The 144179-nt window shown below is 35.3% G+C and overlaps 1 long non-coding RNA gene and 2 pseudogenes across 1 annotated transcript; all 3 read right to left on the reverse strand.

Moving 5' to 3' along the window:
• Window positions 1–23513: 23513 nt before the first annotated feature.
• On the reverse strand, window positions 23514–25479 carry LOC100687421 (annotated as a pseudogene).
• An 11678-nt stretch (window positions 25480–37157) lies between these two features.
• On the reverse strand, window positions 37158–61155 carry LOC111093624. The gene is made up of 3 exons (XR_005382607.1): window positions 60609–61155; window positions 58877–58983; window positions 37158–37269 (listed from the first exon to the last, which is right to left on the reverse strand). It is a non-coding gene; the product is annotated as an uncharacterized LOC111093624 (long non-coding RNA).
• Window positions 61156–115735: 54580 nt separating this feature from the next.
• Window positions 115736–115954, reverse strand: LOC100684298 (annotated as a pseudogene).
• Between the last annotated feature and the right edge of the window lie 28225 nt (window positions 115955–144179).

Below are 144179 nucleotides of genomic sequence, written 5' to 3' on the forward strand. Positions count from 1 at the left end.
ACATTATAATTTCTAATCCAAAATATTTGAACTTCTAAAACATATGTTAGTGAGGTATATTCTTCTGAGCTCTCTAAACTCTGTGAGAAAGGATCATATTATTCTCCTGCTTTCCTAAAATAGTGTTAAAAATAACCTGGATTTTTTTGTTGTTGTTTTTTATGGTTTATTCTTTCAAATTTTTTCAACTGAATTTCTTACTTGTAAACTTCTTTTACATTGATGTTTAGGGGAGAATAAGTTAATTTTCAAAATGAAGAGGCAGAAATATGTGCTTGTTATTTTTTAATTTATGCTGCTACTACAACATCAAGAGGCAGAAATATATGCCTGTTATTTTTAATGTATACTGCTAATACAAGATCATCACTATACTAAAATCATAATATGGAAGAATGCAAAAATTGCCTCAAAACCATCCTTTCATTGTGGCCATATTCTTTATTAGTAAATCATTTGGTTATATGGTTTTCTTTGACCAATGAGACATTAGCAAATGTGAAATGCTGGGGCTGGTTTGCTGGTTCCTTTAGGAAATGTAGTAGAGTTAAAGAAGTATCTCCCAGATCCTCCTTGGAGAAAGAATTTACTGTCCAACTTCAGAAAGTACAGTTAGTAAATAATCTATAGTTATCAGTTCCTTCAGAGTCAGCCTCAATGATTCATGTTCCTGGAGGTGAAGCCTTTCTAGTATTCACTATTCACTCTAGAACTCCATGATGAACTGGAAGAGGGACTCAGTGGACCAGTTTCACAGTTTGACTTCTCTCTTTCCAACTATGGTGTTGTTGTTGTTGCTGTTGTGTTGTTGCTGTTGTTGTTTGGCTTCTTTTTATAGGTATTGGTCACAAATAAATAACTTGCACTTCACAGTTCAACTCCAGATATGATTCCAGAAAACTCAACTTGAGACTCCATTAAAATGTGAACAAGCTTGGTTTAGTTTACTGGAAGAGAAGATAGTATCTGGAGAATATATGAGCTATATCAGCTGAAGCTCTACTGGAACAACCAGCCCTAGCTAACTGGTTTTCTGATTGAAAACATATGAGTGAGCCCAGCTGAGATGAACAGAAGAATCATCCAACTTAGCCCAACCCAAACTGCTGACCTATGGTTTGTGCTTTGATTAATAGTTGTTTAAAAACAAAAACAAACAAACAAAACAAAACCCTATTTTGTTTTGTGGTAGTTTATTACAGAGGAGAGTTAACATAAAAAAGATTAATAATTAAAATTAAAGAGCTGCTGAACAAAATTTTAAACCATGCAACACCGATTTACTGACTTAAATATAAGTTGAAGTAGCAAAAGGGCCAAGGGCTTGAATCAAAAGGGTATGAGTTAAACAAGGAAGAGACCACTGGGCTCCCAACTGTCTACAAGCAGAAAGCACACTGGCACAGCTATTTAGTAGCAAATATGGACTATTTGTTAGGAAATATAAAGGAAGTCTTGGAGAAAAGAGTTTATAAACCTGAGAGCAGAGCCAAGAGATTTGAAGAATGTTTAATGGGGGAGGATTCCTAGAGAAAATTGGAGGGAAAAAAATGACACAGGAGTCATTTCCAGGGAGCCAAATCTATGCCTAATAAAGACAGATCATTTGTTACCAGAGAAGGTAGCCTTTATAATATGTGCCAGCTGGATTTCAGAATGCCAAGGAGCAGCAACTGTTAGAGGAATAGAAATGTCCATAGCAGATAACGCCCTGTCTCAACATTATATGTTGGGTGAGTCAGATGCAGAAGACATCTTTTTAGTTCATCAGTTTCTGTATTCAAGAAACATCCTTAATATATAATTAAAGTACATGAAATCCTGGACTTCAAGGCTGATACAACGGTTTTACTCAATTTATGGAGGTTTCTAGAATGGCAATAAGGAAACTTTTTATGTGGAACGACTGTGAATAATTTATGGCCAATGGTAAGACTGTTTAGTAGTTTGTAAAAATGGCTACAAAGGTTTTCTCTCCCTTGGTCCATGTCCTTCAGGAATAAGTTTTCATCATGACTTTAAGATTGGCCATGTTGCTGGATTTACCAATAGGATAATAAGCAAATGTAACACAAGCATATGCTTAAAATTGCTTGTGTTTTAGGGCAAGTTCACTTGTTGAATTTGGGAAACATGGCACCATATGAACAGCCTAACTTGTCGGCCAGTGAGAGATGTCATGGAACAAAGATGAATCCTGAACTGAGGCTGCCCTAGAACAACAGGCGCTTTCTTCCACAGCTGACTGGCAGCTGACAGCATAAATATGGGTGATTCAGCTGAGATGTGTAGAACTACCCAGCTGTACCAACCCAAATAACCACCCCACAAAATCTGTAGCCAAATACAGTATTTAAAACCAGTAGGAAAAAAATAAATAAAAAAATAAAACCAGTAGGTTTTGGGGTAGGTACACAGAAAGTTAACTAAATCAAATATAAAATATATCCTAAATTAATAGTTTCATGAACATTAAGCCCATAATATAGTGCAAAGGAAAATTTAAATTCAATAATGTAACACAACTGTTAAGCTGCTGTATTCATTAGTATTTCAGATTTAATTCCATTTCATCAAAGTTTAATTTTACTTGAGAATACAAACATATTATTATGACAATATATCACACTGATAGCTTAATTCATGAAAACATTCAAGTAACATGTATTTCAATTAATTATTATCATGATTGCTTATCAGCTCATGGGCATATGAGTCAATGATTTTTGATAATTCGATACTTTTAAAATATGAATTAGAATGTTTTATATAACTGTACTTCTCATTTTGAAGTAGTATATTCAATATTTAAGAATTTTCTGCTTCTTTAGAAAAAGCAAAAAAAATCATCAAACTATCATGTCTGTTGAGAATAAAGAACTTGGGGGTGAGGGTTAAAACTATTGCTCAGTTATACAATTCCTTTATGTGCCAGCAACAGCTGGGCAATCCACTTTCCGTCAAAACTATCTACAGTAAGAAGCTTGCCCACGGCCAAGTCAATAATTATAGAATCAAATGGTTCATCAACTTTCTTCCAAGGTTTAATTTGGCACACAGTACTTTGAAAAATAAAACCATTATAAAATATTATTATGACTCCTGAATTTAATATCCAGCTAGTGTTTCTGACTTAGGTGGAATAAATTGAAATCCTTTCATTAATATGTTAATGGAATCATTGTAAAATTGAATTTTGATAGTAATCCCCTTGGAATTGCTTATGTTATATTGCTGAGTTTCCTATGATTTTAAACAGATGATGCTTGTCTTGCGACCTTAAAACATCAATGCAAGGTTCTGTGTCAATTTCCTGACAACAAAATAAGTTTTAATCTGATTATTCTTGATTTGAAGATTTGCTAATATTCTTGTTTAATTTGTGAAGAGTAGGTTTTAGTAGAATGTTTCATAGATATCCTATTATAGGAAATAAATGTGATCTTATAAGTATTCCTGAGGTGGCATCATACCTAAGTATGTGGTTTGTAGATATTGGTGAGTTAAAACAAAAATTCAGATGTCCAAAGAATCATGTTGGTAACATTGTATGCTCAGTAAAAGCTAGGCGGACCAGGATTTCTGAACAACCATTCAGAAGGAATTCATGATGCAATCATGTAAATGAATATATTGGATACTATAAAACAAACAGTGGTCCTTTTCCATATAAAAGCTGAATAAAGCATTTTGAAATAACATCTTGTCTATGGACCTCTAGAAAGATAATTTTTAGTCCTCAAAGAAGTAGGAATTATGTTACCAAAAACATAAAAATAGTCTCAAAAGTACTTGTTCAAAATGTAAATTTCTATTCCACTCCTCCTTTTCCATATGAATCAAAAGTAGGGGTAAAAATATGGATTTCCAGCAAGTGCTGTAACTAAGTGGTTCTCAAAGTATTTCTGTAATATAGAGCATTTACTATGAAAATATTTTTATATTGATATACTAATGCTTATTAAATCTCATTGACAGTCATGCAAGTACCTTTCAATATCATTTATTTTATTGCTCAAAATAATCATATGAAATAGATATACCTATGTTATAGCTGTAGAAACTGCAGTTGAAAAATTAAACAATTAACCCAAATCACACAGATATCAAAGAATAAAGCCAAGGAAGTAATTCTGATATATCTGACTTCAATGGTAATGATAATGATTTTTTAATTAAATGCCCTAATATTTTACTTTGATTCTTCAGGTCTTTAGGGCTAAAATAACCAAACTCAGATAATGAAGGCTACTATAAATGTTGCCATTATGTATAGATACTTAGAAATGGATTGTATGATGAATAGACATAGAAAATAGAAGGAATCACTATGAGAAATTTAGTGATATCTGACTTTAAGCAACTGCATTTCTTTAAAGCCAGTTTTAAATTATTATCATTTTTCCATATTCCAAAGTTCAAGAAAACCATGGAAAATATCATAAAATACCATATATATATATGTGTGTGTGTGTGTATATATATATATATATTTATGTGTGTGTGCATGTATCTGATATTAAATATATATAGCATAGTGTATAAATAATATTAAATACATATATACATGTATATATAGTATTAAAAGTCAATAAGGTAGGTGAAATAATTAATAAGTGCTGATAGGCCAGAATATGTTAAGATTCTTAGATAAACAAAACATTTATGATATATTCATCATAGGCACCTGGACGGCTCAGTTGGTTAAGCATTTGCCTTTGGGTCAGGTATGATCCTGTCTGGGATCCAGCCCCACACTGGGCTCTCTGCCCACTGGGGAGCCTGCTTCTCCCTGTCCTTCTGCTGCTCCCCCTGCTTATGCTCTCTTACACTCTCTCTGTCAAATAAATAAAATCTTTTTAAAAATGTTTAAATAAATCTAAAAAAAGAAAAATTCATCACATTATTGATGGATGTACTTTCCACATTTTTTCCCTTGGGATATCTTGGTTTTGTTTTGTTACCAGTTTGGTTTCATAGATTTAGTTGAAAAGTGTTTCCTCTTTTACTTTTTAGAAGGTTTGTGAAAAGTGCATGTTAATTCTTCATTAAACATTTATAAAATTTACAGTGAAGGCATCAGATTGTAGGCTATTCCGGTTTTGGAGATTTCCTTTTTTATTACTAATCAATCTCTTTTGTTGTTATAGGTCTATTCATATTCTCAGTTTGTTTTTAGTAAGATTTGGTAGTCTGAATTGACATTTTTTCATTTCATTAAAGTTATGTAATCCCATATTAAAGTATTCATGGTATTCCCTGTAATCATATTTCTGTAAGATCTGTAATAATGTTCTTTCAACCTTGATTTTAGTAATCTGATTCTTCTCTAATTTTTCTCAGGACACCTGGGTGGCTCAGCGGTTGAGCATCTGCCTTCAGCTCAGGGCATGATCCTAGGATCCAGGATAGAGTCCCACATTAGGCTTCCAGCAGGAAGACTGTTTCTCCCTTTGCCTGTGTCTCTGCATCTGTGTGCCTCTGTCTCATGAATAAATAAATTAAATGGTCAGCTAAATGTCAGTTGTGATGAGCTTTTTGGTTTCATCGGGTTTCTCTATTGTTTTTCTACCCCCTATTTCATTTACTTCTGTTCTAATCTTTATTATTTCCTTCTTTCTGCTTGCTTTTAGTTTGTTTTTATTCTCCTAGTTTCTCAGAGTATAAACTTAGGTTAGTTGATATTTTTCCCTTTTAAAATAGAGACTTTTATAAGTAATAATGAGTGTTTAAAGAAGTTGTACTCCACAAATTATGGTATGCTGTATTTCATTTTAATTTGCCTCTAATTATTATTGAAATTCTCTTGGACTTGTTGGATTCATTGCTTATTTAGGAGATTTTACTTCTCCCTTTTTAAAAAATTTTCCCTCTAGTTTTAATTTCCCAAATTTCTGCTACTGTTTATAGATTTCATTGCATTATGTTGGAGAACATACTTTGTATGATTTAAACAGTTTTGAAATAATGAGATTTGTTTTATAGTCTAACATATGGAATACCTAGAAATACCACATGCACTTGAGAAGAATGCACATTTTGTTGTCATGAGTGGAGTGTTCTATAGTTGTATGCCCATAAATACTACAATTTCATAGTATTGTTCAAATCCTCTATGTTTTCCTTATTGATCTTTTGACTAGTTGTCCTAGTCATTAAGGAAAATGGAGCACTGAATTCTTCAATTCTTATTATTGTGTTGCCTATTTTTCCTATTAATTCTTGTTTCAGTACTTATTGGTAGGTGCATATATATTTATAATTTTCTATCTTCCTGATATATTAACACTTTCATAATTTTATAAAATGTCCTTTTTGTTTCCAATTATATTTTTTTACTAAAGTTTGCTTTGTCTGATATTAGTATATCCAATCCAGCTCTTTTGATTACTGCTTGCATGTATATCTTTCTGTTCCATTACAATAGAATCAATCCATTTTCATTCTATTTGTTTTTCATTTACTTCAACCAATTTGGGTCTTTGAATCTAAAGTGTACTTCTCAGCACATAGTTGAATCACAATTTTTTAGACATGTATATCAATCTCTCCCTTTTGAATGAAATTTCTAATCCATTTTCATTGAGCATAATTATTGATATGCTAGGAGTTATGTCTTTCATTTTGCAAGTTGTTTTCTATTTGTGTTACTTTCTTGGGTCCTCTGCTTTTATATTACTGTTTTCTTTGTGTTAAATATATATTCTTAGCATACCTTTTAATTTTTTGTTTTTGTTGAATAAATGTGTACCAGATTGCTGCATGCCTTCAGTTAATTTACAGAGTTCTAAAAAAAAAAAAAAAAAAAAAACTTATTTTGACTTTTTAAGAATTTTTGGCTAGCTTTCTCATTCCTTTTATGGAACTTAGAATTTTTAGAGGTCTTTGCTATTCTTTCTGATGTCATCCCTGTGAACCATTTTTGATTGACATATTAGAGCTATCTTAATGACTATAAATTAAAAAAAAACAACATAAAAGTGAGTCCACACAAGTGATTAATTTATCTGTTATAATTTTTTAAGGGCACAGTTTCTGTCACATTAACTATCAAATTCATATTTGAAGTCTTCTGTAATAATAAAATTGGTTTATAAAAGTCCCAAGGCAAAATCATCTAGCTCTAAGTAATTGCTCTAATTATAAACATTAGTACTTCTCCGTTAAATATCTGATTTTTTATATCAATTTCAAATTAGATTATCTTCTGTTCACTAAATCAAATATCAAATTACTCAGGCAGAATATTATAATTTCTGTGTCCCAAAATGTATCAAAGAAACTTGGAGAAATATTTTTAATGTTTTTAAAATACCTAAAACTATATAAAAATGAATCTTAAGTGAAAAAATGTGGCATGTATATTTCTTCAGTTCATTATCTTATTGTAGTTTTATGAATAAGTTTGTAAAGTCATCTAATCCAAATTTCTATTATCTCATTAACAGATGGCAACTCAAATTTTATTTGGATACTTATTAATAAAACACAATTCATGAAGTGGTTTGGGAAGCTCTAATTATTATCATTTTTTCTCAGCTAAATGAAAGTCTAATTATTTGAAATTTATATTTTAGCTCCTGCCTGAATTCTGGAATAAAACAAAACAAATATGTTACTCTTTCTCCAAAGAAGAACCTCACATAATGAATATAATGAAAATATTGTACTTACACTTCCTTCAAGTGAATGAATTATAAAAATAATCCCAAAAATTGTAAAGTCTTTTGTGTTCTTCTGTTGAAGTGTTAGAAAATTAGTTTGGCAGAGCAGTACTGAAAATCTTTTCTGAAAAATCACTGGACTGTGAGTGGTCAAGATGTCTGCGTACTCCTTACTATTCCTTCTATCAAGAAGTGAATTAATTTCCATTCAATTTTGGCTATCCTTAGTGATTTTCTTTACCTTTTACCAAACAGAAGTGATATTCTGGAACTTCTGATAATAGATCCCAAGAAATGCTATAGTTTCTACTCAAGCCCCTCAGGATGCTCTTTCTCATTATGTTCCTTTTAGAATATTACCTCTCAAAACTTAGCTACCATGCTGTAGACACCCAAGCCACATGAAAAGACCATGTGTAGGTGTGTGTGTGTGTGTGTGTGTGTGTGTGTGTCTAAACTCCAGCTGAACTCCTAGTCAATATCCAGTATCACCTGTCGGTCATATTCGTGGCAGTGGGACTCCCTGGAAATCTACATTGGTTGAGTCATTAATGACTAAAGCCTCAACACCATGGGACACAATCAGATGAAGAATGTGAGGCAAGAATCCTCAGCTAAATCTGTCCATCTCAAGGATCATGAAAAGTAAAGATTAACTGTTTTAAGCCATTAGGTTTGGAGATTGTGGGTTTTTTATTTTGCTTTGTTTTGTTTTTTGCTTGTTTTCCTGAACATGAAATAATAGAAACAGAAAAATAGTCCATTGTTCTGGATAGAATTTACATATTAATGCAGGCTCCTTATATTGACTTATGCATTGTACTCCTGGCTAATTTTAAACATGCACTCAAATTCCTAAATGAAATTTTTAACCAAACCACTAAACACTAAACTAAGTCTTACAGATTTTTTTTATTTTGGGGAAGAAAAAAAGCAAAACACTACTACATTGTAAAGTTAGGTCTTATTTATCAAATTACTATTTATTAAATTAATATTGCATAAAGTATTTATTTTGAATGAAAAATAATTTCATATTTGTCAGGAATTATTAAACACTATTTAATGTTTGGCTTTAAAACCCTCTATTTAAAGCCTCAAATACTGAATATGAAAAATTAAGGATTATTTTACACCTCATATTGGAGAAAATAATGAGTATTAGGGACAGAACAAATAATTGAGTAACATGAAACTGTCTTATGAGTGTATAAAGTGAACATTCAAAGAATAGGAAATATTTATAATAAATTATCTCTACAACTATTAAATCTATGACTATTCTCGCTCAAATTCTAGATAATAATTTGCTTTCATCTTTTTTTCTATTTCTCCTGACAATATTGACTTTGATATCAAAGTTCTCTTTTGGTCACTAGAATATATTATCCATCATTTTTAACATGAGGATAACAAAGAAAACTAATATGGTGAGAAGAACCAAAAGAAACAATTAAAATTCCACGAAGCTATTTGTAGATTTAATATATTATAGCCAGCTTTATAAAGTTCATTACATGACTTCTTTTAACATTTCAATGCCTCTTTATAAGGAGTTCAAAAAAAGGTGTATCTTAAAAAAATAGCAATTTGTAAAATATACTATCATTATAGAATTCTTTCTCTATTTAAAATTTGCCTATGGGATGCCTGGGTGGCTCAGCGGTTGAGCATCTGCCTTCAGCTCAGGGCGTGATCCTGGAGTTCCAGGATCAAGTCCCGCATTGGGTTCCCTGCATGGATCCTGCTTCTCCCTCTGCCTATATCTCTGTCTCTCTGTCTCTCTCTCTCTCTCTGTGTCTCTCATGAATAAATAAATAAAATCTTTAAAAATAAATAAATAGATAGATAGATGATAGATAAAATTTGCTTGTGTTTAGCCTACTTATATATTTTATGTGAAATTTGATTTTAGTTTAGAAAGTAATTCTCTAATATAATTTCCTAAACTTAACTACAAGCAAATATCAAATTATTTCAGATTCCAAAATACCATTATTACTAACATATTGAGGGTCTTTTTATTTTTCTTTTCTAATGACCATAAAATGACTACGTTTGGGCAAAGCTTACATTAGGAAAGGGACATTAGTATAGACTAGTGGTGAACTCCTTTTGGGCAAACTGATATGCTGTTGTTGGTTCTATATAGAATGTATAGTTGGAATATATTCATTATCTATTTCTGTCCCATAAATCCTGGGGATGGAGTAATCTATAGATTGGAAAGAGGTAGAGAAGTACTAGTACTTTTGAGTCTGCACAATTTTAAGATTCCTTTGAGTTAAATGTCTCTGTGATTGATGCCTTGATATTTGGAGCCTCTGGGAAAAGGAGTCCCTTAGGATGTTGTACTCATCACCTCTCTGACACAGCTATCAGGAAAAACCCATCAGAAGAGCATATTACTACTGGACTCTTACTGAAATTTAATATCTCATTCATGGAAACGATGTAATTCACTTATCTGATGTTTCCATTTTGGGAGAGACAACTCAAACTCAGTAACTATAACAATATTATAAGTTTCCCTGCCCAAAGCCTCACTTTTATCAAACGGAAATAGTATATTTAAGAGCTGACATATACACTATAGCACTTAGGTTTTAGATAAAAACACTGAATATACATTTCTGAAAGAAGATATTCAAGACTAGTCAAAACTCAAGTCAAGGATCTCTTGGCTTCTCTTTCCTTCCAGTTTCCATTTATTGGGGAGGCTTTTTTGGTTAAAAGTTTGAATACTAGGGAATTTATTTCAAGACTACTACACTAAAGGTAGAGTACTATGAAATAAGATGTCATTAAGGATCCTACAGCTTCCAAATCTTCACTCTAAAGTCACCACAGGAGGGAGGGGGCAAGATGTCGGAAGAGAAGGGTCCCCAAGTCACCTGTCCCCACCAAATTACCTAGATAACTTTCAAATCATCCTAAAAACCTACGAATTCGACCTAAGATTTAAAGAGAGAACAGATGGAATACTACAGTGAGAAGAGTTCACTCTTCTATCAAGTACAACTTGTTTTTGACCACTCTGCACTGAGCAAAATGACTAGAAGGAAAAACTCACCTCCAAAGAATCAGAAACAGTCCTTTCTCCCAGATAGTTACAAAATTGGGATTACAATTCAATGTCAGAAAGACAATTCAGGGGCAGCCCTGGTGGCGCAGCGGTTTAGCGCCGCCTGCAGCCCGGGGTGTGGTCCTGGAGACCCCGGATCAAGTCCCACATCAGGCTTGTTGCATGGAGTCTGCTTCTCCCTCTGCCTGTGTCTCTGCATCTCTCTCTCTCTCTCTCTCTGTGCCTCTATGAATAAATAAATAAAATCTTTAAAAAAAAAAAAAAGAAAGAAAGACAATTCAGAAGCAGTATTATAAAACTACTGGTGGCTCTAGAAAGAAGCATAAAGGATTCAAGAGACTTCATGACTGCAGAATTTAGATCTAATAAGGCCGAAATTAAAAATCAATTAAATGAGATGTAATCCAAACTAGAGACCCTAAAGACGAGGGTTAATGAGGTAGAAGAATGACTCAGTGACATAGGAGACAAGGCAAGGAAGAAAACTGAGGAAAAAGAGAAAATCAATGAAAAGATCATGAGAATAGGTAAAGGGAAATAAATGACAGCCTCAGAAAGAAAAATCTATGTTTAATTGGGGTTCCTGAGGATGCCGAAAAGGACAGAGGTCCAGAATATGTATTTGAACAAATCATAGCTGAGAACTTCCCTAATTTGGGGAGGGAAACAGGCATTCAGATCCAGGAGATAGAGAGATCCCCCCTAAAATCAATATAAACCGCTAAACACCTTGACATTTAATAGTGAAACTTGCAAATTCCAAAGATAAAAAGAAGATCCTTAAAGCAGCAAGAGACAAGAAATCTCTAACTTTCATGGGGAGAAATATTAGATTAACAGCAGACCTCTCCACAGAGACCTAGCAGGCCAGAAAGGGCTGGCAGGATATATTCAGGGTCCTAAATAAGAAGAACATGCAGCCAAGAATACTTTATCCAGCAAGCCTCTCGTTTAGATTAGGAGAGATAAAGAGCTTCCAAGATAGGCAGAAACTGAAAGAATATGTGACCATGAAGCCAGCTCTGCAAGAAATACTAACGGGATTCTCTGCAAGAAATACTAAGGAGGAAGTCCAAGGGAAAAATCTACAAAAACAGGGACTGAATAGGTTATCATGATGACACTAAACTCATATCTTTCAATAGTAACTCTGAACGTGAATGGGCTCAAGGACCCCATCAAAAGGGGCAGGGTTTCAGACAGGATAAAAAAGCAAGACCCATCTATTTGCTGTCTACAAGAGACTCATATTAGACAGGATACCTACAACCTGAAAATAAAAGGTTGGAGAACCATGTACCATTCAAATGGTCCTCAAAAGAAAGCAGGGGTAGCCATCCTTATATCAGATAAAGTTTATCCCGAAGACTGTGGTGAGAGATGAAGAGGGACACTATCTCATACTTAAAGGATCTATCCAACAAGAGGACCTAACAATCATGAATATCTATGCCCCGAATGTGGGAGCTGCCAAGTATATCAATCAATCAATAACCAAAGTTAAGACATACTTAGATAATAATACACTTATACTTGGTGACTTGAATGTAGCACTTTCTACAATCGACAGGTTTTCTAAGCACAACATTTCCAAAGGAACAAGAGCTTTAAATAATACACTGGACCAGATGGATTTCACAGCTATTTACAGAACTTTACATACAAACGCAACTGAATACACATTCTTCTCAAGTGCACATGGAACTTTCTCCAGAATAGACTACATACTGGGTCACAAATCAGGTCTTAACCAATACCAAAAGATTGGGATTGTCCCCTGCATATTTTCAGACCATAATGCTTTGAAACTTGAACTCAGTAACAAGAAGAAACTTGGAAGAATTTCAAACACATGGAGGTTAAAGAGCATCCTGCTAAAAGATGAAAGAGTAAACAGGAAATAAGAGGAGAATTAAAAAGATTCATGGAAACTAATGAGAGAGAAGATACAACCCGTCAAAATCTTTGGGATACAGCAAAAGCAGTCCTGAGGGAGAAATACATCACAATACAAGCATCCATCCAAAAGCTGGAAAGACTCGAATACAAAAGCTAACGTGCACCTAAAGGAGCTGGAGAAAAAACAGCAAATAGATCCTACACCCAGCAGAAGAAGAGAATTAGTAAAGATTCAAGCAGAACTCAATGAAATAGAGACCAGAAGAACTGTGGAAAATATTAACAAAACCAGGAGTTGGTTCTTTGAAAGAATTAATAAAATAGATAAACCATTAGCCAGCCTTATTAAAAAGAAGAGAGAAAAGACTCAATTTAATAAAATCATTAATGAGATAGGAGAGATCACCACCAACACCAAGAATATACAAAGGATTTTAGAAACATACTATGAGCAGCTATATGCCAATAAATTAGGCAATCTAGAAGAAATGGATGCATTTCTGGAAAACCACAAACTACCACAACTTGAACAGGAAGAAATAGAAAACCTGAATAGGCCAATAACCAGGGAGGAAATTGAAGCAGTCATAAAAAACCATCCAAGACACAAAAGTCCAGGGCCAGATGGTTTCCCAGGGGCATTCTATCAAACATTTAAAGAAGAAACCATACCTATTCTACTAAAGCTGTTCTGAAAGATAGAAAGAGATGGAGTACTTCCAAACTCGTTCTAGGAGGCCAGCATCACCTTAATTCCAAAACCAAAGACCCCACCAAAAAGGAGAATTATAGACCAATATCCTTGATGAACATGGATGCAAAAATTCTCAACATGATAGTAGCCAATAGGATCCAACAATACATTAAGAATATTATTCACCATGACCAAGTGGGATTTATCCCCGGGACACAAGGCTGGTTCAACACTTGTAAAGCAATCAACGTGATTGATCAGATCAGCAAGAGAAAAAACAAGGACCATATGATCCTCTCAATAGATATGGAGAAAGAATTTGACAAAATACAGCATCCATTCCTGACCAAAACTCTTCAGAGTGTAGGGATAGAGGGAACATTCCTCAACATCTTAAAAGCCATCTACGAAAAACCCACAGCAAATATAATTCTCAATGGGGAAGCACTGGGAGCCTTTCCCCTAAGATCAGGAACAAGACAGGGATGTCCACTCTCACCACTGCTATTCAACATAGTACTGGAAGTCCTAGCCTCAGCAAACAAAAAGACATTAAAGGCATTCAAATTGGGAAAGAAGAAGTCAAACTCTCCCTCTTCACCGATGACATGATACTCTACATAGAAAACCCAAAAGACTCCACTCCAAGATTGCTAGAACTCATACAGCAATTTGGCAGTGTGGCAGGATACAAAATCAATGCCCAGAAGTCAGTGGCATTTCTATACACTAACAATGAGACTGAAGAAAGAGAAATTAAGGACTCAATCCCATTTGCAATTGCACCCAAAAGCATATGATACCTAGAATAAACCTAACCAAAGAGGTAAAGGATCTATACCCTCAAAACTATAGAACACATCTGAAAGAAATTGAGGAAGACACAAAGAGATGGAAAAATATTCAATGATCATGGATTGGCAGAATTAATATTGTGATAATGTCAATGTTACCCAGGGCAATATACACGTTTAATGCAATCCCTATCAAAATACCATGGACTTTCTTCAGAGAGTTGGAACAAATTATCTTAAGATTTGTGTGGAAGCAGAAAAGACCCCGAATAACCAGGGGAATTTTAAAAAAGAAAACCATATCTGGGGGCATCACAATGCCAGATTTCAGGTTGTACTACAAAGCTGTGGTCATCAAGACAGTGTGGTACTGGCACAAAAACAGACACATAGATCAGTGGAACAGAATAGAGAATCCAGAAGTGGACCCTGAACTTTATGGACAACTAATATTCGATAAAGGAGGAAAGACTATCCATTGGAAGAAAGACAGTCTCTTCAATAAATGGTGCTGGGAAAATTGGACATCCACATGCAGAAGAATGAAACTAGACCACTCTCTTTCACCATACACAAACTTAAACTCAAAATGGATGAAAGATCTAAATGTGAGACAAGATTCCATCAAAATTCTAGAGGAGAACATAGGCAACACCTTTTTTGAACTTGGCCAGAGTACCTTCTTGCAAGATACATCCCCATGAAGGCAAGGGAAACAAAAGAAAAATGAATTATTGGGACTTCATCAAGATAAGAAGCTTTTGCACAGCAAAGGATACCGTCAACAAAACTCAAAGACAACCTACAGAATGGGAGAAGACATTTGCAAATGACGTATCAGATAAAGTGCTAGTTTCCAAGATCTATAAAGAACTTATTAAACTCAACACCAAAGAAACAAACAATCCAATCATGAAATGGGCAAAAGATATGAAGAGAAATCTCAGAGGAAGACATAGACATGGCCAACAAGCACATGAGAAAATGCTCCGCATCACTGGCCATCAGGGAAATACAAATCAAAACCACAAGATACCACCTCACACCAGTGAGAATGGGGAAAATTAACAAGACAGGAAACAAGAAATGTTGGAGAGGATGTGGAGAAAGGGGAATCCTCTTGCACTGTTGTTGGGAATGTGAACTGGTGCAGCCACTCTGGAAACTGTGTGGAGATTCCTCAAAAAGTTCAAAATAGAGCTACCATATGACCAAGCAATTGCACTGCTGGGTATTTACCCCAAAGATACAGATGTAGTGAAATACATCTCATCAAGAGTTAAAAATAGATCTGCCCTATGACCCAGCAATTGCACTGCCGGGGATTTATCCCAAAGATATAGATGCAGTGAAACGGCAGGACACCTGCACCCTGATGTTTATAGCAGCAATGTCCACAGCAGCCAAACTGTGGAAAGAGCCTCAGTGTCCATTGACAGATGAATGGAATAAGAATATGTGGCTTTTGTACAATGGAATATTACTCAGCCATTAGAAATGACAAATACCCACCTTTTGCTTCGACATGAAGGGACCTGGAGAGTATTATGCTGAGTGAAATAAGTCAATTGGAAAAGGACAAACATTATATGGGGAATTCATTTGGGGAATATAAAAAATAGTGAAAGGAAATAAAGGGGAAAGGAGGAAAAAAATGATTGGGAAATATCAGCAAGGGTGACAGAACAGGAGAGACTCATAACTCTGGGAAACGAAAAAGGGGTGGTGGAAAGGGAGGTGGGTGGGGGGTGGGGGTGACTGGGTGACAGGCACTGAGGGGGGCACTTGATGGGATAGGCACTGGGTGTTATGCTATATGTTGGTAAATTGAACTCCAATTAAAAAAAAAAGTCACCACAGAAACCTGTAAACAGAGTTCAATATTAAATGATGAACTAACCCCAGATGAGATGCATGGGCAGCGAAACAGTTTTCACGTTGACATAGATCCCTAGTCTTCCTTTTACTTAATTTTCCTACTTATTTCATAGATGTCTTTTAAGGCCAATTTCCTTTGTGGTTCCTATGCTTTTTTCAGTTTGTATGGTTTGTAAAATTCCTAGCAGCTATGGAAATAAAGAAGTCTCTGGCACCTGTTTGCTGAGAAGCAGGAAGTGATGTATAAGTCATTTTCATACTGTTTGTTAGCTAGAAGCAATTGAAGAACAGATTTTAGAACCACAGAGGAACACAATTTGGAAGTAAGGTCTAAATACAGTTGAAATGGGCAGTCCGGGTGGCTCAGTGGTTTAGCGCTGCCTTCAGCCCAGGGCATGATCCTGGAGACCTGGGATGGAGTCACACATCGGGCTCCCTGCATGGAGCCTGCTTCTCCCTCTGCCTGTGTCTCTGCCTCTCTCTCTCTTTCTCTCTCATAAATAAATAAATAAATAAATAAATAAATAAATAAATAAATAAATAAATAAATAATAAATAAATACAGTCGAAATGGAAACTCTTCAGTAGGAGTAGATATGAAGTTCTCCTTTCCCTCTTTTTCCCAAATCTAGAGTTAAAGTCTACAAATCAAGCAGATACATTGTTGAACCCAGAGAAAGGCAGATGGAGACTCGAGTGCAGACTTGGTCTGCTGTACTTTAGACCTAGAGGGAGAAAGAAAACAAAATAGATGTCCACCTCAGTTCACCAAGACAGAGGATAGGATATTTATTGTGGGGAGAAACATTCTAAGTAAAAAAAAAAAAAAAAAAAAAAAGAAAAAAAAAGTTCCTAGATTATCCCTTGATATTTAATAAAAATAATAATGCCAGCAGTTACTACTAACACCATTTGATTTTTTTAAGCACTGCTGGAAAATTTCAATAACTTGTCAGACATAATCCTGAAAACAACTCTACCATTTGGGTCGAGGAAGAATTAATTCCGCATCTACTGCCATTTAGCATATTAAAGATAGCAACAGATTCTTGCTTCAGATTTATCTACAAAATTTATACTCTTCCCTTCATACAACTTTCTTTCTTTCTTAATATCTTAAGTGATATCTTAATAATCAATCAATATCTTAGTATCTGGACATCACCTCAAGGCATAGGAGGCTGTAATGGACACAACAAGTATCTCTCTATAGCAACTGCCCTCACCTGACAGTTTACCAGTCTGGCAGAGTGGTAGTAAAATCTAAAACACTGTATTGGCAGCATAGATCTCATGTTGTTCTGTTGTTAGTGAAACATTTCAGAGTAGCTTGTATGTCTCTGTTTGTACAGTTGAGTATACAGTAAATAATTTAAGTAAGGAATCATTACAAGGAGAAATGAAGTAACAACCGAACAAATAGGAATTATAACCTTGAATGAATGAGCAGATCTGTAACATTTTTAAGCAAATCATCCAAAGCAATAAAATTCAGATTTCTTTTGGATTGCTTTTAGGATTGCTGAGAATAGTAAACGGATTATTCTGAGACAAAACATTATAAAGAAAACCTCTATTAAAGTTATCAATGAGCAGATGGCCTATAAAAGAAATCCAGAAAAAAAAAATCAAGTTATGCATGAAATTTTCCCAGCAACCTTTCCAAGTGTTTAAAAACAGAATAATTGTGGCCACTCTGACTGTTTATACACAAAGATTATTCAATAACTAAATATAAACAAAAATAAGCAATATTTTCATCAGGCTTATGGGTGCTTGAGTGTATGAGATTCCTTTTACTTTTTATTAAGAAGAGAACCTGTGTTTGATGATGAAAAGATCATGAAGAAGCTCCTGGTGACATATCACTCAAAATATGCCCATAAATTGACTAATGTAGAAAATAATTTTCAAGATGTTAGAGACCATAGGGGCATCTGGGTGGCTCAGTCGTTAAGTGTCAGACTCTTGATTTTTAGCTCAGGTCATCATCTCAGGGTTGTGAGATGGAGCCTGGCTTCAGGCTCTATGCTCAGTGTGAAGTCTGCTGGAGAGTCTCTCTCCCTCTGTCCCTCCCCACTACACACACACACACAAGCAATCTCTCTCTTTCTCAAAAAAAAAAAAAAAAAAAAAAGTTGAAGAGCTGTTACTAAGTGGCTTATATATGAAATGCTGTGTTACAGACAAGTATTACTGTTTATACTGGTGTCCTCATGATCCCTTCTTCACCTGCAATAGTGCTGATAAAATTCCAATGTAGGATTTTTCATTTGTATAAAAAGCGTGGTCAAAGTGAACAATAAATCATTGTTAGAAATTCTTGATTTCTGATTCCTAAACAATTTCTATTTGAATATTCAAATATTCTAAGATCCCGACTCTTCATTGTTCATTAAATCCATATTAAAATCACTCAGGGAGCCTATAAAAATTCTGAGCTATGAAAATATGAAATGCAATGATTCTCATCCTTGTCTGTACATTAAGACCAGTTATTTGGGTGCCACTCATATATATTCTCAGGAATTCTCAGGAATTCTCAGGAATTCTCATATACAGCAAGAGTTGAAAAATTACTGCTCTATAGAAAAAACAAAATCCAGTGTAGGAATTATTTTGAAAATAGTTTAAAACCCAAAAATATCAGCTGTGAAAAATTAAAAGGAAGTAAAATAAAATACAAATTGGGACACAGAAGGGGAGAATTTCAAGAAATTTTTTTTTTTAAGAAAGCTTTGAATAAAAAGAAAACTAACATTCACTACAAAAGGAAAATATTTTATCTTCTATTTTAAACAAAGATTAATAGGAAAAGAATGATTACACAAAGGGAAGAAACAAGAATGAAAAAATAAATGGACAACTACATAATAGATTGTAAATCTTGTTAAGAATAAACTGGAGACTCAAATAGTTATATTACCCGTATTTCTGACTCCACACAAACCTAAGCTTAAAAAATATATATATGGTATTTTTAAAGTTGTTGCTTCACTCTCTCTCACAAGATCTAAAGTTCCACTTCAATGTCTCCCACATACCTCTTTTTCCTCCCCTCACTGCCAACCATCATTAGGTATGACCAACTATATAATCTGCTCAGTTTTCAAACCATGGCTGTCATTTGTTCCCTCCTCTATAATACGATGCTGAGGCCCCTTATGTTAATAAGTATGCTGTCAAATTCTGCCATCCTCTGTGGCTGTCGCAATCATAGCTGTCTTACCTACAAATCAAGCCATAGGGAGCAACTGTGTTTATTCTTTCTGTAAAATCAACTATACATTCAAGCTGAATACTGTGCTAAATTCTTATAACTGACATATTCTCCTCAAGTAAGACCACTCTACTCTGTCACTCATCTGCACCTGGCACACAATACAGCTTCTGCATGCTGGCATCTCAACTAAGTCACAAAGGTCTTATGGCCATACTCTGGCTTCTGCCTGCTGCTGTGAGGAATCATCACTGTGAGCAAAATGGAAAGGACAGAATCATTCAGTGGCCAATGGCCTTAGTTGAGCACTGTGAACCAGCAATGCTCACCCGTCTTCAGGTGATGACCAATATTAAATCCACCAAGCTCTACATCCCTGTTTCACTTCAGCATCATTTTCCCTTGCCCAGAATTTTCCTTCTTGCATTATTCACAGTTGTTTCCTCTTCCTACCTTAATATCACACTTCTCTTTTCCAACACAAACCCATTAACTATGCCCTTTGAAACTCCTGTTCCATAACTTAAAACACTTTTTTCTTGTCCAGCATTTTGTCTTTCCTAAGCCAGATTTGTAGGACAATGGATTCTTCTATCATTTTTATGTCCAAGTTTCTCTTTCTCTTCACTCCTTTACCTATTTAGATAGGATGTATCATTCTTGTTTCCAGAACACTCTTATTTTTGTCTGGTACTTCGAAGATGCAGTTATAAATTTACCACATAAATGATACTTAAATACACGGGACTAGATGAGCTCTTCTAAAGAAAAGGCAAAATGCAAAAAGAAGAGGGAATGAGTGCATCTTGGGTTACAATTTGCAGCCTATATATTATATATATAATCTTAAATTATAATATATAAATATATAGATTGAGAGATAGAGGAGAAAGGGAGCCTATTTTTGTACTGTGCAAGGATTTTACACTTATAATGTCATTTATTAGTCAACAACTCTGTACAATAGGTTCAATACTACATTAAACAAATATGAAAACTCTCAGATATGTTAAATAAATAGTTCTAAATCATACAGCTATAACATGAAAGATTGTTTCTCTGTGGCTTCAAAGATTCACATTTTTCCACTATACTCTGTGTATGAGAGTGTGTAACTGGTTTCTGTATGTCTTCCCTCCCATTCAAGGTACAATAAGCACAAAATAAGTCTACCTGTTGAAAGACAAAAGTAGTATCAACCACCCATTTCTTTCTTTCCCCTTTCTGATTACAGGAAATTGCTTTCACAAAGCAGCCATTCTTTCTCAGGAAAATGATGATTTCAAGCTGCTGGACTATGACTTTACTGCAATTGATTCCCACTAATCAAAATTAGGAGAGGTTTCTGATATTACCAAAACACTGAAATAGGAAAAAATGTGCCAACCCATAACACCTATAATCTATGGCAAGGGCTATTAATTGTGGGCTATTAATTGTGGTCCCATCTGTCAGCTCATGTAGAAAGAGATTAGTAAACCCTTAGTGGTTCTAATGCCCAATTCTTTTCTATGAGGTACAAAAGCTTCTTTCATATTGTTAACTCTACTACTAAGACCTATTTAGAAAAATTTTAAACCTAATAAAATTGACCTAAATGGAGACGAAGCATACTAACACACAGACATATGTATTAGTCTGATTGGTGAGGCGAAGCATACTAATACATGGACAAGGAATGACCAAGGCTCATTAATGATAAAAAGCAACCTCTGATCTATTATCTACTATGTTATTCCAAAATATACTCACTTTAAAAAATTAAATATTATTCCAGTTACTTAACACTTTATAAGAAATTATTATAAAACTTAATTACAGGGGTGTCTGGGTGGCTCAACTGGTTAAGCATCTGCCTTTGGCTCAGGTCATGAACCTGGAGTCCTGGGATCAAGCCCCACATTGGGCTCCCTGTTCAGCAAGGAGTTTCCTTCTTCCTCTCCTTCTGCCTGTTGTCTTGCCTACTTGTGCGCTCTCTCTCTCTCTCTGTCAAATAAATAAAATCTTAAAAAAAATTACATAAAGCAACCTTTGATTCTGTGGTCAGAATTTCACACAGGCATAGCATAGACAGCTTGTCTTTGTTCTACAATGTCTGTAGTTTCATGCATGAACCCCAAATACTGAGACCTAAAATCTTTTGAAGGATAATTTGCTCACAAATCTAATGGTTGATAGTGGCAGTCACCTAAGAACCTCAGTTCATATCTATGTGGCTGGTTCAGGGTTCCCCACAGCATAGTGCCTGGGTTCCATCTCCATGTGTCCTAAACCAAATAGAAACTGTAACATTTTTAAGATCTAGCATTGAAATCACAAAAAAATTGCTTCCACCATTTTCTATGGAGACAAACACTATTTCAACCCATATTCAAGAAGAGGGAACATAGATCGCACTTCCTGAGTTCAAGAGTACCAGCTGCATTGTAAGAACAGCAAGTGAGAAGGGATTATGTGGCCATCTCTGGAAAATACAACATACTGCAAATATGGTTATGAATTCCATTCACCAGAGAAAAGGGGAAACTTCTTCATGTACTTCTCTTTTCTTCATCCTTTATTCTTAGATATTCACAATTAACTAAGAGATTTCCCTACATATTCTCTTTTCTAACTATAGGAAATATGTAGGTATTATAAAATTTAATAATAAAATCTCCATCTTTTATGAATAAATACCTAATTTCAAAAAATTCAGTTTGTGTTGATGTGTAAATCATACTATTTAACAAATCTGTAAGTTACCTTGTTGTGAGATGTACATCATATCTACTTAGAGATCATAAATGCATTTGGAAGAAAATTAAGGCATCATTTCTTTAAAGATCTAAATCACAATTAAAGTAGGAAAAAAAGAAACCACCAAATAAATTCTCAGTAATAATGGACTTACATAATATCATACTTGAGACACAGTAGTATGGATATTTCTTTAAATTAGAGTTTATTTATAAAGAGATCTTTAGGAAAACATGATAGCACTATGGAAAACTTCTGGAAAAAAAATTTGGAGGAGGTAAGCTATAGGTAGTACTCACCAATCATTACAGTTTTATTAAGGCTATTTTTCTATGTAATTTAATTCTAAGTGATTTTATGTTACTATCAATTTCTCTACATTATTATAGTTCTCATCAATTTACTTTGGTTAACACAGTCTCCAAAGGGAACTATACTGGAACATATATTGCAATTATGAGAGCATAAATGGTCAAAACTTACCTTAAGAAAAATAACAGGTAAAATGGCACTCTTGATTAGACGTGTTGGCAATGTGTTTAATTCAATACACTGTTTTCTAAAAAAATTCTACTTCCTTTAGATTTACCTAAAAGTTTCTAAAATAAAAAAAAAAAATAACAAGGAAGGAATATGCATCTTTACTCTCATATAAAGACATCAATGTGGAAGATAAGAAAAAAACTGGACAAAATCTTTGAGAATTAGATCAGGCTGATTTTTTAAACAACAGAAAAAATAAAGTGTACAAAAATTGATAAAATAAACTTCATCAACATTAAAAAATGTTTGCTTTTGAAAGACATAGCTAAGGAAAGAAAAAAGCAAAGTACAGACTAAGGGAAATTTTTTGCAGACCCAACAATGGGTTTCTATACAAGAGATGTAAAGAGCTCTTACTTAAAAAATCAACTGGATGGATATAGACACTTCACAAAGTAAGATAAACACTGGCAAATTTTCATGTGAAAATATCCTAAACATCACTAGCCATCAGAAAAATACGAATTAGGACATTGAAATACAACTAAACACGCATACACTAAAATGGCTAAAGTTAAAATCCTCAGGTGTGCTGAGAAGAGGGAGTAAGGGAAACTTTCACACAATGCTGGTGGGTGTGCAAACTGTTAGCCACTTTTGAAAACACTGTATTGTATCATATATATTAAAACATACATACTGTACAAAATAGCAATCCCATGCTTCGGTACTTAACAAAGAGAGCTGGAAATGTACGTTTATACTGATGTGTATGTGAATATTCATAGCTGCTTTATTCAGAAGGACTCAAAGCTGCAAATAACCCATATGTCCATCTACTAGTAAATGAAAAAACAAATTGTGTCTCAACACATATATACCAGGTGCACCTGGGTGGTTCACTTGGGTAAACGTCTGCCATTGGCTCAGGTCATATTCTCCAGGTCCTGGAATTGAGCCCCATATTGGGCTTCTTGATCAGCAGGAAGGATCTCTCTCTCCCTTTGCCCCTCTCCTCATTTGTGCTCTCTCTTGCTCTCAAATGAATAAATAATTAAAAAGAAAAACAGATAAACCAGAAGTGCATTTCCTATTTTTTTTCTTTACCAAGCAATATGGAACCTTTATTTTTAAGGTAATTTCTGTACATCTGGAGCATGAGAGTAATCCTTCTACTAATGGAACTGATTACTAGAATAAACGATGACAAAACCAAACTGGCATTTGATGTGAATCCACAGGACTTTAAGTTTCAAATCCAGCCAAGAAGTTTGTTACAATCTCTTTCAGCTTAGCATCTGACTGTTCTGAGATCTTTCCATTGGTCCTTATATTTGTCCAAGAAGGCTTGGTGCTGGCTGATAACACGAGCCAAAAAAGCATGCTCAAACTTTGTGATCTTGCTGGGCTCCAATTTATCAAGATATCCTCTTACACCAGCATAAATAACAGCCACTTGTTCTTCAATAGCCATGGGAAAATACTGTCCTTGCTTCAGCAACTCAGTCAATCTCATGCCACGACTCAAGGGTTGTTGAGTGGCAGCATCAAGGTCAGAACCAAACTGGGCAAAAGCTGCAATCTCGCAATACTGAGCCAATTCCAGCTTCATGGCACCTGCCACCTGCCTCATGGCCCTGGTTTGGGTAGCAGATCCAACACAGGACACAGATAAACTGACGTTAATGGCAGGGCGGATACCTTTGTAGAACAATTCTGTTCCCAAGATCTGTCCATCAGTGATGGAAATGACATCTGTCGGAATGTAAGCATTCACATCACCAGTTTGTGTTTCTATGACTGGTAAAGCAGTCAAGGAGCCACCACCAAAAGAATTGTTCATTTTGGCTGCTCTCTCTAGCAGATGGGAATGTAGGTAGAACACATCACCCGGATAGGCCTCACGACCGGGGGGCCGGCGGAGCAGCAGAGACATCCAACGATAAGCAACAGCCTGTCTGGATAAGTCATCGTAGATGATCAAAGCATGTTTGCCATGATCTCTAAAATATTCTCCCCCCCCCGCCCCCAGAATAAGGAGTCAGGCACCGAAGTGGAGCAGCATCAGAAGCAGTAGCTGACACCACAATGGTGAACTTCATGGCATCTGCATCTGTAAGTCTCTTCACCAACTGGGCAACCGTAGATCTCTTCTGACCAATAGCGACATAGATACACTATAGCTTCTTCTTTTCATCAGTCCCGTCATTGAAACATTTCTGATTAATGATTGTGTCAATAGCAATTGACGTTTTGCCAGTTTGCCGGTCATCAATAATCAGCTCATGCTGACCATGAGCAATTGGCATCAAGCTCTCCACGGCCTTAATTGGTTCACACGCAGTTTCAAAAAATGATCCCAGGGGCTTTCAGGCCAACTCGCCTATGGATCTTGGAACCAACTGGACCCTTTCCATCAATGGCATTGCCAAGGGCATCTACAACACGGCTCAACAGCTCCTTGCCAACTGGAACGTCCACAGTGGCTCCTGTTCTTTACATGATATATCCTTCCTTAATTAGTTTATCATTTCCAAACATGACAACACCAATGTTGTCAGGTTCCAAGTTCAGAGACATACCCTTTAAGCCTGAAGAAGACTCTACCATTTCTTCAGCCTTAACATTCCTCAGCCCATGTACACAGGCAATATCATCACCAATGCTTAGGACACAGCCAGTCTCTTCAAGGTCGACAGAGGTATCAGCTCCAAGAATACACTCTTCAAGGGTAGAGAACACTTCGGCAGTGCTAGTCTTCTGAAGACGAGTGGTAGAGGCATGGAGGTTCCTTGCAGCAATGAAGGATGATCCCAAAGCATTTTTGGAGACCAGCCCAGCCCACCGAGGGAGGGTGCAGGCCACGGCCATGGCGACCTGCATGGACAGCATCTCTGCAGTCTCTCTTCGGGGGGTTCCTCTGCAGCCGCAGCCTCCGGACTGACTGGGACAAAATGCTGAGTGGCCACATTTCCTAATTTTTAATTTTCATTTTATGTTTTAATTTTTTAAGGATTCATCATTTTTCTCATCAATCTTAATACAAAATATGGTACCTATTACACATACTTACAATGTTAATTTAACCCTATAAATTAATAATATTATGTAATAGATAATGATATATTTGTATTATAGTAGGTATATTATACATCAAACATATTGTTAATTTGTCTCTAAAATATTCTTTTTTTTTTTAAAGATTTATTTATTCACAAGAGTCACAGAGAGAGAGAGAGAGACAGAGACATAGGCGGAGGGAGAAGCAGGCTCCCTGCAGGGAGTCCGATGCTAGACTCGATCCCTGATCCCAGGATCCCAGGATCAAGCCCTGAGCGTAAGGCAGACACTCAACTGCTGAGCCATTCATGCATCAGGACTCTAAAAGATTCTTATACGTAATTAAAATTAAATTCATTTTTATTATTTATTTCTTTTAGCTTAATGGAATATTTTTGTGCCAATGTTTAACATTTCATTTTAAATTCCTCTCTTAAAAATAAAATTATCTCTTTAATAGTATGAATTTTTAAAAATTGTATTCTTTTAGCTGAATTAAACAAACTTTGACCCACTTTGACTTTTAAACATTGTATTTGAATCTAATTAGCAATAAAATCTGTTATAAAAGCTAATTTATATAAGGATCTTTTAATCTCCCCCCCCCCCCCAGGATTTTTCTTTTAAGAGAAACTGCCACTCTTGTCCTTGGGTATCATTAGATTTAACCTATGGGGTTTCTATTGTTTTGATATCAATTACTTTAGAAAGAAAAATATATATTTCCTTAGATACAGTTAATTTATTATTTGAATTTTTGTTGTATTCTAATTGTTTCATCCTCCCATCACATTCTTCACTATTTTATATTTATAGACATCCTTTAACATCTTTCCCTCTTATTTTTCTTTAATATGTGTTTTTGTTGTTTTGTTTTGTTTTGTTTCTGTGCAGATACTCACTATTTACTTACTCCTGTTGCTCTTTCTAGATAACTCCAAATAGTATATTGGCAACTTGTCTTATCTTACTATCTTCTCATTATGTCTATCCACATGATCTTTCTTTTTTTTTCTCATTTGCTCCTATTTTTCATTTCTTCTACCTTTGTTTGAATATATCTTAATTTTCAGTAAAGAATTATTCAACCGTGTAAATGTTGGCATGTTTTCAAAAAGATAAAATTAAGCAAAATCCTAGAAAACTGTTCCAGAAGGGAATAGGAGAGAAAGATATCTACTGCAATAGTCTTTTTTTTCTTTTTCTTTTTCTTTTTTTTTTTTTTTTTAGTAAATAGCAGGAGGCTACCTAAATGCCTATTATGGCAACAATACTGAAGTAGCATCTGTTAAATGTGTGTAATAATATACTACACCATAATGAGACAAAATGAACTATTTGTAGATATTGAATGTAGGCACATGAAAAAATACATGATTCTTAATTTAAAAAACAAACAGATTTATAGGTAAACATGTTTGTAATCTTACCAAAAACATAAATTAATAGTTTATATTGCCATAAATATACATATAAGAAAATGAACTTCAACTTAGCAGTGCATTGAAAGAAAACATTTAAGTCATAAGAAAGGGTGCTTATGTGGAGGAGGAAATGGTACTAGAGTTGAGATATGAAGAGTAAGGACAAAAACATAATAAATTAACGAAGAAAAATCATGAGTAAATAAGATATGTAGTACCACAATGCCATGAATTCAATCAAGTCAATTCTGTGCTTCTGAATATGAATTAACAATACATAATAACTTTTTATTTGGCTTTATGCAATGCTTAGAAATTTTTACTGTAATTGTTAATGTGTGTGCATTTTCCATCAACTCTTATAACTTATAAATAGAAAAAGAGTATCTTACTGGCTTACCTTTATACCTCACAGCACAGTTTCTCAGCCTTCTTCTCTTATAATCCCTTATCTGAATTCATGTGGATAAATGTCCTACTGGCTTTTATTTTCTTCTCTTTTTCCATTCTAGATTCTTGTATCTGACAACCATGTGCCTAATAAGGTCTATTATTTGAAAAGTCTGATTTAATTTGCTATTTCTTTATTATTTTATTTTAATTATTTTAATTGCTATTATTTTAATATTAATATATTAACTGCAATTATTTTAATTGCTATTTCTTTATTTAGAAGGAGCAAAGCTGAATCCTCATAGTCCACACCTAAAACACTTTTTTAAAAAAGGTTTTAAAAAAATTTAAAGAGGACTTTATTTATTTGAGAGATAAGAGACAGAGCATGAGCGGGGGAGGAGGCAGAGAAAGAGAGAGAAGTAGACTCCCACTGAGCAGGGCATCAGAGGAAGGACTCCATCCCAGGACCCCATAATCATGACCTGAGCAGAAAGCAGATGCTGAACCCACTGAGCCACCCAGGTATCTCTACACACAGGCATTCTTAATAATGCAATAAAATTTTTATTAAAAAAATGTAATTTTTAAATTATAAAGAATCAGAGCCCTCTTAGATAATATTTACATAAATATAAAGCTTACAGTTTCTTTGCTATGACAGTTAATATTATTTTATTGTTAGAAAATGGATTCACCAGAAAACACCAAAATATACTTTGAATTGGGCAATAAAATGAGAATAATCTAAAATATGGATCGATATGGTTGCACCTGGGTGGCTCAATAGTTAAGCGTCTGCCTTTGCTCAGGTCACGATGATTCAGGGATCTAGTCCTGGGATCTAGTCTTGCATGGGGCTCCCCACAGGGAGCCCGCTTCTCCCTCTGCCTGTGTCTCTTTCTGTGTCTCTTGTGAATAAATAAAATCATAATAAAATAAAATAAAATCTGGATCCATATGCCCTCATAGATTTTTCTGCAATACAAATTATTTATTTGCCTGAAAAAGTCATCAACGAGATTATCTGAAATCAAATGTATATAAATATGTGAGATTGTTCCTGGGCTTTGCATGCAAAATTATCTCTGTGTCTCCATCTCTGTCTCATCATCTAAGTTGATTTATCTATGTTTCTATCCACCTATACTGATAAATAAATCTTGACAGCCTAATTTTCAAGAGTCATTTTCAAGGCCATTTCTGCCCTTTACATTTCCATGCTAGTTTTGGACTCAGCTTGTCATATTTTACACACATGTTCATAAACACACACGCACACAAAAACCACTAGGAATTACACTGAATTTACACCTATGTGGGAAGAATTTATATTTTTGTAGAATAATGATTTCAAAATCATGAATGTGTTGTAACTGTCTACTAAGTTAGGTCTTTTTTTAAAGTGAATCTTGAGAAAAGTTTTACAGATTTTCTCATATAGGACATTGCATAACCTTTGCTAGATTTATTTAAATTACCTCATATTTTTATATTAATGTATATGGTAGCTTATGTTGCTTCATTTCAAATTGTATGTTCCTATAAAAAATAATATAGTTCTCTTGTATGTATCAATTTTGTATCCAGCTACCTTGCTAAACTGTTATTAAATGTAATGATTTCTTTACCAATTCCTTTGATCCCATAAGACCTTACTTACCATTATGTTTTTGTACAAGATGTATCACTTTTATTTATGCAACAATTACTCTGTTGGTTGCTTTTATAGATCAACATTTCCAAATAAAAATCATTTTTCTTCTACAAAAGAATGCTTTTTCTATAAGATTAATCCAATGGTTACAAATTCTACAAGTTTATATATTTGTGGGAATGACTTTGTTTCTTCATTTTAGAAACTTTCTTTTCTGTGTAAAGAATTCTAGGTTGGGGGATCCCCGGGTGGCACAGCGGTTTGGCGCCTGCCTTTGGCCCAGAGCGCGATCCTGGAGACCCGGGATCAAATCCCACGTCGGGCTCCTGGTGCGTGGAGCCTGCTTCTCCCTCTCTCTCTCAATCTCTCTGTGTGACTATCATAAAAAAAAAAAAAAAAAAAAAAAAAAAAAGAATTCTAGGTTGGTTCATATTTTCTTTAGCACTCTTTATAATTGTCTTTTGAGTTGCCTTATTTAATATATTATTTCTTTTTTATAACATTTTTTCATAGTTTTATTCAAATTCCAGTTAAGACACAGTGTAATATTAGTTTCAGATGAACAATGTAGTGATTCAACACTCCCATATAACACCCAGTACTCAGATAAGGCTGTGTGTGTCTGTGAGAGAGAGAGATAGAGAGAGAGAGATTGAGATTCTGTGCTCTAGGGGATCATGGCTCTTCTTATAACTGTAGGGTTCATCAGATTTTGAAATTTCTCATCCATTTCTTTCCAAATTTATACTTTAAAGTACTCTTTTTTGAGAGTCAATGAAAAGTGAGAGTAAAAGCCAAGCTAAAAGATATAAATGCTTATAATATTTTCTCAACAAGAAATGTTGAGGTATATTTCAACATACACACAAAATGCATATACTATAAATGTTTAGCCTAGTGGGATGCTATCAAAATCATCTGTCTCATTTTAACTGAAAATATAAATGCTTTATGAACAGGCTGACAGCACTTTTGAGATCACTTTACAAAGAAAGACTAAAAACCAGCCAGATACAGAATCAGGAACATAAACTTCATTAATTCAGAGATTAACAAAAATAGTGTTTTACAATATATAATGCACCAAGCCCAATTATCCTTGTAAATATAGTAGAAAAATTTGCAAAATAGCAGTGCAAGTTTTTCTAAATAGATACATGTTCTTTATATTAAAAAATCTGAAGAATTTCCATCTCATCTCTAGAAAACAGAACTAGATAGACAGGCTCTCTAGGATGTCTCCAAATTTTTTAGTTCAAATAAAAACAAAAAACAAACAAACAAAACCCAAGGCCATGCTGTCTTCCCAATGCATGAGAGGACCACAAAGATCACCCAGCACTTAAATTACAAATATTGTGTCTTATAGGGATCTTAGCAGTCATTTAAACCACACTTACAAAAAAAAAAAAAAAAAATTCAGTTAATGGCTCAACTCCTTATTTTTTCTAATATACACTTAAAAGGAACTTTAAAATCCATATACCTGCATAGTCATATTTATTCTGCTCTTGGATGGAAGGTAGACAAGAAGCAAGCACAATGATTAGGAGTCTGCCTCCAGTGAAGGGCTTCAGTTAAGTAATACACCTGCATTTAAATATCTATTGGAAGCTCCATTTTAGTCCACCTTTCATAAACACAACATAGTTAAGCAGTTATTTACAGTTAGATGTTCCATTTTCTTTCTTCATTTTATTACAATATACTGTTATAATTAACATTTACTATTTATGTTATGCAGTTCCGCATCCCCTCATTCTATCTTCTTTTTCCTTAGGATAAATTATTTACCTGAATTATGATATTATATGATATAAACCTTGTTTGGGCTTTTCCAAGTTGGAAAAAGGCAATCTCAGAACCATGATTTTACTACAAAGGACACCTAGTAAATCGTCCCTGGGTTTTGGCTGTCCTGTTTGCTCCAAGTGACTGATTTTCAGACTTACTACAGATAGAGAATCTCATCTGGAGTCTGCTCACTTTATTCATGCCAACTTATAAGAAGCATTCAGATGGTCTGATAATGCATTTTTAATTGAAAATGTTATTGAGATTATTATCAATTGACAAACAGTTGAAAGAAATTCAGAGAGAATTTCCTATACTCTTAAGCTAGTTTTCCCCATAGTTAACATCTTGCAAAAGTATGGCACAGTATCATACTGATAATACTTTGGGAAAACTTGAATTCTGTTAACTATCTAATTCCTAGTAAGAGGGTCCCATATTATCATTATCTGAGATATTTTATAGACAATGTCCAGGAGGAACAGCATAAAAGAGAGACAGAGTGAGCATGTCCTTCCTCTGCACTCCCAGAATGCACACTGCTCACTGGCCCAGTCTCTGGCTGTGAGCTCCTGACACCTTGAAAATTACCAATAAGCCCTTCCTAACATAGGGTTCACTGGTTTGAAAGGAAAAATGTGGCTGACCCTGGAAACTGGAAAGCTTAATTATTCATCTGTCTCTTTATCACCTCTGAAGGCAGTTATCATGTGACTTTCAGGAAGAATTATAATTCTGCTGAGACCTAAGACTGAACCATAAGCAGCAAGTATACTCAAATGCAAATACGGTCACCATGAGGGCATCCATCAAAGATAGGAAATTACTGCTAATTAAACAGGGAAGCCATTAAACCAGGTGCTCTAATGCCTTGGTATCCTTTGTAAGCAAACCAAACCTAAGAGTCAATGCACTTGAATTTAAGGAAGTGAAACTTAGGAACAATCCACCACAAACAGCCAACAAGCATTCCCAGAATAAGGCAATCACTTTAGCTATAGCCAATGAAATAATGTCCTTGCTTTGCTTTGGCTTCTTCTCTATAGAACCCTCTTCCTAGTTCCTGTCCACATAACACTCCTAATAACTACTCAATTCCAACTGATGTATGTTCCAATATACCACTGAAATTTTGCATATGCCTCCGTTTATCTTTTAAACATCACAAATATTTACAAAAGGCTGCACCCAAGTATCTAGGCTCCTCTGGCTGGGCAATTTCCCATCAGACACGTTTTCTCCAGGTTAGGACACCAGCAAAACCCTGAAAATTACCCTAACCCTGTGCTCCCTAACCCTGTGCCAGCAGGACACTGATTATTATTGCATAGCTGGCACTATACCTCAGGACCAAAGGCAAGTGAGGCCCCACAGAACACCTAGCAGCATTAGCCAAAGGGTAATACTATTTTTACCCTAAGATTTTCAAATGTACCACCACACCCTCTGTCTATGCTTCAAGCATTGCATCTATTGTCCCCTTTGAAATACTCTCTCTCTCTTATTTTAGTTAATTCTATTCATTTAGTCAGTCATAGCTGATAACCTGGAAAAATCAATCAAAATAATGCTGCTAGGGGAAAAGGTTTGGGGAGTGTTAGAGGGGAGGGGAACCCCAAAAGTGTTTCTGAGGAGTAGAAAAAAAAGACCAAGATTAATTGTATTTATCCAAGAACCAAACTTAGAACTTCACAAATACACAATGTGTTTCAAGAAAAGTACAGTACAGTACAGGATTTCTCTACAAAAGTTATAGTACAGGGGGCAATGATAATGAAGTGGATGAAAGGAAGTAGACTTAAACCATGGAAAATGAATGAAAAAACCTAGTTATCAGGTTAACTAATCTTTTAAAGGGCTATGAGAGATTTAAAATGAGAAGACTAAGTAAAGATAAATTTTAAAATTCTTACACATAGAAATCCAACTCTAGAGGACAGTATTTCTCTTTAAGGAATGATTAACATTGAACTAGTTTTAATTACCTAAAAACGTTAACTGTATCTTCAGGAATATGGTATAATAAAGGTATGGTACAGCATGATATAGACATTGCCTTTACTTTGGGATTAACTAAATAATATTTGTGAACAGATGTGTGTGTGTATAAATTATAAAATTATGATGTTACTTTTAAGACCTTAAGATTTCATAAAAATTATCATGTTTATAATATATCATATACACACACACATATATATACACACACATATGGTACACGCGCACACACACACACACACCTTAATTATTCTCCCTCTAACTTTTGGCACTAAGGAAAAAATTATGTCTATGCTTATATGGTACAAGTATGATCTGGTAAGTGGTTGAAAGTTCTATTTCTTAAGACATATCTGGTTTATTTCACAACTATAACTTATCAGTTTCACATAGCTATGGCAACAAATTACCACAACATTCTAACCTTAACACAACAGAATATTTCTTTTTCTTTCACAGTTCTGAAGACCAGAAGCCCACAATTAGTATCAGTGGAATGAAATCAATATGTTGACAGGCTGTGCTCCCTGGAGAGGTTCTAGGGGAGAATCCTTCCTTGCATCTTCAGGCTTCCACAGGCTGCCAGCATTCCTTGACCTGTGGCCACATGGCTCCAATCTCTGCTTTTGTGTGTCAGGTGTAAACTATCCCTCTGCCTTCCTCTTATAAGGATACATGTGATTGCGTTGGGATAATCCAGAATAATCTCCATGTTAAAACCCTTATTACAAAAAAAGATGTAAAACGGCATTCTTTTTGCCATTTAAAGTAGCATTCATAGATTCCAGGGTCTGGGAGGTAGATATCTTTTGCAGAGGGGTTATTTTAGCCTACCACACCCACTAACTACTTAAGTCACCTTTGGGAATTTACTCAAACTTTCTAAATCTTAGTGTCTTCCTCTATAGAGTGCCAAAAATACAAGTATTTACCTTTGAGTGATTAATAAAATCAAGAATATAAAAACAAGTGTAATCTTGACGCATGATAAATATCAGTCAATATTATCTATTATTGTCATTATTTCTATGTTTGTTCCATTGCTTTTTTTTCACTAACTTATTACAAATGTGTTGGCTCTCCACTATGAAGAGGATATTGCATTATTACTGGTCCACTCTTGACAAGATGTGTGTCTTTCCCTATTTCCCAAGCCATTTCTACACCTCCTTCTGACCCCAATCCCCTCCACTGGTAACATCAAGTCTCAAGCTGTCAAAAGAGAATGTTAACAGAAAGCCACTTTTAACATGATTTTTGGTTAATGACTGCAGAAATTAGTTCAAGATTTCCACCGGTAGTACCAAAGTATGACCTCACTGAACAAAGTTAAAATAGGGGCACTTGGATGGCTCAGTCGATTAAGCATCTTCCTTTGGCTCAGGTCATGATCCCAGTGTCCTGAGACTGAACCCCATGTCAGGCTTCCTGCTTCTCCCTCTCTCCCCTGCTGTCTTGCTATCTCTGTCACTCTTTCTCAAATAAATAAATATCTTAAAAAAAAGAAAAAGTTCAACTAAAAGATTGACTGTTTTACAAGACTGATTACCATGTTTTATAGGCTGTGTATGTGTGTATTCATATAGTCTGAGCTTATTTCTGAGTTTTTGAATTTGACAATAAATGCTTATTTTGTAATAGGAAAATTTCAAAATAGTAGAAAATACGCATTATTGAAAGGTTAATCCTAAAAGATTTCTATGAAAGGAGTAGTGCTGATAGAGTTTGTAATCTTCCTACATCTCTACATAAAAATCAACTGCATTCTAAACTAGTCCCCACTGTCATTCAACTTATGTCATTCTTGTATTTCAAGTATGAAATACAGCCTTTAATGGATATTTCTTTGCATAATTATGTATTCTCACTAAACAGTAGGATACATGAAAGTTTATACTGCATTTGTTTTATTTGTTGTTATAGCCTCAGTTCTTTGTCAATAGCAAGCACTAAATATTTCTGAACAAAAGCTGAATTCATAGCCTCCATCCTCTGTTCTATTTTTCCTTTATTCAATTATGTTAGTAAAATTAAGTGGTCAATTTATATGCAGGATAGATACTGAATAACTCACAGAGAAACTTTAATACTCATATAATGAATATGTAGACAATGCCTTTGACCCTATAGTTGAATTTTTTTCATTTCATTTTACCACATAAATGATAATTAACTTTTAGGCATTTATATATTTAAGTTACTTTACAAAATTAATCACTGCATTCTTTTTCTAGATTATGCACCAAATATTTTCTAAAAAGAGAATTATGACCAATACAATTTCAAGAAGCAAACAAATGGTGCTGTTTTTCCTTAAAAAGAAAAATTTATTAGTGTTCGACAACAGAAAACAGTTAAATTTCATCTGTTAAGAGTAACACATTAAGCCTCATTACTAAATAAATCATTTTTGTCACTATTCTTATTAATTTTGGGGGGGAGGTTCACTCAAATTCATCCTAGTAATTAAGAGTACTATTTTACTTTAACACATTTTTTCATTTCGTACTTTTTGAGGAAGAAAAAACCTTTTATATTTCTACTGATGAAAAGAACACCTATTAAATTTTTCAATATTTTTTATACAAGAAAGTCTGTAAACAAATGTAATTTAAAAATCATGATAAAGACAGGAAGGTAAGCAGATTCACTGAACTACAAAAGGGAAACAATCCACTTTGGTTAGAATGCCCCAGTTCCAAAAAATAGGAGAAACTGAAATACATGCCTTGGTTAACAATCTCACAATATGGGGAATTTACCTTTATAGTTACATGAATGCAAAATAAATATTCTAAATGTTGCATATTGTGGTATGTTTTGGAGTTACATCTAGATAAATGTAATTTTGCTTTGATTTCCATGGGGTTTCTTCAAAAGGGATAGCATTTGAATCATTTCACATTTAGCAACTACGTATATAAGAAAATACATCTCTCTGGAAGATGAGTCTGTGTGTGTGTGTGTGAGTGTGTGTGTGTGTGTGTGTGTGAATGCAAACTGTATACAGGAGGGGAAACAAGTCATGAGTCTATTTATTTTAAGACAATGTGTTTCCTAAGGGTGTTTCCTCAGGTGAAATTGATTGATTACACACATATTTCATTTTATAGGAGAATGTGGAAATTCTGACACCTGGTGAAGGAAAAGTCATAGAGCAGCTGCTGTGATTGGGGGGAGGTAAGAAATGATAGTGACCACCTGGCAAAGTGGCCAGATACGCATGTCATTACATATAAAAGACTGATCTTCATCTAGAACAAAGGAGAAAAATGAGTTTATAAACTATACAGGTAATAGAAATTTGATTAATGAGATTGTTATTTAGTACATAAATGTAACAAAACTGTTACTTTAGAAGATAAGATATAATAACTGAATTATTTAAATAAAATGTCAAAAATCCTATAGCATAAATTCTTTAGAAATCCAATAACTCTAAGATTAGTTAAAAACATGGCACTGGTACTGAAATAAATGTTAGGGCATGTACAAATGGGGAGAAATTAAAATTCTATTTAAATCTTATTTTAATATATGGCATTTAAATAATTTATATATAAGATGAAGGCATTATATGTATCAAAAACCAAGTTAAATTATGTATTAAACTGTAAAAGGTCTCTGAAAGATTTTAAGTAGGATAGATTTTATTTGCTTGCAAAATGGATGAAATTTGTCTCATTTAAAATGTTTAAGTAGGGATCCCTGGGTGGCTCAGCGGTTTAGCACCTGCCTTCAGCCCAGGGCATAATCCTGGAGCCCCAGGATAGAGTCCCACATGGGGCTCCCTGCATGGAGCCTGCTTCTCCCTCTGCCTGTGTCTCTGTGCAACCCCCCCCCCCGTGTCTCTCATGAATAAATAAAATCTTAAAAAAAAATAAAAATAAAAAAATAAAATGTTTAAGTATAGGTCTTACATAGATTGATCTTAAACTAAATTTATCTCTGTGATTTTTTTTGCATGGGTGATACTTAGAAATACGAAAGTATTCTAAGATTAAGAGAGGAAATATATAATTCTTTCAGCAGGTGGCAGGAAACCAGGCAGGACTTGTGTAAGACAGAGGACAAAACCAGGAAAGACATAAACAACACGGCAGAAATTTGGTGACCAAACCTCTTATGGGTGCCTACACAATTCAGGAAAAAGAGAATGAGGCTGGATTTTGGATAGTAGATGTAAGGCATAAAGTACAAATGGATCACAAAGCAAGACTGACCTGACTCTGGGCCTTAAATGTGGGAATTAAGGCTCCTTTTGCACAGCCTGCCTCAAAGCCTAAGATGGCAGAGAGTAGATATGCAGCCCAAGTGGCCTCAGCTACCTGGACCATGTGTCTTAGAAAGAGATGAAAAAAAAAAAAAAAGAGATGAGACCTCTGTTTACCTCTCCAGTTATTACTAGATGTCCTCCTCTTGGAACTGGTACAGAGACGAAGAATGGCACGGACACATGGGGGTGGCAAGGGGCTTGGAAATCTAGGCTGGTGGAAAAAAAAAAAACACTGAGTGGTTGAGTGGGAGTTTAGACTCACTCAGGAAATGTAAGCAGAGCACTGGGTAAGATTGAAAGAACTAAGTGACTAAAGGTCTTGGTATGGCCACAAACTGAAAAATATTTTCTTCTCTTTGCTTAATGGTTGAACCCAATGCATGTAACACTTTCTTTTTAAAATTGGTAGAGTTGTACAATTTTAAAGTCACTAGGTTAATTATATTTTTTATTTATTTGACTTATCTGTTTTATTGAGTATTTGGTTACAATTATATATATATATATATATATATATATATATATATATATATATATAAATATATTTCATGGAACACTTACTTAATTCCTATTTGGAAATATTACAGAACATCTACAAACTATTAAAGACTTTCGGATGCACTATCTTTTAGCTGTTATTTTAACTTGTAACCTCCAATTGTTTAGAGAGGAGCATGTCCAATTTTCTTGGTATTCTGAAGAGCTTGGTCATTAATTTCAAGTAAATCTAGCATGCTTTTATGAAAAGAGCCTTACTAAATTGAAAATGATAGGATTTATTTACCTAAAAATCTCTAGGAGACGGGCAAACTAATTAAAATATTATCTCACTTTCCTTATGTCAGCAATGTATTTCAAATCACATTTTGATACTATAATATTTTTCTATATTAAAAATTAAATATGCTGCTCAGTATCTAAAAATTTGCAAAACTGAGAATATACATTCCAGCTAATGCAAAATGCCAAACACAGAAAAGAGCAAGAAAGAACATTCCAGTATCTGAAAGAATGATGACAAAGCAAATGGTAGGCCTTTAGTAAGATTTTATATTTTGAGAAACATTGTTTTTTATCTAGTAATACTGTAATAGTTGCTAAAGTGTATCACTTAATGTTTGCAAAGTTATTTTGTCATTTTAAAAAACCCAAATGTAAAAAAAATAAATAAAAATAAATAAAAGTAAAAATAAAAAAAAATAAAAAAAAACCCAAATGTATTTGTCAAAATGTAAGCACATTTTTCAATTGTGTACACTTTACAGATAATACTGACTGATGTCTAAATCTAATTTATTTTGTTTTCCTAGTGATATTCTCCCTCATTTAAAGTCACAAAAGAGGTTAGTTTTTTGTTTTGTTTTGTTTTGCTTTTTAAAGATTTTATTTACCCATTCATGAGACACAGAGAGAGAGAGAGGGGCAGAGACACAGGTAGAGGGAGAAGCAGGCTCCTCGCAGGGAGCCTGAGGTGGGACTCGATCCCGGGACTCCAGGATCACACCCTGAGACAAAGGCAGACACTCAACCACTGAACCACCCAGGCATCCCTGGTTTGTTTTCTTTTGTTTTGTTTAAATTCTTAGAGCTCAACATTAAATTCTTTTCAATATGTGTTTTGAAATACTTATAATTTTTCTAAATATAAAAAGGGCTCTTTGTTCCTTTATGCATTATTAAGTAACATGATGGGTAAACAACACATTGAAAGCCTATTATTTTGCAGGCTCCCTTTCACTGTGGGAACATTGCAATGAATATCATTTATTTCATCCTATCAGCCTTTATACTATATAGTGCTAGTGGCTAAAAACCCCAAATCAAAGCATTAATTCCTCCCTTTTTGTTTTGATTTCTACTATATTTATTTACGTAGTTTCTTTCACAGATTTGAGAATTAAACATAAAATCATTTCTCTGCACCTTCATATCGTTGTCATGGCCAATAGCAGTAATCTGAAACTTCAGAAGGAAGAGTGTGAAAGCTTTCTGGATCTAGGTCGGAATTTTAATGCTCCGTTTACAGTCTGTCAATGCCGCCCACGTTTACAATCTAGAGAACTGATATTTATGGATTACACTTATTATTTTTAAAAAAAGGTTGTTTTTGGTCTAAAAGGATTTGGCAATGTTTGGCAAATGTGTACTTGAAACTATACCTCTATACTTGAAGATAAAGAAAAGGTAGGACTCTTGATGCTACCCAAGAAGTAACAGTTTTCTGTTTTTACAACTGTGAAAAAAAGTAGACTTTATAAATTCTAACTATGTTTATTATAATTTTGAGTAAGGGACAATATGAGTCAGCTGCCCAAACAGGGTAGATCCAGCAGTTTCAGGCAGAATGCCATTACACTTAAATGAATATCACTACTCTTGAAAACTCTGATTAGCCAAAGACAACAAACAAACAAAACTGAAAACAACCTTTATGCATCCATCCAGGCAGCCATGGGTTAAAAGAGGTACACTTGAAATTAATATAATATGTCACTTATTTCTTAATAAAACAAAAAACTAGGACACCTGAGTGGCTCAATGTTTAAGCATCTGCCTTTGGCTCAGGGCGTGATCCCAGGATCCAGGATCGAGACCCACATTGGGGTCGCTGTGAGGAGCCTGCTTCTCCCTCTGCCTGTGTCTCTACCTCGCTCTCTGTGTCTCTCATGAATGAATAATTAAATCATAAAGAAAAAAAAAACCTATAAACCTAAGAAATGTTATAAGGGACATCTTCTGTGTTTTCCTTGTTCTTCCTCTTTGTCATACACCATATGATGTACCACAGTGTATGTCATTTGGTACTGTGTAGTGGAAACGTACAGGCTACTGGAATTGGAAATTTTCAGCTCATATGTAATTCTCTCACTTTTTTTAAGCAAAGAATACTTACTGTATAGAAATTACACTTACTCAAAAAATAACTAAGGTATTCCTAATGCCATCTGGGTTCCACCATTCTTGTTGTCCTCATGTTCCAAATCTCCTTGTTTGGTTTTGGTTTTGGTTTTGGTTTTAGTTTCTGTTTTGTTTAGTTTTTGAGAGAGAGAGAGAGAGAGAACACATGAGTTGTGGGGGTTGGGGGTGGCACTGATGCAGAGGAAGAGAAAGAATCTTAAGCAGACTCTAACACTCAGTGCAGAGCGCCATGCAGAATTCGGGCTCACTCTCACCACCCTGAGATCATGACCAGAGCCAAAATCAAAAGTCAAATGCTTAAGTGACTGAGCCATCCAGGTGCCCCCTCCCTGGGGTTTTGTCATTACGCCCACACCTCTGGGCTCAGGATATCATCTGAGTGTCCTGTGGCAAAGGGGACAATGGGTTCACTGACTGACCAAACCATCCTGATGACTCCAACACCATGACGAATGAGTAAACCATTCTCACATTCCTGGGACTTCAGAGTGTTTATTTTACAGCCTAGGAAAGCTGTCTGGTGTGGGTGGAATGCCAAGGAAAAAGAAGACGCAAAAGAAGGTTTGCAATTATCTTTGCAAAGCTCAATCCAGGCCAGGCTTTGGGATTTGCAACCTTTGCAGAGTAAAGGAAGAGGGCCTGGTAAATAGATTTTGTAGATGTGGCTGGTGAGTTAGGGGCAGGGCGACATGAGGGGGGTGTTTAGTTTCCTCATAATTGAGTATCTCTACTTTTATCCATGCTATCTTCCAGTTGCTGAGAGTTTGGTTTTTTTGTTTTGTTTTGTTTTGTTTTTCTGTTTTTTGTTTTGTTTTTATAATTTCCTATAAACACAGTAGCTAGCATGAAAATCATTTTCTTCCTGCTCTTTTTCCTTCCCAAACTAAGAACTAGCAGAAGTCTTGGCCAGAGTTCCAGCAGTAACCAGATAGTCTGGTCACTTTTTTTGTGGTTCTGCTCCTCCCTGCAACGAGTATGATTAACAAGACAGGAGACTGATGAGCGGTCCCCACCGATGTTCTCAGTCAATTCAACTCCCATCTTTTCCCGTATCTTTCCTCCATCTCTCCTTCACTCATTTTTCTAGTTGTCCTCTGTCCAAACTTCATTAAGGCAGAGAAACAAATCTTGTGTGTTTGGTTTGGGTTTGCGGGTTTGTGATCCAGACATCTGCTGCCCTGTCCTGACTATCACAGCTAAATCTGAGGTACAATATCCATGCATTTGAATCATGTAGGAGTTAAACAAGTGACACCCACCTTCCTTTATTCTCCATGACTCTGCCTTTTTTGATTTCCTTAAATCTCAAGTTAAGGATATTTTTATTTACATTAGAATTGATTATATTACTATAAGTGTCCATTGTTTATTATTTCATCTATAATTTTTTTAAAAAAGGCTGGAATTTAGTCCTTCATGGATGACTTACCCTTGTGGTAAGTCTTGTGGTGCCTTCAGTTTCACATTTTCCCCATGTTTGTCAGAACTACAGAAAGAAGAGCTAGACCTTAAATTCCTCAATTTAAGTGCTCTCACCTGAGTTATGAAAAGATTATGTTCTTTGTATTATTGCAAATTATCACCTACTGATAGTATGTGACTATTTTTACAATTTAGAACTCTCTAGTATTTAATCCATAGAATTTCCTACACTTAATATAAAAAAAAATCATTGATTATGAACCTACCAGTGTCAAATTTCTTGCTAAATGCTTCATAAGATTAGCTCATTTGATTCTCATAAATAACTCCAGGGGGTAACTCACTGTTAGCCCCATTTTACAGAGGAGACCAATGAGACTCAGAAAGCAGAGGTAATTTGCCCCAAGTCAACAGAATTTATGGGGAAGTTATTTGAATTCAAATCTAGTTTGAACAACTCTAAACCTGTGTGCTTTATATGACATACAGTTTGGGAATATGTTTGCTTTTTAAATTATGATTTTACTTAAATTTGCAACTAATTCTATGACTCTTTTTAGAATTTACAAATATTATTGGAGCTTAGTGACTTCAGAAACTCACAAATCTAAGTAAGAATGTAGTGTAACTGTCCATCACTCAGACACCCACTTCAAAGACATTCATCTGGAATAAACATATTGCCAGCTGCATGACACAGCTACTAGTAAAACAACTGAACTAGATAAGAAACCAGGCCACTCCACCCATGAAGTTCCCCTTATAGAAAGCCGTGGGTGACCTAGATAACTGACCACCAAGTGATCCGCTTTTCCCTTCCTGTGCCCTAATTCTTGCTCTTATGTTTTAAATTCACCAGTAAAGAGTAAACTCACAAAACCCTAAGCATCCCACCCTTAACCTCAATAAAGGCAGAACCCCAGGTTCCCTCCTCTTATCCCTCTCCTCCCTCTTCCTCTTCCTCTACCAGTGACCTATGTGGACCCTGATGTGCCAGGTGTATGCTCTAGGACTTTTAAGTAACAAATCTTGGTTTCTCAAAATCCCTGCTGGTTGTTGCTGAGGTGCATTTTGCAATCATAATAAGAACCACAAGGGCCAGTCTAGCCACAAGAATGGCTCTGAAAGGGGGAAATACCCAGGGAAGTTCACCTCAAGAAGGAGGGACCCAAGTGAGTGCCCCAGGCACTTCTAGCCTTAGACAACCCATAAACAAAGAAGTATCAGTTTTTTTTTTTTTTTTTTTTGTATTTCAGTTTCTTAGCCACAGATTGCCTTCCAAATAATAACAAAAATTTAAAAAAAAAAAAGGTCCTAAATCACCAGTCAGGTAGAAAATGAAATAAGAGTTAAGACTATTTTTAACAGTATAACCTTGAGCATCTTTAAGCAGTTATCTATACACAAGGTTTCTAGACATTGCCTCTGCCTCCTAGAATTCAATGAGACAGCGCTAGGAAATCACTTAGCACAGTGCCAAGAACACGATGAGTGCTTAACAAAGGGCAAGTATTATTTCTTATCATTTCATCTTTATATTTCTCACAAAATATGCAAACCTTCCATTATTCATAGAAAACAAATGTCTCACAGTCAGAACTCAAAAAATAAAGTCAAATACACTGTTTGACAGAACTTTCTCCTCCTACTCTAAGCTGGTTAAATGGATGATATTTTCAATAGGAAAAGGAAAGTATTTATTTTACTTTCAAAGCTGGCAATTTCCCAGTTTTAAAGATTTCAGAGTCATGATTACAATTTATTAACAATTCTCACTGCCTTATGCTTTTTCTCTTCTTTGGAATTCTGGTTGTAGTACTGAGGCAGCCACATATGTTATACAGATATCTGACAAGGCAACACTCCCCCAGCCTTGGCTGTAGCATGCATGCCCCAGTGCTTCTTGTTCTCCTGTGCAATTCAAGTACATTATCATGGGAGCTGCGGGAGCTTCTTGGGGAAAGAAAAAGGATATCTTGGAAGACAAGAAGGACAAAGAGAGACTGAAGTTTGTGATCAAAGAACAAATGAAGAAGGCTTCATTTTTTAAGACTTAGAATTGAACAGAAATATTCAGTTTCCATATAATGTTTCCTGAATAAATGTAGTAGGCAAGAGTTTGTTTATATGATTCTTCCCTTTAATTTCCCCTTTCCCACTGCCTCACAGATCTATCAAGGTCCAAGTGTCCAGAACACATGTTTGGGTCATTCCTCAAGCACTCCAGGACCCCTTATGTGTTCAGTAATTCATCCAACACCTCCTCCCCCACTGCACATATACAAAGAATGCCAAGGCATCTAAGATAACCATCTTGCGATTACGCCAGTTTAAAGTGTTGTGAACAATCCTCTATCCTTTAATGTCATGGTGTTCCCTATACTGACTTTAGCAGTGCTATGGTTATAATTTTGTTAGGGCCATTAAGGAACTATTGTGCCTCTCACCCCATGAATATCTGCGATGATGGCACAATAATCCTATAACCAAGGAATTTTAAGAAAGATCATCAAGCGGTCATATCTTTTTTTATTCCAAATAACCATGCTTCAATGTCAAAACAAGGACTAAGGTGAAGAAGATGAGCAGATAAGATCAAGAGAAATTTCACATCAACATGATTTGGCTTAAAGATCTTTCATGTATTTATTTGCTTCAATAAGCTAATAGCAACTGTGAGCAAGGAGGAAGTGATGGGGTGGATGATGTGCACCAATGTAGGAATGACCAGTCTCTCTCTCCCATTGCCTTAACCACTGCTTACTCTTAGCTGACATGTCTAGTGGTATCTTCTTGAAGATCTTTTTCCTATTTTCTTGAAGGTCAGGTGTCCCCTCAAGGTCAGCATGCGGCATACCAAAAGCAGCTCAGCCCACTCAAGAAAGATGCAGGAAGTCAATGTCAATGTTCATCATGTCTGGCATGCTAGACTGCCCTATATGCTAATGGGAGTCTGGATGCTCTGGATATGTCTCACATTCTTTGATTTGCAGTAGCACCTGCCATATTCTGACTGGTGACAAAGACTCTCTCAATGACCAGACTTTAAACAGGTTCCTCTGAAGGTGCTTCCGTCTATGCCTCATCCTTTGGCTTCACTCAGTTGTAGGAAGAATCCTACTAAGTCAGTTAAATGAGCTTCCCCTCACCCTTGATCTTACCACCCTTGACATCTGATCAAATTCCTTATTTTTTCTCTTAATATCTGATCACCTTGATCTGCCTTCAGCACAAATCCTGTTATGTTGGTTTAGCAAGAATCCCCCTACCCTTGATATCTTCTCTTAGTAATTTTCCATCCACCAATTTCCAACCCCTCACCCATTCTGCTCTTAGGCTATAAATCCCCAACCGTGCTTATTGTATTCAGAGTTAAGCCTGATCTCTCTCTCTCCTCGATTGTTATAGTCTCGATACCTATCACAATAATCCTGATAAAGTCTTCCTTATCATTTTCACTAGTGTCAGAACTATAATTTTCTTGAATACCAATTACATCCAAAGTAACATAAAACCTTACATAATGGATTATAGTTTATTTATAAGTGATTCCTCTCCTTAGCAATGCATGTAAGAACTTTTCAGTACTTTTCAAAATATGTTCATAATTTTGGAGTACAGCAGGTATTTATCTCTTCCAAGCAAGGTAGCCATATGCGAAGGCAGCAGGAGGTAAATATGTTTCCAAATTTAACTACTTTTGAGGAAAACATGTTAATAGGCAAAGGAACGTTTTTGTTGGGAAAGTATATTCAAGCATAGCAAACAAAGTTTTACTCCTATCAAAACACAGCATGAGATATTCTTAAAAAAAATCACTCATTATTCTATGGTTTGTACATTCATTTTTATGTTCATTATTAGGATGTAAAGGACCCAATAATAATGTAATTTCAAAACTTGAACTATAGGGACAGAATGTGTATTCAGCATTCTGTTCTGAATATTACTTTATTCACTTAAATTAAGGCACTTACAGGAATAAGGCCTTTAGGAGCTCTTAAAATTATATTTACAACCTTCAAAAATCTCGAATTGAGAACACAAATTTTAATTAAAATGTAGTATCAACTGTACTAGAATCAAGGCCCACATTTCATTAAATTTCATGGAAACAAATGTGACCTCACTTTTTCTAAAACATATTTGCATTTTTCTTATTCCCTTGGAAGTTTTAACAATGGTATTAGTATATAAGCAGCACTTTATTCATCTTTATGCTTACTAAATCCTTGAGAAGTCTCAAAAAACAAAATGGAATCATTTTATAACATTAGTACTGAAAAAAATGTAAAAGCATGTGCAATTGTACAAAATTGTCACAACGGACCTATGTAAATATAGCAGCAGTTTTAAAAATCACTTGTGTTTATTTAACAAAAAGATGTGATATACTTATATAGACAATACATGTATACAATACAAATTCAAAAGTATAAGAAACAATAAAGTAAGAAATCTCTTTCATTTCTGTCCTTTACCTTCCACTTCCCAATTTCCTTCTCCAGAGATGCCTAGTCTCAATAATTTATTATGAATACTTTCAGATAAGAGATTTACCTAGCTACGTGACCATGGGAAAGTTACTTAATCAACCCATAACTCAGTTTCCTAAGCTACAAAATAGGTGGAAGAATCTTGAATTAAATAAACATCATTTTATATATAAATTATATTATAATCTTATCACTTCTAATCATTCCTTATCAACTATGTATTAGCGCCTTCATATTTTAAGAATTACACCTTATCCCATGGCATGGTTATGTGTTAGGTTATCATATATACACATATATATGAATATATATGTTACACATATGTCAAGTCATTACACTGTAGACCTTAAACTTATACAGTATTATATGTCAATTATATCTCAACAAAATTGGGGGAAATAGTATATGTTGATCAGCTCAATTATGAAATTCTGTCATCCTCAGACTTGTAATGTTTGATAGTGTGAAGTGCCTTTAAAATAAAAGAGATTTCATGCATCCTAATATTGACAATTGCTTTCCTTCCATAGTTTTTCACATCTTCAAATTCAACTGATTAGTTTTTCTATAGAAATACTAATAGAAAACATAAAGGTTTAACTTCCACATGCTCCAATATATTTTCTGTTATTTATTTGTGTATCTGTAAGATTTATTCAACAATGACTGTTCTAGTTGCTAAAGTTATAGTAATAAGCATACATAACATATATAACCTCTTAGAGCTTTCATATTAGAGGAGAAAAATAATATACAGATATATTTAAAAAGTACTTTCAAAAACCATTCTTTCTTAAAAAGATAACAACTCTCAGGAAAACAGAGATGGTCAGGAGCTTTCTTAGAAGTATCTAAAAAAACCTAAAGCAAATATCATACTGAATGAAGTATTCCTAATAGCTTTACTACAGAAATAAAGATGAGTACTACTCTTCTGTTGTCATCACTTTTATTCAACAAATACCAAAAGTCCTAATCATGGGAAGAAACAATGAATGAATGAACATTGAAATTTAGGAATAAAAGAAATTATTCTCAAGCAAATGATTATATATTTTAAAAATCGTATGTACATTAAGCATGTACATATATATATGGAATATATGTAAGGGATCTATACAGAAAAATATTAGAAGCTAAAAAGTGATTTTAGTAATATCATAGGATACAAAAGCCATTTTCTTTCCATATATCAGCGTCCAGTTATTTATTGCTGCCCAAAACTTACTGGCTCATATGACAACAACCGTTTTTCTTAAATCTCAACATTTTGTGGGTCAGGAATTCAACTGGCTAGGAAATTATTCTATTGTATGGAACATCAACAAAAGTCTCTGTGGTGTTCTGCTGGTAGATGTATTAATCTGGAACATTCAAGAGAGATTTATTCACGTGTCTGACGTCTTGATGGAAATGGCTATAATCCTAGGCTAAAGCTGTGGACTAGATAGCCTCTCCAACATGGCAATCTCAAAAGCAATCAGAAAACGTGCATGCCATCTCAGAACTCCCAACACACCATGTCCTGTCAAGAAATAATAGCTTAAAATTGCCTAGGCTGGGAAAATGTTATAGAATCATTCCTATTAGCAAAAGCCATGACAGAGCCCCTCAAGATTCAAAGAGATAAGACAACAATCTCATATTTTCATGAGATAACTGCACAACCAGTTATAAGAGTTAAATGAAGCCCTGGGCTAAGTATTATACATGGACTATCTCCAGTTCACTCATATAATGCATTTTATAGATGAGAAAATCAGTACACAGTGGTTAAGTAGATTGGGCAAGCCTTAAAAAAATAGATACATTAAAAGCAAGCAAACAAACAAAAACCAAGGAATTCAGTAGTATCTCTTTAGAATAGAAACATACAACTTAAAGATTTTATATATATATATATATATATATATATATAGCATAAGTCAATGCAATTTTCAAAACACATGTATTGATAATAGTATTAATTTGTTACAAATATATTAAAAGAAAAAAAAAACTGTAGTGACAAAAGCTTGCAAAAGAATCATGTAGAGCAAAGAATCCAGTTTATTTAAAGTATCAATCAAACAGTGGTATGAAGATATAGGTGGAGAAACTAACAATGCAATAAAATGTCATAAATGCACCAGATTTGTAATAGGGAAGAAAGAGAGAGAGAGAGAGACTGTGTGTGTGAGAGAGAGGGAGAGAGAGAGAGTTGTTGCCTTGATACAAAGAACAGGAGGGCAAAGAAAACATGCAGCTCTCAACTGGGAAAACTAATATATAATACATGACTATAAACAGCTTTCTAAAGACAGGTACACTGTGTTAAACATGATTTATATATTTAGCTCGCTCCTGGCTTGAAAATGAAAATCAGTGTTGGATCTACAAACACTGTTGAATTTTTCTGAGCTTTAGCACTAAAAGAAATTGTTCAGTAACACATTTTTTCTCAAGAAGCTGACTGGTTTGTAACCTTATGCAAATTTTCTACCTGGTAAATTCAGTGTGGGGAGGCAGAGAGCAGAGAAGGAAGGTTTCATTTACTTGGATATATATATACTTCATGGTTAACTTCATGGTTAATAAACTGTAACAAGCCAAAACTAAGTAAAGAAATAGTTGCTCAAGGAGAACATAGGCAAAGAAACATTAATTTTCCCCACTAAATATACTTAATTAGCATAGCTCTCCATTGTGGGCCAGGAAATAATGAGACCATGACAGTCCTTGACTGGGAATGCTGTTGAATCTGTTTCAAAGCAAAGAAACAAAAATAAACAAAACTACTATAACTGTAAGAAGCCCCTCATGTAATAGACATGTGAAGAATCATTTAGAAATGATAAGAAAAGTAATTTTCGTCTGTGAAAGTAAAAAGCACAATTCCACAACTCTGTAATTTTATAGCCACAAATTTATATTCATATACTTAATACTAGGTTATATACATCCTTTTCAAAATAGGTTAAGTATATTAAGCATACAATGAATTGATAGTGTATTTGTAGTTGGTATGCACAATCAAATGGAAATTTCTGAACGCTCAAAACATTTCCTGAGATTAAACATATTTTGTAGGATAGGTAATTAAGGACACACCCTTGTTCAGCCCCTTTAAACATTATGACGTGGTACTGTTTCCATTTTACATTCAAGATGACTATAGTTCAGAAGATTAAGAAATTGGCAAGGTCTTGCTCTAGTGTGTATCTGAAATTTCTGCATTAGCTTGCTCAGGTCCAAAACACAGTATCTTTTGACTTTCCATATAGGTTTTTATAGTAGGAGAAATGTAATTCCTGGATTCTACTTGTATAAATTAAGGTATATTTTGAGCCCTAACCATTAAGTTTGATTAGTTTTCCAAAATAATCCACTGGGAGTGAGGAGGTGGGGTGTGGCAATAAAGTGAATTATCCACTTAAATGTCTTCCTTATAATAAAATGATTCAGGGCTCCTATGGCTAGTCTACCATATGGTACTAAGGAAAAAATATTTTAGTCACCACATTAAATGATCATTTAAAGAGGGTATTAAAATGAGCACTATTTGCATTACACCATGTTAGGGGCAGTGACAAACCAAAAGAAATACTCCACATTATGTGATCCACCAGAAGTCTACAATCTAATTTGAAGGCCTTAAGAGATACGGTAAATGGAGGATAATTTGTAATCTAGACTTCCCATGAGACTGCTTCATGAGTAAATTTAGGAATAAGAGTTTCGCTAATAGTAAGGCATGGACTTATTTCTGACTCCCTACTACTACTAGCCTGAGTATACCTGAGCTATGACTTTAATTGTGAAATGTCCCAACCTGGTACTCTTTTCTATTTCGATTATTTGTTTTTCTCCTTAACAATAATTAAGAGGTAACACGTATTACCTTTTAACCCTTGAGATTTCATCTAGTCCTGGAGCTTTAAATACTATCACTGTGCTGATGAATGCCCAACTTATATCTTGAGTATCTCTGAACTCTAGACTTATTTATTCAACACATCTTCCATTGTATGTTGAAAGCCCATATCAAACTTACCTTGTCTAAATATGACTTGTGATCATTCTCCTTAACTGGCACATACCATAAATTAGATGTTTAACCCTTAGAACAAAACTATGAGATAGTTTCCATTAGGCTTCTAATTTGAAAACGAAGAATCTGAGGCATTCCGGCTACAACACACCTATGACTAGGAAGTGCTGAAAATGGTTTGCAAAGTCATTGTCTTCCAGAGTCCCTCCAATCAACCATGACACTATCGCCAAATCTCTCCATATCTACCTCCAGCACCCATCTCAAACGGGATCACTTTTCTGCATCTTCACAGCCATTACCCTGTGGCATACCCATGTATATCTGTCCAGATGTCCAATAGATATTCAAACCTTATGTGCTAATTTTTCTCTCTTGGTCTTCTTTCAGAGATAAAACATACCATATGCCAACCACTGTTATAAACCATTTTAATGCACAATCTCCTTCATGCCTCTTCTTAGAGCAAGTGATGAGACAGGTTTCATAATTTTCATTTTATAAGTGGGAAAACTAAGGTGTAGAGAATTTTAAAAATTTGCCAATGGCCAGTAAGTGATGAAGATGCAAACAATCTTTATTGTCTCCAGTGTCCACATTTTCACAATCACTGCACTACACACCTCTCCTTCTCCTAGTCAACTCTGCCAAAGGAATGTACTTCTACCCAAAGGAATGTAATAGACAGGTCAAATCTCTGGGGCTTATCCCTGACTTATCCTACTTTCAGTTATTCCTACCATGCAACTATTAAGCATGTCTTTTCAGTACTACCTTCACCATATACCTCAAACCTGATTACTTATCTCCATCTTCATTGTCACTAGCCTCTTACATTCCACCATTTTTTAAAGATTTATTTATTTATTATAGACATAGACAGAGAGAGAGAGGCAGAGACACAGGAGGAGAGAGAAGCAGGCTCCCGACCAGGAGCCCGATATACATCCCACCATTTTAAGTTCCTGAGGTACATCAATAGGATATTCCACATTTCTTAAAGTCCTTTCTCCTTATATCAGCCAGTGTGATCATTTTAAAACCAAATTAGGCCATGTCACTACAGGCCTCCTGAAATTAGAATAAAATCCAAGCTCCTCTCCAGGACCAACCATCCCCCCAGAGAGCTCACTCCAGGCTCCCTTGCATCCACCATTCTCTAGTCACACTGGTCTTCCTTCTCTCCCTGAATAATACAAAGCATATTCCATTTTAGAGTCTCTAAGCCTGGATATCCAGATTATAGGCTCTGCCAATCTTATAGGTCCTAGTTCCAGTGTTACAGCAGAGTCTTGCCTTAGTTACCATCACCAACATGGCCCTCCTTCTTGTGCACACTTGTCACGCTTTATCACATAACCTATTTTGTTTTCTGCATAGTTCTTATCACATCTGAAGTTGCACATACATTTATTTGTATTAATTTTCAGTCTTTCCTAAACTATAAGAAAGGCTACATAATGGGAGGGACTTGCCTGTATTGTCCATCATTTTAGAGTCAACTCCTGGAAGTGTGCTTGGCATATAGGAAGCATTGAAGCATCTTTTGAACATTTTAAATGAATGCCAAAAATGATCCTACTCTCTGAGTTTATACCTCTCATATTTTTAAGGAAACTCACTTTACTCATTTTAGAATTTCACCTACATGTTTTTGATTATACTAGTCTTACTCATTGTCTAATTATGACAAATAGTATACATTTATTAAGGATTTATTGTGCTAAGCATTTTATATGACTTTAACTCTCATAGATAATGCATACAACCTATGAGGTCCCCATTCTCATTTCACAGAAAGGTAACCAAGGCCAACAAAAGTTAAAGAACTTGCTCAGGACCACAGACATAACTTTTCAAGGCTGATATTTAAATGAAGGTTTATCTTACTCTAAAAGTCCAGCTCTTTCAAATGTATCCAGTTATGTATCTGGTAAGGGTAAATAAATAATAAAGAAAAGAGAAACCAGTAAAAAATTTAAAACACAAATGTAAAAAAAATGAGGAAAACAGTTTAGCTGTGTAATTGTAGGAGCAGAATAATGACTTACTTGGTTAAGGTGAGGGGCTGGTAAATTAATTTCATACAAGAAGTAAGCTGTTGGAAATCTTATAATAGCAAATGGTAGAGCATAACTATAGAAATATCTTCAAATATTTTAAATAAGTTATATTATATATGGATAATAGGGAAACCAAGGTGTCTTATTATTTTTTTAAATATTTTATTTATTTATTCATAAGAAACACAGAGAGAGAGGCAGAGACATAGGCAGAGGGAGAAGCAGGTTCCCTGCAAGGAGCTTGATGTGAAACTCAGAACTCAATCCTGGGAACAGGGTGTCTTAAAGTCACATCCCTCAGCTAAAGAGCTTTAATGCAGGGAGGCCCACCACACCTTTTCATACAAGCCCTGTGGCAGAGCTGCTGAACAAAGGTTACCACGTGGATGGATGACTGGGATTTTAACTCTCAAAAAAGGGTGTTCTGTTTACTCAATTTTACCAGATAATTACTATGTTTAAATCAGTAGGTGCTGGATTTGCCCTAGTAAGTTTTAGAGAACCTCACATAGTTCAAACCAGTAGAAACTTCAGGAATGATTAAATCTAATTTTTAAGTCTTCTAACATTGAAACTGAAACAGATAAAAATGTATAATTTGTAACAGATAAAAATTTATAATTTGTGCTCATTGCATTCTATTAATAGCCATTTGAAATAAGATGCGTGGCTATTTTCATTCCCATTTTTACAAATGAATTAGGCCCAGGATTGTGACTGGAAGAGGAAAAGTCACATGAAGGCTAACCTGCCACCAACTATCAACTGGGTTCCTACTGTATAGAAATAAAAACAGAGGAGAAACATGAAATGCTGAGACTTGGTATTTCTAAAAGAGCTTGCACAAGCCCTTCTTTATAGTATCAGTGAGATTTTCCTAAATCTAATGTATAAGAAGCTTTATGTACTTCTCTGGAAGCACAGACATTAGAGCTTCATTTACTAAGTAACCAACCATTATATTTATGATATATATAAATATATAAATTTATTTTATATATATAAAAGAAATGTTGACAACGGAGACTTGAATTTATAAGAAAATAAAGTCCTTCCTTTAGTTATAAGAATAAAGAAAAATACTAGGAAAAGCGAGCAAATCCTATTATTCCCAATTAATACATACTTTTTTTTCTTTGGGAAGCAATATTAATAAATAACAAAAAGAAAAATCCCAATAGAAAAACAGACAATTAGCAATTCTAAAACTAAAACAAGACAATATGAAGTTTAGTTCAGATACAAATGGGACACAAACAGATTTATATATAAATAAGGAAGATGAGCTTAGGCAGAGAGGAAAGAACAATTGTTGTTATAATTAAGACACCTAAGAGTGAGAGAAGGTTGCTAATGAGAGAGGTTGCTGACAGTACAGACTGTAAGATGAAAATATCAGTTAAAAAGAAAAAAAAAAAAAAAAGAAGTGGGGCAAGAGAGAGCTAAACTAAAATGGACATATATACTAAAAGGTCAGAAACACTTGAAAATGTTAAAATTGAAAACAGAGACCAATCTTAAAAATTCTGAGAAAAGTTCAAATTAGCCTATTTTTCAAGACTCATTTAACCTAGGCCATTTCTTGTTTTTGCCTCTGCAAATCACAAGCAAAACCTGAACCATTGCCCAAGGCTGATATGACATAATCACTGACCAATTCCCTATCATTCAAGAAATTCTAACATTATAACCAATCACAGTGACTTGAGGAATAGTCACTGCTTTCTCACTGTGTCAGCTGTTTAACAACAATATATCCCTGAGCCTCCTTTGATGTTTTGGTTTGAATGTTCCCAGTTCACAAACTGGGCCTCACTTAAAGGAACTATACTTCTAAGTCTTTCGCTACAGTCTTTGTTTTAAAGTCTTTTTTGTCTGATATGAGTATTACTTCCATAACTTTTTGTTTCCATTTACATGGAATATCTTTCTCAATTTCTTCACTTTCAGTCATAGATCTGAAGTGAGTCTCTTGTAGGTAGTACATAGGTGGGTATTGTGCTTTTGTTTTTTTAATCTCTTCAGCTACCCTTTATCTTTTGATTGGAACAGTCCATTTACATTTAAACGAATTACTTGGGCACCCAGGCGGCACAGTCTTGTTAAGTGTCCAACTCTTGGTTTTGGCTCAGGTGGTGATGTGAGGGTCATGAGATTGAGTCCCTACTTGGGCTCCGTGCTCATAGCAGTCTACTTAAGACTCTCTCTCCCTCTCTCTCGGCTTCCTTCTGCTATGCTCAAGAGCATGCTCTCTCTCAAATAAACAAATCTTTTTAAAAATAGGGAATTATTAATAGGTATGTACTTACTGCTATAATTTATTCATTGTTTTCTAGTTGGTTCTGTGATTCTTCTCTTCTCCTTTCTTCACTTGCTCTCTTTCCTTGTGGTTTGACTGTTTTCTTCAGTGTTATGCTTGGGTTCCTTTATCTTCCTTTTGTTATGTATCTATTATAGGTTTTTGGTTTGCAGTCACCATGAAGTTCATATATATCAACCTACTTTTATAGCAGTCTATTTTAGCTGATAGTCACTTGATTTTGAACACATTCTAAAGGCACTACACTTTTACACCTCATCACACTTTATGTTTTTGACATTACATTTTACATCTGTTGTGTGAGTATCCTTTATCTACTTATTGTACCTGTAGCTGACTTTTCTATTTTTGACTTTTAACCTTTATACTAGTTTTTAAGTGTACGATCCATTACTTTTACCATATGTTTGTCTTTCCAGTGAGGTTTTTTTTTTTTTTTTTTTCATGTATTTTCTTATTTCTAGTTATGGCCTTTTCTATTCCACTTAAAGACCCTTAAATATTTCTTCTAAGGCCAGGTTAGTGCTGATGAAATTCTTTAGTTTTTGCCTGTCTGAAGAACTCTTTCTATCTCCTTCAATTCTTTTTTTTTTTTTTTTTGAAGGTTCTCAGGGCTTCCATTTATTTGCTCTCTCAACTTCACAAATCTCCTTTTATTACCTCATCAGCCCCATATCTCCTTCAATTCTGAATGATAACTTCACTGGGTAGAGTATTCTTGGTTAGAAGTTTTTTCCCTTTCAGAACTTTAAAAATATTTGCCACTTTCTTCCAGCCTGCAAAGTTCCTGCTGAAATATCAGCAAATACTTTTATGAGGTTTCCCTCACATGTATCTATTTGTTTTTGTCTTCTTGCCTTTAAGATTATCTCTTTATTTTTAACTCTTGCCATTTTAATTATAATCTCAGTGTAGATTTCTTTGGACTTAACTTTTCTGTGACTCTCTGTGCTTCCTGGACCTAAATGTCTGTTTTCTTCCCCAGGTGGGAGAAATTATTCAGCCATTATTTCTCCAAATACTTTTTCTGCCCTTTTCTCTCTCTTTGCTTTCTGAGACCCCTATGATACAAATGCTATTATGCTTGAATTTATCACTTTTTAATTCTTTTTATTTTTCTTATTCTGATTGAGTGATTTCTATCTTCTAGATCATTCATCCATTTTTATTGTATTATCTGATCTGCCATTGATTCTCTCTAGTGTAGTTTTCATTTCAGTTATTGTATTCTTCATCTCTGAATAGTTTTTTTTTTTTTCCTTTCATTTTCTAACTCTCTGTTGAAGTTCTTTCTATGTTCCTCCATTCTACTCCCAAGTTTGGTGAGCATCTTTACAAACATTATTTTGAATTCTTTATCAGGTAAATTACTTATCTCCATTCATTGGTATATTTTTTCTGCAGTTTTGTATTATATCTTGCTCATTTGGAACATATTCCTCTGTCTTTTCATCTTCTTTGATTTTCTGTGTTTGCTTCTATGGATTAGGCAAAACAGCTATCTCTCTCAGAAATACATGAGTCTTGAAAGAGTGGTCTTGTGTGGATGTGTCCCCTAGGCAGACTGTGTATGGCTGGTGGCAGGCTAGCCATAGCTGGAATGGGCAAAGGCTAGGGAGCTTCTGGGGCACACTGTCAGGGCCCACTTGACAGGATGGCCAGAGAGGGAATGTTTATAGAATAGGGGTCCTGAGGTGTACCTCACAGGGCTGCCCCAATGAGACTGCTGGAACTGGAGCAATATAGGTCAGGGGTCCCAAGAGAGGGACAACTGGATCTGGAGCAGGTGAGCACTGGGGGTCCCAAAGCCACCTTAGGGAGATGGCTGGAGCTGGTTTGGGAAAGGGGCTTGACTGTGCTGAGGTAGTCCTAGCAGGGAGGCAAGCATGCCTGAACCCAGTACTATTAAGACGGAGGAATAAAACAGAAAGTTAGTGCTTGCTGGCAAGTCCAACCTTGGAGAGAGCTCCAATAGTTTCCCATCCACATGGTAGATATTCTTAGGTTAGTAATTGAATTTCCTTCACTTATAATCTAGTTGTACATTAAACCACCATTTTTTACTGTGCCCAAGGGCAAGTGAGTCCGCACACATTCTTTTCTTTTCCTTTTTTGTTAAAAGGATTTATTTTATATAGAGAGAAAGATAATGGCCGAAGGGCAGAGGAAGAGGGAGTCTTAATCAGACTACTTGCTGAGTGTGGAGCCACAGCCACATGGGACTCAATCTCACAACCCTGAGATCATGACCAAGAATTGGATACTCAACCAACTGCACCACCCAGGTGTTTTTTTTTTTTTTTTTTTTTTAATTCAGAACAGTTTGTTCATTCTTTCTTTCCTTCCTTTATTCCTTCTTCCTTCATTTTTCTTTCTTTCTTAGTTTTTAATTCTAGTATAGTTAACAGTGTTATATTAGTTTCAAGTTCACAATATGTTTTTTCAAAAATTCCACACATCACCCTGTGCTCATCATATAAGTGCTCCTTAACCCCTATCACCTATTTAAGCCATCCTCCCACCAACCTCCCCTCTGGTAACTTATAATTTTGACAACATGAATGAACCTAGAGCATATTTTGCTAAGTGAAATAAGTTAGAGAAAGACAAATATTGTATTATTTCACTTATATGTAGAATCTAAAAAATAAAGCAAAGTAAAATAGAAACTGACTCATAGATACAGGAAATAAGGAAATAAACTATGGGTTACCAGAGGAGGGAAGAAGTTGGGGGTTAGGTAAAGAACATGAGGAGCATTAAGAGGTACAAACTTTGAGTGATAAAATAAATGAATCACGGGCATATAATATACAGCACAAGAAACAGAGTCAATAATATATGAATAACTTCATATGGTGACAGATTATAACTAGACTTATCATGGGGTCTTTTCACAACATAAAAATATCAAACCACTATAATATATACTTGAAACTAAGAGGATATTGTATGTCAATTATACTTCAAAAAGAGAAAGAACAAACTTTTTTCCCCATTATGTGGCCGTATACACAATGAGTTTTGTTAGTCAATACATTTTTAAATTTAGGCTCAAATCAAAATCATTTTTATTGTATTTATTAGTATGTAACCTTTTGGTAATAAAAATAAGGCTACCCATCCTGATTTATTTTTTGAGAAATGCATATTTACACAGATATCTTCTCAAAACCTGAGAAGTCAAACATTTCCTAAAGCACAATTTGGTATTAGATCATGATGGTGCCATACATTCCTTACAATTTACCTTAGGGTCATTTTATCATAACATCCCACTTCCCTATGTTTATGTAGGTTTAAGGAAAGAATAATAATTAATTATGTAAAAATAGTTAAAAGTTTTTGAAATATCTTGTTCTGGTACTATTTAAAATATCTTTTAAGTTCTAATGCCTTCTGGAAAACTCAGGCATATTTCTAAGAAGTTAAAAATGCGGGTGCTTCTTTGACTATTAAAATCTTAGGTTTTACTTATTAATAAAGTCCCATGTAAACAGTATAATTAAATGCCTACCATATCCCAGGCACTTTTCCATGTGTTTTGAGAATTCTTTTTTAAAAGGTGGGGAGGGAGTCATAGCTCTAGGTCTTCCCATTATTATAATAGTATGTTCCAGTATTTTTGCAAGTAAACTAATGATCTTAAATCTTCTGGGTCTAAAATCTTGTGATAGTCATCTGAAAAATTACTAGTAAAGAACATTGTGGTAGATTACAAAGACAGGCTACTTTACATCCCCCATCAAGATGTAGTATTGATTTCCCCTCTCTTTGAGTTGGAGCTGGCTCTATAATTGCTTAGCCTACTGGAATTGGGGAAAGGGAAGCTATGCCAATTCTAGTCTAAGGCTCAAAAACTCCTGGCAGTTTCTACTTTTGTGCTTGTGGGTTACCCTGAGTTTCCATGTAAGGAACATGGTTACCCGTTAAGAATGACACAAAAAGATACCAGGTGGAGACTTTGGGCTACTTGGAGAAAAGCATGGCCATCACGGCCTGCCAGTTGACCTCAGATGCTTCCAGCCCCAATGCCATTTGATTATAATGCTCTAAGAACCCAAATGAGATCAGGGGAACTGCCCAACTGAGCCCATTCAAGTCACAGAACCATGAGAGATATCAAAAGCAATAGCTTTTAAGTTTCTAATTTTAATTTAGGATACTAAATTCCAGGATCACTTACTATACAGCAATATATAACTGAAACAGATATTATATTTTGGCATAATAGTAATTATAATTACATTACTTATCATTACATTACTTATCCTATGAAGTATATATTTTAGACTACATATAATAAAATCCCTAAATATACATATATATGTATAGTCAATTCTGCTATAATCTGACAAAGGCAGTGCTAGAAAAGCACTAAATTATGCAAAATCTTGCAATATAAGCCACAAAGTCTATGCAAAACAGAGTTAGGTGTATACAGCTCAGAAACTTTGTCAGTGACACATACAAAATAAAGTTAGAACCTAATTAATGTGGCAGCACAATTTTGTACATATTAAATGATTGAAAAATACATGAATATTGCAATAAATATGGCACTTTACCTTGTAAAAGACCTGAAGTTTACTCATGGAGTGGGTATCAGAAGAGCTGTAGCTGTGTTATTATGAGTTGGCCTTCAGCACCAAAAAGCAGCTAAAGCACAGCTTGACTGCAAGAAAGTTAGATAGTTAAACATTTCCTTAACTAAAAATATATGTATATTAAAGTTACCATTTCTCCAAAATGACATCAACCATTGCACATTTCAGTTTTAGCTTAATATACTTTATCTGCATGATATATGGTCCAGAAAAAAATAAAACAGTATCCCTACTATCATTAAAACTAATTTTCAGTTTTACCAAAATTACTCAAATATAGACCATAATTTTCAGAAATACTATTTCCCCCAAAAAAAAACGCTAAAAGAAAATGCCATATTATAAATCATCAAATTAATAAAATACAGCTATTCTAAGATATTTTAATATTTTGAAATCTCTTCATTTTAAAGATGCTAAAGAAAACTTTTAAATGGTGAGATACCATCTAGAATCAATATTTTGCATACTTGAGGAAATAGCCTATTTATCCCATTAAATGAATTTAAAGAAAAATAATTTTAAAAAATATTAGCATATCATAGGTAAGGGAAATATTGTAACTGGGAGGAGGGGAGGAAAAAAAAGATAAGCTCTATAAGAGGAAGCCTCTTGATATTTATAGTCCTGTTTTTAGTAGTCTCTATTTCATTAAATCCAGGAAAGAAAAAAATTTGCATTCTATGTAAACTTTTGAGAAATTTTCTTTTTTTCTTTTTTTTTTTAATTTTTTTTTTAATATTTATTTATTTATTTATGATAGTCACACAGAGAGAGAGAGAGAGGCAGAGACACAGGCAGAGGGAGAAGCAGGCTCCATGCACCGGGAGCCCGACGTGGGACTCGATCCCGGGTCTCCAGGATCGCGCCCTGGGCCAAAGGCAGGCGCCAAACCACTGCGCCACCCAGGGATCCCCGAGAAATTTTCTTAAACAATGTTTTGTTCTCATATGGCTTTTAAGGACAAAGTATGAATGCCTAAGTGTTTGAGATTGGCTTCAATTATGTCTCAATACTTAAGTATTAGAATTTTAAGTAAGGGAAAAATTTTAAGTAAGGCATTTCTGCTATTTTAAAGTTTTATTCTTAAAAAGAATAAATAAAAATAAAATAAATAAATAAATACTTATTCTCAAAATCCTTATTACATTGTTGCTATAATTTTTCATAAAAAGAGAAGTAAAGCTTCATTCCTAAATATGAAATTCAAATGGTTCTAAGCAACTAATTAAAGAAAATAACATGCATTGTGTCAAGTAGGAATCCCTGCTGTCCTGCTGTTACACAATTCCAGTCTAGTCACTGGAGTAACAGAGAACCCTAGTTTGTTTAACACACTCATTAACGAGGCAATTGCAATTTTTTGTTTGTTTGTTTTTTGTTTTTTGTTTTTTACAGAGATCTTAGACAATTGCAAGGGGGGCGGGGATTGTGACTCTTTTCAATGTTGGAATGTTTCAAAGCAGAAAATTACAAATAGCACAGGAAGTATTTTTTTTTTTTTTTTAGTTTTGTTTTACTCGATGTAACTTAATTGAAATGATTCCAAGAGAACAAAATTAAGTCTCTTGGTCAGCTCAAAATGATCTTAGTCATTAATTCTAACAGCAAGTTGCTTAATTTCTTTTAAAAGTTAATACATTTACAAATGGGTTATTATTATCGGATAGGCCAAATAGTCGTACACACTTACTTAAAGTTAAATGCCAATGAGCTGAAGAAGTCAGTACTTCAGAAAACTTTAAGACAGGCATAAAAGAGCAGAAAACTGCAGTATCCACTCCCATCCGTTCAGGCTCTTTGGAAAGGGTCTCCGCAGGAACCGGCCTACTTGGTGGTGGCCCTATCATCTGGGGTGTGTAACACGCTCCTGAACACAGCTCTGCAACGTCTCCGAACCCGGTAAGATTCAGGACGCAGCAGCCGCGTGCAGGAAGCAAAGCCCTCAGCAGGGCACCCGCGGTGGTGCCCCTCCTGGAAGACGAGGCTGATCACACCGATAGACGATGCTCAAGTGCCACGGCGCTCCTGCAGTGTGCTCGAAAGGGTTAATTTAAGGGTTTCTAATCAGCTAGAAAGTTAACAGATGTGCATACACAAATAACCACAACGTACAAAAACTTTCGGGCAGCCCCGGTGACTCAGCGGTTTAGCGCCGCCTGCAGCCCGGGGTGTGATCCTGGAGTCCCAGGATCGAGTCCCGCGTGGGGCTCCCTGCATGGAGCCTGCTTCTCCCTGTGCCTGAGTCTCTGCCTCTCTCTCTGCGTGTCTAATAAATAAAACTTTAAAAAACATACAAAAACTTTCAAAATGTCTCAACCCAAAAAACTCCAGGGAAGTATCACTCCTTGGTTTAAAGTTGTTTTAAAATAGAGGAAAGATGGCTATTAAAATCAGTGTCCGTTTCAACCCTATCATTTCAAAGCCGCCCCCCCCCGCCCCCCAGCGCCGCCTCCGGGGCCGCCCTCCCCGCCGCCCTCCCCGCCGCCGGGGGCGCTCTGGGGCGAGGAGCGTCCGTCCGTCCGTCCGTCCGTGCGTCCGTCCTCGGCGCCGGTTACCTGGGGCCGCAGCCGTCCGCGGGGCCTCCTTCCCGGGGTCCGCGGCCTCCGCCACGGTCCGGGGGGCGACTCGGGCCGGAGCGCGGGCGGGGCGGGCGGGGACTCGGGGACTCGGGGACTCGGGGACTCGGGGACTCGTGCGCTCGCTCCCACGCGCCCCGCGGCCCCGGGACCCGCCCGGCTCCCCGCTCCCCGCTCCCCGCTCCTCGCCCGCGCGCGCCCGCTCCGTGCCCCGGGGTGGGGTGGGGGGAGGGCGGGGGCGCCCTGCGCGGGCGGGGCGGGGCGGGGCGCGCCTGGGTCCGGCAGCCTGGCGCGGGGGGTGGGGAGCTCCCTAGGGTGGGGGTGGGTGGGTCAGGGGCGGGGGCGGCTGGTCCGGCAGCCTCGAGCGAGGGGGATGGGGGGCTCCCTAGGGTGGGGGTGGGTGGGTCAGGGGCGGGGGCGCCTGGTCCGGCAGCCTCGAGCGAGGGGGATGGGGGGCTCCCTAGGGTGGGGGTGGGTGGGTCAGGGGCGGGGCGCGCCTGGGTCTGGCGGCCTCGCGGGGGTGGGGGCGCCCTGCGGGGGCTTCCGTCGGCCGCTGCCCGCAGAGGGTGGAGGACCGCCAAGCCAAGGGTGACACTGGTCGCGCCGCCCGGGAGCGTCTGTATCGCAGGTGGCAGGAGATGGGTGTCGGGAGCACAGCCAAGCGGAGCCCTAGGCCGAGGGCACTCACCTTGCGCTCCTCGACAGGGTGTGGGAAGAAGCGCGGTTGCTCCTACGCTTCAGCTAATGGCAATAATTATTAGTAGAGTAATAACTCTGCCATTTGGCCTCGGCGTGATTTATCCATGACTGCTGCTCCCCTGCCCCCTCCCACTGCCCTTCTGGAGTTTCCTTTATTTCTCTAATCCACACCTACTGGACAGACCTAGAGCGGAACTGGGATGTTGAGTCATCTACGGATCAACTCCGCGTCCCTAGCACATGGTGGCTTCAAGCTGAGGGTTTCCTTGAATGAATAATAAAGGAACTGGTTTGTGATCATCGCTTTTCGATCTAAGATGTGAGATTTTGCTATCTAAAATTTGTGGTTTATTAGGTTTTTACCTTTTTATAAATTTCCGTTAGTTCCAAGTAGCTCAGAACATATAAATATTTTATATACTTTATATAGTAAATAGGAATCAATGGGATCCCTGGGTGGCTCAGCGGTTTACCGTCTGCCTTCATCCCAGGGCTCCCTGCATGGAGTCTGCTTCTCCCTCTGCCTGTATCTCTGCCTCTGTGTGTGTGTGTGTGTGTCTCTTATGAACAAATAAATAAAATCTTAAAAAAAAAAAAAAAAGGAATCAATCTTTGGTACTTAAAATAAAAAAAAAAAAAAACCTTTTTGCAGGTTTGCTGCCTATCAGTCCTTCCCTTTCATGGAAATAGTACCCAAATTTTGCTTATAAATGATGACTCATTCCCTGGTCTCAATCTATTTACTTCAGGTGATGCTAATTCCTGCCCTGATTCAGGGCACATAATACTAGCCTGTTTAATAGAAGTTACTTATTCTCCTCTTAATGAGGATTATTCAGAAATATGTACTGTGCTCCAAAGCAGGCCACAGATAAAAAGACATAGTTCCGGAACTCTGTAATCTTACAAATTGGAGTTTCCTAGCTTTAGAGATTTTTAAATGCTCCACTGCTTCAGGTCTGTTATGCTAAGATTAGAGCCCCTGTAGGGAAAGAAAAATGGGATGCCAAAACATGGATGCTGATATGTAGATGGATGCTTCTGAGGATCCTGGCTTTTTAAACCACCTGGATCCTCACACTTTGCAGAGTTGCCCCCCCCCCCCCCGACACACACACACACACACACACACACAACTTCCAAATAAGAGATAATGCTGTGCTAAAAATTGTTATAGAGATTTTTTTTTTCCCTCCACATACCCCCTTCAACAGTTTCACCCACCTACTCTTTTGGTTCTAAATCCCTTATCTAGGGATAAATCCCAGCATGACCTGACTGGGGATATGCTGAGCTTGACATGAGTGAAAGAGAAGTTGGATGAATCAGGATCTACAGACAGGAGCCAGATGAGCATTTTGAAATGAAGTTTTGTAGGTGCTTGATCAAGATGACCAAAACATGTAACACTGAATAAGCAAGAATTTATTGACTGGAGGCAAATTTCTTGGGACATGAGATAGAATACCCTAGGAAGGAGCCCAAGAGAATAGGTGAACTCACTGCTACTATGGTTATTAAAAAGTGATGGCTAAGACTAAGTCAAATTGATAACCATTAGTTGCTCTGGCAGACAGCAGAGAAGGGACTGAAGGAGCTACAGGAAGTGAGAATATATTATTTGAGACCAAAATACCACCAGTGGATTATATTTCACAGGAGGGTCAGAGGAAATACTACTCAATGAAGGTCATCAGGAATGTACTGGTGAGAGGGCACCAGCATTACTAAGATGTTTAGTGGAGATTCTCCTCTGTGGACATGAGTTAATAGCAGGAGAGATGTTCACAGAGCTGGGCTCATTGATATCCATAAAGGTAATGACTTGGTCATGAGGCTAGGAAGTGACAATCACCAGAAGTCAGGAAGCTACAATCATCATAAAGACCCACAAGGCCAGAAGGCAGTCAAGAGGATTTGATCAGAGGGATTGAGATTGTGAATAGATCATTGTGTTAAGAAGAGAAAAGATCCATAGTCATTAGGTAACAGCCACAACCAGAAAAAGGCAATAATGGAAAAGCAGGAGACTGAGGGAAGTGACCAAAATGAAAAGACATGAGTCAAGCAATTCATTTCCCAGGAAGCCAATAACTGTTACAGTTTTCTTCTTGCGCTCAGATCCCCAAAGACTTGGGGGCATGAAATTGAGGAGAGGAGACATATCAGGGGGTGTGAAGAAACATGGCATTCTTCTAAATCATTGTAGCCAACATGCCCTCTGCATCAGATACAAAGAAGTACCATTAACTGAACAGCTCCCTGTAGTTTGTCTCATCTGTTTAATTACCTCATGAATGAAAAGATTATCATCACTCAGCTGGACTTCTTACATTATAAACCCTTGGTCTTTAACTGAATGAAACTATTAGACAAAAAATATATCTGTAGGAATGATGTCACTTGAAAATCATCCATGGCTATCACAATCTCAAAGTGGGAAGAATTCCTAATTTTGCCAAAGCTACTAAAAAAATTATTTTGGTTTTGAGATTTAACTTCTGAAAGAACACAAAAATTTTCTTGAAAAAAGTTAACCAATTCATAGCATTAAACATCTGTAGTTTCATTTCTTTCTTTTTTTTTTTTAAGATTTATTTACTTGAGAGAGAGTGTGAGTCGGGGAGGGGAGAGAGAATCTCCAGCAGACTCCCCACACAGCTCCTCAGCACAGAGCCCTACACCACCAGGAACCCACGAGCCTTGAGATTATAGCCTGAGCCAAAGAAACCAAGAGTCTGTCACTCAATCAGTCAAGCTACCCAGGCATCCCATAGCATCTGTAGTCTCATTTCTTAACAACATATACTTCAAATAGAAACTTAACTTCCTGCAATATGCAGTGTCAATTTTGCCAAAAAAAATAAAAATAGAGTGGCGCCTGGGTGGCTGGGTCAGTTAAGTTTCTGACTCTTCATTTTTGGCTCAGGTGGTGATCTCAGGGTCCTGGAATCAAGCCCCACGTGGGGCTTCACGCTCAGTGGAGTGTCTGCTTGGAATTCTCTCTCTCTCTCTCTCTCTCTCTCTCCCCCCCTCTGCCTCCCTTCAAATAAATAAATAAATCTAAAAAAAAAAAAGTATGCTAAAAGTAGAAAGAAAAATCTCTTTAATAATCAATGTGTATGCAAGATAATGTTTTGAATGTATAGCACCCTAGTTGTTCAGTCTATTTTTTAATAACTACGAGGCTAATAACACTCATTATTAGCATGAAAACATTTAAATAAGTATCAGATATTTTAATTAGCATGACATTAAAATACTAATAACCAAGTGTTGCAAAGTTTCGAACAAAACAGGTTCGTTTGTTGTGGCAATACAAATTCATACTTCTATTTAAAAAAGAATGTAGCAATGCATATTATAGATTATAAAAAAACCTCTTTGACCTTTGTTTCAATAATTCTACTCTTGGGAAAGTACTTTATGGAAACACTTCAAAAGAAAAAGAAAAAGATTAGATGAATAAGTAGTGGAAAGAGGAAGAAGAGTAGGAAAAGAAAAAGAAGACAGAAAATGAGGAAATTAAGTGCAGAGAAGCATATGGCAGCAATAAGTATAACAAATAAAAATGGCACATTTAATTGTATAAATATTTTGAAATAATCAAGCAAACTAAAGTACTTCATTTGAAAGCATATTATGCTGCCATTAAAATAATTAGAAATATGATTTAGATAATGAAGAATGTACCTGCTATAATGCTAAATCTCGAAAACATGAAAAGTGCATCTTGATGTAGACTATGTTCTCAAATATTTACAAGACCAAGTGAAATATGAATATATCCTGGAAGAAAAATGAAATAAAGTTTTCTCTTTTAAAATATGTTAATATTTTAATGCTTATATTACATCTTAGTGATTAATAGTTAATGTTTATCTATCTACTCATTAAAATACTTCAGAAAAACATAATTCCTTTGTGTTGCTCATAGTTTTATACCTTGCTACCTTCATACTTGCTTAATGTTATAGCACCATTCAATGCTATATAGAGCATTCGCAGGACAGGATAGTTTTTGTGACTCTCACAATGGATATATATAATCTGTCATATCACAAAGTTAGATGATCAAATACACTCTCTCTTGTTTTTTTTCTCTTTTTGCTGTCCACACACACACACACACACACACACACAAACACATATCCATACCCTTTCTGTCTGCTGACTCTATGTACTCTCTCATATATATGTATGTAATGTATATGTATGTTGATATAATATGTGTATGGGGTGTGTATATGTAAGTATCTGTATAGATAGTGCTAGAGATATTTCCAAAAATACCTGTGGCTCCTGTGAAGGAATAATATACACGATAATAAAGTTAGTTAAAATTTTAAATGATATAGAGCAACAGTATATTGTTTGAGAAAGGGAAATACACACAATGAAAATAACAAAATAAATTATTTGTAAAACTAAGTTAGAAACAGATACATAAATATACATACCTCCATACCCATTCCATCCTTTGACAGTGTCCAACAGCCTTAGATATTTAGGGGAACATAGTCATAGTCTAGATAAGGAATTTTTTAACTTCAATAGGACCAGGCCAATAACATAGATAAAGCTGATGAGGTTTCACTTATAGTCTGTGACCAATGCAATTAGGACAACAGCAACTGAGTGAGAAAATCGACCCAAGGCACAAAAGAAGTTCTACATATAGATTTTGATATAAAATTTTGTTTGACATTGGAATGTTTAAAAAAATAACACCATGGGCCGACTAAATGATTTTTGCCATCTCCCATGATATGAATGCAACTGTCTCAAATTCATATGTTGAAACCTAACCCTCCAAGGTAATGGCATAAGGAGGTATAGACTTGGGAAGTTGATTAGATCCTGTGGATGAAACCCTCATGAAAGGGATTAATGTTCTTATAAGAAAGACCCCACAGAGATCTCTCACCCCTCCCACCATGTGCGAATATAAGAAGTCTGCAATCCAGAAAAGGTTATTCACCTGACCGTGATGGCGTCCTCCACTAGGGCCTTCAGTTTTCAGAACTGTTCAAAATAGATTTCTGTTGTTTGTAAGGTACCCAGTCTGTGGTATTTTGTTACAGCAGTGGATTGAGTGGATTAAGTGGATTAAGATACCATCATATGTAGCTCTGGTTCTAGTTCAAAGTCTTTTATTTTGGAAATTAGGATATAAAACTTATGAAGTGAGGCTAACATCTAAGAAGCTAAGAACTAAGAGCTGAGATCACAGAATTAATTGGTTACAGAATGGCAATGCTACCCAAGGATCCTGGATTGTCATTTTTACACAATATATTTGTCTACCAATTAAATATTCTTTATCATGCCAAGCTTAAAAAGCAAATGAAGTTTTAATTTCTTTACGAATATTAGAACTAAAAAAAACCCTTTTAAGATGCCTTAGCATTTAGGCATATAGAATTTAGAGATTGTTTTCTTTGAGTAAGTATAAATGCTACTATGAGGTTCCTAAAACTTTTTTAATGTGACCTCCTAAACCCCAATTTCCTTTAAAGATTCAGCAACCACAAAAATGTGTGAGGCATTCTGCCAACATTAAAGCAATGCCTTTTTAAAAATTAAAGTTAATTAAAATGGAAATTAATTTTGCCCATTTGATTTGCATTTTGCATGCAAATGTAGAAACTTTGCCATCATTCAACAGGCCAATGACATTGGCATTTGAAACTATTTATTTAAATAAAGCTTTTTGTTCCACTTTGCTCATTTTTCAAATGTCTCCTCCAAACAGTGGGATTTCAAAATGTCGACCTCTGTGTCTCTTGCAGTTCTCAGAATAATAAATGATTTGTGATATTATTTATAATGATTTTTTTATGAGGAATTGGTTACATTCTCTATACAAACCCTAAAATTCCACTGGTATCTTGAATCCCTTTTCATCATCTTTTTTGTTTTTAATTCCTTACTCCCTTTTCCATCGATCTATTGCCCTTAATTTTGTCAGTCAACTCAATGGTACTTTAATTTGTCAAGATTTCACTAATGACACAGCTACCATAAACAAAATATGCTAAAAGGTAAATCCTTTATTTGCATACTGGATTAATTATTCACTCTTTTTCTTTTAGCCTTTCCCTTTATCAGTCTTTGTTTTAGTCCTCCAAGAATTTTTTAGACATAATTTGATTAACTTATCCTTCTGCCAAAAAAAATATCAATAATCCTTATTGGCTAGAGTAATCTCTATATATCTTTTATTCTTATATTCAATGTTCTTTAAATCTTGCCCAAACTTAACTTAGCTGTTAATTTAGAATATCTAGAAAACTATTTTCCTGTTTAGATTCTCTTTTATTTTATTGCTTTTTTTTTGTTTGTTTTTGTTTTTAAGATCTTATTTATTCATTAGAGACAGAGAGAAAGGCAGAGACACAGGCAGAGAGAGAAGCAGTCTCCTCACAGGGAGCTCAATGCGGGACTTGATCTCAGGGCCCCAGGATCACGTCCTGAGCCAAAGGCAGACACTCAACCTCCTGAGCCACCCAGGCGTCCCTAGATTCTCTTTTAGAGAATTAGAATTGTTGGCAGATATGAGATCACTTTGCTCCTTATCTCTTAAACCTCGTTGCCCAACTCGCTCCTTTGGGTGTTTGTTTCCCAACCTGGACTTACCAACATATCTTTTTTCACACACAAATGGAAGGATACTTTGTTGGGACAACAATTTACATTCTTCTAAGTGTTTATTTTCATCTTGTTATTCCAAACTGGTTCCCAAGCATACAGATCTTGACTAAGGAAACTTATTTTTTCAGAGAAGAAATTTGTCATGGAACATGTTTTCTTAACTCTGTGGGATTTTTTGTTTTATTTCCCAGAAGGCCACACATCTTGAGGGATCTTTACTTATTAAGGAGAGTGGAGAGAGTACAGAGTGGGTGGGGAGAGAAAAAAATAATAATAAAGGAAACCCTTAAGTGAGAGGGGAAGCAGATTAGCAGGTAACGAGAGTGTAGGAACAGTGCTCACTCCCTAGTATTGCCCAGAACAGGTGGCCACACAGCAGTGGGTACTGACTTGATTTCTGGTATCCTCAAGCCAGAGAGATCGAAGTTACAGGGTTGCACCAGAAGCAAAGATTCTAGGGTGCAAACTTGACATAGAAACAGTCACCTGCAGTCAATAGACCACATTTGACTTGAGTAAAATAATTATACATTTTTGCACATCCCATGCGTAAAGTAACATATACCTACCTCTAAATTGTCCATCTTCTAAGACTTACTTTAAATTCCACCTTGTTATAAAACTGTTTTTCTGAAATCCCCACAGTTTGATTCATTCCTTTTCTTCTGTATTGTTACTCTCATTTATAATGTGTCTCAACTACCCCATCTTATCTTTTTTTATACAAATAATTTTAAATTTCTAGTTTGTTATGACTGTTGATTAAAATATACGCTGCTTTTAAAGCAGGGACTATGTTTTGTATTTCCTAGCTGCTTTCAATATTCCTATCACTTACATCTAGAAAACACATAATTAATATATTTTTTAAATATTTTATTTGTCTTAGAGAGACCGCATGAACATTATAGGAGGACTATCTTTATAAAGAAAATCTCAAGCAGACTCCACGCTGACCAAAGAGTCCAAGGTGGGGCTTGATTCCAGGACTCCAAGATCATGACAAGTTCAACCAACTGAGCCATCCAGGAGCCCCTAGAAAACACACAATTAATATTGATTTAATTATCCCTATTTAACTTTTGTTTCTGGTGGTTCCTACTTTCCCCATTTCTTCTCTGATATTTAGAGAACATATGTATTTTAGAAAAGATGTTTAGTACATTTCCAATGCTATCAGATTACTTGAGTGTTTTTTTAAATATTTTATTTATTTATTCATGAGAGACACAGAGAGAAAGAGAGACAGACAGACAGACAGAGGGAGAAGCAGGCTCCATGCAGGGAGTCCGATGTGCTACTCGATCCTGGAACTCCAGGATCACACCCTGAGCCAAAGGCAGACACTCAACCGCTGAGCCACCCAGGCATTCCCAGATTATTGGAGTTTTATAAGAGAGTGTTCAGCCTTCAAATAGTAATTATGACTTCAACAACCTCAATTATTTCAATCTTCTTCTGAGATAAATGACAAGTGAGAAGAGTAGGTTTTGTTTTCTATTATCTCAGCATCTCAAGTACACCAAGATTGCTTCCTCTTATGTTGAGCAATGTCACAAACTAACCTTGGCAGTTTCCAACCTTCACAATTTAGTTTGCTTAATCAGAAATGAGCTCTGGGTGCCTGGGTGGCTCATTTGGTTAAGCGTCAGACTTTTGATTTTGGCTTTGAGCTCAGCATTGTGAAGTCAAGCCCCACATAGAGCCCTGGGTTAGACTGCCCTGGGTGTGGAGCCTCCTGAGATTTTCTCTCACCCTCTTCTCCTGCCTCTCCTTGTTCTCTGTCTCTTTCACTGTCTCTGTCTCTCTCTCTATCAAAAGAAAAGAAAAGAAAAGAAAAGAAAAGAAAAGAAAAGAAAAGAAAAAGAAAAGAAAAAAGAAAAGAAAAGAAAAAAAGAAGAAAGAAAAGAAAAAAAAGAAAGAAAAGAAAGAAAAGAAAAGAAAAGAAAGAAAAGAAAAGAAAAGAAAAGAAAAGAAAAGAAAAGAAAAGAAAAGAAAGAAAGAAAAAAGAAAAGAAAAAGAAAGAAGTGTGAGCTATGTCACAATCTGATATGCAAATAAATCATCTGGGACTCAGTTGATGTTCTTACACAGTTGCTCTGTTCCACTTGGTTCAGTTTCCTTAGTCTCCAAAAATTTTGTTATGTTGGAACTGGAAATAAATATAAATTTAGGGAAAATTAAAATTTTGTTGTTTTTCAAAGAAAACACATTTTTTTTTCATTTTGGAATTGAGCAGGGTGCCTTTTTCTTCTGTCTGAGCAGAAAGATGGCCAGCAAAAAATTAAACTCCTATGTTCGAGGATAAACTTTTTCTTAGTTCTACATCGTCCTTACTTGAGTAATGTTTAATAGCTCCCAGGATGTCTCAAACTTTGTTCTTTGGGAAAATCGTTAGATTTCAGATCTGGTATGATCTTAGACTTGAGGTGGATATTTCTTGTTTAAATTAGTGAAAGTAAAGAGGTAGAATCAAATACAAAATTATTTTCTAACTATTCTGATGTAAAATAGCCACTTTGAAAATCCCTTAAATCAGTCCTAAATAAAAACAAGCATATATTTTACCATTTATGTTTAATATTACAAAAAGAAGTATTTTTCTCAAAATCTTAGTGTACAACCCAATTATAAATACAAGTTGATTTTTGCATGTTCAATTGATTTTTGTGATGTAATATCTTCCTTTAATCTCTTCTGGATGTCCAATTTTACAGCTGGATCCTTCAAACCTCTGTTGTGTCAGTGGTCATTTCCCCAGGATATGGAATAAGTAAGGTACTTAGTTCACTACTCAGGTGTCCCACAGCAGGTAAGTAGGTGTTTGTCTTGTTTCTAACAACAGTTTCGTCTCTGAGTGCCATGATTTTAGTAAGTGCTTTCTGCCTTCATAGCTCACCTGGTGCTTTAGTTTCTGTTTTTGATTCCCCCATAATGGCACACATTGACCACTGAGCTTTATTTATGTTCACTAAAGTTACCTTCTCCCTAGACCTTTGCCCCCTCAATACTTAGATCTCAGGCCACTTCCCCATGGTCTTCTCCTTCTTGTGCACCTCTTTTGTAATTGTTTTTAAAATTCTGAACTTAGAGAGAAGTTGAGGGAAAGGAAAACCAAAGAAAAGAAAGTAAAAGCACAGAGGTGACAGTGTATGAGAGCAGACCAGGGACAGCAAGAGCTACTCAGATACAAAAGTCATGGGAGCACACAATACCATCCCACACTGAAGCAATGGTGATCTTCTATGGGTGTTGGCATTCTAGGCACCAAAACTCTACTGGCTTCCCCAGTATTCATTTTTCCCCTTACTTGGCCAGAGACTGCATGAGTACAACAGATCCACTCCCAGCATAACTGATGAAAAAATGAAATTACATGTGGGGGTCCAACATTTGTTGAACAAGATGGCAGGAGGGCCACTGTGATTCTCCAATGAATTTCTCATAAATGTGTTTTTTTTCTGGTATGTAGTTTTTCCATCAGTGTCAGTATGACATATAAAATCACCACCCTGACATGAAAAGTCAGGAATCTTTCTGTAGATTTCAGAATCTTTATATTATGTACTTTCTCTCTGGTGTTTATAACCCAAGTGTTTTTGCTGTCTTTGGAACTTTATCAGAAGGTAGCTCAAAGAAGACAGTGTAAGGCTGAAGTATACACCAGAGAGGTGGCCAGATGTAGAATCACTTTAGAAACCCACAATAAAAACTACAGGATGTATCATATGCAAAATGCCCTCACAATTTATTTAGGCTGCCACCAAAGTCAGCCATCTTCTTTAGACAGTATGCTGTCCTTAAGAGTCCATATCAGCATCCTCACCATCACTACTTCTTTGTGGGAGAGTTTTGTCCCCTGGCCTAGGCTTCCCAGGTCTGTGGTGAACTGCTAAATTGTCTGCCCAACTGGCTCATGGGATTAACAACCTTTATGTCTTTCTTGGTCATGCTTCTTGGTTTTGAGTTAAATAAACTGTTGCAACAGGATGCAATAGTATCGACTACAAGAAATGGCTCTTTGAAAGGTGGATGATATTAGAGTAAAAGTCTGAGAGTCTTGGGGAGAAAAGACTGTCTTATTTTGTTGAATGACAAAGCATGTTTGGTATAAATGGAAGGGTTGAATTTTGAATCTTAGGGCATTCTTACGTTCACTGACTTGGGTCCTTTTAAGTAAGTTTCTAGTTTAGATATCCTGCACTAGAGGTCTCTTTTCTCTTCCTTATTTAGGGAGGAATTATTCTTCATGTAAAAATCACGGAGAATAATATGACTGATAAAAACAATAGCTGAATTTATGGATTATTGAAATTCTACTTTTACTAGAGGCAAAAGAAACAGAACAAAGCAAAACAGAGTCGTCATCATTGTGTTGTGTCTCACGCCCCAAGTTCTTCACGCCCCTAGTTGCCTTTTCTTCTCTACCTTTCAGGGGCTCTGTAGGTTGCTTTACAAATCCTATGCAGGGCTTTTGCTGTCAGTCCCAAGAAGGGTAAGGACAAATTTGTATCTTCCATCTTATTCAGAACCAGAAGAGCAGTTATGTTTTATAGGGGGATAAACATGAAGAAGAAAAGGTCTTTTGAAACTCCAATCCTTGTCTCTTCAACTGATCATGAGCACCGCACAGGTTTCAGCTTCTATTTCCTAACCCAAGGCTCAGAAACTGCCTCCAGGATTGAAGGTGGGGCAGATGCAGCCTCTATACTTTGCTTTTCTCCTCTCACTTATCAGTAGATAGTCCTCCCTTGCCTATTGACAAAATACAAAATCTCTTTTTCATATATTTGCCATTTTTCTAATTCTTTTTATTTTCCATGGGAAGGTAATTCTCTGCAGTTAATTCTTCACAGATGAAGCATAAGCATTCCTAATTAGTGTCATTTTAACTAAACTTACTTGCCAACCCTTGCCTTATGAATGCCAGCCTTCATTTTCATAGACTCTCTATTTGAAGGGGGACTTTCTTTGATTCTGTCATAGGAAGCATCTGAGAGGAGTTACAGATATCTCCAGTCAGTACTTAATTAAACATTGCTATAGTTGCTTGAGGGTGTCTTTTGGTGACTGTAGAGCTGCTGTACCACAGAGGTTTCACCATATGCAAAGCTTTGTGCCTCTGAATGTACTTTCTTACTATGACAGTTTTGAGCCAGCAGTTCAGACCACAGTGAGTTGCAAATCTGGAAATATACTTCAGCAAAATGGGAAAATTCAACAGATGACAAACATTTACAGTTCCTGTTCATGATATGTTTAGTAGAGAAATAGTTAAAGTATATGAAAAGTCCCTTTCTCTGACTCTACTTTCTTTTTTCCCAGGCCACATGAAGTCTAAATCAGCCAACTATGGATACAGAGTCCTTTTCTGCATTATAATTATCTTTTCACTTTCTTGGGAAGGTACAGAACATTTCTATAGGTACCACATTCAACTATCTTGACCTGGTGTTTTTCATAGCCCAATTTTGTATGACTAAATGGAAATGGAGATCTTTTTAAGGGCTCTGAGTGGTTAGAAATATATAAAAGATTTTTTTCTTGTGCTTGTAAATATGCTAGGACAGATAATTGTATAGTGACAGTTTTTCATATGAAACTAGGAGAAGGAAAAAAAAAAGAAACTAGAGAAGGGCTCAATTAATTTCTGTAATTTTATCAAATTCTGTACAGACAGCTCTAATGCACTTAGGCTGTTTTTAATCACCAGCACCATTCACATTTATAATGCTGTTTCCAGTACAGGGTAAAAGAAGTAGCATAGGCATTTAAGGTAAACATACTTGAGTTTAATTCTTGGCTCAGTAACACAGCTCACAAGTGATCCAGAGTGTATACATGTACTCACATTTGTGCACATACACACATTATATTCAGAGAAAGCTGTATCTGTTAGTTATGAGAAATAGGTGAGATGGTATATTAAAGTATATTATATTAAAGTACTCATTAGACTGAGCACTTTGTAATTCTTATACCTAATGGATAATATTGAGTATTATTTAATTTTATAAATTTATAAAGCTAAAATATAACATTTTGAGGAATCCTAGAAAGTTAAAGTTTCACATAATTTCACTTCTAAAAGCCCACACTATGTCTATTAAAATGAATTGAGATAGTAGTGAAACCCTAAGTCTAATTGGCCTTCTTTCCAATGCTGTGGACAGTCTCTTACTGCTGTCCTCTTTTGTCATGATTCAGGTGTCATGTTTTCCCAGCAGAAGTGAGCATTAGAACATATAACTGTTCATACATTAACTTAATTATGCAAATATTTAGTGAACAGCTATGAGTATTATAATAAACAGATGTGGATTCCTTGTATGAGAACAGTTGATCTAGGATTTTACTCTAATTCTATAAAATAGAAGAAAGATCATTTGTCTTAAGTATCTATCATATGCTAGAGTCCTAGCATACATAGGTCATCTAACTTACTTCTCTGTTAAGCAGTGAAAGAAATGTACTTTTCCACTTTCTGGATCAGGAAACCAACTAAGAGGTTAAGATACTCATTCAAGATCACGCAAGAGGTATGACGTAACTAGCTTAAAGGACTTGTTTATATTTGAAAGTATTACAATATTACATGGATTATATAATTCCTATCATTGCCTCTCTTTTCAAAGAAATGTTTTAATTGGGTTCCTCTAAAGGTGAAAGGTTTTGGATATGTGCTCAATATAAATCTTTGCTTTTCTCAACAGCAAGATCCTGCCCAGTGGCTTAAACCCTGAAGAAGCATTTTCCTCCTTTTCATAGATTTAATAGCAGTCTTCTCTCCCTGGATGTCCTTTTCTAGTGATATAAAGGCCGGGTATTTCTTTTATAGATAACAAAACACAAGATCAAAATGTGCAGAAGTAAAATAAATGGTCGATGAAGATTATCTATTGTCCAGAGGCGGTGCGTTGGCAGCAATTTGGTTTGCTTTAGTGGAGGCTTCACAGGCATCCTGCTCCCTGACAGAGAAGCTAGTGAGCTTTGGCAGTGGCTGCAAAAGCAGCTTCTGGTGATTAAATCTCAGTCTTTCAGTCAGGAAACTGCCTGTGATGTCTTTTCTCACAACTACTTATGTCTCATTACAAGCCTCCCTTCTTCTCTATAGATTTAACTCTGGCTTTGCAAAGAAAAAAATGCTCACATGACATGTTCTGTTGTTCAAGTTCCTTACCTTTTATATTTAGGTTTCAAAATGTTGATATACTCATTAACAAAGAAGCAGAAAATAGAGCAAATAGATTTCTGAAAACGTTGAAGATTGCATATGCCCTGGAATCCAACTGTATATTCTTGAGTACCTCTAAATTACACTGCTCTGTTTTCACTGATTTTTTAAACAAATAATTTATTTCAAATAGCATCTTAGCATGTGTACTGCTGTGGGTTGTGCAGTCTAGATCAAAGTGTGTAGATTTTCTTAAACTTGAAATTGAATTTACATATGCATAAGCAAAAAAAAAAACATGTTGTAAAAATCTGAGCACATTTAGTTGGATAATAAGCACAGGTTGTCAGGATAATGATGAAGTGTTAGAAAAGATGTGAAGAATGAATAATATTCAGACATGTTAATTCCAGGGGGAAGTTTTCCCAGGTCTGAGGCATCATCATTCCAGATACAGAAACACAGATAAGATAGGACTGGATATAGTAATTTAAAGAAGCATTAGGTCACATAAATTTTAACATGCTTCTCCTGCTGATTTTTTTTTCTCACTGTGTCCTTATCCAGCCTTATTTTCATTGATAAATGGATATATGCTTCTTCTCAAATGAATTACCTCAAGAATGTTCATAGAGACACGTGTAAAACTGCTCTGGAAAAAGAAACTCATCCACCTAACTAGAGTCTATTAAAGAAAATAATTTGTATACTCACACCTGCACATCCAGAACCCATCCTAAAGGAATTATGGCTATTAATTGACAATTTGACTGGGAAGGACCATCTTTCTTTAAATATGCAAAATTTTCTCTTTCCATACTGATTCTTATGAGCAGATAAATTTATTATTTATAATGCTGATACCTTGGGAGTAGGTTACAACTCAATTTCTTACACCTTAGCCCTGATTAACAAATTACTATTTTCTTAAGAAGTAGATAAGTTGAGGGAAATATACTTTAGTGATATATTAAAAACAAAATTTAATTGTGCTTGATATATACTGAAATAAACCATATTGATACCTTCTGCATAGCCAAGAAGCAGTATATGAAAATCCTAGATACCTGGGCGACACTTATAAAAGGACAAGCAGCAAAATTGTCTATGCTTACTTCTCAGACTGTCTACTGTATAGTTGTAAAAAAATACCTGAAAACATCACCAAAATTGGGAACAAATTTTGCCATTAATTCTTCACTCTATTTCCCTGAACTGTTCTTTCTCTCTTTCTCTATTTTATTTATGAAGAATCCAATTATATTTAAATTGATTGCTTGGTATTATGCAAAAGTCCATGTTCTGCACTTTTCATAAACCCTTTTCTTTATATCCCTCAGATAGGGTCATTTCGGTAGATATCTGATTCCAGATTCTTTTGCTCTCTCTGACCTCTAATAAGCCTATAAGGTTATTTTTCATTTTGATTATTTAATGTTTTGGTCTTAGAGTTTCTGTTTTTATTTTGTTTTGTTTTGCTATTTTTATCGATTCCCCATTAAGTCATTTATTATGATATTTTCCTTTGGTCTGTGTGTGTTTGTGTGTATGTTTAGATCACCTCAGGTTTACATCCCCCCCAACTACTTTTATGTTAACCATTGGTGATTTTTCACTGTTCTTTCACATCTGGAAAAGTATATTGTTTAGTTTTCTTACTTCTTAAGTGTGTTGATCTTTGTTCTAGTAGTCAAATAACTCCTTGAACTCAAAACTCAAGAGTCATGCATGTAAGATATAACTGCTTAGTTCTTTCAACCTTTTGCTGTGGCTTCGCACTGAAAACTTTGAAGTTTCCTTCTGCATGTAGAGTTTAGATACAATCTAAGGATTTAGAAAGGGTTCATATGTATACTTGGGGGCTTCTGCTACAATTCATTCCTTTATGGATGCACCTCTCAACTCCCTGCCACTCTGGTCGTCTCTCAGGTCCATTTTCTGACACCTCAAGTCAAATTCAGAGGCTCTCTGCTTAGGTTCTAGGTGTGCTGAGCGACTTGGATTGTGGAACACTCTCAGAAAAGTTATGTTTTAGTAAGACTCACTCCGTGTAGTTCCCTTTTGTTACGGGTCAAATACCCTCAAGTTTCTACCTGTTTTTTGTCACTTTCTAGTGACCTTAAATATTTCTAAGTATTGTGCAGAGTATATAACTTTTTCCTCTGCAAAAGTTGGTCTAATACCAACCCTCTGGTATTATCAAAATCCTTCTCCTTACCTATTTTCTAACTTGGATAAATTTTATGTTATTTATTAATCTTCAAACAATTACATTAATAATAAAGATGACTAATACTACTGTATTTGTATTATTTAGTTCTGTAAATATTTTATATTCTTATGCATTGTAATAAAGAAAGAAAAATAGTTAAAAGACAAAAAGTCTTTTTTTATATTCTTTATCTTTACAGTGTTAAAAAAAAAAAGGCAAAGCAAAAAAAATTATTTTCATTTAAATCATGAAACTAAACCAGGGAGGGGAATCCACAATAATAACCAAAGATGAAAAGAAGGATAGTAATTGAAGAAAATCTGGCATTAAATCTTATGAGGCTGCTAATGCCTATGACAGCTCACTGGGATCTGCTTAAAATGCATTATCATCTTTGCATTCAACCACAAACCTTGTTTATATCTGGAATCATTAGTGATTTATTTTTTCTTTTGTGGGACAGGATGGACTTTAAAAAATGGCCTAATCAATCAATAATGGAAGTTTAATATTCTTTGGACAACAACACAAAATTTTCCATAGTCTCAGAATGTATTTTTATGCTTATTACATGTGAGAAATAAAGGTAGGTTTAGTTTTTTTATAAATAGTGTTTTTGCTATTTTAGAATTCCTAAATTAAATACATCATTAAATAAAATTTATATAAGATGGAAAACTTATTTAAATTGCTTTATTGAGCTCAGCATGTGGTATTCATTCTCTCTAAATTTAAATAAAGCTTCCATCTGTTCTTTTATTCCGACATCTCTGATTAAATTTTCACACAAGATACAGATAAACACAATATATGCAAGCAGTTATACAAGTTCCATTAAAAGTTCACCTTCTCATTCAAATGTAATTTTGAAGTTGAAACTTATCACTAAGAGTTTTTCTCACAAGAACAGGATGTGATTTTGTGTAATTTCACAGCAGACATATTTTTTATTCCAAGCTTTACAGGGTGCCAACAAGTGGTTGTGGAAATACAGTGTTTGTTATTGTCCATTACATATTTTTTCAAGACTTTTTTTTTTTTTTTTTTAAGTTTTAAAGGAAAGACCTAGGAAGACTTTGTTATATTGGAGCTTTTGGCTTTACCAGTTTTTAAGTTTCTTATGATTTTTGAATTTCAGGAACACTAATTTATTTTAATTTATTATTCTCATGTTTGCATGCTTTAAAGTAACCTAAAATAAGAATGAAGATTGTCTTTTTTACATTTTGGAAAACATCTGCAGAAAGGTTTACTGTCTAGGAAATAACCTTACTGATTTCAATTAACCTGACTTGGGAGAATTATTTTCAAATGATCACTAATTTTAAGAATCAGTAAAACAAATTTCAAACATAATAATGATAATTACAATTTTTGCAATTTTAAGACCATCTTTGTTTAACAGTTACTTAAGAGAGTTACTTCTTAATCTTACAAAATAAATCTTTAGTAATGTTTTTAATATTAGCTTGCAAGGGATTAAAAATCAATTATTGAAAGCATGTAACTGATCCCAAATCTTATAATTCAAAACTTGTTTAGTTGGAATTCGAACTCAAGCCTGTGTAAATTCAAAGCCAAATTCCCCTTCCATGAGTTTGTGTTAGATCCCATGTTAAGCACAATGTCTTTCCTTTGACAGACTTAGTTAAAACAGAATACTAGCCAAATTTCGAAAAGGTGGTTGTGTTTCTAATATTCTCCTCTACAAATCATCAGGTGCTTTTTTCTATTGGGAATTATACCTAGCTAACTCAATTAACAAACTTAACACTCTCTTATTCCTAAAATAATGCTTTTACAAATTCTGTTTAGCTGATATCTTTAAATTGATGGTCCTTTCTCACTCTCATCAGTTATAAGATGTTACTATTCTTTTATAGCTAACAGATTCCTCACTTAGGCACTCTGTTTCCTGAGGAACTGACCCAGTGAGATCATAAATTTTTCCACCATGAGGAATTAATTGACTAAACAATACATCAGTCTAGAAAGCATGCCTGTCCAATTCTACTATTGTTTGTTTATAAGAGTTATGGCCACTGTTTGGAGATACTAGGGAATGATGTTTATATTGTCAAACAACTCCAGCACTTACTAGCTTTGAGATTTTAACTTGACTATATATGTTTCCTCATATGCAGAAATTAAATGTTAACATCATTTACCCCTAACCAGTCTGAAATTATTAAATGTGATGATTTACAAAAAATGTTTAACAAATATTTGGCACATTGAAAGTGTTTAATAGGGAGTACCTGGGTGGCTCAGTGTTGAGCATCTGCTTTTGGCTCAGGTCAGGATCCCATAGTCCTGGGCTCAAGTCCTACATCGGAATCCCCACAGGGAGCTTGCTTTTCCCTCTGCCTATGTTTCTGCCTGTCTCTGCGTCTCTCATGAATAAATAAAATCTTTTTAAAATTTTTTAATAAATGTTAGATAACATTGTTGTTTTATTACTACTATTATTATTTTGTTATTATTATTATCTCAGGTTCCAAAATTCCCCCTATCCAAAGAACTCTCTGGGATACACCCTGAATTTAATAAAAATTATTTTGTGTTTAAGGTATTAAACTAAAATACTATGATGTAATAATTTTTGGACATTTTATCTGTCCTGGATTTTTTTTTTAATTTTTATTTATTTATGATAGTCACACCTAGAGAGAGAGAGAGAGGCGGAGACATAGGCAGAGGGAGAAGCAGGCTCCATGCACCAGGAGCCCGATATGGGATTCGATCGCGGGTCTCCAGGATCGCGCCCTGGGCCAAAGGCAGGCGCCAAACCGCTGCGCCACCCAGGGATCCCTGTCCTGGATTTTTTCTACAGTGTGCATGCTCACTATTAGTTTAAAAGTGAATATTCAAAATTGTAGATATTTAAACATACTTTTTAAAGACTTGTGAGTATATTGTGATATAAACAACTACAAACTCTTTACACAAAAGATGACAGTTTTTTTTTCTGAAATGTGCTATAACTGGTTCCACCTGCAAGAAGGACAGATATGAGATGTTATCTGAGGTTTGTTCATCATCAAACACATGAACATATGCAATTTCTATGAACTAATAAGCACCACTTCTCTTTTGAGTGTCCTGTAAGTTCAAAGAGATATTTTATTTAGAGAGATTTGAATGATGAATAACACGAATGTTTCAGGACATGCTCCCATTGTAGCTTTATTCTCTCCTGAAAAGCAGGAAGAATTGTGCCGGCACGTAACATTATAAAATATTCATATTTGGGCCCTGGGTGGCTCAGTCGGTTAAGCATCTTCCTTCAGCTCAGGTTGTGACCCTAGGGTCTTGGGATCCAGTCCTACATTGGGCTCCCTGTTCAACAGGGAGTATGCTTTTCTCTCTCCCTTTATCCTCTCACTCTGCTCATGCTCTATTTCTTTCTTTCAAATACATAAATAAAATTTTAAATAAAAATAAAAACAAATTAATAGGATGGTATTGTAAAAGTATGTTTATGAGAACAAAATATAAATATAACAAATTGATAATTTTTATACAATTTATCAAAACTATTATAAGAAATAAAAATATAGGGCAGGCCCGATGGCTCAGCGGTTTAGCACTGCCATCAGCCTGGGGTGTGATCCTGGAGTCTCGGGATAGAGTCCCACGTCGGGCTCCTTGCATGGAGCCTGCTTCTCCCTCTGCTTGTGTCTCTGCCTCTCTCTCTCTCTCTCTCTCTGTCTGTCATGAATAAATAAATAAAATCTTTAAAAAAAAGAAAAAATAAAAATATATAACATCCCTATATCTTTAAGGACATTGAATCTGTTCTGGAAAATTACTCCCTCACCCCAAGATAAAACAAACAAAACAAACACATCAAAGTCAAGATGGCTAGCTTCACTGATAAATCTTTTCAAACATTTAAGGGAAAAATAATGTTGATCATACACAAATTCTGGGAATAGAAAAAGTTAGTTTACAAACTTAGTTCATGAGACCAACTAAAACTCAAAAAACACATTATATGAAATAATATAATTAAGTACAAACTAACTGTAATAGACATAGATTAGAAACCCTAAATAGAAACAAATAGATCTAACAATATATAAAAAGGATGATTAATTTTGTCCAAGATAACTCCAGGAGTATGAGTGGGCTTTGCCACTGGGAGATGAATTAATATAATGCACCACATCTACAGGATAAAAGGAGAGAAATATAATTGTCCTGTGGATGCTGGAAATATGTTTTATTCAGTTCAACACCCATATATGATTACTGTTCTTGATTAACTTGTAATAAAGAGACTAGTCAGATAAAGGGTATATATATTTACTTACAATCCATTCCTATATCTTGCTAACTATCAATCTTTTTAAAAATACAGATAACATTAAAGTCAATGGCAAAATTCTAATGCATGTCTTTTGATGGCAGAAGGAAATGTGAGTTGCTGGAGGAGAGGTGGGTGGGAGGATGGGGTAACTGGTTATAGGTGTTAAGGAGGCACAAAATGTAATGAGCACTGGGTACTGTACACAACTGTGTCATTAGAATCTACCTCTGAAACTAATAATACAGTATATGTTAACTAAATTGAATTTAAATTTTAAAACATGTGGTACTGGAAATCACTGCTAATGAAATAACACAAGGGGAAAATGGCATAAACATTGGAAAGGAATTGGTAAGACCTGTCTTGATACAAAAGTCATTTGTTCCTAAGGCAAATTAGAAGAACAAGAACAATATTGGAAAACTAATATATGGCTTTCAAGATTTACCTTAAAGCTTTGGTAAAATAGTGCATTATTAGTGCAAGATGAGATAAATCAACAAACGGAACAAACCAAAGAGATATTCAAATATGTTCACTTAATTTATGGCAAAATAGATACTGTGATGCATTTGAGGAAAGAATCAGTTCAACAAATTGACAAGAGCAACTTTGACTCCTACCTCATGTAAAATGAAAATATTAATTTTGTATGGATCAAAGACATAAACATGAAAGCTAAAACAATAAAGATTACAGAGTATAAGTATGGAAGTTCAAGATTATAAAGATTATAGAAATAGACATAGGAGATATCTTTATGACATTGTATAATTCAAAATACGTTATACAGATCACAAAGAGTACTAGACAGAAATTGATAAACAAGACTGTTGAATTTAAGAATTTCAGTTTATCAAAATACAGTTCTCAGATGCAAAGACACAAGTCATAGACTGAAAGAAGATATTTCAAATTTATATATGAGAAATTATTAGATCCTGAATATATAAGCAACCAACACAAACAAGAAAGAAAACATCTAATACATATACTGACACAGTCTTGAAATTACACTTAACTAAAGACAATTTCCAAGTAGCCAGTAAACTAAAAAAATCATGCTTGATACCGTTAAATATTGGGGAAATGAAAATGAAAACCACAGTGAAATAGTACTATAGATCCCAGAATGAATAAAATTTTAAAGTTGAAAGTTTCATATGTTAGTAAAGATATAGAGTCACTTGCAAATCTTGTGATTTGTGGAACTGCAAATTGGCTTCAAAAAATTTTTGGAAATCTCTTAGATGATGCTTACTAAAACTAAGCACTTTCCTATTCCAGGAACCAGGAATTTCACTCCTGTATGTATGTCCAACAAAAATTATTGCGTTTGACTATCAAAGACACATAAAATATGATTCATTGCAGCTTTTGTCCTCCCAATAACACCAAACTGAGAACAACTACTTGCTGTCAAAAGGATGGGAAACAGAACCAAAAATGCCTGTGAAAAGAAGAATGCATCAATAAATTCTGGTATACACATAGAAATGCTATCTTATACAGAAAAAATTAAATGCACTTACATGAAAATAAGCTACCTGAAACTCAGAGACAGTATTCTGAACAAAAGGTATGAGTCTATCTTGTTATTATTCAAATTTAAATAAATTTCAAAAATAAACCAGTAATATATGTGATGATAGAAGCCAGAACAAAGGAGACAGACAAAGATAGGTAAAGGAAGAAACTCTGATATGGTGAAAATGTTTTATATCTTGATAAGTATGGCTCTTACACAGGTGCATACATAAAACATTTATTAACATGTTGTTTTAGGATCTTAGATTGTAATACATATATATACACAAAAAGCATGCTTACAAATTATAAATTTACATATTAAAAATTACACTTAATTACAAAATAAGTGTATTTTTTACATTGCTTTAGCTGTAAATATTAAATACACAGAAGTCTATTTTCAGAGATCCTAAACAAAAGATAGTCAATGCTAGTTTGGAATAATTGCATATTTAATATTGGATATTTGATTATAGATCCTGTGCTGAAAATGCCTATTATACCATGTTCAGAAGATGTTTTCCTTTTTTGACTCCAAACCCAAATAAGGAATCCAAGTCCTCTCTCTGTAGGGGTTTACAAGTCTTCTAGAAGTATACTGTCTCTTGACAGGCTGGAAGGTATTTCCATCATCATTAAGAACATCTCGTTACTTTTATTGTCTGCTTTTCCCCACTTTGAAGACTCTACTCCCTGCACATCTTCCTCTCTCATTTCACAGGCTCTTCCACATTCTCCTGCCCCTCCTCCAAATCCAGGGTTAGCTCTTCTTTGGGAGTGGTTCCTTAAGTAGCATCAGAGTATATTGATTGATATTACAGGAAATACAAATGTTTTTCTCCTTACTTTTATTTTGTTACAAACCACAGTTGCCATCAGGATGCCAGTATGGGAACTGAATGAAAAAAACATAAATTTAAAAGCAGATTAGTATTTTGACATATAATCACTCCATACTTCAGCTTTCACCCTTGGGATGGTCAATTCACTCTGCTGTGTTATGTAGTAAAAACACCAGGCATTTTACAAGTCCTTTAGTGGGAGTCATGGGACCTTTAATACAGCATGTATCTTCTTTCTTTGTTTCTCCTCTTTGGGATATAAACCTTTGAAAGGATTTTTGAAAGCATCATACCAGCATATACACCACTTACTAAGGACCTCAGAGGCTTAGTAAGAAAACTGAGACCCTACTGCACACTGCATTTCACACCTGAATTTTTGCACAAATCAAGGTTCCACACTCAGTACTAAAAATGCTGTCACTTCTAAGCATTCTTCCCAGCCCAGGCGGCAATGCGGAGTTATGGCCTGCAATTGGAGATTTAGTTATGATTTAACACAATAGAAATACTAAGCAACTTTTGGGTTTCCCAGCTGTGTTTTTTAATTTGGCGGTATGTACAGACAGGTCAGGTCAGTAATTTTTTTTTTTTTTTTACCTAATGCACACATTCTCTTACATAAAGAATTTTGTAGCCTCAAATATTATCACATATCATATCAGAATCATTTTGAGGGTTTATTAATAAAACAGATATCTGGGTCCAAGTAAAATAGTTTCTGAGTGAATAATGTGTTTGGTGGTGAGATAAGATGAGTATACACTTTACTAGTAAGGACACAGGTGATGTTGATATTGTCGTTCTGAGGGCCATACTTCAAAACCCAGCACTCAAAGCTCATACTTTCTCTCACGAGTTATTTTCAACTATAGTGAAAGGACCTATATACTATAGGTATATAGTACCTATAGTACTATAGGTATTTTCAACTATAGTGAAAATGCTGGCATTTCTGTGACTGATCTTGGTCAATTTTTGAAGCAAATTCCATCCCCCCCCACCCTGTAGCATTTTTTACATTTTGTAATTTTACCATGGTTACATAAGAAAAAATGTATTATTTCTTTGGGAATACATACTAAAACCAAAGCCATGATGATATATGTTGTATACAATGTATATTCAAATTTGAGGGGGTGCAGAAAGAGATAGGGGGTGAGCTGAATGATAAAGCAGAAAGCAAATGTGTAGATGTTAAACATTAGTAAATTTGGGTAAACATATTTTTGTGTTCAGTTCTTACAAATTTTCCATAAGTTTGATATTATCTCAGGTATATTAGTTGCCAAAAAAAGGAAAGAAAGAAAGAAATCTTGAGACCTACACTTTTAATAACTGTATTTGTGTTCTTTTTTAAAAGATTTATTTATTCATTTTAGAGAAAGAGCACAAGTGGGGGGAGGGGCAGAGAGAGAGAGAAGCAGACTCCCCACTGAGCACAAGCCTAACACAGGTCTTGATCTCAAGACCCCCTGATCATAACCTGAGCTGATATCAAGAGTAGGATGCTTAACCGACTGAGCCACCAGGCACCCCAATTGTATTATGTTCTATCACTTCTGCAACAAGTTGCCACAAAGTTAGTGACTTAAAACACACTTATGATCTTATAATTCTTCTGATCATAAGTTCAACAATTTGCTGAGATAAAATCAAGGATATCCACAGGGCTATGCTGTGCTGCTTTCTGAAAGACATGGAAAAAAATCCCTTTTTCCTGCTTTTAGAAATCACCTACACTCCTTGGCTCACGGCCCCCTTCATGCATCTTCAAACCCAGCAATAGTGAATTGCATTCTTCTCACAGCAAGTAATTTTGACATCTAACTGCTTCCCTCTCCTTCTTATAAAGGCCCTTGTGATTACATTGTTTTGACCTGAACAATCCAGGATAATCTTTCTGTGCCAATGTCAGCCGTTAGCAATCTTAATGTCTTCCAGATTCTCTTGTAAATTTTGCTTTCCACATAACCACAGAAGAACAAAACTGCCAACCTTCCTGCTAAAAGACAGAGCTTGCCTTCCTCCGGCTTCCAGCAAAGTATCTCTCATTTCTTTCTTGAGCCCTTAGTATTAGCAGCAGCACCTTGAACACCCATCTTTCTTTCTTTTTTCTTTTTTTTTTTTTATGATAGTCACAGAGAAAGAGAGAGGCAGAGACATAGGCAGAGGGAGAAGCAGGCTCCATGCACTGAGAGCCCGATGTGGGATTCGATCCCGGGTCTCCAGGATCACTCCCTGGGCCAAAGGCAGGCGCCAAACCGCTGTGCCACCCAGGGATCCCTCTTTTTTATTTATTTATTTATTCATCAGAGACACACAGAGAGAGGCAGAGACACAAGAGACACAAGCAGAGGGAGAATCAGGCTCCATGCAGGGAGCCCAATGTGGGACTCCATCCCAGGTCTCCAGCATCACACCCTGAGCCAAAGGCAGGTGCTCAAGGGCTGAGCCACCCAGGGGTCCTGGACATCTTTCTACTAGCTGTCTATTAACAATAATACAGGTATTTTCTGAGATAATTTAGATTTTTCTACCATGCTTCTCACTTGCATCTGAATCCTCGATTGCAGAAATGTTAATATCCATATTTATCCTAACAATCTGTTCCAAGCAATCTAGCCTTTTTGTCTCAGGCATCTCAAAATCCCTTCTGCTTCTCCACACTGCCCAGTTCCAAAGATAGTTCCACATTTTTAAGTACTTATTATAGCAGCTCCCCACTTCCAGCATTAAAGTCTATTACTTTTTTTTCTGCTGTGATATTATCACAAACTTAGAAGCTTAAAATGATGCAACTGTATCATCCTACAGTTCTGTAGCATGGGACTCACTGGGATAAAATCTAGAAGTAGTGTCGCCTTCTGAAGGCCCCACAGTGACATCCATTGCCTTATCTTTTCTAGCCTCCAGCTTTTCCAGCGTCTATCTTCCAGTTTGTTACCCACATTCCTTCATTTGTCATTCACTTGCCCCATCTTCAAAACCAGCAAAAGTAAGTGATGTCTCTCATAGCACACCACTCCGTCCTCCTTTTCCTGTCTCCCTCTTCCTCTTTTAAATACTCATGTGATAAATACATGTCCCCAAATCTCCTAATTTAATCTCCCTATTTCAACATTATTTGATTAGCAAGCTGAATTTCCTCTATAATCTTAATTCTCTTTGCCACATAAAATGACATATTCACAAGTTCTGGGGGTATGTATATTAGCCTGTTATTCTATCACAGTAATATCATGAAGTTCAAGTAATTGTAATTTCTTTGTAGTACTATATTTATGTCTGTAATTTTATGTCTATAAGAAGAAATAAAGTCTTTGGAAATTTGGAACACAAAGCTGGATCTAAATGGCAAAGAATGAAGAAAAGCACTTGGACTTTATCTTTATAATAGTTCATTTCATATCTTCAAAGATTTTAAGAACTGTTTCCACTTTTCAAGTACTTACAAAAAACTCATCTGTATCTACAAGCTCTCTTCTTGTATCTGACATTTCAGAATTATACCTATTGAAAGACTTCACAGTAGGTTTGATATTTATTCACTATGTTTTCTACATCCTTTCATGTATGAAAGGTGTTACATAAGTGTTTTGGGACTGGTTAGTACCTAACGACACCAATCAGAAACTCCAAAAAATAACATTTACAAAACTACAGTTGAACTATACCTCAGTTTCCCAATTAAAAACTTAAGCCATATTACCTTCCTAAATAGTTTTCCAAGAACAAAGAAAGATTTAATGAAAGAATCTTAACAATGCTAAATGCTTGGGCAGCCCAGGTGGCTCAGCAGTTTAGTGCCACCTTCAGCCCAGGGTGTGATCCTGGAGACCCGGGATCGAGTCCCACGTCAGGCTTCCCTGCATGGACCCTGCTTCTCCCTCTGCTTGTGTCTCTGCCTCTCTCTCTCTCTCTCTGTCTCTCATGAATAAATAAATATAATCTTTAAAAATAATAAAAATTAAAAAATAATCCTAAATGCTCAAACTTTCTTCCTAAATACAAATATATTATGGAGAAGGGTTTTTATTTTCCTTTGACGCATCAAGTTCACAAAGAACAATTATAAAGTGTATAATTGGATGTGCAAAAGATTTAATGATGCCCTGGTTTTTTTGTTTGTTTGTTTTGTTTTTAAGTAATGAATGGTAGCATTAAAAATAAAACGCTGGGACACCTGGGTGGCTCAGCAGTTCAGCATCTGCCTTCATGCTCAGGGTGTAATCCCGGATTGAGTCCTGCATTGGGCTCCTTGCGAGGAGCCTCCTTCTCCCTCTGCCTGCGTCTCTGCCTCTCTCTGTGTCTCTCATGAATAAATAAATAAAATATTTAAAATAAATAAATAAATAAATAAAATGCTGTAAGCTTTGCAATTTGCAAATTAATAAGATTAGTTTTATTCAAATCTAGAACATTGCACTAAATATCAGATACTCAAGAAAGATAGTGACTAAATCTATCCGCTTTTCACACCTAAATTCTCACTCAGTTGAGATAATTTCATGTATTCTTGCCATTAATCACATTAGAGATGTAAATAGAATGCACAACTTGGTGGGAGAATGAAAAATAAAATTCCGTAACTTATCTAGTAAAATAGATTTTTTTTCCCCAAAGAAGCAGATTTAATTAATTCAGCAACCTTGCAAAAAATAAAAAATGTATTGGATTTATACTTACCAGGTTATTACATTTCTTTTAAAAAATATTTGTATTGTTTGTGTAAAAGGGAGAAAAATGTAAAAAACATCATGGATACATGTCATTATACATTTTTCCAAAATCAGAATTTGCAACACCAAGAGTGAACTGTAATGTGAACTATGAGGTTTGGGTGATTACAATACGACTATGCAGAGAGGTTCAGCCTTAGTAAAAAATGTACCATTTTGGCAATTGATGCTGATAATGGGCAGGTTTGTTGTGTATGTGTGTGTGGTAGAGGGTATATGGAAAATCTATGTGCCTTCCTCTGAACGTTGTTTTAAACCTAAAACTGCTCTAAAAATATCTTTAAAAATAATTTTCAGCCTTTTAAAAAATAATCACTCAAAAACAGTAGAGGAACAGATTTACATATACTGGTAAAATGACAATGACTATGTTTTTTTTTTTCTCCTAGTGGGATTATAGGATATTGTGAGCAATTATGACAAATATCTCTTTTTTTATCTGATGGGTGATTTACACCATGGGAGAGTAGATAAATTATTTTTACTTTAACATGTCATAGGTTCTATTTTATTCCCATTTTCAGTGGTGTACTATTTTACTGTAGTATTCAATTATCAAATCCTTTGCTACTCTCTCTCATCATCTGAGTGTCACTGAGGTTGGTGTCACTCTTAGATCTGATATATACTTAACATGGTGTCAAACCCTATTTGATGTCTGACTCCATCCCCTGCACTTTGATAACCATCACTGAGACACCCCACTTTCTCTAAGATTTACTACTGGCCTTTCTCTGGGAAATGGCTTTCTTAATAGGTATTGATAACATACCTATTAACATAACATCACGAAAAGTTATTTCCTCTAGAGTGAAAACAACCTGAATTTAGAAAGCAGACACACACACACACACACACACACACACTCACACTCACACTCACACAAGAGAAACTCAACAAAGTGATGCCCATCATTAACATCTTAGAGTACATCATTCCAATATCTACTAATAACACAGATGCCATTTTTGTTTCCTGTTGTTATGGGTAAACTTTCTCAATCATTTCAAACCTCAGTGAGAATCCTCACAGGACTTTATTTCACTTACTGTTTTCCACAGGGGTTTGTTTGTTTTGCCTTTTTTTTTTTTTTATTAGTTTCAGACGTAGAATTTAGTGATTCATCAGTTGCATCTAATACCCAGTACTCATCATATCAGTTGCCCTCCTTAATGCCCATCACCCAATAATCCTTCCTTTTGCCCCACTCATCACCCCTCCAGCAACCCTGTTTGTTTTCTAGAGATCAGAGTCTCTTATGGTTTGTGTCCCTCTCAATTTGCTTCCCTTCCCTTCCCCTATGTTCATCTGTTTTGTTTCTTAAATTCTGCATATGAATGAAATCATATGGTATTTGTCTTTCCCTGACTTATTTTTGTTTTTTTTTTTAAAGATTTTATTTATTCATGAGAGACACAGAGACACCTTCTCTTCATTAGAGAGGTAGAGACATAAGCAGAAGGAGAAGCAGGCTCCCCAAAAGCAGCCCAGTGTGGGACTCGATCCCAGATCCCAGGATCATGCCTTGAGCCGAAAGCAGGCACTCAACCGCAGAGCCACCCAGGCGTCCCTCTGACTGACTTATTTTTGCTTGACATAATACACTCTAATACACTCTAGTTCCATCAAACTCATTACAAATGGCAAGATTCTATTCTTTTTGATGGCTGACTAATATTCCAAAATAGGTAAATAGATGATAGATAGGTAGGTAGATAGATGATAGATAGATAGATAGATAGATAAATAGATAGATAGATAGATAGATAGATAGATAGATAGATAGATAGATAGATATCCCACCTCTTTGTTACCCATTTATCTGTCAATGGACATCTGGGCCCTTTCCATATTTTGTCGGTTGTGGACATTGTTGCTATACACATTGGTATGCATGTGCCCCTTTGAATCACTGTGTTTTTATACTTTGGACAAATACCTAGTAGTGGAATTTTTGGGTCACAGGGTAGCTCTATTTTTAACTTTTTGAGGAACCTCCATACTGTTTTCAAGAGTGGCTGCACCAGTTTTCATTCCCACTAACATTATAAGAGGGTCCCCTTCCTCCACATCCTGGCCAGTATCTGTTGTTTCCTGAATTGTTCATTGTAGCCATTCTGATTGGTATGAGGTGGTATATCATTGTAGCTTTGATTTGCATTTCTCTAATACCCAGTGTCTGTTCACCATTTGTATGTCTTATTTGGAGAAATGTCTGTTCATATCTTCTGCTCATTTCTTGACTGGATTTTTTGTTCTTTGGGTGTTGAGTTTGATAAGTTCTTTGTAGGTTTTGGATATGAGGGAGTTCTTTATCTGGTGAGACATTTGCAAGTAACTTCTTTCATTCCATAGGTTGCTTTTTAGTTTTATTGACTATTTCCTTTGCTGTGCAAAAGCTTTTTATCTTGATGAGGTCCCAATAGTTTATTTTTGCTTCTATTTCCATAGGTTCTTAATATAACAAAACCTATTTATTTATCATTTTTTACTTTTTATTTTCAATTCTTTTGTTGTTTGTTATTTATTTATTTATTTATTTATTTATTTATTTATTTATTTAATTTTTAGTTGCCAGAGACTTGTGGAATCATGGAGATGTCATCACTTAGTACACAACAATGCATGCAGCACTCTATGTTACTTTCTTTTTACTCTTTGGTAGTTAGAGTAACCTCATTTTTCTACATGAAGCCAAAAACTGGTTTCAACAAGAATGAATCTTCCCTGAAAAAGAAAACTTATATTTTTTAGTAAGGTAATAACCTTGCGTTCTCTCCATGTCCGTATATGGAAGTATTATCCAAAAAATGAAAAAGAGAAACAATATCAGAATTTTACCATCAGCAAGTAAGCAAACGCCTAAGTCAAACAGAACTGAGTAACAGAAAATATGTTGGCTTACACAAATGATCATTTGAGATAGGATCAACTTCCAGAACGGTGTAAGCCTTGATCCATTTCACTGCAGTTTTCTTGTCTTTTCTTTCCATGTAGTAAAACGGCAGTGTAATTCAGGTTTAACATCGTATGTAACTGCCAGGAAAGCTGAGGGAAACTTCCTTGAAGATTTCCCAGTGATCTGAATTTTAACATCTGTCCATTCTAAACTCATCACTGGTAAAATAAATAAATAAATAAATAAATAAATAAATAAATAAATAAATAAATTCTTAGACTTGTCACCCAACATTGCCAGTGTTGGGGGATCATGTCATCCTCTCATGGTTTTTATGGGTTAAATGAAGTAAAGTGTGTATGCCGAACAAAATAGATGCTCAGATAGGAAGGAAGAAGAATGGATGCTCTTTGGGCAAGGAGTAAGGCCCACAATAGGTACATCTTCTTATATAAAATATATTGGATTTATTTGTTTGTTTAGCCAATTTTTGTTTTTGTTTGGCAATATAGCATTAAAATGTCTGCATCATTGGTTTTAAAAAATTCTTGCTCCAGAGCTGTAAATGCTTTAGGTGGGATGCATGTTATAATTCTTTGCTTGTTTAAATTAATATTTTTATTTATTAATATTTATTTAGTCAGGTAGATTTTATTTATAATAAAGTAAGTGTGTAAAAGGTATCATTCAATTTATGCATGTACTAGGCTCACTACTTGATTGACCATAATTATCTTATAATGATCTTATAATGATCCTAATCAATCAATATATACATATGAGTACCCGAGGCTATATTTATTCAAAGACATGCTGTCCATATGAGTGGTTTGTCTGATGCATCTAAGGCCAATCAGTTTACTTTCTCAAAATTTTCATTGAGATAGGTAAATGATACTGTACTAGAGACAGAAGGCAAACTCTTACTATTAAGGTTCCTAAAGATCTCATGATTGCTGATGTTTTCAAATCTTTGTGGTTCATGGTTTCTTTTCTGTGAACTACCACTGTACCCTTCAAAAACAATTCCCTTCATTATACAGAGCCAAAGTCAATGTTTCAAATTTGAAATACAAAGCATCTATCCCTAACAATGAGGAAAAGTGGAAGTTTAGAGAAGAAATGACAGGAAAATAAAACTATCAACATTATCATTCTTCCCTTATTAATTTCCAGTATGGATGCACCAATGTATGCAACCATCAGAATGAGTGGAAATGTTCAGTCAACTGGAATCCTTAAAAGTTGAAGTATTAAAAATTATAAACCTATCAACTATTCTTCCTTGAGTGCAGTGATTCTTTGATACTGAGCAGGCAATTGACCATCTCTAATGAGTATTGAAAAAGGAAAACATGTTAATTTACTTGAGTTGTACTGTTTCTTACTCGACCTCTATTATTTTAAAAACATTTTAGAAAACTGCTTTATGTTAGTATTTCCTCTTCAACTGTTTGATTTTTTATATAAACGTATTGGGTTCTCAGAAGCATATATTTATATCACAACCATTATGATGTAATTTGTAAGGCATTTTCTTTTCCTATCCTTGATACTTAGGTGGTAACATCTGAATCAAAATATTCCAGTGAAAATGTATTCTAACAATAAGAATCAACAGATTAAAGATTCCCTACTGAAACACTGACAGTCTAATGAAAGGGTTCTAGAAGTATATCAATCTTTTTTTAATAGACTTTATTTTTTAGGCAAGTTTTAAGTTTACCAAAAAAAAAAAAAAATTGGTAGACACAACAATTTCCCATCTGTTTCATGCTTCTCTATATGCATAGATTTCCTCATTATCTCATTATTCCTCATTTCCTCATTATCAACATTTCACACCACCATTGTACATTTGTCAAAATATATATACCCATGTATATACATCATTATCACCTGAAGTTGATAATTTATATTAGGGATTACTCTTGTTTTGGATAAATGTATAATGACATACATCCACCATGACAATATCATCCAGAGTAGTTTTTGCAACCCTAAAAATCCTCTTTGCTTTGCCTATTCACTACCCCTCCACCAACTCCTCGCAACCACAGATCTTTTTATTACTTTCATAGTTTTGCCTTCCTAGAATGTTGGAATCACAAAGTATGTAGGTTTTTCATTTGATATCTTTCACTTAATAAAATATAGTCAAGATTCCTTTATGTCTTTTCATGGCTTAAGAGTTCACTTAGTTTTAGTGCTGAATATTATTCCACTGTTTGGATGTATCACAGTTTATCTATTCACTTACCAAAGTTTATTTCTTGCTTCCAAGTTCTGGCAATTTTTGAATAAGGCTGCTATAGACAACTATGTGCAGGTTTTTGTGTGAACACAAAATAATTAACTCTTTTGGGTACATATCAAGAAACATCACTGTTGGATTGTATCATAATAGTGAGATTAGTTGGGTAAGAAATCCAAAACTGTATTCCAAAGTAGCTGTGCCATTTTGCATTTTGACCAGCAATGAACAAAAGTTCTATTGCTCTACATCCTCATTAGTATTGGGCATTGTCAGTGTTCTGCATTTTGGTCATAGGTGATTTTAATTGTGGTTTTAATTTTCATTTCACTGATTAACATATGATGTGGGGCAACTTTTTTTTTAATTTTTATTTATTTATGATAGTCACAGAGAGAGAGAGAGAGGCAGAGACACAGGCAGAGGGAGAAGCAGGCTCCATGCACCGGGAGCCCGATGTGGGATTCGATCCTGGGTCTCCAGGATCGCGCCCTGGGCCAAAGGCAGGCGCCAAACCGCTGCGCCACCCAGAGATATATAAATAATATATATTATTTATATAATTATTGTATCTGTCTACCTTCCTTTGTGAGGAATCGATGAAGATCTTTTTTTTTTAAGATATTTGTTTCATTTTTAAATCAAGTAATTTGTTTTCTTATTGTTGAATTTTAAGTATTCTTTGTGTATTTTGCATAATATTTCAGATTTATTTTTGCAAATGTTTTCTTTCAGTCTGTGACTTGGCTTTTCCTTCTCTTGACAGTGTCTTTTGCAAAGCAATAATAATAATGATAATTTTAATGAAGTTCACCTTGCCAATTCTTTTTTTCATGGATTGTGTCTTGGTGTAGTGTCTAGAGTTATCATCATATCCAAGATTATCTAGGGTTTTTTTCTCTTTATTTTCTAAGAGTTTTACAGTTCTGAGTTTTACATTTAGTTCTATGATCCGTTTTTGAGGTCTGTGTGTGTGTGTGTGTGTGTGTGTGTGTGAAGGGTGTGGTTATGTTTAGATTCTTTTTTTTTTTTTTTTTTAATGTAGGTGCCGATTTGTTTCAACACTATTTGGTTGAAAAAACTTTCTTTCCTTCATTGTATTACTTTTGCTCTTTTATAAAAGATCAGACTATATTTATGTTGGTCTACTTTTGGAATCTCTATTCTATTCCATTGATCTATTTGTCACCTTTTTAGCCAGTATTATACTCTTATTTGTAGCCTTATAGTACGTCTGAAGTTGCATAGCATTAGTGCTTCAACATTGTTTTTCTCCTTCAATATTGGGGTGGCTATTCTGGGTTTTTTTTTGCCTCCCCACATATAAATTTTAGAATCAATTTGCCAATACCTATAAAACAATTTACTGTGATTTTGATTGAGATTGCATTGAATCTATCATTCTGATATAGAATGCTTTTTTTTCATTGTTAAACTTCAACTGATGTTGATGTGCTGTAAATGCACCAATATTACTGATATAGTTGCATTAATATCTACCATACTTATTACTATAATTTGTTGCTGTATATCAATTTTAATAGTTATTTCCATTAGTCAGTGTTATGAATTTTGAAGCCCATAATGTGTAATAAGTTAACTACACAGATGGAAGTAATTACAAGTCTGATCATGGTATAGGTTTTTCCTCAAATATGGAAATTTTAGAATTTTATTCTAAGGAGAATTTTGTTATTAATAGCAAAAAATATATCCTTGTCATGGCATGGGCTTAAGTCCATTTCCTTTTATTTGAGTCTCAATTTGATAATGTGTTTATGGGTAAGAAAAACATAAAAAATATTCTAAGAAGAACAGTATTTCTATCACTACTTTTTGATATAAGTCCCATAACTCTATTAGAGAGGAAGAATAAATAGTTAAACAATCACATAGTCAAGGACACCTGGCTGGCTCAAGAGCATGCTGTCCTTGATCTTGGAGTTGTGAGTTTGACTCCCACAAGTGGCTTAGAGTTTACTTAATTTTTTTTTTAAAATCATATGGTCAATTCATGGGTTTTGTTTGTGTGAGTAAATGCATCATTTATTGATGATATCCTATATTAGGGTTATGGGAGATACAACAGGGCCTTTTCAGTCTTTTTAGAGTGTAAATAGAAAAATCTATATCTATATGTCTACATCAATGGATATATATATATATATATATATATATATATATGGACATGTATAGAGATCTATAGATACCAATGTACTACAAAGTGTAAAATCGGGGATCCCTGGGTGGCTCAGCGGTTTAGCGCCTGCCTTTGGCCCGCGGCGCGATCCTGGAGTCCCAGGATCGAGTCCCACGTCGGGCTCCCGGCATGGAGCCTGCTTCTCCCTCCTCCTGTGTCTCTGCCTCTCTCTCTCTCTCTCTCTATCATAAATAAATAAATAAATAAATAAATAAATAAATAAATAAATAAATAAATAAATCTTTAAGAAAAAAAAAGTGTAAAATCACGTAATAATAAGCTATGAATGTCATAAATGCCTAAAATATTCAGAAGGTATGTCACGATGAATGGAAGAGTTATTGAAGGTGAATGGGGTGCTAGGTTCAGAAAGAATACCAAATCCACACAAAAGAGAGCGAGATAGAGGGGAAAAAAAAGTTGGAGAGAGAAAAAATAGCCCAGAAATAAGCATTATATTCTACATTTTAGCACTGTGTTAAATGTATTTTACAATTTTTACTTCATTATTGCTTGTCTCATTTAATAATGGGACATATAAGAAGATGGATATATCTTTGTTTAACAAATAGGGATGATTTCTATCCACTTTTACAGAATGAAGTTTATTCAAGTTGATATTTTTCTGTTAACTTGAAACATAAACTAAAGGATTACATTTTTAAACATAGTCAACATACCTTAAAAATATGAACATTTTAAGGACACCTGGGTGGCTCAGTTGTTAAATGTCTGCCTGGAGCGCAGATCATGATTTCAGAGTCCTGAGATTAAGACCTGCATCAGGCTACCTGCTCAGTGAGAAACCTGAGGCACAGTGAGGCAGTAGGACATACTATGAGAATAAATTTTAATTTAGGCTTTCAAAAGAAATCCTGTGTTTTTGTTCAAATTAAAAGCTTCTAACCTCTACTAATTTTTTTTATCTGATGTTTGGGACGTTATATTATTGCATAACCTATTTTAAAGGACAAGGACTCTTGACAGAATGAGCAACATTGCCTTTTAGATAATATTATATGTGCCAAAGTAAGTTCATCAATGTGTCTTTCTTCTGCACTTTCTTCTAAAAACTATCCCCAATAGTGAAAGAGACACATTTAAGTGGAAAATCCCATGAAAAAGAGAAAAAACACATTCTCTTGATAGTCATATGAAGCTTCAAGGAAAAGACAGGTAATGGGTGGAATTTCAAGAATTCTCCTGTAAGTACAGATGCCATTGTTCATTTTGCTAGACACCAGAAGACATTTGAGGAATGATGGAAAGTTTCTGAATAGTGTCTCTTTAATTCAAATCCAGCCCACATCTCTGCTGTAGGTTCTTTGTGGTACTTTATAACTAAGGGAGCAAGTGTAACTCTTGTGCTTTCAGTACAATATCATTGCAAATGGGTGGAGCCTCCGTCTGCCTTGCATAGTAATTGACAGTCATTTTCTCAATAATAAATGATCTGTGCTTAGGCTACATATTTAGATTTCAATTTATTTTATGAATAGTTTTCACTGAGTCCATCTACTGGAATGACAAGTTCCATCTATACACTGTTATTTTGTTTAAGCATGAAGTGCTCCTCGGGTTGGAACTTAGTTATTTTCATATTACCAATCCACAGATAATAAATCTTAATTTCAGCTCTAAGTCATAAATTGATGTCCATTGAATTTTCTATTTTAAATGCCATCTTACATTACTTCTAAGACAATCTCAAGAACATTGCTTCCTTGGTATTCTAGAATACCAATTTTGAAAAACTATTCAAGTGTTTATACAGAAAATTTGACAACTAGGGTAATGGAAAATGTCAACGCTTCTAGAAGGATTTCTATTCATCTACTTTACCACAAGAAAAATAAGTTTAGACTTGGAAATAATAAAAACATAGGGAGTTTGATGCTATTTTAATTTTTAAAAATGTCATGAATATCACAATTAACTGATTTTTTTCTTGTCTTTTGCTACTACTGGGATGAGAACTTAAAAAAAAAAAAACTTTTCTATCATTGCCTTTCCTGAGTAATCTTATAGATCTTATTAAATTGAAAACTCATTTGCCTACTTATATTCACTTATGAACTTCCTATAAAACATCATTACACCTTTCCTGTTAAACTCCAATTGCTATAAACCATCTGACCAAAAGTATTTTTTCTTTTCCTTGAAATATTAATTATTAGAACTTAAATAGGGATAAATATTCTTTTGGACACCCACCACTCATGGTTTAAAGATACTTAAATAGATTTTGTTATTCTACAGAAGTCTTAATAAATCTTGAGGACAGATTTAATCACACTGATTTACTTCTTGAATACTCTAAGGCATAATGGTTAGATTTTTACAATTCTAGCACCTTTCCAGATAAGCACATTTATTTTATGGAGTTAAATGTCTATTTAAACTCCAGAATTTATGACTTTGTCATAGCTAATTCCTGGCTAATTTCTTCATTTTCATGACATAAATATACTAAACTCAGATATTTTCCTTTTTTTTTTTTTTTTCTTTTCCCTGTACTCTCCTTATAGCCTTTCTTTTGGGAGAGATGTAGTAAAGAAATTTCTTACTTCCAGGTCTCACCTCTTCATGGGTGGTATAATACTATCTTCTCAAGCTACAGTTTCACTGAAAGTAATAGATTTCTTCCTCTTCTGATTCACTTTTGAGGCCCTGTCTAGATTATGGTCTTAAATGTATGATTTTTGATGGACTCCTTTTAGGAATAATTTTTTTAAAGCATTAATATATATAAATAATGAGAAAACATTTTTTTAAGATTTTATTTATTTATTCATGAGACACAGAAAGAGAGAGGCAGAGATATAGGCAGAGGGAGAAGTAGGCTCCCTGCAGGGAGCCTGATATGGGACTCGATCCCAGGACCCCAGTATCACAACCTGACTTAAAGGCAGATGCTCAGGATCCCTGGGTGGCGCAGCGGTTTAGCGCTTGCCTTTGGCCCAGGGCGCAATCCTGGGGACCTGGGATCGAATCCCACATAGGGCTCCCGGTGCATGGAGCCTGCTTTTCCCTCTGCCTGTGTCTTTGCCTCTCTCTCTGTGTGTGACTATCATAAAAAAAAAAAAAAAAAAAAAGGCAGATGCTCAACCACTGAGCCACCCAGGTGGCCGAGAATTATAACATATTCTTGTTTAAAAAATACAATCAGCTTCTGTTTTTATGTATAGTTGTCAAGAACAAGAGTGGTACAAAAAAAGAAGGCCATTGGAAGTGGAACATAACTATGTGTTTATATCATAAATGGGTATTTCTGGTGTTCAGAGAATTCATACAATTCAAATTGAAAACACACCCTGACCTAGATAAGCAGAGAATGTGTGCAGCATTTACATCCTGCCTCCTTCTTCATGTTCCCCTTTTTACTTCTCTTTCAACTTGTTTTTGTTTCTAATAGGCTTTTACCTTTAGAATATTTTCCTAAGTACTTTAATCTGAGTTCCAAAAATCAAAGTAAAATCTAAGCCCTTTCTACTCTCTGTTGCTCCATATGGATGATTATCATCTTCCCTTGACAGATTTCACTTGTTATAAGAGTACACAGAGAGAGTCATGCCAGTAGAAGGGTTAAGAAAATACAAAATCTTCATTTTCAGATCCGGTCACTTCTCTGTGCTCCAAAACAATTTTTTTTTCCAGTTACCACTGGAACATCTCTACTAAAATTTACAAGTTCTAAAACTGAGCACACACATACAGGTGAGCATGCAGTCAGAGAGGTGAGTCAGTGCACATGTTAGCCATAATGATGAAACTGGCCCTTCAGGTGTGAGAAAGGAAGAGATGGCATCTTCCTTCCTGGTGGCTCAGACTTCAGGAGAGCAAATCTCTGAATTGATATAACACTTCTCACCTAATGAATCAGGCTGTCTTAAATGTCTGGTGGTTCCATATCTCTTATTTCCTTCGGAATGGGGGGGGGGGGTATCTCTATTTCTAATGCAGCAAGCGGACATATAGCTAGCTGATGTTTCAGCTCAGACTTTTTTCCATATGAAGCACAAGGTTGGGTTGGTTCTAACTTCCCCATGAAGTTAGTCTTTAAGTTGCCAGATAAATGAGTTCAGCTTAAGAAGGCAGGCTCTTCCTGCACAGAGTGAAGACTCCTAATTCCCTAATTCCCAAGTCCAACTACACTTGAACTAAGTGGCTTATACATATGTTTTTAGTTTTCTTTTAGGATGTAAATCTTGAGCAAAGAGCCATTGCCTGAAAAATGCCAGGATGAGGATTCCAAATGGGACTCTCTGGTATTAATATTTGTAACAGTGGCACAGGTTAATGTGTATCCAAGAAACTAAAACTACTTAGTAAAAGTGAAACCAACAGCACATTCATTCTTTAATTGAATAGCTAATGCAGCATATTGTCTGAGAGAGAGAGAGGATCTGTAAAGAGTACTCTTAAAATACTGAAAAGGACTAGCAAGTCAATAACAAATACTGTATTGTATTAGCATAACTAAATTAGCTTGCAATTAAAGCAAATTTCTATTACTATACAAATAATTTTAACCTTGCCAGCATTATTTTTCGCTGTCAAGTAGTTTTGATTTAGCATGTCTTTTCTACCTGTTCATTTATAAAGGCTTCCATTCATTAATAGAAAGTGGACACAATTTACATAACAAATGAGTTAGGGACAAAGAAGCAGCTGATTGAACACATCATGCAACTTATTAGTAGTTATGTTTAACATATGTAGTTTTGTTTAGTTCATTATTATTTGGTAAGTTGTGTGGATTCATTCTTTATTACACTTAAGAGAAATTCAGAAGTGAAGGGAAATTCAGCATATGTGATGGAATTAGAGTAGTAATGGTATGATTTTCAAAGTTATTGAAGCAGATATGCCAACTTGAAGCCAGGTGGTTGAGATATATGCATATATCATCCTGCTCTTATGGATTCAGAGCTAAGCTGTCACATAGTTTTGCAGTCTTTCAATACAATTTTTATTTTAAATGAGTGAATTATACTGTCGTACTTTGTTTTTGTAATTTAAGATTCAGATGAAAGAAGAAAGAAGTCTCAAATATTGAAGACTTCTTTTGTCTCTGCAAATTGATTTTCAGAAGTGGGAGAGGGAGGGCAGCCCCGGTGGCGCAGTGGTTTAGCGCCGCCTGCAGCCCAGGGCGTGATCCTGGAGACCCTGGAGCGAGTCCCACGTCGGGCTCCCTGCATGGAGCCTGCTTCTCCCTCTGCCTGTGTCTCTGCCTCTCATTCTCTCTCTGTGTCTCTATGAATAAGTAAATAAAATCTTAAAAAAAAAAAAAAAAAAGAAGTGGGAGAGGGAAAAATAGTCAAGAACTCATTAGTAAAAATTGACTTCAGCCAGTGCACTTTTGTATTTTGTATGATACAACAGCCTAGTGTTCTTTATCTCCCTGCCTCATGGTCACCTCCTCACAGGCCCATTAGCATACGAAAATAAAATTGGTATGCGTCACTGTAGAGTTTTCTGCACCTTGGTGCGTTGTATATTTTAATGCACACAGACATACCCAGATCATTTTAAGTTTAATGCTAAATGTGTTATTAATTTTCAGTTGTGACTTCAATATTTTGGAGATCTGTTTTTTTCAGCTATTAACGAGTGTCACAACAAAACTTACAGTGCTCTTTGGCAAATGTATCAAATTAGTTGTGATTGTTCCAATCTCAAATTTTTTATTTGAAATAGTCGACACGTACATTTTTCCTTTCTGTGTCTCTGCTTAATAACAGATTAGTCGACTTTTATTTCTGGTATAATTTTAAAAGTAATTTCCTGTCCAAGAAATGATATTTTAGCTATATAATATAATGTGACTATAGCTACAAATTTGTTTCTACTTCACCAGTTTTAACTTCTCTTTGTAATTGTCTGTTTGTAAATAAGTTGAGAGATTGATGGCAATAATAGAAATAATGATAAGAGCTAACTAATAGTGATCATTCAAGCTCAACTGTGGTGCTATACTTTTAACATATTTTTACATTATTCTTTTATTTTTAAAAATAATTCAATGAATGAGGCATTAGTATTCCCACATTTAATAACTTTTTGGGTCTTTTTTGTTTTTTTTTTTTTTTTTTTTTATTAGAGAGAGAGAGAGAGAGCACTAGTGATGGAGGGAGGAGGGACAGGGGAAGAGGAAGATAGAATCCCAAGCAAGCTCCAAGCCCAGCAAGGAGTTAAATGCAGGGCTCAATCATACAGCCTCCAATCATGATCTGAGCCGACCTCAAAAGCCAGACATTGGGGGATCCCGGGGTGGCTCAGCGGTTTAGCGCCTGCCTTCAGCCCAGGGTGTGATCCTGGGGTCCCACGATGGAGTACCACATGGAGCTCCCTGCATGGAGCCTGCTTCTCCCTCTGCCTGTGTCTCTGCCTCTCTGTCTCTCTGTGTCTCTCATAAATAAATATATTTTTTTTAAAAATGTCATTCAAAGGAATGAGCTACTCAGGTACTTCCCCCTCATTTTATAGATGGAAGTAAAGCTTAGAAAATTTAGTTTCACAGATTTGGAATTGAGATAGTTCATTTTTTAAAAAGATTTTGTTTATTTATTCATGAGAGACACAGAGAGAGAAACAGAGACACAGGCAGAGGGAGAAATAGGCTCCCCATGGGGAGCCTGATGAGGGGCTCAATCGCCAGGATCCCAGGATCATGACCTGAACCAAAGGCAGATACTCAACCACTGAGCCACCAGGTGCTCCAAGACAGTTCAATTCCTTTTCCACCACTTAACCTCTGAAACTCAGGCTTTATGTTATTATGTAACATAATATGTAACATAACATAACATGACTGCATCATAGTTACTGTAAAAATAAAATTATATATTTGGTGACTGGTAAAAGAAGGATTTAATGAAGTGTGGTTACTATTTTAAGGTATAACTCTTCTACCAATGACTTTTGTGCCCATTTTCAAACTTCTATTTCTCCCAGAACCTCACTCCATCATTATGCCTCCTTTCATTCAAATCATCAATTCAAATTCAAATTCAAATTGATCCTCTAAATTTTACTTTCAGGATACAAATGTATTTTAATTTTCTCTATCTTAAACCCAAAACATCTGCATTTTCAAGTCAACCCTGAACATTGCTCCATACCTCATTACTCTGCTCTTTCTAAACTAAGTTATTAAGGTATCTTATAAAAACAATTTATCATAATACATTTTATTTTCCCACTACCCACTTAATTTTTTAAAAATTATGAATTTTATCTAAGTATCACATGTCCTAAAATCAAATGATACTCAAATCTTAATATAATAATAATAATAATAATAATAATAAATAATAATAATAATAGCAAAAACCACTAGCCAGCCTACTCCAGGTCCCAACCTAAGGGGGAAAACTGCCACAGAGGTTAACTCATTTAAATTATTTATTGGTATATTCTGGTATTTACCACCATATTGCTCAATAGTATGCTCATACTACTATTATTGATATATCTCTCATAAATTATCTATGTATCTACTATTGTGTTATAAGGATGCAGTTATCTAGTCCTGCCCAATCCAAAGCTGTTTACTTTCCTTTATTCCCAAATATATGAAAAGGAACTGCAAAATCCTTTTCACTACAGTTAAAGAAATCAAGTAAACAGTTTCTTAATCCTTCTTTTGAAGCTGCTCCAATCTGTACTGGATGACTGCTAGCCAGCTGCATAGCCACAGACCAGAATATCCCTTCCCCCATCTGCCTTCTGTCCCCCACCCCTCTCTGGTTTCCAAAGTCTTATGTTTTGACCATTTCTAATATTATTCCTTTTTCAGGCTGTTTATGCTGCAGTAGTTTTTTGAAGAAGTCTCGATGGAAAATGAGGTATTGGTGAGGCCTTGCATGCAAGAAATATGTTATCATTTTTGTCTTTGACTTTGGTGGACATTTGGATATAGAGTTTCAGATTGTTAATCAATTCTTCTCAGCCTCTGAAGGCATGAACTGCTGTATCCTGTGTCTCAGTATTACTCTTGAATAATCTAATGGCAATCTCCTCTCTGTTTTGTGATATGTGATCCATTTTTTTTGTTTTGGTTTTTGTTTTTGTTTTTGTTTTTGTTTGTTTGTTTGTTTGTTTTTTTTGCTTTGTTTTGTTTTTCTTCTTTGCTACTTTTAGGATTTTTTTTTTTTTTTTTTTTTAGGATTTTTAAAAAATTCCCTCTGTTCTAGAATTTTAGGATAGCTTGTGATAGAATCATTTTATCTTCATTTTTAAAAAGACTTTATTTGTTTTTTATTTGAAAGAGAGAGGGAGTGGGTAGGAACAGATGGAGAGGGAGAGATAGAGAATTTCATGTAGACTTCATACTGAGTACAGAGCCCAACAGGGGGCTCAATCTCATAATCCTGAGATCATGACCTGAATCCAAACCAAGAGTTGGATGTTCAATAGACTGAGCCAGCCAGGCAGCCCCATTTTATCTTCATTTGTGATAATGGTGGGTATTTGGATCTTTTATTCTGGACAGACATATTCATTATTTTGGAAATATTACTTTTTTATAATCTACTTATTTTTTCTGTTCACTTTTTCTAAAATACACATTACTTAAAAACTGGACACTGTACTCTAATATCCCAATTTGCTTTTCTATTTTCTACTTTCTGGGAGATAATCTCAACATTATTATAAGCATTCATGAAATGTCTAGTGATCTTTGGCTATCAAATCATGATTTAAAGTGAAGCACTAAAAAAGCTTATTGAGGCTCTACATGTGTTTGTGGGCATGTGTAGAGGAGGGCACTTGTTGAATGATGGACTTCTTCATAATAAAGTTCTACCATAGAATCCCAAATTGCTATGTCTATAGTTTTTGTTGTGATCACTGCTTTGCTTTTGCCTTTTGTTTGTTAGCTTGCTTGTTTGAATCTTTTTAGGTCAATTTCTTTAGAGATGAATTTTCAAATATCTTGCTTGGTGTTACACACCTGGCTGTTTTCATGCTGGTGACTGGAGAAATAGGATGGAGACTGTAAGGCTTAATTAGCAATTTCATTTATTCCCCTGATTGTCAGGACATTTTTTCACCCTCATGCTCATCATTAACTCTCCCTAATTTTCCTGAAACCAGGATCATTTTGACTCAGGTTTTCCTGAGAATAAGCATGTATCCGTTGCTTTGTTAGGAAGGGCTATTCATATGTCTGTACTGGTTTGGGGAAGATTGATCAGTCTAACTTTGCCTTTGGTAGACTGTTAGAAACTGTATAAAAGGGACACCTGGGAGGTTCAGTGGTTGAGTACCTGCCTTAGGCTCAGGATGTGATCCTGGGATCCCACCAGGATGAGTACTGCATAGGACTCCCTGCAGGAAGCCTGCTTCTTCCTCTGCCTATATCTCTGCCTCTCTTTATGTGTCTCTCATGAATAAATAAATAAAATCTTAAAAAAATAAAGATTTTATTTATTTATTCATGAGAGACACAGACTGAGAGAGAGAAACAGAGACATAGGCAGAGGGAGAAACAGGCTTCTCTCAGAGACCTTGATTCGGGACTCAATCCCAGATCCCAGGATCACAACCCAATCCAAAGGCAGGTGCCCAACTGCTGAGCCAGCCATCCAGGCATCCCAATAAATAAAATCTTTAAAAAAAAAAGAAAAGAAAAGAAAAGAAAAGAAAAGAAAATAAAAGAAAAGAAAAGAAAAGAAAAAGAAGCTGTTATGCACTTACCTCATTGAAATACCTTGGGGCTCCATTCCTGGAAACTTGCAGTGATAATTTCTATAACACAATGTGCTTCCTCATTGCTACATCCCATGCAGACTTTTAGCTCTTAGCTTCAATTTGTTGTAAGTCATTTATATCTTATTGATCTTTCTGCTGCTCATCTCCAGAGGAAGTGTTGATACCTCTTCCTGAGTCATCTCCTCTCTAGTACTCTATATAGCTAATGGGTTTAAACATTTTTATACTTTTTTGCTTTACTACCATTTCAAATCTTAGGAGGAATCAGAGAAAAAAAGCACACATGTTCAAATCTTCATTCTAATGATACTTTTCAATTCTTTACCTTTTTTTTTTTTCAATTTTTTATCTTTGCCTTGGTAAAAAAAAAAAACCTTCATTCTGTCATGCGACTAGTATCAATAACCATGTCTAATGATCCCCTTTAAGCTTATTCTTAAGTTAATTACTTTTATAAAATTTTATTGCTTTACTGAAAATCTTTTTTCCTCTTGGTTTCTATGACCCAATTCTCTAAGTTTCCCTCAAACCTCTGTATAATATTCTAGATTCATTCATCCCTCTCTTTCTCTGATTACATCTTACATTTGACAGGGCAGGGATGGGGAGACTTCAGTATATTCATAATCCCCATGTTGCTGCTATGTTACTTCTGTAAAACTCCATAAGGATTTGCATTGCTAACCTTCAATAGCAACCCAGTTTTCCAAGAGAAGAAAATTCTTGCTCTATGTGCATTGTTGCCTGGACTTTGCCAGATAAAAACATAAAGAGAACTCTTTTTTTTTTTTTTTTCATAAAGAGAACTCTTATAAAAAAAATGTAGTTCTTTCATTTCTTTTTATTCCAAAATAGCCATGTCTCTTTTGTGTTGTTGCTGATGGTAAAGAAATTTTCCATTTCAGTATGATTCAAATTTGGAAATAAAAAAAGACAGAATAAGTCTTCCCATTTTTCTTCCTGAGAGCAAAATTTTAAAGGCTCCCTGACCTATAATGAGAAAATCAAAGCTATTACAATATCACAAGAACAGTACAATAACTTAAAAAAAGTGCATTGAGAAATAATAAAAAATTTTGATACCTAAACAACCCTGCCAAATGCTTCATTGAAAAATGTTTGGTGGCATTTGCCTTAAAAATTCATCCTCTAAGAACTTTTCACAGTCAGCAAATTGAGAAATCCTGTAGGGTACGGGCTTAAAACAAAGTGAAAATAACCTTGGAACACCAAACCAACTGGAATCAGGATTGCATTGGGTTCTTGAGATTTCCTACACAGACAGTGATGTCATTTACAAACAGTTTTATTTCTCCCAACCCAATCTGTACACCTTTTATTTCCTTTCCCTCTGTCACTGCATTAGCTAGGATTTACAACATCATATTGAATAGAGAGGAAGAGAGGACATCCTTGCCTTATTCCTGATCTTAGAGGGTAAGCTTTGAGTTTCTTGCCATTACATATGATATTAATTATAGTTTTTTGAAGATATTATTTATCAAGCTAAGGAAGTTTCCCTCTATTACGAATGGAATTTAAATGTCATTCTCCCTCACATAGTTGTTGATAATGGAATTTCTAACTAGTTCATGAGATTAGAAATCTTTGGAAAACACTGCTGCTTGTTGGTTCTATTTAATGTTACTGTTAATGCATAACTCTATTTTTGGTTTAAATCAAAATTTGAGTAAATCTATGTGCTCCTTTCCCTAAGCAATTGTACTTCTTATGTGAAGACTAATAGGAAGCTAAAAATGGATTAATTATGTAGAAACTGTAAACCTCATTTTAGGAATTGTTTACAGTCTTACTCCCTTAGAAGGGCCAGTGAAAGCTGAATGCAGTGAAGCTTCTGAGAAACTGACAGAGAAATGTGTTTAGGGAATAAATTTTAAAATGGTGGTTAATGAGCCACTATTGTTTCCTCTACGAAAAGGCAGAAATGGAAGTCATTCTGAAAACTCAGTTTGCCAAAATAAAGGAAGGTTTCCTCTTCTCTGTGTTTATGTATGGAAAAAGGATATTCATGACATGCAATCCTTAGAACTGGAAAACTTTCTTCTAACTGATTACCCATACTGAGCGCTATTCAAATACTGTCAATTTGGTCCTATATGAAAATCCTCCTTCACTACACATTTCCATTCATTTATAGTCAACAAAATTACATTAAAAACAGTTCAAAAACAAATCAAGACATTTTACTGTAATGTTTAAGTAACTTTAATTATATAATGATACATTTAGCAGTGATTCTTGATTTTCCTATCTCCAAACTTAATTTCCTTGAATTAATTTTAGTTATTTTTTTTATTGCTTTTTATGTGAAATTGTTATTCTCCAGTGATTTTGCATTACATTAGATTTAGTGCTATGCCCCTGAGTTTTAATCTCAAACTTTCTATTTCCATCAAATGTTCATTATTGAATTCTATCAATGATTTCATTTTATCTCCTCAGAACTATATTTTTTCCTATTCTACAGGTCTTTAAAACTGATGAGTCATAACATAAAATAAAGCATCTCCGAAAAAAAAAAAAAAGCATCTCCGTATTGCTCAGGACTATTGTTATGCAAATAAAACACACCCAGCCTGAGCTGCTGTCTCTTTACATTTGTAAAGAGCATTGGAGGAGGTTGGGCAAATCTTCATAGAAATTTTTAAATTCCATCAGCTTTTGTGCATTGCCATGCTTTGTCTTGATCTCTCATCCTCTCTCCTCTTTCTCTCTATTTATTCACTTATTTATCTCCATCTAATTTTATTTTAATATAGACTCATCTATGTGTTGGCAAGATGATTAGTATTCCAGGGAAAGCAAGATTGTCTTAGTAGCTTTCTCAAAATTTCCAGGGAAGAACTTGAATTGTTGCCTTTAATCATGCATCAAGCAAGAAACCAATTTCCCTATTCAGGGATTGAATCACTCTAATTCCTTTGACTTGGGTCACAAGAACCCTCTGTGGTTTGTGGTGAACCAAGCAGATGCTGATTCAAAATCAAAGGGGCAGAGAAGAATTAATATGTATTGAGATAGATACTCTTCCAAGGAAGATACATCCATCACTAGTTCACTCTCTCAGAGCTTAATCTACTTCTCTTGTGACAACCTTTGCCACCTCATCTTCGGCTGCCTAAATATAAATATACTTTGACAGGATTTTATCTTTATCAGTTCACTTATTTACACACACACACACACACACACACATACACAAACACGCATGCACATATTTCCATCTAGGCATTTCTTTTACATTTGGGGATTAATATAATAGCAATCCAAAGTAATATTATATTTCCCTTGGGATCTGCTATAACATTTGGAAGAATAAAAGAAAATGAGAGAGAGAGAGGGTAGAGGGTTGAGTTTGGAGGGTGGCAAAGAGAGAAAATTACAGACTGCCACTAATGGATTTCCAAAGCTGTATGTATCTTTGCTTTTTTTTTTTTTTTTGGCTAATGGGATCAATATCTGAGAGATCCAACTGGATACTTACAGAAATATTTTTGACTTGAACATTTATGTATTAATAAATTTTAAATATAATGCTTTTGGTCAAATTCTATTCAAATAATTTCTTTAAAATATCTACATTGGGTTCCTGGGTTGCTCAGTGGTTGAGCATCTGCCTTTGGCTCCCGTGGTGATCCCGGGACACTGGGCTTGAGTTCCATGTCAGGATTCCTGCAGGGAGCCTGCTTTGTCCTCTGCCAATCTCTCTGCCTCTCTCTGTGTGTCTCTCATGAATAAATAAATAAAATCTTTAATAAGATAGCATTTACCTCAACACTTATGGTTTTGTTAAATTGACTATCTCCTTTCCAGATATTTTAATTGTCCAACATGGCTTAATTTTCAGGCAGGTATTACTAGGAATCTTACGTGTCATGAGCACTCTAGTTGTACATCTTCATCTATATAAAGTGTTTACAATACACATTCTGGTTCATAGCCACATTCCTTCCTCATGTTCCTAATCCTCCTAAATGTTTCCACTGGAATAAATTACCAAAGAAATTTTGGGTTAAAAAGCACTGATTTATTATCTAATGGTTCTGGAGGTCAGAAGTCTTAAATGAGTCATAAGGAGCTAAAATCCAGTGTCAGCAAAGGCTCTGGGGAAAAATCTACTCCTTGCCTTTTCCAGCTTCCAATTGCCTGCATTTCTTGGCTTGTGGCTACATCACTCCTCCCTCTGCCTCTATCATCACATTTCCTCTGACTCTGATCCTCCTGCCTCTCTCAATGTGATTACATCAGTCCCACATGGAAAATCCAGGGTGACCCCCATCTCACAGTCTTTAACCTTAATTATACTTGAAAAATCCCTTTAGCCATTTAAGGTAAAATATTCATAGATTATGGGATGAGGATTTACACAACTGTAGGGGTCATATTTCTGCTCACCATAATAGCTAAGGCAAATCAGGGGGTGTTGTAGATGTAAATCTCACAAGCAGACTGAAGTATTTGGTTTTAAATGTGCTGACATTATGAACTAGACACTATACCCTGGAGCACCAAAGCAAAATTCTGAAATCAAATTCTGTTTGACAAACATTTTTTAAAAGATTTTATTTATTTTATTATTTGAGAAAGAAAGAAAAGAAGCATGAGGGGAGGTGCGGGGAGAGTGGCAGAAGGAGAAGGAGAGGGAGAAGCAGATTCCCTGCTCAGCAGGGAGCCCAATGCAGGGCTTGATGCCAGGACTCTGGGGCCATGACCTGAGCCAAAGGCAGATCCTAAGCCAACTGAACCACCCAGGTGTCCCCGTTTGACAAGTGTCTACTGAGTGCCACTATTTGCCACCCAACATGCTATGGCTTCTGTGTCTGCCTTCAGAATTACAGATTCGGTTCCCTGGGTGTTTTTCAATCAGAAACATTTGGCTTGAAGTATATGAAAGTATAGGAGCCTCAAGAATTATGGTTTAGGGAATCATGGTAAATGTAACCCCATGAATATAAGTAAGTTATATGTTCAGGTTTCCATATCTTCAACTTTACTATATAAGCCCAAAATCTGTGAACCAAAAATTATGCCAATGCCTATATTTGGAGCTTCAATTATATATTGATTACAGTATTCCAGGAGCCTAGAATATTAATGAATAAAAAGCTAGAGGTAGAGTAGGTGAATTGATCAGAAAATTTGCTGGAATATATGCCCAAACTTCTACTTAAATTATCCCATGTTTATATATAAACCATCAATACTTATTGCCAAAGTCAGTCCTTTCACTTGAGCACTAATTTCTATCCCCTCTCACCTACTCTAGAATGTCCCTTTAGTCTTTTTACCTTCACATCAATTTTCTTCTCTCTACCAAAAGAATTTCATCAACATGCAACCACTTTTCTTGTTTTCTTGTTTTATTATTTTAAAAAATTTTTAAATTTATTCATTGAGAGAGAGACCACATGCAAGCAGGGGGAGTGGCAGAAGGAGATAGAGAATTGCAAGCGACTCCACACCAAGTGTGGAGCCCAGTGCGGGGCTGGATCCCACAGTCCTGAGGTCATGACCTGAACCAAAATCAAGAGCCACCCAGGTGCCCTTTCTTATTGTTAAATACAAGAGATAAAAAGAAAAAAAAGAAAAAGAAAAAGAGGACAAAATATTCTTGGTCCTCTCTCTTGTCAATTATTAACCCATTTTTGGTTTGTTTTTCATTGAGCAAAATCACCAAAAGGATTATCTATAGTAACTCTAAGTTTTCTCTTGAAATTATTCCAGTTAGGCTTTTGCTCACACCACCCAATATAGCTGCTCATCAGGATTAAGATGACATTGCAAAAATCTGTTGTCAATTCTCAGCCCTCTTTAGCATCAGCAGTATTCATCACTGTGATTCCTCCATAATCCTGGATATTTTTTCATTTGTTTTCTAAAATATTTTAATATCTTTTTTTTTTTTAATTCTCCCAATCTCATATAGTAGTCCTTTACAGTCTCTTGTGCTGGTTCTTCCTCTTTTCATTGATCTAACATTGGAAGGTGCTAGACTTCAGGAGCCTTCTCTTTTTCCCATCCCAGGTACTTTTCCTGAATTTATTAATTTATCTCATTTGTTACTTCTAAACTTGAGTATATAATAGAAATCATCTACTTTACCATGTTTTGCAAAACTAAACACCTGCTTTCATTTCCCAAACCTGTGCTACCAGCAGGCTTCCCCATCTTGGTTGATGGCAACTCTTATACCTAAATATTGTGCTGTGAGTTGAGGAATCTTGGAAGTCTTTATTTATATTAACTTATCTTCATAATAACCCTGAAACACAAATTCTACAATTTTACCAGGCATAAAGAGGAAACTAAGAAATAAAAGCCTTAACCGAAGCTACCAAAGTCACACAGTCAGTGAGTGACAAAGCCAGCATCTGATCTTGGGGAGTGTATTCCCAGAGTGATCATGGAATCCCTGCACTGAACTTGATGATTCACAAACTCTTCTCATCTTTTATAGGACATATAAAAAATTTTGTTGAGAACTCTCTTTATTCCTGGGATAGCTAAAATTAATTACTTCCTTTCCTATGCCTCCACTATCCAATAGCACTTTTATCAAAGTATTTTTTTTTTTAAGATCCTATTTACTTGTTCATTAGAGACACGCAGAGGGAGAGAGGCAGACAGACACACAGGCAGAGGGAGAAGCAGGCTCTCTATAGGAAGCCTGATGTGGGACTCGGTCTCGGGACTCCAGGATCACACCCTGAGCCAAAGGCAGACACTTAACTGCTGAGCCACCCAGGCGTCCCAGTATTTTTGTTTCTGTTCTAAGATCAGCTCCTTCCTGTGAAGGAAGATAAGATCTTTCAGAAGCTAAGGACTAGGGTGTGGGCCATCCCTGTTCTCACATGTTCTAGCTGCTAGTCACTTTTTTTTTTTTTTCTTCAAAAGGCTCAACTGTATATTCAGGTTTTTATTTATTCACTGACTGCTAGTGTCAGCCTACTACAGCAAGAGCCTACAGTAGTTTTTGGCTTCACTAGTCTCAGTCGTATATTGTGGCTGAAGTAATGAGACAATCAATGTCTGATAGTACCAGAAGTTCCTTCTCACTGGTCGATTAAATGACCTGTTTTTAATTTCTATGTATGTTAAGTTGGTTTGGGAGAACGGAACTTTTGTCATGCGTGTGATATAAATGCAACTTTCTCATTAAATCCATCCCACTTGGCATAGCTAGATGATTTGACTTCTTTTCCATGTTCTGATTTGCATTTCAATTCTTCAGTGGGTCTGCACTTTTTGTGGTTGTTGTCATTGGTTGCTGTATATGTATTTTGATAGGATACACCCATCAATCCACTATGGAAAATATCATAAATTGAAATGAATTCATGACACCTAATCTACTGAACATCATAGTTAAGTCTAGACTACATTAAACTTGCTCAGAACCTTCACATAAGCCGACAGTTGGACAAAATTACCTAACCTGGATTCTATTTTATAATGTAGTGTTGAATATCTTATATAATTTACTGTACTGGAAGTAAAAAATCGAATAGTTGAAAAAAAAATCGAATAGTTGTATGGGTACAGAATGGCATTAAGTTTGTTTACCTTTGTGATCATGTGACTGACTGGGAGGTGTGGCTCATTGCTGTTGATCAGAATCACTGGATACTATCCTACCACACATAGCTAGCTTGGAAAAAGATCCAAATCCACAATTCGAAGTACAGTTTTTAATGAATGCTTATCACTTTCACACCATGATAAAGTACAAAGAAAAAAAAAGCTGAATCATTAGAAATTAGGGATAAGCTCTAGAATTTCCATTAGGTTTTAGGGATTTAAACTTGTGGTCTTTCCCTAGTTACTTTTGATACCTCTATGACAGTTGAAAAATTAGAAGTGGATATTTCTGGAGAATTCAGATGAAATGTTCCTACAGAATCAAAGCAAAAGAGCTGAAGTTCCTAAATCTTTGGTTTTATTGGCCTCCCAAACTATGAGCTACTTATTGTCTTGCTGCTATATCTTCTATTGTGGAGGCCGAGAAAATTAAGGCCATTCCACCTCAAGTTTAGCATTAGCACAAGTACAGCCATCTCAGGCCCCTGAGAACAAGAGCTGAACTTTACCCGACGTCAGTTACAGGAAAAACTGCAGAACATCCTTGACAGAAAGTCCCATATTGGAATGAAAACAGAGTTTAAGAAACTCCCCCCACCCTTTCCCCCATATCAGAATGAAGAAATTCCTCCCCCCCCCTTCTGGAGGTCCCCTAGACCAGCCCTTAAAACTAAGCTGAAACCCACCTGGGGTCCAAGTCCCTGCTCCGCTGTGTCAGGTATACTTGGACCCAAGCTCGAGCTTGTTAATAAACCCTCGTGTACTTGCATTGGTGACAGCTCCTTGGTGGTTTCTCGGATTCACAATCTTGGGCACAACATCTATACCATATTATCTAAATTTTTGAGGGAAGGAGAGTACCTATTCTTTTCAACCATGATTTGTTTTATGAATTCCTCTGACGCATAGATCTCCTCTTTTGGAACCAAGAGTCTGAAATGTTATTAGCTCCCTAAGAGTCAACTTTTAAACACTGGTTGACATATTGATCATCAAATCTAGTTCTTGCTGCATACCATTTAAGAATTTAAAAAAGTTTTGTGAAATTAAAGCTGTCTACAGAATTGAGATGAACATACTGTCTTGTAGCATAACTGTCAGCTCTAATTAATGACTTTTCGTGGCTGTGAGAATATTTTTTTCCCCCTTTGGTGTTTATCATGAATAAAACAACTCCAAAAAAATATTGTGTTAGTAAGAGACCTGATTTGGATATGACCAAACAGCTTTTTTTTTTTTTTTCAATTTCTAAGATTTTATTAACATGAGTTTTTAAAAACAAACATCCCTAGCAGTGTGAGGGAGAGAGTAGAGAAGAGGGGAGGGGAGAGAACAGGAGGGAAGAGGAGGTGCGGAGTTGAGGGGAGGGCAAGACAGGGCAGGACAGGGGGAAGGAATTCTGCTTTATTGGTAATAAAGCTCCAGGTTCATCCCATCGCAGATTTCATAGTCCCCCAGAGACTGGTCCTTGGAAATCATGTACCACTTCTTCAGGATGGTCTTGTTCCAACAGGTGCCAGTCTGGGCTGCAATCAGCTTCTTAAGGTCCCCGATGGTGTCATCAGTGTTGCACTTAACGCGCACCTTCTTCTCTAGACTGTCGTTGCAAACAACTTCGATCATCCTGTCTGGAGCTTTCACAGACATGCACACCCTTGATGGCTGGGTTTTTCTTTTTCTTTTTCTTTTTTTTTTCTTTGGCCGGGTTTTTCTTAATATAGTCTATGATGCCCAGAACATAATGGACTTGACAAGCCTTGATTATAGAAACCTCATTAAGTAGAAATATATGTGTTATGCCTTGCTAACAGATTTTAATAACTTGCATACTATCATACTCTGTGGCCTACCTAGTTAAGTGTATGGGGAAATTTGAAAAGTTTTTGATAAGTTAATTTTTTTCTGTTCGTTATAGTCATTTTTGAAGCTACAACTATATTTATCATATAATCTGCAAACAGTTGTCATTTTGTAGAGTTTATAAATTTGATCTGTATATAAGAATGAAAACATGTTTGATTTAATCTAAAGTCTGCTTACTTTTGGTTGTCATTCACTTAAATGCACTCGTGATCAAGGAAAAATTTTATAAATGAAATTAGTAAAGTGATTGATGTATTTTATTAATAATCTTTAAGCATACACATATACCAGATAAGAAACTAAAAAATATATTTTCAATAGAGCTTGTATTTATTGATTATTTTGGTTACCATGCTTGCTACTTGGCTGATATTTGTGAGAAGAAAGTGGAGGTTTCCCCAAATATACTGCATATTAGAAAATCCTTAAGAATAACTTAAGGCTTTGAAATGGTAAGCTCTGGTATGACCATTGCATTGCCCCTTAAACATTTCCAAAAACTTGAGGAGTTACTACATTTTTTGCTTTTTAATGCCACATAATTTTCGTCATATTAGGGTAAGAAAGCTATTTCTTTTTTTTTAAGAAAAAAAAAATTATGATAGGGATAGAGATACATATACATATGATAGAGATTCTTATACATATTTTTATGTACATGTACATTTGTAGAGGATAAATTCCTAGAAATGCAATTCTTGGATATAACAGTCCATGCATTTTTAATAATAATTTTTATTATTTTTATCTTCATTACCAAATTATCCTTCTGAAAATAAAAATAAAATCTGATATGTAGAATTTGATACTATTAATTCCTCCCTTCCATATTAAACATTATAATTCACTTAAATACTTGACCTCACAATTGGCAAAAAATGGCAGCTTGTTCAATTTCCATTACAAGTGAAATTACTTTTTTGTTATGTATTCATAACATCCAGAAGATGCAATGTCGTTTCTGTTTACTCATGCTCTCCACGTGCATTTCATAAGTAAAATGTTCAGTTCATTCTCATTTGGTTTTATTAGAATTTTAGAATGAGTTGTAAAATTGTATTAAATTATTTTCTTTTACATATGCTAGATATATCTGTGTAAATTTGCAAGTGATTTTACTACTTTCAAAGTTTGAGTTTTCTTAGTACTACACATCTGAATTTTCATTTGTTTTAGCTGTTTTTCCTATCTCTTTTTCTTTCTGTCCTCTATCTCTGTTTTTCCTTCCTTTTTTTTCTTATTATTTTACATTCTAAATATCTATAAGAGGGACGCCTGGGTGGCTCAGTGGTGTAGTGCCTGTCTTTGGCCCAGGTCATGATCCTGGAGTCCTGGGATCAAGTTCTGCATCAGGCTCCCTGCATGGAGCCTGCTTCCCCTTCTGCCTGTGTCTCTGCTTCTCTCTATCTGCCTCTCACGAATAAATAAATACAATTTTTAATAAATAAATAAATAAATAAATAAAGAATAGATGATGCTGGGTATTGCATTCTATTAAAAATAAAAGTGGTACATAAATAAATTATATTTAATTAAATTGTTATTTCTAAATATACTTGAAATGTAGGCCTATTTAAATGGGCATATTGGTTTTATTGATAATGAGCACTAAAACCTGTAAATTGAAATATTTCATTTAAGCAAAATATGTTGGGTGATAACTTAATTATTTCCTAGAAATATCTTTAGTAACAGATTTAAGTTTCAAAAATAATTCTTAAAAGATACATATTTTAAAACTATTTAATAAAATGTTGATCATCAGGTAACTTTTTCAATTTTGAATTTTTGTGTGTTTGTTTTCTTTATTTTCTTATTATGGGAGGAAAATGTCACTGTATAATCTACCAGAGGATAAATGACAAAGTAAATTTTTTAAATCTCTAAAATTCTAATAAAACCAAATGAGAATGAACTGAACATTTTACTTATGAAATGCACGTGGAGAGCATGAGTAAACAGAAACGACATTGCATCTTCTGGATGTTATGAATACATAACAAAAAAGTAATTTCACTTGTAATGGAAATTGAACAAACTGCCATTTTTTGCCAATTGTGAGGTCAAGTATTTAAGTGAATTATAATGTTTAATATGGAAGGGAGGAATTAATAGTATCAAATTCTACATATCAGATTTTCAGAAGGATAATTTGGTAATGAAGATAAAAATTATTAAAAATGCATGGACTGTTATATCCAAGAATTGCATTTCTAGGAATTTATCCTCTACAAATGTACATGTACATAAAAATATGTATAAGAATCTCTATCATATGTATATGTATCTCTATCCCTATCATAATTTTTTCTTAAAAAAAAAAGTGTAAAAGTAAATTTTTTCCAAATATAGTGAAAGCAATTTTTAAAGGGTAATCTAATTGATTCAAATAATCATACATTCAATTGTTTAGTTCCTCTTATTTATATTCCCTATGAACTTCTTATTTATAATACCTAGTCTCTACATTGACCTACTCCTTCTATATGACTTATTTTTTTTTCATATTACTTAATAGCTCAGAAGCAAGACAATAGGTTATCACATATTAGAAAGTGAACTATACATATTTCAAAAAAAATTAATCTTATGTGATATTGATCAGCCCCTTGTGACATGAAATGTTGGTGTCTGGGAGTGAACGGTGAAAAATTCTTGAGATATTTTTGTTACAAAAAATGTGGTTTTATTAAAGCATAGGGACAAATGTGAACAGGACTGTGGTTGGGGTTGTGAGTAGTGACTGATTATATAGTTTCAAGTTGGGACGGGGGTTAGGGATAGCGTAAGGCGGTCAGGCTATTGCCTTTAGCTAAGGATTAACATTGAGGCAGTTGAGCTCCATAAGCAAGATCACTCTCACTGTCTCAAATATTATCAATGGGCTGTACATTGTAAGGAAATTTAATATTTTTCTATATTTCTTTTGCCTTTGTTCTCCACATCGATTCATAGGATAAAATAAACCATTTCATGGAGTATTTGGATTGTAGCAATATTCAAAATATGCATTTTCAGCCGTTTCCACACTGAATACTTTTTCTCTGAGCAGGAGGGAAAACTGCTATTTCTCATATCAGATTTTGGCTGCAGACAATCCACAGCATGTTCAGAACACAAATACAGAGAAAGATCAAAAAGGTTCTTCATGAATCATTGGATCTACTTAACATTTTCCTCTATCAAAGTATGTTTTATCAGTGATCCTTTCCACTGATTCATTGCAGATGCCGGTCCCTGGAGTTCCAACAAGCATTTCTGAGTGACGCAGAACACTCTTGCTCACTGCTAGCCTTGATAAAGAATCAAAAATATAAATAAAATCCGGAATAGTGTTTAATGACATGAATTTATCAGATTTTACCTTCAAGTATGGATCAAGTGAAATATCTTTTTGTATTTGCTGTAAAAACAGTAACAATAAAAATGCTGTTGAAGGTATTTTCTCTTATACCATTCCATGTCTTATAATAGACTATAAAGTAATAAGAAATCATTTTTTCTTTTTTTTAAGATTATTTATTTATTTATAATTGAAAATGAAACAGGGAATATATAGATCCTCAGCACTCTCAGATATGACGCTTCAGCATGACAGTATCTTTTGCATTTGTGCTAGGAAGAGGAATTTCACATGCTAGTAATTTACCTTTTTACTCCCTTAAGAACCCATGATTCCCAAATCCTTCCTGCATTCCATAAAAGTATCCATTTGTGAATATTGACAGGGGTATAAACCCGAAACTGACTTAATATTTGGAAATGGCTAACTTTTGTTTAAATGGAACTTACAAGAGATGTGTTCTGAATCCCAAATGGGATGATTTTCAAGCTAGACCTCAGAATTACAAGCACTGAGAGCCAGACCCTGAGTGACCAAGTTAGCATATGCAAGGTTTACAATAAATTTATTTGTAAAGAAATGTACATATGTTTGTGTGGTACAAAGGATCTCTGAGGCCAAAACCATTACTGATATGATTCTATCTTTTAATGTTCCCCATTCTCACTGGTGTGAGGTGGGATCTCATTGTGGTTTTGATGTGTATTTCCCTGATGGACAGTGATGTGGAGCATTTTCTCATGTGCATGTTGGCCATGTCTATGTCTTCCTCTGTGACATTTCTGTTCATGTCTTTTGCCCATTTCATGATTGGATTGTTTGTTTCTTTGCTGTTGAGTTTAATAAGTTCTTCATAGATCTTGGATACTAGCCCTTTATTGAAAGGTCAATTGTGAATATCTCCTCCCATTCTGTAGGTTGTCTTTTAGTTTTGTTGACTGTTTCTTTTGCTGTGCAGAAGCTTTTTATCTTGATGAAGTCCCAATAGTTCATTTTTGCTTTTGTTTCCCTTGCCTTCATGGATGTATCTTGCAAGAAGTTGCTATGGCCAAGTTCAAAAAGGGTGTTGCCTGCGTTATCCTCTAGGGATTCTTTCTTTTAAATGTAGTCTTTTTTCTCCTCCACAGGAAACTGAACATCACTCAGCCTTTCCATAAAACCTTTTCCCCACTCATGGTATGGTGGTTCCCCAGTAACTTAGTATTTTTCATGCTGATATAGCTTTCTTTACAGCTTCCCAGTCTTTCAAACAAAGGCATGTATGAAACTTAATTAAGATAGTTGTAGACAGTGGTACCTGGGTGGGTCAGTCGGTTAGGCATCTGCATTCTGCTCAGGTCATGATCCTGGGGTCCTAGAATCTCTCATAGGAGGGAGTCTGCTTCTCCCTCTCCCTCTGTCCTTTCCTCCACTGCTCCACTTGTGCTTCCTCCCTCTCTTTCTCAAATAAATCAATAAAATCTCAAAAAAAAAAAAAAAAGATGGTGGTAGACAAGTAATGCTCCTTCCCACCTCCCTCCTAAGATGTTCAAGTCCCCTGGAATCTGTAAATATTTTACTTTACATGACAAAAGAGCAATGAAAATTACAGACAGAATTAAAGTTACTAAACAGTTGATCTAAATAGGGAAGTTATACTGGATTATCCATGTGGACCCACTGGAATTACAAGAGTCCTCAAAAGTGGAAGAGGAACTGACAAAAGAGAGTGTTGTTATGTGATACTGGCTGTGCAGAAGCACACCTGAGCTGAGGAATGCACGTGGCCTCTGGAAGCCAGACAAGAAATAAAACATTCTCTCCTAGAGCCTACAGAAAGGAAATCAGCCTGTAGATATCTTGATTTTAGTCCAGTGAGTCCCACATGAAACTTCTGACCTCCGAGAACTATAAAATAATAAATTTCTAGCCATTTGTTATGGTATCATGAGGAAAGTAATACAGTGTCTAATTTCAAATTCTTCTCCACAGAGTTTCTAGAACCTGTTGTGAAAAAATAATAATAATAAAATAAAACTAAATTAATTAAATTAAATTATTAAAATAAAATAATAAAGGGAATTTAAGTTGAGTCAGGAAACCCTGAAGGGGGAGCTCTCCCCCCACATACTACTTCTTGCAGCCAGTATAACTAGTAGTTAGAAAGTAAGGATTAATTCAAAAGAAATGATATATTTTTAGGAATTTTATCTTCTCTTTTAAGGAAAAGAAGGAACAGTTCCCTCACTGCAACAGCATCCAACCCATGCAGCCAATGAGAAACTGCCATAACCTCAAACTCTTGCTCTGCTTCAATAACTTCTGTTCAACCAATTTCCTCCTAAAACCTAGTACAAGCTGAACTTCCCTTTGTATCTTCAGACTTGTCCATGGTTCAGCATACCTTGTTTGTCCCAAGTTGCAATTGCTCTTGCTATTCCCAAATAAACTTATTTTTTACTTAAAGACACTTGCTCTTTGTTCTGTTTAATGTTAACTATGCAAGTAAAAGGAAAGGTACAGGCTAATATTTTAAGTGTCCCCAGACTCTGTGACTTGCAAGAAACTTTTCTCCAAAATTCTTAGAGAATAGGGAAGAACTATATTGGTTTGTGAATTAATTTCACAAACTGCTAGGTGTTTCTTCTTTTGATATCTGTAAAATGTTAGGAAGAAGCTAGATCAGAGCAGTGGAAGGAATAACAGGAGGGAAGAGTCCTAAATCCTTGAAGGGGAAAGATGAATTAGGGACAATGGGGTGTGGCAGGGCTCGGTAGGGGGCTATGGAAGCTAGCTCACAAAAATCCCCAAAATGCTGAGGTGTAAGGAAACCAGACATAAGGGAACAAGCCAGATCACTCTGCCCTAGGTGTGGGCGGGGAGGGTGTCTTGTTATAACAGCTACTTGTAACCAACAAAAAATTCATCAGACTCTAAAAAGGGAGTAAGCCATTAGTGAATGGTGGTACCAATGGATATGTTAAAGGAATTTAGGTTCCCTGATGAGGCTCTCGATAAAAGACCAACCCTACAAGCCCTCAGTGGCAACCCTGTTAAGACCCCTCTAACTTCTGAGACTTTTCTCTGTATCCTCACTTAATAAACTTCTATCCTTTTACTCACTTTCCTTTGTGAGATTCATTCTTTGACTCCATGAGACAGGAACCAAGCTCTTCCGTATCAAAGAGACAGGAACTTGAGGCAAGGACCCTGATAAATAAGCTACACATTAAAAGCCCTGGAGTACCACTTTCTGACCTTGTGCCTTCCAAGACCTTGGGTCAGAGAGATCCAGAGTAGTAAGTGCAGAGCCTGCTTCTCTTGTTCCACTGCTGCCTCAGGGTAAACCCCAGACTTATTATAATATATTTGCATTGACAGTACACCCCTATCCCCTACAACCCAGGGAGAAAGGCTGAACCATAAGAGTTCTGGTAGAAAACTTGTAGGTTTAAAAACTCCCCCTCCAGGCTTGTGGGAGGAGTTCCCCAATTGATTAGAAGTGGCCTTCATTAGAGACCACCCCATTCTATCTCATAGCTCCTCCCAGCCCAGAGAGATTTGATTATATCCAATCCCAAAACAACCCAGGAGCCATTCCATCACTGGGAACCTGCCCACACTCCCACCTGGAGAGTGTATTCTCACTCTAATGAACTGCTTCCTGCTTGCTCCTTTCCTTCTTGCTATCTTTCATGGAGGGCAGATCCCTGACAGAGACCTCACCTCACACAACACAGACTCTTTCACCAGTAACAAACATACCAAAAAAGAAAGAAAGAAAAGCACAATTAGAGAGTTTTACAAGAGAATAAATGTAATATACTATAAAATACAATTTTATGTCATTTTCATGGAAATAAAACATCATAAATACCTGTTTACTGCAACATCAATATTAATATGGCAAGTTTAAGGTCTTGAACTTTTGGAGATAGAGATTTGTTAAAGATTAGTTTTTTGGTGTTTGTTTTTTTGTATTTTTTGTGCTTATACTCCTAGGAGAAATTTTGTATAAAGATTTAAGAATATATGTACTATAACTCAAAGGAAAGAGAATGGCATTCAATGAGATGAAAGTTAACAGGAGGAGTGATAAAAAATGTATTACCTTAAGACTGAGTTTCTAAGTTCCTATAAGATTAGAATCAACATTATAATAAGAAAGTATTATGCAATAATTACCTACTGGAACAAGTCATTCTACAAAAGGATTTACTGCAAGTGTAACAGATTTGTAGTATCTATTAAGTCAAAATAATTTGCTGAGTCATGGAAATAATGAGGATAATTATCATTATTGCAGTACCAGTTTAATTCCTTAACAATTACTTATTTTATAAAAGATGCATACACCAATCATGAATGATGAATCAGAAGATGAAACAAAGTTCATTAAAAATATTCGTTTTGAGATTATTGACCCTTCTATGTTACTGTTTTTTTGTTTTTTGTTTTGTTTTGTTTTGTTTTGTTTTGTTTTCTGAAATAATTGGCCAAATGCTTCTACTATCCTCCCGGTTTCACTCTTAGAAGTTAAGGGACACAGTCCCTCTGCCTGTGTCTCTGCCTCTCTCTCTCTCTCTCTCTCTCTGTGACTATCATAAATAAATAAAAAATTAAAAAAAAAAAAGACTTGTAAAAAAAATTGGGATCCCTGGGTGGCGCAGCGGTTTGGTGCCTGCCTTTGGCCCAGGGCGCGATCCTGGAGACCCGGGATCGAATCCTACATCAGGCTCCCGGTGCATGGAGCCTGCTTCTCCCTCTGCCTGTGTCTCTGCCTCTCTCTCTCTCTCTCTCTCTCTCTCTGTGACTATCATAAATAAATAAAAAATTAAAAAAAAAAAAAAAAGACTTGTAGAAGTTAAGGGACACAGGATTCCTACAGAGCTTATGATGTCAAAAGCAATAGCGTGCTTTCTAGATAAATGACCCAGATACTGTGTCAAGAGAAGAAGAAAATAATTGTTGGCTTCTGATAGACATTTTTCTCTGCTTCTCCCATTTGACAGATACTGCCAAGTACAGTCTAGACAATGAATGTACCTGCTGCCCAAATCTGGTCAGTATTTTCCCTTGAAATGGAAGGTGTTTGGATAATACTGTAATGGTTATGGCAACTTCCTGCATATTTTAATTCTAGGACAATCTAAAATTCTTTTCAGCCAATATTTTATTAGTTTCTTTAGAAATTTATATACTTCATAATACTCTAATTTTTATAAATACTATTTGCATTTGTTAACATTCTTTGCTAAATTCCTTTTGGAAGGAATCTCAATGGGGGACTTTTAATTTAACTTAATTTTAAGTTTTTTCAAGGTTTTATTTATTTATTTGAATGAGAGAGAGAACACAAGTGGAGAAAGTCAGAGGAAGAGACCTGCAGACTCCCCTCTGAGCAGAGAGCCTGACGGGACTGGATCTCAGGACCCCAGGGTCATGACCTGAGCCAAAAGTGGACGCTTAGCCACCTGAGCCACTCAGGCATCCCTTTTCATTTTTCATTTTCATTTTAATTAGCCAAGAGTAGTTAGGTTTATTGCAAATAAGTCTTTTGAAACATTTGTGCTATCAAGACTTCAAACCCTCAGGTCTCTCGTGTCTTGGACCAGACAGCCTCTCAGTTCACCAGGCTGGCCCTGCCTCCCAGTAAATCAGAACCCCGGTATACCCGTTGGCTGCATAGACCATGACCCGGCAGCTGCTGCTTCCCAGAGTTTTTCTTCCCAGCACTGTGAAGAGAGACAGTCCTTCCCGTCTTTAACACAGAACTTTGGTGAAAAGGAATTCACCGAGAACCCAAAAGACTTATTGGAAAATTATATAGATTTATTAAGTAATAAATTTAGGGACAAACCCAAGCTCATACTGCCTAAAAATCAATATGTATTCACTATGCTTATTTTGAAATTAACCACAGGTGTGAATCCTGAGAATATTCAATAATTAATATCTATCACACTCTCTTTCCTTTAGGGTCCACTTCCTGGGGAATCTGACTTGCAATATGTACTTTAAGGTGAAGATTTTTTTTTAGATTTTATTTATTTATTTATTTTTAAAATTTGAGAGAGAGAGAGAGAGAGAGAGAGACAGAGAGGCAGAGACACAGGCAGAGGGAGAAGCAGGCTCCATGCAGGGAGCCCGACGTGGGACTCAATCCCAGGACTCCAGGATCATGCCCTGGGCTGAAGGCAGCGCTAACCCGCTGAGCCACTCAGGCTGCTCAAGATATTTTAAAAGATAGATTTGTATTAGCATGCATTAGATTCTCTCATTTTTCTTTGAACTTTCCAACATCTTACAAAAATGTGTTTGAAATTTTAAGAACCTGAAAATCTGTCTCCATGGAAATGAGGATTAAAAGTATTCAAAATCTGTGAAGTACTGACTATGGAAATCTATGACCCTATATACTGGCAGGCTAGCTATTTTCAGAGTAAACATGATACTATTCTGCTTAAACTTCCTTTATGACAATTTATTCATTCACTAAATATTGCCTGTCCTCTCTAGCAATTGCTATAAGGACTTAACTTTTTTTTTTTTCTTCTACAATTAAGGGCATGAGTTTTCACGTTACCATGTGTCTAGAGAATATCTTATTCATGAATTAAATCCAGGGATTTTAAAAACTCCTAACAGAGTGTATGAGTGCAACCATATCATTAAATTGTTACAATTAAGTGTGTGGGTAACAGATAAAACACTGTCACTTGCTAATTTGTTCTCTGCCCCAGGCCCTTCCACAATAGGAGATATATGAGATTCATTCAGCCACATTGACTCTAATCATCAATTAAAGGTAATATATTCTGTGTGTCTTCTCTTCTTTGTCAAAATTTCCATAGTCTTTTTAACATTACTTTTAAGTATTGAGAAAAATTTCCAATAAAGATTATATTTCTTTTATCAGATTTTTACTTTGCTCAGGAAAGATGAGCTGTCTCTATAAGCTCTAAGTAGTTTGTATTATATATTAGTTATATATGAAAAGAATGAAATTTAAAGATTAGAGAGTTTTATTTAACCCAGAATCTTTGAAGGGGGATCTTAAAAACTTTTGAAAAAAATTAAGGTAAAAAAGAATGTAGAAAATGAATTGTCTTTTTTTCTCCTGAAGGTAATATGGGGGGGCAGGGGATGTGAAGGAATTGTTTGCATAAATGTCATTAAACACATGCAATATAGTCTGGCTGCTAAGAGCATGACATCTGGAGTCGAATGGCCTCTTTTGTCATTTTCTGGCTCTGTCATTCACCAGCTGTGTGACCTTGGGCAAGCTATTAAGTTGTTTCTGTTTTGGGTTATTTTTCTAAAAATGGAGATGATGATGATAGTAATGTTATCTACTTAATAGTATTTTTCTGAAGATTCACTGAAGTAATATACAAAGTACCTAGCTCAGTGCTGTAGGCCAGCAGATAGTAAACATACAGTGAATAAAAATTGTTATTATTCTTTCTCTCTTGATGATCATACATTGGCCTTACTTGGATTTCTTCCCCAAATTGAAGATGAATATGAAGTCCTCACCTTTGGGATGCTTCACTATAGATGCTTCTCTTCAGTTACAAGGGACAAAAAGCAATCTATTTTTCCTGACAACCTTGAAGATAAAACTATGGGAAAGTTAAATGGCTACAACAGTAGTGCTTCAGGAACTTGATTGGGAGCCATTTCTATATTGTACCTTATTTATGTGCCATTTCTATATTGTACCTTATTTATGTGCACCTGTTCCAAAATGGGCAGCTTGAAATGACACATCTACCAAGAGTTTAGATCTTCATATGATGTTGCCTTTATTCTGAAATATAATGCTAGCCTGTCTGAACCTTCCATTCTCTACAGTAGAACTTTTAAAAATATTATCATCAACACTATTCTGACCACATCTTCAACCATTATCATTAGCATCATGATTATTTTCCTATCAAGAATATTTTCTCATTGCATCCTGGGAACCACCCTTCAGTCCATGACAGCCTCAACTCCAGCTGCCCCAGCAGGGCATCCTCTGCATAGACCACTCCAGGACACCACAGTTTGCACTCACTTCAGTTCAGCTCTCTCCCCAGGGTATTCTCATTGCAGACAGCCATGGGACTCCCACCTCAGCTTGTGCCCACTTCAGCTTTAGCTGTCCTAACAGGGCACCCTGTGTACAGAGAGCCTCAGGACCACCCAGGCCTATACCCACTTCAGCTCTGACCATCCCACCAGGGAAGCCCTAGCACAGAGTGCCACAGGGCCTCCAGTTCATGCCAGCCACAGCTCTAGCAAGGTAAAAGTAACCAGGTGCACAAAGTCTACACAGGGGACAGCCACACATAATACTATTGCTTCAAGTTTATAAATAGCCATTCTACCAATTCACAAAAACACAAAGTCGAATAAAATGAAGAGACAGAAGAATATGCTCTAAACAAAAGAACAAGAAAAAATCCTGAAAAAGAACTCAATAAAACATAGATAACCAATTTATCTGATAAAGAGTTTAAAGTCATGGTCATAAAGATGTTCAGACTGGAGGGAAGAGTGGATAGACTCAGTGAGAATTTCAACAAAGGGAAAATATAAAAAAGAGCTAGTCAGGGTTGAAGAATGTAGTAACAAAAATGAAAAATACACTAGAAGGAATCAACAGCAGATTAGAGGATGCAGAAAAGTGGATCAGTGATATGGACGATGGGGTAATGGAATGCACCCAAGCTCAAGAGCAAAAAGAAAAAAAAAAAAGAATAAAAAGAAATGAGGATAGGGTAAGAAATCTCTTGGACATTAAATGAACAAACATTTTCCTTACAGGGCGTTCCAGAAAGAAAAGACAGAGAGAAAGGGACATAAAAATTATTTGAAGGAATAGTGGCTAAAAAAATAATAATTAAAAGCTTCTCTAGGCTGGGGAAAGACATAGACATCCAGATTCAGGAGACACATAGAGTTCTAGACAAGAGTAACCCAAGGAAGCCGACACTAAGGCATAAAATAATTAAAATGTCAAAGATTAAAAATAAAGATGATGATTTCTCACCCAGAGCTATGAAATTAAAACTCTGTGAGTAGGCATAAAAATTTGTGTTAAATAACATGCCCTCTGTATGGGGAAAAGAAAAAAGAATTTCCATTTGTACTGAAATGTAAGTATTTATAGAATCGCTGGCATGTAAATTATTTTAGAAGACTTTGAACTTCTGAAAAACAGTTAAAGAATCTTAAATATACTGCATCTGGGAGTATTGTTATCAACCAAATGGCTTTTTGTAGTATTTGTATCTATTTGAATATCTATCCGCTGTTAGTAACATGATAGAATACAGCATGAAATGTTTTATCAAAGGGAATATAAAATCAAATTATGCAATATGATAATCTTGTGGTTGAACAGAGCCTGGTGAGTGAAGGAAGTGGCAGGTGAGAGGGACCAAAGGCAGACTTTCTGAGTGCTTGGGGAAGGTCAGACCTGGCAGGTAATGACCTCAGAGTCATAGCAGGTTCTGCTCTATTTATAATCTAACAATATCAGCTCTCTTCTGTATTTCTGTAGAACTAGTATGAATTGGGGAACATCCATTTTCTGTAGTTTTCGTTGGCTTGTTTGTATTATTAGTCCTTTAAGCCACTTTAAGCAACTTACTATCATATTTTAGAAAATGAAAAAAGTAACCAGGTCTTTAACCTTACCCGAAAAATTCCCCAATGATCCTAATGGTATTTTCCCTTTAATGAATGTAAATCTGTAAAAAAAAAAAAAAAATCTGTGAAAAAAATGGCTTTCTTGCTTAATCCTGTATTTATTTGCTTTCAGGCACTTGATCTGCATACTTGGTTTTAATTACCTTCATTTGAAATTTTGCTATTTTGTTTGTATGCCTAAATGCCTATACATTTCCTTGACTGAGTGTAGAAATTGGCTTGGATTGGAGTCACTGAGGAGATAGAATTTTATCTTCATATTATTATCATTTTTTTGGTTGGGCCTGAGAATTAAATTGATATAAGACTGTTAAAAGGAGAAAAACATACAAATATATTTGATATAAATTTCATATGACACAAGAGCCTTCATAATAAATGACCCCCCCTCCCCAAATGGCAAAACCTACTTGTTTTTATATTAGGTTGAACAAAGAGAGGCAATTGCAGAAAAGTAACTAAGCTTTGTGGGGAAGTGAAAGGAAGATTAGATTTATTTTAAGAAAGGCTGTTTATGTGGAATTCTCTAGGTTTCACTCCATGGCATCCTGATGACAAGACTGTTACTTTCCTTCTGGAATAGGAAGGACATCCTTCACATGAGAAAAGCATCTCCTGATTTTAGGGAAAAGAGGAAGGTCAGAAAGTCAGAAGAAAAGAAGAAATGTTTTTCTCTTATATTTGCTGTTTTCAAGCACCTATTACTCAAAACTGTCATTATGCCAGACTAGCATATTTTGGGGTGGCATGTTCTCTATTCCGACAGAGCTGCGAGCACTATCATTCAGTAAAGAGGTGCTGAATTAGTTATTACAAAATTGATTTCATTTTATATTCTTATTTGTTTGTAGTGACTATATATAAATTCAAATGTATTACAATTTCTTAGTAAGGACCTCCATTCTGGACAATGTGGAACACTGATCATTTTAAAAAATAGATCATAAATTAGTGCAGATGCATAAAGGAGTAATTCTCCAACTAAAAAAAAAGATATACAAGAATAACTTTAAAAAACAAAATTATTTTGCAATCAACAATTACTTTTGAACACAACTTTTAAAGATTTATTTACTTTAAAAATTAAACTCTTTATTGAGGTAGGATTGACATATAAAAATCTGTACATATTTACAGTATACAAATTGGTGAGTTTGGAGGTAGTTGGTAGTGTGCTAGAGGAAGACTTTCTTGTTATAGGAAAAATGTTGAAACCTCATTGTCTAAAAAATGCAGTTTGGATTCTGTCCAAGTAGAACAGATCATGCACATTCTGCTCATTAGTGTAGTAACTGTAAATAAGGGTAATGATTTCATTATGCTAGCAAGTAGGTAAATTTAGACCAAGAGAGTTTATGTGACTATTTTGGTTCAGTTATGAGCATCTATTTTCTCCCCTGCACCGAAGAAGCTATCCATTTTCTCTGTAGGTCAACAGCCTCATTGTTGCTCAGATTTCAACAATAGATGATAGAAGCTATACTACTATGAACAGTTAATGTCAAGAGCATGGTGACCATGCACGTGGGTTTACTAGCTTTGTGCTCACCAGAATGACCGGATTAAATTCTGTTAAATTTTCTAAGACCTATTTTTGGAAGAATCTTGTCAGGATTAATAGCATATTACTGAAAGTTTATTTTGTCCTATGACACAGATGAATAGAATGATTTTAACTTCTTTCTCCCTATAATCAGTTCCCATAAAACGCTGATGCCCAGCACACTATGCTGCATTCACTGCTCTGTCTGTCCTTGGACTTTAGGATCATTCTGTCCCTAGAATCAATTTTAAATTGGAGTCACAAATGCCACACCTTTTCTTTGCTGCTAGAAGACTGAAGTAGAATAACAGGTAATACAGATACTTCTGCTCTCCAGGGGATCTGAATATCCTTCTCGGTTTGGTTTGCCTGAGGGAATTTAATCATTCAAGCATTACAGCTGACGATATATGTACCAAAAGAAAAGCTGGGAAGAAATGCTTTACATTCTTTTTATCCTATCAGAAGTTCTTCCTATATATGAGATTAGGACATTGCTTTTTGTGTCCTTAATGAAGCTTGATAGCATTCCTTATAACCTCTTTAAATTTTTATTTAAATTGCCAGTTAATTATTTTTACTACAAATTTATCCTCAGCAAAGAAAGCAAAAGATTAATATTTTCTGCCTCACGCATTTGTATTTTATTTTTTATATTCTCAAAGAGTTGCTAAGAATCTTGATATGAAGAAAAATTCTTAAAACCAGAAAAAATTTGATGTTTAAAAATAAAACACAATATTGCATTTAGATTTATCACATCAAACTATCAGAAATGAAAAGTCATATTACTGCAGAACCAGAGTTGTCTCTCTAGGTTTCTTGGGTATTTTTTTTCTATAAAAAAAGTGTATGAAGATACAAGTATAGATTCAGGACAACTACTCTTTCATTTAGAAATAAGGGAAAACTTAATTTGGGATGCTCGCATATGTAAATTGTTTTTATGGGAAATCAATACTGAAACTCTGCCTTGGGCACCTATGTGGCTCAGTTGGTTAAGCGTCTGCCTTGGGCTTAGGTCATGATCCCAGAGCCCTGGAATGGAGTCTGAAGAGAGCTCCTTGCTCAGCAGGGAGTCTGCTTCTTCCTCTGCCCCTACCCTCACTGTGTGTGTGTGTGTGTATGTGTGTGTATGCATACTCCCTCTTTCTCTCTCTCAAATAAATAAATGAGGTCTTAAGGAAAAAAAGAAACTCTCTGCCTTATGCAAAGCATTAATCATTTTCATTATGGAACTTGATTCTAATTTGAAAATCTGAATTAAACTAACTACATATTTCTTATAGTTGACTTATTTAAAAAATCAGAGTAGTACAACCTGTCTTGTTCCTTTGAAAAATTAGAATAATGACTTCCTATGAAGGTTACTGGTCAAACAACTGGTCAAGTGAAAGTTAGAATCAGTAGAAATGGAGTGACATGAATGAATCATGCTAGTTGTAGCACTTAATGCCATTTGTAGTGGTTTTAATTGGGAAGGGTGGAGGGGTTTAGATCAAATCTAACGTTCTTTCTTTCTTTCTTTCTTTCTTTCTTTCTTTCTTTCTTTCTCTTCTTTCTTTCTTTCTTCTTTCTTTCTTTCTTTCTTTCTTTCTTTCTTTCTTTCTTCTTTCTTTCTTTTCTTTTTCTTTTTTTATTTTTAAAGGTTTTATTTTTTATTTATTCATGAGAGACTCAGAAAGAGGCAGAGACAGGGGAACATGGAGAACCAGGCTCCCTGAGGGGAGCCGATATGAAACTTGATCCCAGGACTCTAACCTGAGCTGAAGGCAGATGTTCAACCACTGAGCCACCCAGGAGCCCCTAAATTTCTTTTTCTTTTTTAATTATTTATTTATTTGAGAGAGAGAGAGACAGAGTGCATGAGTTGGGGGAGGGGCTGAGGAAGAGGGAGAAGCAGGCTCTCCACTGAACTGGAAGCCTGACAGTATGCTTATTCCCAGGACCCTGGGATCATGACCTAAGCCAAAGGCAGAGGATTAACTGACTGTGCCACCAGATTTGAATTTCAAATCGAAATTTCAAAAGCTGTGATCAAAGCAGGAAAAAAAAAGCATCTGACATAAAAGCCAAAATACAAGCAGACTGTAGACAAGGGGGAAAGTTTTAGGGAAATAGCACAAATACCAAAGTAGCTTTAAGTTTACATTTAATGGCCATATGGAGTCCTGTAGTCTGAGTGCCTGTGCTCAAATTCTGGTTGGACCATTTAGAAGCTATTTGGTCTCAGGCAGGTTAACCTTGCATATCTATAATTTCTCATATGTAAAATGCGGGTCGCAGTATTGCCAATTTTGTAAGGTTGCCACACGGATTAGCAATGTTATTAATGATAAAATGCTTAGAATTATGCATGGCACATTCACACAAATTGCAATACTTCTTGAAAAGATCTGATGCATTCACCAGTTCTACAGGCAAATTAGTTTTCATTATGATTATTTTCCTTTTATTAAATAAATAGATTCTTAACAATTTATGGTTTATATTCTATACTAGATTTTATTTAACTACCTTTAAAAGATGTAATTTTCAGGCACCTGGTGGCTCAGCGGTTGAACATCTGCCGTTGGCTCAGGTCGTAATCCTGTGGTCCAGGGATCCAGTCCCCATATGGGGCTCCTCACAGAGGGCCTGCTTCTCCCTCTGTCTAGGTCTCTTCCTCTCTCTGTGTCTCTCATGAATGCATAAATAAAATCTTTTTAAAAAAAGATATAGTTTTCTTGTATACAGAGATAAATACCAATTTCCCAAATGGATAACCATGTTCTCTCTTTTTTTATTTTACATTTTATTTATTTATTCATGAGAGACAGAGAAAGAGAGAGGCAGAGACCTAGGCAGAGGGAGAAGCAGGCTCTATGCAGGGAACCTGATGTGGGACTTGATCCTGGGACTCTAGGATCATGCCCGGGGCCAAAGGCAGGAGCTTAACCGCTGAGCCACCCAGGTGTCACATAATCACCTTCTCTGAAGTCATATCAGTATAAAGTGAAGGAGAGAGGTTAAAAGTAAATTCTCTTAGGAGAAGTCTAATATTCTAGTGATCTTTTTAGTATACTTCACAGCTTTTGAAAATATCTGCATGAGATTTTAGATGAGAAAATTTGACTGTAACACAGATAGGAAATGGGCAGCATTTGAGAAAAAAAAATTCAGAAAAAAATGATAGCTTTTTTCCCTGTTTTAGATAATGAATAAAATTTCATAAGCAATGAATAGTAAAGACATATCATAAAGTAGACACATTGTGTATCCTTAGGTGTGAGGATGGTAGTGATTGGGGGTGTTTAAGAACTGTCAACTAGTATGGCTGGAATATAAGTTCAGTTAAGGAAATGACTACCAAGGAAGTTGGTGGTCCACACTGCAATGGTCTTACATTCTAAAATTACATTATAATGTGAGGTGGTAAAATTAAGCTTTAATTATAAAAGAAGCATAATCAGATCTATGCTGGAAAAGTAAATGGCAGCAGCATGAATACCATCATTACTAGGAAAGGAAACAGACCAACAGGGTGCCTGGGTGGCTCACTCAGTTAGGTATCTGCCTTCAGTCAGGTCATGGTCCCAGGGTCCTGAGATTGAGCCCTACATCAGGCTCCCAACTCAGTGGGGAGTCTGTTTCTCCCTCTTCTTCTGTGTGCTTTCTCTCTCAAATAAATCAAGAAAGATAGAAAGGAAGAAAGAAAGAAAGAAAGAAAGAAAGAAAGAAAGAAAGAAAGAAAGAAAGAAAGAAAACCAATGGGAGCAGTAGACTATCAAAATAGCCATGATAATTACGCCAGGAGAGTAGAAATGGGGAGGATGAGATTGTTTAAAAAATAATTAGAAAGCAAAACCCACAAATCTTATTTATTATTAAGGTTAGGAAGAATAAAAACTAAATCTGGAGGTGACGTTGTGGATGATGCTGCCTTTAAATTCTATGAAGCCTTGGGTGAAGGAGAAGATTGCAGAGGAAAGATTATGAATCTAATTTTGGGCAGGTTGACTCTGAAATGCCAAGGATTGTTCCGGTGGAAATATATCATTGGGCTTTGGAAAAAGATCTCTCGGCCTCAGGGTAATTTCACTTAATACATGAAGTTATATAAACCATAAGATCACTATAAACAAGAGGACAGGAGAAATAATGGATTTGATATAAAGCAATATATTTTTTCTACTCTTCATTTATTTCTGCATTTCTCAGTTTTTGCATATTTTTTATCCTGTATGAAAAATTTTTAGAGTGGGTCTTGTCATATTTTCTTATTTTTTTGTGGCCTATGTTCTTCCCTAAGGAACACTGAAGGGGAAGGTGTTAGGAGAAAGGAGAGACTAATGATCACAAAGACTAGAGGGGGAGTCATAAAGAAACTTCCATTTGCTTGAACTGTTATCCAGCACATGTGCTTTAATGTGGGATCCTGACCAAACAAAATGCATGCTAAGGCAGCAATACCATGAAGTAGCTTAACTAGACTTTACCACACACACATACACACACACACTTCTAGTTGTCTTAGAAAATTTTTCTGTTTCAAATCCTTTCATCTTAGAATACAGAAGTCTCAAGAGACTGTATTTTTTTTTTTCCAAAACTTCTTAGTAGAGTTTTTCTTGGGGGAAATATAGCTGTGTGTGACTTAACTTACTCCAAATCTATTTTAGACAAAATTTTGAAAGGACAGGTAAAACCAACTATTATGATGTAGATACTTGTAAAATTAATGAATTTGAAGTCAATTTTCATTTACGCATATTTGCCTAAAATCTCTTAATGCACTGTAATAATGTATTGCTTAAATGTATTCTGTAAGCTGCATTCCTTCTTTGTTCTCTCCTTTTCAGTGTGGGCATCAATCATCTCCATCTTTTTCATCATCTAGGGCTATTGGCAAGTGGCTTCCATTTTGTCTTCACAAGGCCTTCTAGATAAACCTGTCTCAGATTTAGTTTTCACTCCCAAGATGTTGGAGAAGGCTGTAGGTATTTGACACTTTTATAAAATCTTACTGCTCTTGCTCACAATTTCTAAATCATCTTGTTGTATTTAATTTATTCTCAAATTAGAGTTTTCCACTTTTGCACTTTCCAATACGTGAAGTTACTGAACACTTTTCATAAATCTAATCTTAGTATTCATATTGAGATCATTTTAATAGCTTTAAATAGGACAGATAGAAGTAAGTATCAAATAAGGGTTTAAATTTCTATTTCATATCAGTTAAGGCTGACATTACAAGTGGGTTTCTTGGTAGTTAATTCACAACTGAAGAGACTGTGCCAGTGTCAACAGTTTTGTTACCAGTTTAATTAATGCAGTTTACTTCATTGAAAATAGGGCTTAACTAGGGATTTTTTTTTTTTTTAACTAGGGATTTTAACAGGCACTTTTTGCAAGATTTAAGCTGTAGTTGTAGGACATCTAGAAAGCACAGGTACCAGGCAGCCTGGGGTGGCTCAGCGGTTTAGCGCTGCCTTCAGCTCCGGGCATGATTCTGGTAGACCCAGGATCGAGTCCCGCACAGGGCTTCCTGTGGGGAGCCTGCTTCTCCCTCTGCCTATGTCTCTGCCTCTCTCTCTGTGTCTCTCATGAATAAATAAGTAAAATTCCAAACAAACAAAAAAACATGTGCCCCCCCTTTTTTTTCTAATCTTCAGGAATGTTATTATTTAACAGATTTTTTTAGACTTAATTTCATATAAAGTATATTACATTTTGGTTATAATTATGTCTCTATTCCAAGCTTATACTGATTTAGTTTAAATATATTTTATTTTATTTTATTTTATTTTATTTATTTTATTTTTTTAAAGATTTTATTTATTTATTCACAGAGACACAGCTAGAGAGAGAGAGAGAGAGGCAGAGACACAGGCAGAGGGAGAAGCAGGCACCATGCAGGGAGCCTGATGTGGGACTCGATCCCCGGTCTCCAGGATCACGCCCTGGGCTGCAGGCGGCGCTAAACCGCTGCGCCACCAGGGTTGCCCTAAATATATTTTAAAGGTATTTCATTATGCTTGAAAATACAATGATCAATAATCATAGGTATTTTTCAAAAACTTGAAAATATTGATTTTGTGGTTTTTTGATAATATACAGCTAAACAAAGTATATCAGTTTATCTTAAAAATAAAACTAAGCTTTAAATTCCTAAATTTGGGAATCCTGGGGTGGCTGAGTGGTTTAGTGCCTGCCTTTGGCCCAGGGCGTGATCCTGGAGACCCGAGATCGAGTCCCATATCAGGATCCTGGCATAGAGCCTGTTTCTCCCTCTGCCTGTGCCTCTGCCTGCCTCTCTCTCTCTCTCTCTCTTTCTCTTTCTGTGTCTTTCATGAATGAATAAATGAAAAAAATCCTAAATTTTATATTATTTTATAAGCTTGATGTGTGGATTATTGAAAACCTATATTTTTGTATTATTCCATATGCATGAAGATCAAAATCCATATCAAGTAATTCCTATATAAAATTTTTGTGCATTTTGGTGGGGGGCAGAGAAGTGTTACTATAAAAATAGGACATCCTGGGCAGCCGGGGTGGCCCAGTAGTTTAGCTCCACCTTCAGCCCAGAGCCTGATCCTGGATACCTCCGATAGAGTTCCATGTCGGGCTCCCAGTATGGAGCATGCTTTTCTCTCTGCCTGTGTCTCTGCCTCTCTCTTTCTCTCTCTCTCTGTCTTTCATGAATAAATAAATAAAATATTAAAAAAATAATAGAACATCCTTTGATTAGTAACATTAACTGTTCCTTTCTTATCAGATGCATTTTAGTAATAAAAACATAACATTGGGTAGTTTCTATAAGGGACTATATATTATAATGATTATAAACAACAAATTTGAAACTAAAATGCCAATGTTCCATTTGGCTCCACCATATATTGGCACTCTGACTTTAAGCAAGATGCCCAGGTCTTCTGAGTATCAATTTCTCTCAGTGGTAAAATATATAACAGCATTAAGCTTTGGCATAGGCTACTGGAACACAGTGAAGGTTCACTGTTGTTATTAGAGCTGAGCTAGAGGGCACATCTAACTACAAGTGCATCAAAATAAAAGTAGAGATATGTTCTAGTTAGTTATTTTGTTAATTAATTAGTTCATTATTTAATGTCTGTGGCACAGTAGGTTAAAAAATTCTATTACAAAGAAAATGAATAAAACTAAGGATAAAAAAACTAATAATCAATAGCTTTATATACAGTTAAGATGATACTGCATATGATTTTAAGAGCAGGCTACCATAAAGAATAATCATAGATAAAACATTCTTGGATATAAAAATATACTTGCTGAAATATTTGTTGAAATAAAGTACTTAATTAAAGTGCCCAATATTAGAGAGGAGGTAGCTAATGGCCCAATTATAGGTAAGCATGTAATGAAGATATAAGATATAGAAGATATGAAGATATAATGAGAGATAAAAAAGAGATACAGAAGACTAAAATTATAAAAGAAAATTTAAGCATATATAGTACATCTAGATAATTGTATAATTGTACTAGATAAATGATTATAACAGTGAAATAATGATGAAAGCTATGATAAATTAGAATATCTAGGACCTAAAAAGAGATAGTTTTCCATAATCTGTGGTTTTGTTGAATGACAAAAATATCTAAATACCTGTTATGGGCTATAGTGTCCTCCCAATTCATATGTTGAAACCTAATCCCTGGTGTGCTGGTGTTCAGAGGTGAGGGCCTTTAGGAAGTAATTAAGTCTCTGATATTGCCACCAGTATGCTATTCCAGTCGAGGAGAGTAGAATTTGTATACTTATAAAAAAGACTACAAGAGTAGTCTCTTGCCTCTTCTGCCATTTGAGGTTAAAGTGAAAAGAAGTGGGCTTTCACTAGATGGTGAACCTGCCTCAGAACCTTGATTTTGATCTTCCTAGCCTCCAAAACTGAGAAATAAATGTGTATTCTTTTTAAGCTACCCAGTTTACAATATATTGCTGAATTTCAATGGGTGATTGTCAAATGGAAAGGATAAAGTCAGTGAGAAAAAAGTTTTCCCCAAGTCTTGGTGGAGACTTGTGTATTTACAATGCTTTAATGTAACTGCTGAAACCAGTATTGTCATATATGCGCTTCCTCTCTGAGTTCTCCAAAAGTTTTCTTTACTGAGATTAGGAGTTCAGGAGAAATAACATTATTTTAGCAGTAAAGGATGAATCAGTGACCCAGAAGACAGAGTAACAGAACGTAATCAAACTCAGTGGATGATAGAAAAATATTATGTAAAATGAGGATAGATAGGGAATTCAGCAACACCATGAAGGGTCATAACATTCACAGTATAGGGATCCCAGAAGGAGAAGAGAAAGAAAAGGGGGCAGAAAATGTATTTGAAGAGGAAATAATAGCTGAAAAAATTCTCTGAGGAAGGAAACAGAAATCCAGATCCAGGAGGCACAGAGATCACTCAAAAAAAATCAACCCAAAGAGGGCCATATCAAGATACATAGTATTTTCGATGGAAAAAAAAAGTAGTGATAAAGTGAGAATATTAAAAGCAGCAAAAGAAAAGAAAGCAATCATAGGATGGAAACCCCATAAGGCTATTAGTTGATTTTTCAGCAGAAATGTTGCAGACTGTAAGAAAGGGGCATTATGTATTCAAAGTGCTGAAAGGAAAAAGATCTGCAGCCAAGATTACTCTATCCATGAAGGCTGTCAGTCAGAATATAAGGAGGAGATAAGGAATTTCCCAAACAAAAGTTAAAGTTAAACTATTCCTACAAAAAAATGCTAAGGGATATTTTTGAGTGAAAAGGAAAGACCATAAGCAAGAATAAGAAAAATAGGAAGAACTAAAGCAGGAAAAATAAGTGTATCTATAAAAATAAGTCAAAGGATTCTCAAAATAAAAATATATAAAATATGGTACAATATACCTAAAACATGGGGAGGGCAGGATTAAAGAATGTCTTAAAGAAAAAAAAAAGTTCAAATTTAATATATACTGCTTAATATAGACCATAAACTTACTATAGACTGTCATATACAAAACATGTTGTATACAAACTGTTAACAACAAATCAAAACTTAGTAACAGATATGAAAAAGATAAAGAGAAAAGAATCCAAGTATACCACTTAAGAATGCTAACTAATCATGAGAGAAGAGAGCAAGAGAAGAAAGGGACAAAGACAAACTATAAGAAGAACCATAAAACAAATAACAAAATGGCAATAAATATATATTTATTAAAAATGACTTTGAATTTAAATGGACTAGTTGCTCTAATCAAAAGATATTGGAGTGATGAAATGATTAAAAACATAAGACCTATCTACACGCTGCCCAGAAGAAACTCATTTCAGAGCTAAAGGCACATGAAGATTGAAAGTGAAGAGATGGAGCAGTACTTTTCATGAAAACAGATGTAAAAAGAAAGCCAGAGTAGCAATATTTATATCAGACAAAATGAACTTTAAAACAAAGATTGTAACAAAAGACAAAGAATGACATTATATAATAATAAAGGGAACAATCCATCAGGAAGATATAACAACTGTGAATAGTTATGCATACAACATGAGAGCATTGAAATACATAAAGCATAAAGCATAAAGAAAGTAATCAAGTAATACATTAATAGTAAGGAACATTAATATACTACTTATATCATGGACAGATCATTCAAACAGAAAATCAACAAGAAACAGTGGCTTTGAATGACACTTTGGATCAGATGGATTTAACGGAATGTATCAGAGCATTCCATCTCAAAACAGTAGAATACATAATCTTTTCAAGTGCTCATGCAACGTTCTCCAGAATAGATCACATATTAGGTCTCTAAACAAATCTCAACAAATTCAAAAAGATTGATCTTTTCTGACCATAACGCTATAAACTAGAAAATCAGCCATAAGAAAAAATCTGGAAAGAGCACAAATCCATGGAGGTTAAATAGCATGCTACAAACCAATGAATAGGTCAACCAAGAAATCAAAAAAGAAATAAAAATTACATGGAGACAAATAATGAAAACACAATGGTCCTAAAACCTTTGGGATGCAGCAAAAGTGTTTCTAAGAGGGATGTTTATAGCAATATTGTCCTACCTCAAGAAGCAAGAAAAATCTCCAACAACCTTAACTTACATCTAAAGGACCTAGAAAAAGAAGAATAAACAAAACCCCAACACAGTAGAAAAAAGGCAATAATAAACTACTCAAAAAAAAAAAAATAGAAGAGGAAGGAAAACTTTCAAATTCATTCTATGAGGCCATTATCACCTTGATACCAAAACCAGTTAAAGACATCACAAAAAAATAATAATAAAAATAAATAAATAAATAAAACAAAACAAAAACTACTGGCCAATATCTCTGATGAACATATATGCAGAAATTCTCAGCAAACTATTGATAAATGAAATCCAACAATACATTAAAAATTATTCACCAGGATGCCTGGGTGGCTCAGTGGTTTAGCATCTGCCTTCAGCTCAGTTAATGATCCCAGGGTCCTGGAATTGAGTCCCACATAGGGCTTCCAAAAGGGAGCCTGCTTCTCCTTCTGCCTATGTCTCTACTTCTCTCTCTCTCTCTCTCTCTCTCTGTATTTCATGAATAAATAGATAAAAACTTTAAAAAACATATTCACCATGATCAAGTGGGATTTATTCTAGTGATACAAGAGCGGTTCAGTTTTCACAAATTAATCAATGTGATACACTATATCAATAAAAGATAAAAACAATATGATCATTTCAACAGATGGAGAAAAAGATTTAACCAACCAAAAGATCTATTCATGATAAAAGCCCTCAACAAAGTAGATTTAGAGAAAACATAACCCAACTTAATAAAGGTCATATATGAAAAACCACAGCCAACATCATATTCAATAGTGAAAAACTGAAAGCTTCCCTGTTAAGGTCAGGAATAAGGTAATGATGTCCATCTCACCACTTTTATTCAATAAAACGTTGGAAATCCTAGCCTCAGTAATCAAACAAGAAAAATGGATAAAAAGTATCCACACTGCTAAGAAGGAAGTAAAATTTAACTGTTAGCAGATGACATGATACTATGCATAGAAAACCCTAAATGCTCCAGCAGAAAACCACAAGAATTGATACATTAATTTGGTAATGTTGCAGGATACAGAATCAATTACAGAAATCCATCACATTTTACACAATAATAATGAAACAACAGGAAAATAAATTAAGAAAGCGAGTCAATTTACAATTGCACCAAAAATTTAAAAAATATATATAGAAATGAACTTAACCAAGAAGATAAAAAAACTGTACTCTGAAAATTATAAAACATTGATGAAAGAAATTGAAGATGACACAAATATTATGATATTCTATGCTTATGGATTAGAAGGAAAAAGATTGTTAAAATATCCATACCACCTAAAGAAATCTACAGATGTAATTCAATCCCTAGTAAATATAAATAGCATCTTCCACAGAACTAGAATAAATAATCCTAAAATTTGTATGCAACTGCAAAGGACTCCAATCTTGAAAAAGAAAATCAAAGCTGGATGTATCAGCTACAAAGCTGTAGTAATCGAAACAATATGGTACTGGCACAGAAATAGACACATAGATTAAAGGAACAGGATAGAAAACCCAGAAACAGATGCATGTTTACATAGTCAATTAATCTTTGACAAAGCAGGAAATAATATCCAATAGGAAAAAGTCTCTTCAATAAATGGTTTGAGGAAACTGGACTGCTACATTCAAAAGAAAACAATTAAACCACTTCCTTACTTTATTCACAAAAATAAACTCAATAGGGATGAAAGACCTAAATGTGAGACCTGAAACCATAAAAATCCTGGAAGGGAAAGCAAGCAATAATTTCTCTTTCCACTGTAGCAACTTTTTTCTAGATATATCTCCTGAAGTGAGGGAAATAAACGCAAAAATAAGGTATTGGGACTACATCAAAATAAAAAGCTTCTGCCCAATGAAGGAAACAATCAACAAAACTTAACGGCAACCTCTTGAATGGAAGAAGATATTTGCAAATGACACATTCAATAAATGGTTAGTATGCAAAATATATAGAGAATTTATACAACTCAACATCAAAGGAAAAAATAATCCAACTAAAAATGGGTAGAAGACATGAACAGACATTTCTCCAAAAAAGATATCCAAATGGCCAACAGACACATGAAAAGACGCTCAACATCACTCATCATCAGGGAAATATGGATCAAAAATACTATAAGATATCACCTCACACCAGTCAAAATGGCTAAAATCAATATACAAGAAACAAGTGTTGGTGAGGATGTGAGAAAAGGGAACCCTTTTGTACTATTGGTGGAAATGCAAACTAGTGCAGCCGCTGTGGAAATGAGGATGTATGTAGGCTCCTCAAAAAAACTAAAAATAGAACTACTCTAAGAGCCAGTATTTGCACTACTGGGTATTTATCCAAAGTATATGAAAACACTGATTTGAAAGGATACATGCATCACTATGTTTATTGCAGCATTATTTAAAATAGCCAAATTATGGAAGCAGCCCCAGTGTCCATCAATAGATAAATGGACCAGGAAGGTGTACACACACACATACACAAACACACACTGGAACATTATTTAGCTGCAAAAAAGAATGACATCTTGCCATTTGCAATGATATGGAGCTAGAGGGTGTAATGTTAAATGAAATAAGTCAATCAGAGAAAGATAAATATCAAATGATTTCTCTTATATGTGGAATTTCAGAAATGAAACAAAAGAGCAAAGAAAAAAGAGGGAGTGAGAAAGAGAGAGAGAAACTGAGAAACAGACTATTAACTACAGAGAACAAACTGATGGTTACTAAAGGGGAGGTGGGCAGGAGAATGGGAAAAATAAGTGATGGAGACTAAAGAGTATACTTGTCATTGATGAGCACTGAGTAATGTATAGAACTGTTAAATCCCTATATTGTGTAACAGAAATGAATATAACACTTCACATTAACCCTACTGGAATTAAAATTAAAAACAATATTATTTAAAAAAATCTTCTATTATGAGCAAAATTTAAATCATCCTACCCCAAAAGAGTAGCAATAACTCAGCTTCTAATATTTTGTTTAAATGTCAGCAAGTCCTAGGAGACAGTGCTAAACTAATGCTAGCTTAAAAGTCTACTTAAAATTTAAATCATATGCAGGAATGAGATCATTTCACTGTTTATATTGTCAATTATTTTAATTTATGTCATAGATAAGTAGGACATGGTTATAAAGGCTGGCACTTAAAAAATCAATTAAATAAATTTATGTGTTATATATCTCATCACTTAAACAATGAGGTATATAATAGTATTTTACAATTAATTACTCAATCTTTATTTAAATACTTGTTTTTAATTTGAGAATCACATAAACATTGATGTTGTTTTGCACAGAAATAGAAACCTACATGTAGGT

Source organism: Canis lupus, chromosome 32 (assembly GCF_011100685.1).
Source record: "Canis lupus familiaris isolate Mischka breed German Shepherd chromosome 32, alternate assembly UU_Cfam_GSD_1.0, whole genome shotgun sequence".
Lineage (NCBI taxonomy): Eukaryota > Metazoa > Chordata > Mammalia > Carnivora > Canidae > Canis > Canis lupus.